General features: G+C 37.9%; 1 protein-coding gene across 1 annotated transcript; it reads right to left on the reverse strand.

The window, feature by feature from the left end:
* Positions 1–6,033: 6,033 nt before the first annotated feature.
* Positions 6,034–77,261, reverse strand: LOC100024047 (cytidine monophosphate-N-acetylneuraminic acid hydroxylase). Its single transcript, XM_016431746.2, has 15 exons — positions 77,008–77,261; positions 76,348–76,551; positions 68,793–68,884; positions 62,183–62,292; positions 61,448–61,638; positions 52,394–52,541; positions 49,118–49,199; positions 46,889–47,026; positions 44,379–44,514; positions 38,957–39,097; positions 29,483–29,657; positions 22,741–22,857; positions 10,697–10,812; positions 9,415–9,501; positions 6,034–6,584 (listed from the first exon to the last, which is right to left on the reverse strand). Coding segments are annotated over exons 1-15 (1,746 nt in total). The 5' UTR covers positions 77,016–77,261; the 3' UTR covers positions 6,034–6,583.
* Between the last annotated feature and the right edge of the window lie 66,918 nt (positions 77,262–144,179).

The raw sequence follows: 144,179 nt of genomic DNA on the forward strand, positions 1-144,179 counted from the left end.
TCTATAAAATGAGCTGGAGAAGGAAATGGCAAACTACTCCAGGATCTTTACAAAAAAAACCCCAAATGGGGTCATTAGAATTGGACATGACTGAAAAGACTGAACAAAACAAAACAAAAAACAATGCCCTTGGAAAATCTAGTGGCCTGATTTAACAGGAATGTGCTTGACCTATGTTGTGGAAATAGAGTCTAGATTTAGAGGTTAAAGGGACTTTCGAAATCATTTGGAGTATTCCCTGGTAGGATCCAGACTTGGAGAAAAGTAGAGTATACCATGTATTGCTCAAAAAAGAGCTTATCTTCCAATGATGCTGGAAGACTGGCCACTCAGATTCTTCCGTGTGCCAAATCTCCCACCAGAGGAGATGATCTCCAAAAACTTCCCTTGACTTGTTAACATCCACACACAATCATCCTGTTAATTTCTGCAGCCTGAATGATTGGGGTCATAAATTCTAGTGAATTCATTCTCTTTTGCCTGAGTACTGGTTCCATGAGAAGTTTACAGTGAACAGAGTCCAGAACAAACAGCACAGGAATTTTTTGATGGCTTCAAACAGCATCCTCTGAAACAGTCCAAGAGTAGACCAGAACTCTGACCAACTTGTGATTTTCTCTTATGGGGTTCTTTTGCCGCCTGCTGACAGAATGACTTCATTACAGCTCCCAATAAATGAGAAACACACTATTTGCTATATTTGTTATTTTCTTGTCCTAAAATAACTCTAAGAACATAGAAAGGAAGTGTGGTTTAAATACATTGAATAAATTAGAATGGAATTAGGGAAGTATTGATTAAGTAAGTTTTCATTTTTATTATTTTTTAAATTGTGTATTTAAATATGTTCAGGTCCAAATCTGTCATTTCATAGAATTCCTAGTATAGAATTTACCTTATAAATTAAGATAAGCAATTTTTCTGTAGCATATAGTATGATAAGCAATAAATGCTTATTAAATACCTACTGTTTACCAGATTTGGAATGGCAAAAATCAGTCCCTGTTTTCAAGTAGTTCACAGTCTAATGAGGAAGATGCTATGAAAACAGCTAGATACAAACAACTATTACTCAGGATGAATTGGAGACAATTATAGAAGAAAGACCATAGTATTAAGAGATACTGGGAAAATCTTCTTGTAGAAGGTGGGATTTTAATGGGGATTTGAAGGACATCAGAGAAGCCGAAAGTTGGAGATGAGGAAAGAGAGAATTTGGGGCATGAGGAATAGTCAGTGAAGAGACTTAGAGCCTCAGAGATGTGAGAAAGACTAAGAAGGCAATCTTAAAAAAGTTTTCCAGCAGTGAAGAGAAATTAAATGACTTGCCCCTGATCACCTATCCAGTGAATGTCAGTCAGGGATCAAATACAGATTTCATGGATTCCAAGGCTTTAACTCAATCCACTATGCCACGGATTTTCTTTGAGAATGAAAATCGTTCATGTGGTTCTTTTTATGAGGCTTCCTTTTATCTTTGTTTGCTAATATTGTTTTTTTTTAGTTTGAATAACAATTTTATTTAAAACAATCTGTTATAAACAGCTCATATGTTAAAGTATATAATACATTGAACACATTGATTTCAAACTATTGTGATAGAGACACGAAGAGAGAGGTTTTGCAGGACTTGTGGACCAAGATGCAGGGCTGGAGATCTAGCTCTAGATGTCAGTCAACAGAAGATTCCAACAGAATATTCCCAGGAGGGGTAGTTGGGGCTTTTGCTGGCCACACTGGGAAGAGAAACTTGGCTTTTGGACTTGGTCTCTGACTGGAAGTCACACTCTCTTTCCCTGGGTTTGAGACTGGCTGAAAGACTTTTGTGAAGCTGATTTGTTTTTTGGGGTTTCTCTGGTTCTGAGCAGTTGAAGTTGACACTGAAGAAGAGATTTCTTGGTGAAGAAGAAAGAAGATTCAAACACTTGTCCTCCATCTCCCTAACTGTCTCAGAATCACAGTTTGTAACTGGACTACTTCCTCAAACCTTTCTAAAATTATCCCCGTAGTCTAGGGAAATCCTCATCCCTCTTACCTCAGTTTCCCATCATGTTATCCCAATAAACCCCCCTGACTGAGAAAGCAACTAGAGTATCTTTATAGTTCACTCAGGAGGGAGGGAAGAAGCAAAGACTTCAAGAAGATTTGGGAGGTGAGGGAGGCAAAAGGGAGAGGTTGGTTAAGGGAGGGAATGAGGGAGGAAGGGGGATAGGAAATAGATTGATCCATCAGCAATCAGTAGGGATCAGTTGTCAAACCCCAGAGTATCCTCCAGTATCTATCTACAGCAGTATTCCCTGTGTACCAGCATCCCTGTGTGGCATCCCCCAGCACTTATCATTCCTACCTCCATTATAAATAAGCCTTATGTTCCTATAGTAGCTCTCTCTATACACAGCCAGCCAGAGAACAGTTTATCCTCTCTATTTCAACAAGTAACAGTTTCCAGCCAGTTTACATCTTTATTACACTATCCTACTTGTCTGTGCTTCATTTAATTACTTTCTGCTATCTTTTATACATTTAAAAATTCTTTTATGATCTTTTTTCTTTGCAACACTAATACTATTTCCCTTTCCCTCAGTCCTAACTGAGAAGAGAAAAAAGCTCCTTTTACAAGATAAACACAGAAAGGAAAATTAAATCCAAAGTCAATCATATGTATCTTGTTCTGCAGTTCACATCAGGAAATAAAGTAGTAATGCATTGTTTGCTGATGTTGTGATGTTTATAATACATTTTTTAAAAAAAGACCCTTATCCTCTAAGTAACAACTCTAAGACCAAAGTGATTAAGGTTATGTGATTTGCCCAGGTCACAAGTTAGGAAGTCTGAAGCAGAATTTGAACCCAGGTCCTATCAACTCCAGGCCTGGTACTCTGTCCTCTCTGTCACCTAACTGCCTGGATGATATATACTTTTTATTTTATTTTAAAATTTTAATTATTTTAAAAAATTTCCCATGGTTACATGATTCATGTTTTCTCCCTCACCCCCCCCCCCCCATCCTTCCTCCCTCCCAGAGTTGACAAATAATTCCACTGGGTTATACATCCGATAATACGTTTTCAAAATTAAGTTGCTATTTTAATAGTGAGCATCTTCTCTGAATCTGAATAATTGATTCTGTAATTAAAGAACTGACATTATAAAGAATAATGTGTGAAGGGGAAGTGTCTTTTTTAAACAACAACAACAAAGAAAAAAACTGTGACCTCCAATTTACAACTGAGGAAAATAAGGCGCAGAGCTATGAAGTCAGTGATATGTCCACAGTCAAATGGCAACTAAACAATGGAACTAGGTCTGTCCCTAAGACAAGGGATACTTCCACTATGCCACAGTAATCACACAAAATAATGCCACCCCCCCCACTAAGGCTTTCATGGTCATTTGGTCTTTAGGCTCTAGCTTCAATACCAATTTTTCTTTCTGATACAAATTGAATGCCACATTCTGTACATATAGCATATATTTAATAAATATTTACTGAACTGAATTCATCATATTCTACATGATTTCACTTGTGTGGGAGGAGAGAAAGGATTTGAGGCAAATTTATTTGGTAAAATGAGGACTAGTGCATGTTGTTTCTATCTACCTGTGAGTTCTTTGAAGGTTGGTTTGTGGTTGTTGTTCTTTAGGTTTTATTGATTGTCTTTCTTTGCATCCCCAGCATTTAACACAGTTCCTGGCAAACAATGGGAACTTCATAAATGCTGGCTCACAATTTGCTAGTAGATTGTGTTTCAGAAGAATGATGGGGTGATGAAAAACATTTCTGGGGAACAAACTTTCAATACCTCCACAAAAGTTGCTAGCCTAAAAGTAGAGAAAGGAAATCCACAAAAATGAAGATGTCCCACAGCTTTGTCATATACTTTATTATATAGCCCATTGATATAAATTTGATTCAATAAATAATATACTTTGCTTTATAGATTAATCACAAAACAGAGTCCCTAGATTCCAAGCAGCAACTTACAAGTTAAATGTCTCTGAATAAACGGACTTCATTATTGGTCACAGTAAAGCAGAAATGATCAACTTCAGTTTGATTACCACTGTAAAGGTGGGAACCAGCTACATTTTAGAAGAGAGATTTCACCATCTCTCTGTGATGGCTCTCATTAGTTACAGAAGGTGGATTTGGATATATGATCACAAAACAAAACTTGGTACAAGAAAAAAACAAAAAGTAAAATCCAGAACCAGCTTGATCAAAGAGCCGATGTTTCTGGACTTGATTTTCCTTGTCTCATATGATCTTATTTCCTTCAAATCTCTCTTCAATCTAAGTAGTCATTAGTATGAGAATAGCTCATGTGGATAAGGTATTTTCAGGTCTATAAAATACTTCCCATCTATGTATGGATAACTTCATCCCTACAATCCTCTGAGGAATGTGAAACTACTATTATAATCATACAGTACAGACAGATGAGGTAACGGAGAGAAGTACAATGACTTGCCTAAGATCTCCAATCTAGTAAGCCACAGACTTTGAATCTGAAGATCGGACTGTAAAATGTAGTGGAGGGAGAACAAGGGACCTGGAGTTTGAACACCAGCTCCAGCACTCATTAGTATAGTGGTGTCACAAGCAAAACATTCAATTTTTTAAGGCTGTTTTCACATCCATAAAGTAGAGTTAATACTATTTATTTGTCCATGATTGTTTTAAAGAAACAAATTCATATAACTAGAAAACATAGAACGAACAAAAATAAATTATAATTTTGATAATTTTGTGTGTGTGTATTCAGTTGTTCCTAACTCTTCACGACCCCATTTGAGGTTTTCTTGGCAAAGATACTAGAAGGGTTTGCTATTACCTTCTCCAGCTAATTTGACAGATGAGGAAACTGAGTCAAGGAGGGTTAAATGACTTGCTTAGAGTCACATAACAGATTTGAATTCAGGTCTTCCTGACATCAGGTCTGGTGCTCTATCCACTTTGCCACCTAACGGCCCCATGTAGTGATTCCTGGCCCCTCTTTAATGTACATGGCCAACAGTATGGCTATTGTGTGAATGAGCTAGATAGGCCATCTATTTCTGCCAAGTTTGAAAAAAACCATATATCTCTATTTCATCATCTTGTACAGGCTTCACAGGGATTCAATTCATTTGGCCTTTTGACTGAGGGAGGGAAGTCACTTAGCCAGTCCTCTTCTACACATACACCTGATAAACTAAATTTCGTGTTTAGCCTCCTTGGCCTGTATTAAAATGAAGTTCGCGATTTTTAGTCCATTCCTCATTTAGGATATTTCCTGAATCACTACTGTATCCTCTACACAATTAGGTTCTTTTCTTGCTCGCTTCTTTGTTTCCTTCTTTATTCTTTTTCCTTTCATCTTTTTCTTCTCCTCACTCTCTTCTTTTCTCTAATGGTTCTGGGCTACTCCATCCTACACCAAATCTTTCAAGAAATAGAAATGGACTTAGGAAGGGGCAGCCTAAGGCTAAAAGGTCTTGAGTATATGTTGTGACTTTGCTTTGTATAGTTATGCAGCTTAGACTTTACACAGGAAATAAAATAGTCAAGATTTCTCCTGAAAACCATCATTTTGTATACTTTAGCTATTTCACTATCTGTGTATATTTTTTGTCTTTTTCATACTGGAGGAATAATTTGGAAATGAGGCCTGTGTTTAGCTTTATATCTCTTCAAACTTTTCTCCCCTTAACTGTAAATGCAACTTTTAATATTTGTTTTCTTCCCTTTATATAACCTTTCAAAAAAAAGCCTCGCCTTCTTTCTTAGAATCAATGCTAAGTATTGGTTCTAGGGCAGAAGAGACATAAAGGCTAGGCCATTGGAGTTGAGTGACTTGTCCAGGGTCACATAGCTAGGAAATGTCTGAGACAAGATTTAAACCCAGGTCTTAATATAAATAAATGCCATATATATATATATATATATATATATATATATAAGGGAAGTTTAAATATATATATATATATATAAGGGAAGTTTAAATATATATATATATATATATAAGGGAAGTTTAAATATATATATATATAAACTTCCCTTCTTAGAATCTATACTGTGTATTAGTTCCAAGGTAGAAGAGTGGTAAGGGCTAGGCAGTGGGGGTTAAGTGACTTGCCTAGGGTCATATAGCTAGGAAGTATCTGAGGCCAGATTTGAACCCAGGACCTTCCATCTCTAGGCCTGGCTCTCAATACACTGAGTCAGTCACCCAGCTGCCTCCAATATATTTTTGTTAAGCTGAATTCAACAACTGCTTTTTTGATAACTCATCTAATTATTTTCAAGAGGTACTGTTTCTCTTTCTGGTTCATGACTTTTTGATTAGAGTATTTTGGATTGAATTAACAAGATATTTATGAGATTAACATTTTGGCAAAGCATTGGATTTGTCAATAGCAACTGGTACATAAATAAGAACATGTGGCTCATAAGGGAAAAAAAGGTCATATGAATTGTAAAGTAGGATAATCAATTACAGGTAACAATATTAATTTCTTCATGAAAGTAGTGTTTTCTTGTAGTTGGCTCTTCCAGGAGGTAATGTCAATAAATTCTTCATATTTCATGTTGCTTGAGATTCCTACAAATTAGAGAAATTAGGAATGAATAACAATATGGAGCCTTACTTTAGTCACCTCTACCTTTCTAATCAAGTTAATTGAGGTTTAAGTATCTTTCTTTGCCCCTCTCTACCCCCTACTGAATTCCAAGTATTCCTTCTGGCAGATGAAGTGAAAAGCGTAGGAGAGAGGTGGTGGGTTTTGAGATATAATTCTGAGTCACATTTTGTGATCTCTTGGCTTTTTGCAGATTCACTATGATCATTCAGACTTTGTACACTTGAATTTTCCTGATTCCTCTACTTAAGTAGAAAGAATGCCTCCTTAGTGAAGCTATTTTAACATTCACACTTTGACTTTGAAATTCCTGGAAATCTTGCAATTCCTATAGACTTCTCTTTACTTTAGCCACCTACCAGATGATCTTGGATTTCTTGGATTTCAAAACTTCAACCTCAAAAATCTCAAATCTGCCAGCCATAGCACTGCTGGGTTTGTACCCCAAAGAGATAATAAGGAAAAAGACGTGTATAAGAATATTCATAGCTGCGCTCTTTGTGGTAGCCAAAAACTGGAAAATGAGGGGATGCCCTTCAATTGGGGAATGGCTGAACAAATTGTTGTATATGCTGGTGATGGAATACTATTGTGCCAAAAGGAATAATAAAGTGGAGGAATTCCATGGAGACTGGAACAACCTCCAGGAAGTGATGCAGAGCGAGAGGAGCAGAACCAGGAGAATATTGTACACAGAGACTGATACACTGTGGGACAATCAAAAGTAATGGAAATTCTCCCTTAGTGTCAGTGCAATGATCCTGAACAACCTGGAGGGTTATAGGAGAAAAAACTGTGGAAATAAAAACACTAAAGAAAAACAATTGCTTAATGACATGGTTCGAGGGGATATGGTTGGGGATGTAGACTCTAAATGATCATCCTAGTGCAAACATCAACAACATGGAAATGGGTTCTGATCTACCCAGTGGAACTGCGTGTCACTATGGGAGGGGTGGGGGGAGAGGAGGAAGGAATAGAAAATGGTTTTTGTAACCAAGGAATAATGTTTGAAATTGACCAAATTAAAAAAAAATAAATTTAAAAACATCTCAAATCTGAACTTGGATCTTACCCACTATGGTCACAAAAGCTATTCCTTCCACAATTACCACCTTGTTGCACTTACTGAACCTACTTCTATCTGGAAATTCAACAAGTTACCAACCTGTTGACCCCTTTGGATTTCCCCAAAGACATAACATATGTAAAGAACTTTGTGAAATTCTATGTAAGTACTAATTATTATTATTATTATTATTATTATTACTCCAGATTTATTAGCTTGTATCTATCATTACTTTACTGGTCTCAATGGTCAGCCAGGTAGCAACCTAGTATTCCTTGTCTCCTTGACCTTTGACCATGTCCTCCAGGTTAACCCCAAATCCTTCCCAGCATCTGTTTTCTCTGTTCTTGGCTACTAGGCTGCCATTGTTGTTGTTGTTGTTGTTGAGTCATTTTCAGTCATATCTGACTCTTAATGACCCCAATTGGGATTTTTTTAGTGAAGATAATAGAGTAATTTGACATTTTCTCCTCCAATGTTTTTGAAGTAAATTAATTCAATTGAAAATTTTATTAAGCAACTACTCTAGTCCATCAAGAAACAGCCTGGCAAAACAAATAGAGAGTTGGTGTTAAGTCATGAAGACCAGTTTAAGTCCTGCTTTGGATACATTGTCTGTATGACCCTTAACCTCTCACTGTTTTAGGGAACTCTTCAAGAATGTAAGTTGCAGAGATGCTGGCAGTCCGAATTCAAACAGGGAATTTCTTCTCCTGAGAATTCTCAATACCAATGGAATCACACAGGGCCAGACTCAATCTCTATCCTCTATATTCAACTAGAAAGATGTAATGATTGCTTTCTATCCAATCTAATCTAATCCAGTCCAATGAAATGGGCCATCACTACTATTCAGAGAATGTTCATCTCTTATGAAGTATAGAATTTTCCTCAGGATCTGCTTTAAACCTTCAAAACTATTAGCCTATCTAACTCTTAGTTAGGGAGAACATACCTCCTGTGTTATTAAAAAAATATTAAGAGCTTCTTGCTTAAACTTTCTAATCCTATTCTTTCTTTACATGTTGTTATATTCTCCTCACAGCACACCAGCATTTCACTGCATCTTTATCAATCATTTTCCTCACTCTTCCTTGGAAGCAAAAGGTGTCTCTATTCTTTTTCAAATGAACCGTTCCATCTATGTCCTGGATTTCACCTTTTCCTTCTTATTCTGGGATCTAAATCCATCTACTATACTTCTACTTACCTCTCTCTAAAATCTTCAACTTTTATCTGAACTGCTTTCTTTCACTCTACCCACAAACTCAAGTTTCTTCTTTCCTAAAAACTTATCCCTATCACTTTATTGAAATTACTCTCTTGAAAGTGATCCATGATCTCATGATAAATACAAAAGTCTTTTCTCAGTCTTCATTCTTTCCTGAAATTCTTTTTCTTTGGCCTGGAAATGCTGCACTCTCCTAGATCTCTACCTCCCCTTCCTTCTTCAATTTGTTCCTCTTATTCTTCATACTTTTTGTTACTACTATTTCTTCTTCTGACTCTGGCTTTGAGGTCAATGTTCTGGCCACTTCATTTTGTTTCCCTTTTCTCTTTCTGTTGTACTGGCTGCTATCACTTCCACTGATCTCCTGAAAGGTACTTATTGCCCTTACAATCTTTGTTTATATAATATGAATGGGATAGGACAACTCTGGAGCTGTGCTATCTTCTTACATAGTAGTATTTTTCTAATTGATACATCCCACAGCATGACTTACTATGGAGTGGTGTATCTTTGTCGTACCAAAAAAGACTTCCAGTGTGGTGGTGTCAAGGGAAGTTTTATTTGAAAATGATTCCAAAACCTAGGGGAAAAGTTGAAATAGGAGATATTTTTAAAAATTGCTTGATACTATTACATTGCTTACCAACTGACCATCAACATAGAAAACATTAAAGAGATATTCTGAGACTAATTATAGCATCCCATACTTGGTGTACCAGAGTCCTACAAAACCAGATAATTACTGTGAATTTTTTGTCTTTTATCATGATTTATATAAGAAGAAACATATACCTGATTTTAAGTAAACCTGATACATGAAAATTTTTAGGAACCCAGTGTCACGCCCATACCAGGATTAAGCATCAGCCTAGAACTTGGAATAATACTTGAGTATTATTATTGTCCTAAGTTGTCATCCACAGTGCTTGAAAGAGAATTCTTTGGTCAGAGATAAGGGGATGGCAGTGGGACTGCCTAATGGAAACTTTCAAAGAGTAAAGATGCAACAAATAGCTCCTGCATCTTTAGGAAATGTGTTGGCTGGTGAAGATTAGTCTACTCTCCATTGGAGATCTGTTTGTTTTATTCTATACAAAGAACAAAGGCAATCCTTTCCAAATTTTTTGATTGTAAAATTTAAAATTATATCACCAAATGGAATATTCTTTATAGATTCCTATATAGTTTGTTTTTAGAAAGCCACATGGTCAGAAAACAGAAAGGTGGTAATGCCTTTAATTTATCCCTATTTCCCTAAGTTTGCACACAGTGCCAGTCCAAAGCAAAATTCATAAGTGAACTAAGTAGGTCTTCAATTTCAATCTATTGTTTTTTTTTCCTTTTCCTCAGCCTCTTCCCATAACTCCCAGTGGTAGTGTTCCCTTTCTTAATGTGTCCAGTGCCTCCTCACTCTCTACACCCTCATCTAACTTAAAAACCTGCTCTCTGGGACCACAAAACAAAACCTTGCTTTTGTGTGTGTGTGTGTGTGGGGGGGGAATGGAATAGCTTCGGAACAAACCATGAAACCAATTCACACTAAAGTATAAATGAATGCCCTTTTAATGGGTGAACGAAGTCTTGTCAAAGAAAAAAAGTTCTAATGGGAATTTCAAGTATTAGCCAGCAGATGAGAGATAAATTTTCATGGATGATATTAGGATCTTCCTTCTAAGATCAAAACACACAGGCAGTCAGTTACTGTGCCCTTAGGTAAGACTGGACCTACAAGTATACTCTAAATGCCCTTGGGGGAAGATGATTTTCATACTTACAGATGATGATAAATGTCAGGATCACGCTGGAGTCGGGTTTGGAATCCTATATATAAGTCATCCCAGAGCAACCCGTGCTTCACCACATGCCTTATCACACTAATCCGGCTCCTTATCTGGAATGGTCAATAGAACAACCTTAGAAGTGGTACCTTTTGGATGTAGGCCACCAAAACATCAGCATCCTTGAAGCAATAATCCATGGTGGCAGGGGAAGGCACTGCTGTAGCAAGGCTTGCCCAGACAAGCACCTAGATGTTTTGGGTAATCTCCTTCTCTTCTATCATCTACTCTTCCCTTTGAAAAGGTGTGAATTGGTATTGTTCTGGACACCTGTTGTTGAGGGGCCCTTTATTCTGGCATTGGTGATAGTGTTCACAGATACATATTTACTAAAGAAATTAGGATCATGAAGTTAACAACATTTTCATGGTATACTACACACTCTTGTGATGGATCTTGGACTCAATTACCAAGGGAAATGGAACATTCCCAGGTTAGGAAAATTGGAAGGAAGAGAAGGGTAGGTCTCTCCCTCCTGAGACAACAGGTATAACAAATGAGAATAAGTGGAAGACACAGTCTCATGCATTAAGATGAAGAACTTTGAGATTCAGAGCCAAGACAGAATGGGTTTTCTGGAGAAAAGTCTAGAAATCTATGTAACCCCTCACCCTGTCCCAGATGAAAGAGTCAAGGTCTGGAGAAAGGGCAATCAGGACTTACCCTTTCTCTGGTTTCTGGGAATAATATGGACTCTCTAGATTCTGAGGGGGAGAGAGGGAGAGGAGTACTTGAGGTCAAGAATTATTTTGATCATTTCTGGGATTGGCTATGAATTTTTTACATTTTCTATCAGCTAAATAAACCCTTTCCTGAAGGTAGCTAGGTAGTTCAGTGGACTGAGAGCCAGGCCTGGAGACAGAAGGTCCTGGATTCCAATCTAGATTCAGATACTTGCTAGTTGTATGACTGGGAAAGTCACTTAATCCACATTGTCCAACCCTTTACCACCCTTATGCCTTGAAACCAATATACATTATTGATTCTAAGATGGAAGGTAAGGGTTTAAATAAATAAATAAAATGTTTCCTCTCTTTGCAAAGAGAGAAAGACAAAGAGACAGAGTGGGAGAAAATGAGCTATCCTGGTATGGGAAATGATTACTCGGTATTGAGATCACTAGTGGTCGTCTCTTTTGTGACCAGACAACTACAAGTTTGATCTTTCTCTTTCTTTGAGTAGAGAGAACCAAGAATTTGGATACATTAATTGATGGCATAAGCAACAATTGTGACCTGGACATGGGAACAACCAAAGAACCAAACCAAGCGGTGAAGATCACATCCATGACCAGAATTGCTCAGAATCAAAGAGCTCCAGTTGCTACATTTTCCTTTTCTCTGGATTTTTTTAATCAATGGGGAAGTGAGGGGGAGGAGGCAGGAAGGTAAAAACCCTTGATTCCTCTATTCCTTTTTATTCTCTGAGGCATTTTTCCATCCACATCAAAGACTTGGAAGGAACAACAGTACAGGGGAGGAATTTATATATTTTTTGCTATCTTCATTCTTAATTCTATATTATCCAAAGTTTTGTGAACAAATATACTGAATGCATCTATGAATACATAGGGAAAAGACCTAAGAGTAGAATTCATTAACAAAGGAGCACTACATGAGATATAAATAGTAAAATTTACATTTTCATATTTCATTTAATCATATCTATAGATTAAACCCACCTACCCAAGAGCTAAACAAAGCTTCATATGAACCAAGGCTGGAGTTATGTTGCTAAGGTGAGATGAGGGGGAGTGACCCAGAGAGTATGGCCATTTATGATGCTGCAATCTGTTAAAATTGACAATCCATCAAAACATTTATTAAGTGCTTACTATGTGCCAGATGGTGGGGAGCTAGGTGGTACAAGGAATAGAGCCCTGGGTCTGGAGTCAGAAAGATTGGATTTCAAATTTGACCTCAGATGTTTACTAATTGTGGAGTTCCTTTTAAGTCACTGCATAAAGCCTGCATAAAACCGGAGAAGGAAATGGCAAGTCGCTCCAGTATCTTTGCCAGGAAAACCTCGTGGACAGTTGGTCCACAGGTTCACAAAGAGTATGACAAGTGAACAACAACAACAAATGTACCAGGCACTGAAGATACAAATAAAATGAATGAAACAATATCCACTCATGAGGAGTTTCTTTTTTGCATATGCCTCCACGAATATATGAAAAGATGCAGGCTAATAGTTTGAATAGAGAATGCCCTGGAGGTTAACTGAGATATTGGACTCTGAGCTAATCCAAATTATGGCTGCATAAGAAAACCAGTGACTGGTCTCTCCCTTGATGAATAAAGCAGGCAGTGCTAAGCCTACCTTGCATGAGGGTCTATCATGGTCAAGGTACAGGACTAAGTTCTAGGGATAAAATGACATAAATAGAAATGATCTCTGTCCTCAAGAAACTTGCATTGCCCTATAATGTGAGACTTCTCACTACCCTTAAGGAACTTTCAACAAAAAGCATGTATTTGCTGAAGCTACTTTCTTTCCTATAAAATGTAAGAAATGAAACACTCCTTACTCTGTGCAGAGTTTTTGCTTTTTTGGCACTACCATAAAAATTTGCACATTTCTCAACTCCCGAAAGTTGATGGACTTTTTTTTAAACCTTTTAAGAGTTAAGTCTTTTTTTTTTTAAACCCTTACCTTCCATCTTGGAGTCAATACTGTGTATTGGCTCCAAGGCAGAAGAGTGGTAAGGGCTAGGCAATGGGGGTCAAGTAACTTTCCCAGGGTCACACAGCTAGGAAGTGTCTGAGGCCAGATTTGAACCTAGGACCTCCCATCTCCAGGCCTAGCTCTCAATCCACTGAGCTACCCAGCTGCCCCCTAAGAGTTAAGTCTTAAGAGTCAATGTTAAGTATTGGTTCCAAGGCAGAAGAACAATAAGAGCTAGGCAATTGGGTTTGTTATTTGCCCAGGGTCACACAGTTAGGAAATGTCTATGGCCATATTTGAACCCAGGTCCCTAGAACTCTAGTCATGTAACCACCTAGCTGCTCCAAGGCTGCCTAATTTAATTTTTACAAGGAGAGTCTGTTTCATGGCAATACATTTTCTCACAGTTCCAGCTCAGGCAGTTTTTTTGTTTGGATTTGTTTTTAATAACAAGGTATTAAAGACAGACAGAAAGTTTAGACTGTCAGCGTGTTTATATTTGCTTCTCCATTCTTATATCAGTCCAATAGGATATTTACTTACTGTGACTGTGGCTAAGGTCAGAGGAAGTACGTTTTCAAGTGCCTTGAAATTTAGGATTGCATGATTCTGCAATAACTAGGTCAGAAGCCCTGAAAGTATTAGCCTTGGTTAGCTCATTTGGACTAAAGTCTTAACAATTCCATATAAGGTGTGGAGCATTTTTTTAAGGACTTCTTCCTTTGTTTCAAATGATGATAATGTTGATGGTTCAAAAAGGAGCTACCCAGAGGCACAGATTTACAGTTTATGTTTGGAAATAATTAAATTAGATTTGGGTCAAGGTGAGAAACAGATCCATCGACTAGGAAAAACTCATGAGAATATCACATAGAGAGAATGACGATTAGTGATTTTGGAAAGCACTTGGTAAATCTTTAAGTGCTTTCTAAATGTGGGATTTTTATTAGTATTTCTGATTAACAAGAATGTTTCCAGGTCATATTCTGTAACTTAGGCAATGTTTCTAAGAGAGGAAGTTTCTATGGAGAACTGGGCAGAGGAACAGCCTGGGAACTTTGGGAAAATATTCTAAATCAAGCTTCCACGTACATGTAGCATATCCGCCCATTTTGCTTTTATATAGATCAAGCCAATTCAGTATTGCTTTCTGTTTATTCTTAGATATACAAAGCAGTGGAGGGGAGCCTTTTCAACTGGTTTTTGGTAATTGAGCAACTCCTTCCTAGAAAGCTGGACCCTGGGATGAGGAGGCTATATTGTAAACCTCATCTTCTTGTTGGATTCACACAGGCATTCCAGAATTCTAGTTGGGTCCTGTATGTCATATTCCTCCTTGGGAAGTGGAATAATTCAGTTAGGAGTACAATAACCTCTCCCTACAGACTTTGTTAGGAATGACCACAATATCATCCAATTAGTACTACAATAATAACTTTTAAAATGACAATAGTTCTGAGGGACTTATGAAAAAAAGAATCTTATTCATCTCCAGAGAAAGAACTGTTGAAGTCAGAATGCAGATGCAAGCAATATGATTTTTCACTTGTTTATTTGGGCTTATATTTTGGGGTTTTGGCCACTTACAAAAATGAACAATATAAAAATATGTTTTGCATTATAATATGTATAACTCAGGCTGAATTGCTTGCCAGCTCTGGGAGGGAGGAAGAAAGAAATGAGAGAAACAAACTGGATCATATGACTTTGGAAAACTTATGTAGAAATTTGTTATTTATTCTACATAAAGTAATTGGTAAAAAATAAATAAATGAAGCACTCTAGGGAAGAAAAAAAATTATAATAGTGCTTAATCTAGCACTTTAAGGTTTGCAAGTAGCTTAAAAATATTATCTCCCCTTAGTCTTAAAATAACCCTGGGAGATAGATGCTATCAATATCTACATTTTACAAATGAGAAAGCTGAGGCAAAAGATTTGCTCAAGGTCACACAAATATTATGTGTGTGTGGCTAGATTTGGACCCAGATCTTTTTGATTCCAGATCCAGCCACCTCATTTATTATGAATAATCATAGCAATAGCATCACCTTCTATTTGTATAGTGTTTTGCAGTTTACAAGGTACTTTCACTTACTTATTTGATCCTTAAAGAAACCCTGTGAGGTTTATTTAATAATGAGTCCTATTCCCATGTTCTTCCTATCAAACCATAACTAAGAGAAAGGGTTTGGGGGAACACTAAAAACTAAGAAAATCATTTTAAAGCCCTGACTTGATGAGAAGGGGATCCATTTGTTTAGGTCTCTTCTAGAGGTTTCAGGGGCAGTACAAACAGAGTTAGATACAGCCTCGGGATCTGGAAGACCATAGTTCAAGTCCTACCTCTACTCAACCCTGGCTGTGTAACCAAGAGCAAACTAGTTAATTTCTCAGTGAATCAGACAACTCTCAGATCCAAAGTTGCAGAGCAGGTGTGTAAACCTTAAAATTTCTTAGACTTATAAATGTTGGAAATTTCACCATTGGGAAATTTCATACTTGAAAAAATTCCTATTGATAGTGGGAACTCTATTGGAATGTGAACCCCATTGGCATGGGAGGGTCCTCCTCCTCCCTTCTTAAGATTACTTTAGGACAGAAACCTTTTGCTGAACAATGGAAAGGGCTTGGACCTATGCTTAAGCATAGAACAGGAATTTCTTTGAGTCATGATTGATTTTAGAATTGATACAATAGAGATACTTGGAATGACAGAACCAGGTCTTGGAAAATACAATTTCCACCCCACTCAGTCCTAACAGGATTTAGGAAGGGCTGCAGCAAAGATCAAGATTTAATTATTTGAGAATATGACCTTCAACAGACATGTGCAAAGCCACAGACCTCTGGGCAGTCCTGGGTCAAGCTAGAGCAACCATTGGCACAGGGAAGACATGGACAGTGATTGGTAGATGTGAGAACTGAGGGGAGGGAACTTGGATGGTTTCCTTAAAGAGAGAGGGGTCTGAGGACTAGGGGTGGTTGGTTGGAGAGGTTTTTGGTCTGAGAGGTGGTGCTCTGAGAAGCTTGCTCTGAAGGAAGCTGGAGGTGGAGGCCCCTGAGACTGTTTCTCCATTTTGGTCACATGAGTAATAGGGACTGATCTCCTTTCTTTGCCTCAGCTATCTAAGGGCTTGGGCCTTTTGGCCCAGCCTAAACAGAAGGGGTATTTAAGCCCTATTCCCTTCTCACCCCTTTCTCTGTCCCTCTCTCTCTCTCTAATTCCTTTCTTCCTCCTGTTTGTAATTAAACTATAAAAGGTTGACTGCTGACTTGAGTTTTCATTTAGGAATTACATAGCTGAATTCCTTGGCAACCTTAAATTAATATATGTCAGTCTTTTAAAGTGATTTCCTTGTCACAGGTGCAGACCTGCACTGGTAGAGGGAGTACCCGCACTATGAAGATTCCCTCTTCTGAAGAAATTATAGATCCCTTAAAAAATGCAAGAGCCTAAAAAGTCTAAAAGGAATTCTTAATGGTTTAAGTCATGATGCCTTAGTGTGTCTGCCCCAAGAAAAATCATAAATATTGCAACTTAGTTGAAAATACTTCTCATAATCATTTAGCTCAATTCCTTCATTTTGTAGAGGACAAATCAAGATTTGTAAAAATTAAGGGACTAATTCAAGGTAGTATTACTAATTAGTGGTACTTTTGGGACTAGGAATTGGGATTTTAGGAGAAATGGCAAAAATACTCTCTCATCTTGCTACTAAAAAAAATGTATTTCAATGTACTTCCTTGATAGAGTAGGACTGCTATTGGTATTATTGCTGTTTCAAATAAATGGAGAAGGTCAAAAGAATGTGTTAGGTGCACAGGATTTAAAATGAACCCCATATGTATTTTTAAATAATTACACTGCTAAAATATAGAAGCTATGCCATTTCATAAATTTTTTTGAAGATCTCAAGAACCTGCTGCATTCCTAGGGGTCTTCTGCCTGTTTCAGTCTATTCATCTGTCTCTGCTCCTCCAGTAATTATTTTGTTTTTATTTTATCTCTTTTTTGTATTTGCTTATCATCTTTCTATATGAGGTTCACTCACTAATAGAGAGTGAACTCCCGGAGGATAGAGATTATTTCACTTTTGCCTTTGTATCCAGCTCCTAACACAGTGCCTGGAACATTATAAGCTCTTTAAAAATGCCTGTGGAATTGCTGAACTGAAGAGGGGCAAAGGGCCCTTTGGGTTCCAGATATTTACCCAGGTATTCCCCACTCTTGTTTTGGAGCTTTGTGTTCCTCATGAAATAAAAGAAACAGTAAAGGCAAAATGTTAAATTATTGCTATTGTGGTTTAGTCGTTTGCAATTCTCCTTGACTCCATTTGGGGTTTTCTTGGCAAAGATACTGGAGTGGTTTGCCATTTCCTTCTTCAGCTCTTTTTTACAGTTGAGGAAACCAAGGCAAACAGGGTTATATGGCACTAAATATCTGAGGTTAGATTTGAGTCCAGGACCTTCTCTATCCACTAAGTCACCTAGTTGCTCCTCTACTTTTCTTTACATTTTTTCTTGACGATATTTTGATTTATGACCTTACTACTCCATGTTTAACCCATAAACCTTTCTTGATAGACTAAAATAGCACAAAACAATGCAAAGTGACAGAAATGAGAAAATCCTTGTTAGTATTCAGTCAATAGCACACAGCCCCGAGCCTGGTCATGCCACTTCTGTAATAGCAGAGAGAGTACATTCAGCAAAACCCTGAACACCATATTTACTGGTCCAAACCCAAAGGAACCTCTTTTTAAGCAAATGATATGGTAGAATTTACTAAGTGTCTTAGAACCCAAGATGATTCAAGGTGATGGGGCCCATACAGTCCAATGCCTTTATTTTACAATGAACTCAGAAAGAAGGAGTGACTCAATCCTTATTAATGGAAGAATCAGAATTAGAATTCAGGTCTCCTAATTCCACTGCTTCACATTTGGCTGTTGTGACTCTGGTTATTTTGAAAAACAAACAAAATCACAATGGCCAAATGTGGTGCAGTTGAATTAGGAGATGATAGCCTCTCATAAATGCTTAGAAATAAAATTCTTGTTTTAGAGGCAACTAAGTAAAACCCTTCAATTGTGCATTCAGTCATGGGCAGCTCTTCATTATCCTATTTGGGTTGTTTTTTTTTTAAACCCTTACCTTCTGTCTTGGAGTCAATACTGTATATTGGCTTCAAGGCAGAAGAGTGGTAAGGGCTAGGCAATAGGGGTTAAGTGACTTGCCCAGGGTCACACATGTGGGAAGTGTCTGAGTCCAGATTTTAACCCAGAATCTCCCATCTCTAGGTCTGACTCTCAATCTACTAAGCTACCCAGCTGCCCCTCTATTTGGGGTTTTCTTGGCAAAAATACTAGAGTAGTTTGCCGTTTCTTCTCCAGTTCATTTGACAGATAAGGAAATTGAGTAACTTGCCCAGCATCCCCTAGCTACTCAATGTCTGAGGCCATTCTGTAGGCACTGTGTCATTTAGCCTGGGGCACAAAGCTGGGAAGTATCTGAAGCTAGATTTGAACCCAGGACCTCCTGTCTCTAGACCTGATTTCCTAGTTGCCCTCAAAATGAGGTATTCTTGATTTCAGACAAGCCCAGTTTGGGGATAATGAGTCCTTGTCAGAGTTGTTTCTCTTGAGAAACTTCCTTGAAGGCATAGACAGTTTATTTTTCTCTTGGTATTCCCAAGCCTCAGGACAGTACCTGGTACTTAATCTATACCTGTGGAGAGGTTGAAAGTGACCTCCTTTTTTGCCCCTAAAAAACAATAGGTGGATTAAGGGTTGTATTCCTATTGAAGGCTCTTCTTCAGAAACTTTGTGATTATGTTGGTACACTTCCAATAGTTCTGTCCACCAAGGCAGATCTCACCCTTTCACAGCATGGCAGGTGCTGTGACCAAAAAGAAAAATTATCTGGGAGATAGCTTTCCAGGGATTAACCTCACAATGCCTAATGGGCTGGTCCTCAAACAATAGACATGTAAGTAGTTCCCTAGACTGGCACCTGATTCTTTGTCAGCTTGCTGTAGCCCACTATAGCCTACGCTAGTGGCAGAGCTTTTAAGAGCCCATACACAGTTATCTCTGTGTCCTGATGAGGAAAAGCCATCAAACTTTACTAGAAGGACCAAGGACTCGGCATCAATAAGAAAAAAAATCAGATATAGTTCCCCATACCTCACAAAAGCAGAAGTACAGCTAAGAGGCTCAACAGCCATTTTAAAAGTGTAATTATGCACCAAGACTACAAAATGGGCATAACAATGCCAGCATATTATAAAGCATACCTACCTCTGATAAAATAAAATTCTACCATATCACCAATCTGACCTAAAATCAATAAACTAACTGGAATATTAAATAATGACAATTTCATTTGCCAAAGAGTTATGCATTTTCTTGATATTTGTGGAACAGGGAGAAATTTAAATTTTAAAAAGCTGTCCAAGGAATTTTGAGGTATTGGTGCCCTGACCCACTACTAGCAAGAGCATCCAGAATTGAAATTGATTTGGGGACTAGGATTATGTGGTCCCCTCAGAGAATACTTTATGCACCCCAACATAAGTGAAATTATTTACTGAAGGCCAACTAAGTCTGCATTAGTCACATATTTTTTTTTTAACATGGCTGATGCATTTTCAAAAAGACATTCATAAAATGAATGCTTAGAAATAGAATTATGTTTCAGTTGTAGAAATGGACACCTAAATATCTGTATTTTAATTTAGATGACCCCCAATTGGAAAATGACATTTACATGACTTGGATATCTAGTGTCACCAGAAAAACATTTTTTTAAAAGATAAGCTTTCATGGTAGGAAGAGAGTTGAAGGTCACTGAAAGTACTTCCTCATTTTATACTCTCTTTCTCTTTTAACTTCTGGACCGAATATATTGTCCATCTTCAGTGTCTATCTAAGATATTGATAAACCAGCTCTATGGGTGGTATGAGTAAGCTACAGTTATTGACAACCATGAATTGTGACTCTCTTTTGACCTCAGGACTTGCTCTTATATTACCCATTGTACATCTTGATCTTGAAGTCTCATAGATATCTTAATCTCAGTTTGTCCAAAACTTAATTTCTTTCCCTCAAAATTCTCTCCTCTTCTTACTTTCTTTATTACTCTTTAGGGTGCCATCCTTCTCCTCCTAGACACCAGTTATTGCAATCTACTTGTCATCCTTTACTCCTCTCTTGCCTCTGTATTCAATTTATTGCCAAGGCCTTTCAATTTTACCTCTGTAACATTTTTCAAATATTCTCCCTTCTCACCTCTGACACTGCCATCACCCTGATGCAGGACCTCTTCACTTTGTACCACTGAAATAGCCTGCTTGTTGGTCTCTCTGCCACACCTCCCCACACTACATTTCATCCTCCTTTCAGATATTAAAGTGATCTTCCTAAAACACAACTCTGACCTTGTTACCATCCTACTTAATAAACTCCAATAGCTCCCTATCATTTCTAGGATCAAATATTAAATCTGTTTGGCTTTCAAAGCCTTATACAACTTACCCCCATCCCTTTCCAGTGTTCTTCCAACTTATGGTCCTTACCTCCTTTCTTTACTAATTGATCCAGTGATGTTGGGTGGGCTCTTTGCTGTTCTTCACACAAGATACTCTGTCTCCAGACTGGACATTTTTACTAACTGTCCACCCAGGCTTCAAATGTTTTCCTTCTTTATCTCTGTCTCTTGGCTTAAATACCTTTTTCTACAACAAGCCCTCCCTGGTCCCTGCTTAATTCTCATAACTTTCTTTTTTGATTATTTACAATTTATCTTGTATAACACATAGTATCTATCTTGCTTCTCCCTGTGAGCTCCTTAAAAATTTTATCAGTCTTTTTTGTTTCCCAGTACTTAGCACAATTTCTGACATATAGGAGATATTTAATTAATGTTTATTGACTAGTTGTGCCAGATAAACAATTTTAAAAAAGGATGCTATTGGTGAGAGTTATAATCAGAGAAGAAAGTGGACTGGTCAGGTGGTAGGGTCAAGGTTTAACTCAGTTGAGTGACAGCCTGCCCATGCCATTGGTATCCATGCAAAGTCATGAGACCTAGAGGAAGGTGCCTAGCACATTAGGTAGATTGCCTAGGCAAGGATTTCAGGAAGACATGAATGAGAGACAGGATGAGAGGTGATGGGTGGACTATAATTTGTATTGCTAGAAAATACTGATATTCATGAAATTATAGATTTTATGAAGTATCAAATGTTTATATATGTGTGTGTTATATTTTATGAGAACTGATGATTCAATCTCCTTTTAAGGCTAGTTTTGTTTTTGTAAACCTGGATCTTTATGTGTTAGAATGATTTAAAATTCAGTATGCCTGAATAGCAATAACATGGTTATAGTAGGTAGGAAAATCTATATTTTATAAACTAATCAATGAGATAGTTATTATTATTAGTTTTATAAAGGTATTTACTATGGGGTTCCTTTAAGAAGCAGTATTTTTCAGAGTCCTAAATTTTAAAATTTTACATGAAAAAATGTGACTCATACAAGATGTAGGAAGCATTCTATTGCTTCAGGTACATTCTCACCTTTATGTCAAGAGCATTGTATGTTGCAGTCAGGATTATAATAACCTTGAGAAGGTGAGAACTGTATCTTATAGAATTTCTTATTCTTCACAGCATCTACTTAGCTCAGTGATTTAGATTTGGATATAGTTAAAGTTCTATAAGTCATTAAAAAACAAAACAAAACAAATCTTGTCTTCCATCTTAGGATCAATACTGTGTATTTGTTCCAAGGCAGAAGAGTAGTAAGGGGTAGGCAATGGGGATTCAATGACTTGCCCAGGGTCACAGAGCTAGGAAGTGTATAAAGGTGGATTTGAATCTAGATCCTCCCAACTCCAGATCTGGTGCTCTATCCACTGAGCCACCTAGCTGCTCCTCTAAGTCTTTGCTGATTTGACTGCCCTGAGCCTCAGTTTCTTCATCTGAGGGTTGTTAAACTAATGGTCCTAGGGGTACCTTCAATCTTTAGAGCTATGAGCAACAGTCATGGTGAGTGGTCCTGAAAGCCTACCAGAAACTCAGTGAAAAAGACAATAAGACACAGAGAAAAGGGATTTGGCATCAGTGATAACAGAGCTCCTCCTGTATCTTCTACTAATAATGGGTTTGGTTGTGCACAGGCAGTATGTGAAACTGGCACAGAGAAGGATGTTCCAACAGCCTAGGTATACACAGAGGGAAGCAGGACAGCAGCAATTATTTGATGCTAGTTACAGAGGAAGCAAGCTTCCTGGGGATTGTGGCTTACTTCCTCATATGGATGATCCCGGGTTGGTCTTTCTGTTGGAAAGGATAAGTCTAGAAAATCAACCAGATAGTTGTATCCTGAAGGCAAAATGTTGAAATCCTCATCTGTCTCAATCATCTATAGAAATAAGGATACAATAAGGGGAAAAGGAAACCATTAATCATCAGTTTATTCAGATCTCAAAAAACAAACTTCCTGAAGAAAAAAGTAGCCTATGATGTTGGCAAGGTTGAATGGGAAATTAATATTAACGTAGGGGATTTTTTTGTAAACACGCTTTTCCCAGAATTGATAGCTGAAAGTTTAATTTTGTGAATTGGGAATATTTCTTCTTTACCATGATGGCCAAAAAAACACAGAAAGCATATATAGGTTGCAAGGGATCACCTTAAGTCTTGTCCATAATGAGATGCTTTATTTTCACTCCAAGTCTGTAAGTTTGGAGAACAGGCAAGCAAGATGGTAAGCTACTGAATGAGATACTAAAGTGGTTTTTTTTTTTTCCCAGATAACACAGTGATATAATTTTTAATAATTTTCTGGCATTTTGCAATCTAGATTCTTTCCCTCTCTTCCACCCTTCCCCCTTCCCTTCCACAAGAAGGGAGATAATATGATATATGTTGTACATGTTACTAAATAGGATGTGTCAGCTGCACAGAGGGCAGGATTTAAGTGGAAAAATAAGAAATTCTTTCTTTGTCTTCCTCAGCTTCAGGTGGCAAGAGGTATTACATCCTGTGAAAAGTTTCCTTCAGTGGGGCAGTTGGGTAGCTCTGTGAATTGAGAGCAAATCTAGAGATAGGAGGTCCTGGGTTCAAATTTGGATTCAGACACTTCCTAGCTGTGTGACCCTGGGCATGTCACTTAATGCCCATTGCCTAGCTCTTACTACTCTTCTGCCTTGGAACCAATACACAGTATTGATTCTAAGACAGAAGGTAAGGGTTTAAATTTTTTTTCCTTCTAATATTGGGAGCCAGGAGCTAGACTATAGGCAGGAGATCTGGGCTGATAGGTTTGGAAATGAATTATATTCATATGGCAATTGAAACTCGAACCAAGGAGCAAGGCTTTAACATAGGGGCAGCTAGGTGGATAGAGATGGGAAGATGTTGGTTCAAATTTGGCCTCAGACATTTTGCAGGTGGATGACTCTGAACAAGTCGCTCGACACCAATTTCTTTGTCTTCTGCCATAGAACCAATACTTAGTACTGATTCTTAGATAGAAGTCAAGGTTTTTAAAAAAATTTAAACATAAAAGACTCTAACATGCTTACATTGGCAAAAAGGAGGAATCTGAGTGAAAATGGAGGAAGAGGAAAAAGGGTTAGTGAACAGATGCTAATGGTGTGATTAAAGGGGAATGAAGCCAGGCGTTACATGCCTGTAATTCTTGCTACTGGGCTGGCTGAGGTTGGAGTTCTGAGCTGCAATGGGCTAAGCTGGTTGGCTATCTACACCAAGTCCAGCACCAATAGGGCAAGGCCATGGGAGTGAGAGGGAAGAAGGGGTCACCAGGCTACCTCTTCAAGGGTGGGCTACTGGCCCAATACAGTCAAGGTTCCTGAGCCAGTCAGCAGTGGGATCAGGTCCATGATAGGTTACCGAACTTCCAGTTTTTGTGAGACGAAGATCCCCAATTACCAAAACCAAACCAACCAAAAACAAAACAAGAAAACCCAAAAACAAGAAGCAAAAGCAAGAAGAGTGCCACAGATACTAAGGCTGGGGAGATCACTGAAGAGAAGAGGTAGTCAAAAGGTACGGAAACAGAAGAGCAATAGAAGGTTAAGTATTAAAACGGACTTTGGATCATTTGGAAAGGGCATTTTCAGGAGAGCAGTGGTACATAGAAGGAATTCTGCTGGGAGGAAAATTGCCTTTAAAAATCATTTTTCAGGGGCAGCTAAATGGTTCAATGGATTAAAAGCCAGGCTTGGAGATGGGAGGTTCTGGGTTCAAATTTGTCCTGTAAAATAGAGGAAATGGGGGACTCTTTTCCTTTTCTTTTAAATGGAGAGGAGTAGGTTTGTCTCACTGGGAAGATGTAGGCTCCAGTGAACAGTTAAGGGGAAATGAGGAAGAGAGAATTTGGATGTTGAGGTGGAAGTTGAAGAGTGGAGGGAAAGCTGGCAAGATCTCTCCCTCCCCTGGAGTTGGTTAACCCCAGAGTTTGAGGCAACCTCAAAGAGACAAAAGGGACTTTCTATCTCTCTTCTCAAAGGAAATTTTATGATTTATACCCCTTGAGTCTTAATGGAAACACAACTACAAGGGAAGATGTCTATATCTCTGATCAGTTGTCTCAAGCAGAGGAGTTTGTAGTCAAACCCTCTTCTGTAGAGGGTTGTGACAATCAGACTTAGTTTGCCACAGACGAGATAGGGTTCCCCCTTAAACCCTGTTCTCAAGCTCCCAGCCTCTTTCTTATAAGAAACTAAGCCATAAAAAAGAAACCAAGCCAACCCCAAATCTGACTTGAAACTAAAGTTTTATTAGGATTGGGGAAGGCAAGTAGAGAAGGGAAGGGAGAAGAGGATGCCCTGAAGCTAAAACCCCATAACAACCAGACCTATAAGGTTTGAATCCAAGTCCCAAAGGACTCTGCCTCCTTTCCAGCTGTCAGTCTTATCTTTATTACTAAGTGAACGCCTAGTTTTAAATCTCAAACAAATCCAAAGGAGGCAAAGGGGAAATTCAGAGAGAAGCAGGTGGTTGACTCAGATGAAAGAGTCCAAACCAAGCTTCCTCTGAGTCTAGGGTTTTTTATTGGCAGGTGAAGGAAGGTAGTTGATGGACTTATTGATGCAAGCAGGTTCACAGATAAGTAGGAAAGTCCCTCTCTTTTCATCAGCCCCCCAGGAGAAGACCTTTCCATTTCCCTTCCAAAGCTGGAAGTGCTGTCCTAGTCAGAATTCTCCTCAGCTCCCAGTTCTTTACCTGGAATCCTTTGCTGACTCTCAGCTGCCACCAAGCTAGCTGTCCATCAAACAAGTAGGCTCCTATTCAGGGTCCCTTTGCCATTCCTTACAGTCCTCAGACACTTCCTAGTAGTCTGACCCTGGGCACATCACTAACCCTCATTGCCTAGCCTGTACCCTTTGGTCTTAGAGTTGTGACTAAGATAGAAAGCTAGCCTTTAAAAATAAATTTCCTCCTTGCTCTTAAAAAAAAAAGTCACATCTATGATTTCACAGATATAAGATTGATCTAGAATGAGGAATTTCCTCTATCAATGTCCATCAATACCTTTGGTCAAATATGGAAGTATGTTTTGCGTGATAATACATGTATAATCCAGATTGAATTACTTACCATCTTGGGGATGGAGGGAGACAATTTGGATCTTGAAATTTTAGAAAACGTATGTGGCAAATTATTATTGCATATAATTGGGAAAATAAAATATCTTTGAATAAAAAAATACCTTTGACCTACTTAGACTCTTAATAAAAGAGGTACCTGGGGATGCTGAGAAATTATATGACTTGTCCTGGGTTACACAGACAGTATATGCTGGGGAAGGACTTGAACCTAGGTATTTCTGGTTCTAGAGCCAGTTATCTCTCATTAAATTTATTTATTTTTTAAATTCTTACTTTCTGTCTTAGTAACAACTATGAGACAGAATGGCAGGCAATTGGGTTTAAGTGACTTGCCCAGAGTCACATAGTTAGGATGTATCTGATTTGAACCCAGCTCTCCCCAATTCCAAGCCTGTTGTTCTATCTACTGTGTCCCTCTCTCATCAAATTTAAGAAATATACTTGGGCCAATCAAGAAAAGTTGATACAATCCATATACAATAATAAACTGATGAGCTGTGCATATTGGCAATATTATCCTGCAGGTTTAATATTGATGAAAGTCCTTTCTGTAAACCATGGCCATTCCTATGAATCCATATAAAAAATTCTTATCACATCTTGAACTTTCTGTAATAATTAAAGGAACTGTAGAGGATTGAAGAGGTACATAGGATAAGGAAGGTTTTGTAACAGGGATTGGAAGAGTTGAAGAGAGAGAGGGAATATGGATGCTGGTGAGGTAAAAGGAGAGAGATACTCCCTGCTGAGAGGCTGTCTGTGAAAAATGGGATTCCAAGAAATGGGCCACCTATGATAGCCTGAGGGGATGTCTTCTCTATTGATTGACGTTGATGATACCCCAGAGCAGGTAAGCATGGACCCTCCTGAGGGACAAGCCTCCCCCTGGACCAAGGTTGCCTGGCAGGGGTCTGATAAGGACCATTTATGGTTGAATGGCTGTCCTGAGGTTCAGCTCCCTCTATGTCCTCCTAAAATGATAGTCCTCTTATCTGACTGCGATTATTTAACTCAAGATGAATTTAATAACAAGTTTGGATCCGGAAGATATTAGGGAAGAGGGAAGAGGGATTTCCCTAGATTGGATTCTCTCTCAGCTTTAGAGCTGAGGCCAGGCCTCACAGGCTGGTGGAGGGTTTCTTTTGTTCCTGTCTAAGCTAATCTGTGCTAGTTTTCTTAAATTCAAAGTCTTTAGCAGTAGACAGCAAGAGGAAGAAAAGTTCTGACTTTCAGAGCTGGTTGGGTCTGTCTCTTTTAGGCCAATTCCCTAAAAACTAGCCTTAAGTTCAAACCACTACCCTTAAATCCTTTTGTTCGAAGACACGATCATAGGAATCCAGGAAGAGCACACAGTTGGGAAAATCTAGGAATAGAGGCACTTCTATCTAGAGAGAGGGAGAGAGGCTCCTTTCAGTCCCAGGGTCAGGAAAGAGAGCCCTTGAGTCCAATTGCCATTCCCAGAAGCTCCTCCCCTCACCAACTGTTGATGCTGTCCATCAATTTCACTCTAACCTTCCAAATACTATTTACTCCACCTCAGTGGCAGAAAGTCCAGAGCTTGATTCAGTTTTCTTTTCCACACTTCATAATTTATTTTACTTCTGAATAAATGAAATGATCTGGAGGAAAGCCAGGATTCATCTGACTCTATGGAGCTCCCTTCCATTTTTCAGATTCTGTGAAACTGTAACTGGGACAAACAGTGACATGCATACATGCCTTCTTTCTAAAGCAGAGAAGAGTCCAGGAAGGAGAAAGGCTGATCCCAAAAAGTCAGAGGGGGATATTCTTGAAGAGAGACCTCTCCAGGCAACAGGACAGGGCTAGGCAGAGAAACAAAGGAGGGAAAAGCAAAGGAGAGAGAAATTAAGGAAAGTAGTAAAAGTGGCAAAATAGCATCATGGGGAATGAGAGATGCATTTAACCTTGAAATTTTAAACTACTTATAATCATAGAATTTCAAATGTGGAATAACATTTGAGCTCATCAACTCCTTAACAAATGAGAATAAGCTGTCATGGTTTATGGGTAGGGGGAATGGGAATTAAAAAGTTATTAGGGTTACTTTGTGATGTTTTAAACCTTTCATGGATAGGATCCCCCCCCTCCCCAGCTTTGATCTATTTGGTATTACTTTCTTCATATGATTATATTTAAAAGTAAATTATTTTTAAAGAATGTCTAGGGGGATGAGGTGGTTTGTTGGTACAAACCTGCTTACCAGAAGATGCTTGATTTCTGGGAGTTCTGAGCTTTGGTAGAGCTAAATCTTGTGAGCCACGTGCACTATGCCTGGCACTGACATAGTAAATAGATTGGTGTGTGTTTGTAGGGGAAGGATGTCACCAATCTGCCCTAGTAAAAGCTGATCAGACTAAGTAAACTTTCTGTTAGCAGTGGACCTGGGCCTGTGAATGACCAGTGTACTCCAGTCTGAGTGAAATAGAGAGACCTTGCCTTTGATTTAAAGACAAAAACTCTTTAAAGAAATTATGAAATAGCATGATTTGGGCTTTCTTAGCTTTCTGGTCTCCAAAAGTCAAACTTTCCCAACATATGAACCACTACTCTCGCTTTGTTCCCCTCCAAAAGATGTTTACCACTTATTTGATGACAACAATTAGAGGAAAAGGATTAGTCTCCAGGAGGACTCGAGTAGTACTTTAAGGACATACCATATATCTCTATTTCTTTATGTTTGTGTGTGTGTGGAGAGAGAGAGAAGGGAGAGAAAGGAGAGAGGGAGACATGTATACATATGTGTTTTATGTGTATTTCTACCTCCAAATGCTAGTGTTCAAGCTCAACCAAAGTCAAGTACCTTCTGTGTCTCTGAGCACTGTGCTAGACGTTGAAGGAAATGCAAAATTTGGCTAAGACTCAAAGTTTAGATATAAAACAGTCCCTTCCTCCATATAGCTCACAATCTTTTAGGGGTAATTGACACCTATAGGGAACCATTATAATACCCAAATATAATAACATCCAAAGAGTGGGGAGCGGGAAGTGAGGTCAAAAGTATGTGAGATACGAGAAGGGAATGATCATTGCCAGGTGGATGAAGTCTCAGGAAGGAAGTGGTATTTTATTTGGATTTTAAGGGATGAACAGGAATTCAGTAGTCATAGAGAAAACCATCTTGGGCATAAGGAGCAGGATGAGCAAAGGTCAAAGGTAGACTATATACAAGAAATGCTTGGTGTAAAGCAAATTAGAGTATTTTAAGCTAATGTAAACTATATTGAGCACATTAAAAGTTAATATTTCCACTCCAGGAAGAGGGAGGGAAGAGGAGAGGGAGAGAAAATGAATCATGTTAAACATGGAAAAATATTTAAAAATAAATAAATAGAATTTTAGAAAAGTTAATAGGAAACAGAAGATAAATATTATCATTTCTTATTAACATACCCTGATCACAAGGTTATAATTCTTAAATCCAGCCCAAGTGAAGTACTCTTTTATCCAGGATGGGTGAAGAAATATTTCATCTTCTATAGCATCATTCAGTGTTTTCAAGTATTGTTCAAAGTCCCAAGAATCTTTATAAATTTTAGTCCCAACTGGAGGGTTTATGATGCTTTTGCTAGAAGGGAAGAAAGAAGAGAAAAGAAATAAGGGAGAGAAGAAAAATAAGAAAAAGATAAACTTTAATGATCGTATATCAGAATTTATCTGGCCCATTTCATCAGTAAGCATAAATAACCGGATGCATTGTATATAGGATAGTCTCTTCAGACTCAACGAATAACTAATTCACACCTACTTGCTCTCCAGATTTCCAAACTGCATCATCCATTATCTACAAAAGCCAGATTTTCCCCAATATACAATCCATGACCCTTGCTGTAGTCCCCTACAAATAATGTTTCATTACTTACTTGATGCCAATGACTAAAGCTAAAGGACTAAACTACAGGAGAACACAAAGAACTCTTTTTTAGGGCATACAACATCTCTCTATTTCCATCTCCATATGTGTATATATGCATACATTTATGTGTACATAAATATTTCTTCTCCAAAGAGAGATGCAGTTGCAAATGTTAAGTTTACAGTGTTCAATTTCAACTAACATCAAGTGCCTGCTGTGTCTGAGATACCAGGTGGACCACACCTCTCCAAAACTGGGCATTCTGCAGCAAGATTGTTAAGTCATTCAATGAAACATCAGCTTTAGGAAGCATACAGAGTCCACTAGACTATCTACCCAACACATACTGAGTTCTTAGATTCTTTTATTGAGCCAGAAGGTCGTTTAGGGTTTCTGTGCTAATACAAATTGTTTATGTGTAGGTGTTTGGACACCCTGGGGTGCTCAAAGCTTGGGCCAAAGGGTCTTTGCTGAGTCCTACCTGTCAGGATGGGCTACCTAAGGGGCCATGGGAAAAAGTTCTCTGTTGAACAATGTGATTCTTCTAGAAAAAGGATCCATTGGTAGATTTTAGGGGAGAGTGTATGGATTTATAAATATTTTATAGTTGCATTTTGATACAATCTGTTTCCTTTGTATTTTACTTTGCATTTAAAAACAGATTTTGAAAAGGCATTCAGAACTTTCACCAAAGGAGTCCATGACTTACATATATATAAAATAACTCCCACTCTAAGCTCAGGCAAAAGTAAAAGTCTTTTGTAGCTAGACTCTTCCAGCTTCTTTTTAGATTCAAAGGCAAAATTTGTCTGGCAACAGCCCTGCCTAGGTGGATCATCTTCTGGAAAGTATGGCCACCCCAGCCCATCTATCATGACTTATTCCAGGTGTGAATATTTGTGAATCAGACTGTGCTCATTTGGCAACTTGTCCACAACAAATCCTATTTTTAGTCATAATTGAAGCTCTCATGGTCACTCCAGAATTCTCTGAAACCAAAATGTTCAGAATCATAAGCTGAGAAGTATCAGTGTAGGGATTTCCAAGTAGTGTTCTTCCTGATATCTAACTGTGCTTGTTCACCTACTGAGAGTTCAAAGGAAATTTAAATTGTTTAGGGGATTGTCAAATGCAGCCCACCCTTGCTGCCCAGGATCCAAATACTAACAAGATAGGTCTAGTCACCAGCCAGCTTATCCACTACAGCACAGGAGACTTGTGTCAACCCCATGTGCCCAAGTCAATCAAACCATATCATCCATCTGTTCTTGGTCCTCAAAATCAAACTTCTAAGCCCCCTGAAATTATAAGTTCCAGCACTGGTGAATGCGCAGGTCTATGACCACTTTGTGGGTTTATACTGGGTACTTTTGCAATCTTGTTCCTTGCTAGTAAAGGTCAAAATAATAAAGAGACATCCACTTTGTTTTACACCACTGATTTAGGAAACCAAGTCCCAAATGACCAAAGAAGGGAAGAATTGTGAAATCTTGAGAATAATTTTCTGGCTACTTTTCTGAGTAGTTCTGGGGACCCCCTGGCTAGCATTCATCATATAATTCATTTGCTGGTAGGACACATGAATAGATCACATGCCACTCTTAACTTGGTTAAAAGTTTTGGTAGGAATACATGTATGCTATGACTAGCCAGAACTCCCTTCTGATGACTAGAACTTTTAACATATTTTTTAGCACTATAAGGAGTATATGAAAGAATCATACAACTATACAATTAGTCTACTCCCAAACTATCAGTTCTAGCTGGCCAGATCTACTTGTTAACCTGGCCAAGGGAATGGATCCTGCACAGGTTCCTAAAAGTAAAAAGTTAGTAGAAGTTTATTGGACCCTCTCTCCTCTCCTTCGTCAGAGTGATCATACTATTTGTCAAGAAACGGAGTTATAACTATGCCACAATTCTTTTTTTAAATATATTTTTGTTATTTTTACCAATTATGCATAATAACAAAATTCCACATGAGTTTTTCTAAGTTATAGGATCTAACTTAACTCCCTCTGTCCCTTCCTTTCCTCTTCCCAATGTTGGCAGATGATTCATTCTGAGTTACCCATGTATTATCATGCAAAACATATTTCCATATTGTTCATTTTTGTAAGTAATCTTATAAAATCAAAACCCCAAAATATAAACTGAAATAAACAAGTGAAAAAATCATATGCTTTCATCTGCATTCCAACTCCAACAGTAGTTCTTTCTCTGGAAGTGGGAAGCATTCTTTGTCATAAGTTCCTCAGAATTGTTCTAGATCATTATATTGCCAATAATAGCCGAGTCTTTCACAGTTGATCATTCATGCTACAATATTGCTGTTACTGTGTACAATGTTTTCCTGCTTCTGCTTATTTCCCTCTGCATCAATCCATTAAGGTGTATCCAGCTCTTTCTAGATTGGTCCTGTTCATCATTTCTTAGAGCACAATAGTATTCCATCACCATCATAGAATACAATTTGATCAGTCATTCCCCAATTGATGGTATGTCACAACTCTTCTAGTCCTAAAGAATTTAATTGTACAATACCAGCACCCTATGCCTTGGAATTCATCAAGGCTTTCAACTCATGCTTCATAGCCTTGAGCTCTAGGGAATCATTCTAGGGGGATAGACTAACAGCAAAGGCAATGCAACAGAGAGATGAGAGTATAACTATCATGCCACCACTCTAACAGAATGCTGTTTCAGGGAGAAAATGTGGGTCTAATCAAACTGCCACTCTCTTTCACATCATGTTATCCTTGTCTCCAAGTTTATCTACCAAGATTTATAATAATGTCACGGATTCCAGTTGCAATGTTTTGCCGTAGCTTTTGTTAGCCCATGAGTTCTGGCTCTAACCTGTTCCCTTTTGCTACTTAGTTTCTTGAATTAAGACTCTGGATCCATGCCTTCTTTTTCCTCTGGGGTTGCTGATTGCCCCTAATCACTGACACCTTTTCCCTCCTACCTCAGACTTAGGGAGTTAATAACCTTTGCTTCTACTATCCAGACTTAATAACCTTTGCTTCTATGACTATTTACTGAGTGAAAGGTAGTCTCCCAGGAACAATTTTACTAAGGAAAATACAGACAATATTGAATGACTAGGAGGTGATTTCTGTGAGGAAATGAGAACCTTGTTTCTGTAATCCCCAAGTTGATACTTGTCTGTGATAACCGGTCTTCCAGAACCCTTTAGACTGATCCTTTGTCTTAAATTGAGCAATAAACTCTGAAGTTCTTTTCAATCACCCAAGCCAGAACTCAACTAAAGACAAATTCAGGTACATAAAGAGAACAAAGATCCCATTTTCATTGGAACACTTTTAAATTGCAAAGAAGGAAAATAAAATATGTAAGAGGATCTTTCTTTTTTTTTTTTAAACCCTTACCTTCTGTCTTGGAGTCAATTCTGTGTATTGGCTCCAAGGCAGAAGAGTGGTAAGGGCTAGGCAATGGGGGTCAAGTGACTTGTCCAGGATCACATAGCTGGGAAGTGTCTGAGGCCAGATTTGAACCTAGGACCTCCCATCTCTAGGCCTGACTCTCAATCCACTGAGCTTCCCAGCTGCCCCCAAGAGGATCTTTCTTGAGCATTTTGTCACCATTTTATAATAGGTGTTTTTTATACAGTGGCTAGGAATAGCTAGTTGAGGGAAGCAATTACTGGTTATTGAGAAGGTAACTAGTAAGCTGATATGGATCATCTACTCCCTGTCCCCCTAAAATCATCATTTCTGAATTTTATGTGTATGTGTGATGGTCAAAGTGAATAATTACATTCTCATTTGATACAAGTGTCAGTATATATGACCTTCTCCAGGACAAGGGCAAGAAAAAAAAAGTTGACAATGGAGCTAAGAAACCATTTTCTAAGCCCAGTTGTTGGGAGAGGTTATAAGGGAAAATGTATGTCATTTTACCAACTTAAGAAAGTTCAAATCAGGGGATAGTTGGATAGCTCAGGGGATTGAGAGCCAGGCCTAATGATGGGAAGTCCCAGGTTCAAATCTGACGTCAGACACTTTCAAACTGCATGACTCTGGACAAGTCACTTAATCCCCATTGCCTAGCCTTTACCACTCTTTTCCCTAGGAACCAATACGTGGTATTGATTCTAAGGCAGAAGGTAAGGGTTAAATAAATTAAAAAAATACAAAAGTTCAGGGAATATTATGTTGTAGAAAACCTGGCTTTTTGATTTTTACTTGAAAGTTTGTTTTCCTCCCAAAAAAAAATCTTTTAAAGGTGGTTGAATAAACTGGTTAAGTAAAACTAGTTTTAGAAATTGATTATGTGATGGGCAGAAATGATAGCTTTGATAAATGCAAGACTTCATTTTTCCTGCCTACTAAAAATCCTATTGCACTAGTCAAGCAGATTGTTTTTTTCAAAAAATGTTTTTCTTTTTCAATTTATTCAGCCTAAGCCCACTAGTATGTGTATGCATTTTAACAAAGCACTGATAGCAGGAGGAATCTTGCTATTTAGCCTATGAATATATAAACAGCAATGCAATGCTTGAAATGACTTTGGAATACACCAAAACAAAAAGAACTCTGTATCTTGAGTGCCTGTTAAGTTCTTTATGAAATATATCACCTGCATTAAACTAATTCTTTTAATGTGAAAAAAATCCCCAAACAAAACCATAAAGAAATTTCAATCACCCAAGCCTAAAGTCATTGTAAGAATTTTCATCTTTTTGTAGTACCCAAACTGAAGTCAGGAGTATGGGCTATGCTCTTCCCCTCTCTAAAATTCTATATAAGCACCTTGCCTTTTTCAATTTGGCAGAAATTTCCAGTAGTTATGTTATGGTGTGTCTTTCCTGAGACAGTGGTCATCTTAGCATGTTGGATCTGTGTGGTGGCTGTAATCATTTATCTCCCTTGTCCTGATTAAAGACTCATTCTTAATACAACTCTGGTTATTTTGATCTTTTTTCAGGTTGACATAAAATGCTCTATTGGGAATACAAGGGATATGGAAGGAAGGAATGAAAGCAAGAGCTTTTAGTTCCCCCAGTTTCACCTGGCCTTTTTTAGTCTTCACATCCATGACAAGAAGGGGGATTGTGTGGAACTGAATGAAATTCTTTTATTATAGTTCTACCTAGCACATTTGTAATTACTTCTAGATAGAGTCTTCAGCATGACTTGAAGATTCTCAATTCAGGAATATGCTAGAAATTGAAGTTTTTTGACCCTGACTCAAATAAAAGTTTAGACTGAATGACTCTGAGGGGCAGCAGGTGAAAATATAGGCTTAAACAGATTTAAGAGCTCTAAGTGTTGCTAAATGGGATTTGCATCACTTAAGAATGAAAAAATAGCTTTGAAGACTATGAAGCTAAAGAATGAAAAGATTTCTCCGTACTGGGAAAAAGCTGGAGCACAGGGGAAGGCTAACTAGTGGTAAAAGAGTCTTAGGCGCTCATGGAAGAATCTTCTTGCTGAAAGCAACTCAATCTCATTATTTCAGATGATGTCTGACTCCAGATGTACCCTGACTATTCAGGGTAAAGTGAGATAATCACTTCCTATCCCTGGAAGTTATAGTCCTCCTAAAGCCACCCAAGAATGAATTAGCTTTTTTGATTGCCACATCACATTCCTGATGCATAATGAGCTTGCATACACTAAAACACCAAGTCTTTTTACACAATTGCTTTCTATCTATGCTTTCTCAATCTTATTTTTTTATACCAAAGTGTAAGACTTTACATAGCCCAATAAATTTCATCCTAATCAAATCACTTCAATAGCCCAGCCCAGGAGTTATACTCATGTAGAAATATCCCTTCTGGTACAATATTGACTCAAATAAAACCACAAGTTAACATTATCCATATTGTACTTTATAGGTATTTAACTCGTTAAACATTTACCATCTATATTTTAATCTGTTTCCAGAAACACTCAGAAGTACTGGAGGTCAGCCGGCTGGGAGGTTGACACCTGTGCTTTATCCTGTCATAATCTTTTTGGATTCCGTCAACCAGTGTTTGTTAGCTATCCTGCCTGACTTTGTTTCATCTGTAAATCTGATGAATATGTCATCTAGGCTTTCCCCCAAGTCATAGATAAAAATGTTAAACAGCACGGGGTCAAGTCTATCTTTCTGGGGGGCATACTACTGGAGACTTCCTGCCTCATTGACCATGGATCATTAAAAATTGTTCTTTAAAAAAGCTAATTGAAATAATCAACAACTTTAGCAAAGTTGCAGGATACAAAATAAACCCACATAAGTCATCAGCATTTCTATATAATTCCAACACAACTCAGCAGCAAGAACTAGAAAGAGAAATCCCATTCAAAATCACCTTAGACAAAATAAAATACTTAGGAATCTATCTCCCGAGACAAACACAGGAACTATATGAACACAACTACAAAACACTCTCCACACAACTAAAACTAGACTTGAACAATTGGAAAAACATTAACTGCTCATGGGTAGGACGAGCCAATATAATAAAAATGACCATCCTACCCAAACTCATTTATCTATTTAGTGCCATACCCATTGAACTTCCAATAATTTTTTTTACTGATTTAGAAAAAACCATAACAAAGTTCATTTGGAAGAACAAAGGATTAAGGATATCCAGGGAAACAATGAAAAAAAAATACAAAGGAAGGGGGCTTTGTAGTCCCAGATCTCAAACTATATTATAAAGCAGTGGTCATCAAAACAATTTGGTACTGGCTAAGAAACAGAAAGGAGGATCAGTGGAATAGACTTGGGGTAAGTGACCTCAGCAGGACAGTATACAACAAACCCAGAGAACCCAGCTTTTGGGACAAAAATACACTATTTCATAAAAACTGCTGGGAAAATTGGAGGACAGCATGGGAAAGATTAGGTTTAGATCAACACCTCACACCCTACACCAAGATAAATTCAAAATGGGTGAATGACTTGAACATAAAGAAGGAAACTATAAGAAAATTAGGTGAACACAGAATAGCATACATGTCAGACCTTTAGGAAGGGAAATATTTTAAAACCAAGCAAGACTTAGAAAGAGTCACAAAATGCAAAATAAATAATCTGGAATACATCAAATTAAAAAGGTTTTGTACAAACAAAACCAATGTAACTAAAATCAGAAGGAAAGCAACAAATTGGGAAGCAATCTTTATAAAAACCTCTGACAAAGGTTTAATCACTCAAATTTACAAAGAGGTAATTCAATTGTACAAAAAATCAAGCCATTCTCCAATTGATAAATGGGCAAGGGACATGAACAGGCAGTTCTCAGCCAAAGAAATCAAAACTATTAATAAGCACATGAAAAAGTGCTCTACATCTCTTATAATCAGAGAGATGCAAATCAAAACAACTCTGAGGTATCACCTCACACCAGCACATTGGCTAACATGACAGCTATGGAAAGTAATGAATGCTAGAGGGGATGTGGCAAAGTGGGGACACTAATTCATTGCTGGTGGAGTTGTGAATTGATCTAACCATTCTGGAGGGCGATTTGGAACTATGCCCAAAGGGCGATAAAAGACTGTCTGCCCTTTGATCCAGCCTTAGCACTGCTGGGTTTGTACCCCAAAGAGATAATAAGGAAAAAGACTTGTACAAGAATATTCATAGCTGCACTCTTTGTGGTAGCCAAAAATTGAAAAATGAGGGGATGCCCATCAATTGGGGAATGGCTGAACAAATTGTGGTATATGTTGGTGATGGAATACTATTGTGCTCAAAGGAATAATAAAGTGGAGGAATTCCATGGAGACTGGAACAACCTCCAGGAAGTGATGCAGAGTGAGAGGAGCAGAACCAGGAAAACATTGTACACAGAGACTGATACATTGTGGTACAATCGAAGGTGATGGACTTCTCCATTAGGATCAATGCAATGTCCCTGAACAATCTGCAGGGATCTAAAAAACACTATCCACAAGCAGAGGATAAACTGTGGGAGTAAAAACACCAATGAAAAGCAACTGCTTGACTACAGGGGTTGAGGGAATATGACTGAGGAGAGACTCTAAATGAACACTCTAATGCAAATACCAACAACACGGAAATGGGTTCGAATCAAGAACACATGTGATACTCAGTGGAATTGTGCGCCGGCTATGGGAGAAGTGGGGGGAGGAGGGTGGGGGAAGGTAAAGAAAATGATCTTTGTTTCCAATGAATAATGTTTGGAAATGACCAAATAAAATAATGTTAAAAAAATTGTTCTTTAATTTTGACCATCCCACAAACTTTGAATCCAGATGATTATATTTTTACATCTTAGTCAATCCATTTATTTCCATCTTTTCTGTAAGAACAGTATAGGATTTTATCAAAAGCTTAGCTAAAGTTTTGATAAACTATACCCACAGTGTTAAGGAAATCTCAGTAGTATACAACGAAACAAAATTTGTCAGAGGAACTAAAGAATCATGGTGTAGAGGAAAAGAGGTGATCTGGTTCAAGGTATGACTTTCTCTCTTACTTCCTGTGTGACTCAGGCAAAGTCAACTTAACCTCTTTGATTCCCTTGATTCAGTTATTTCTCAGTTGGGGCCAGCTCTTCATGATCCCATTTGGGGTTTTCCTGGTGAGGTTTATGGAGTGGTTTGACATTTATTTTTCCAGTTAATTTTTTAGATGAGGAAATCAAGGTCAGCGGGGTTAAATGACTTGTCCAGGGTCACACAGCTAATAAGTATTGAAGATCAGATTAGAAGTCATAAAGATGATTCTTCCTGACTCCAAGTCCAACGCTCTATCCATTGTGCCACCTAGATTCCTTTTATCCTCATCTATAAAATATAGATAAAACTTGCACTACAGTAATTCACAAGTTTTTTAGGAAATAATGATTGTAAAACATGTTGTAACTGTAAAGGTTAGTCTTAATTTTTACTATTATTATTGAAAATCATTGAGAAACAGATTATTACTATTATGGGACTGACACAGTAGATGAACTATGACAAAGTCCTGGTGGCAGTAATGGATTTTCTCCCCTCTGTTAATACTTTAAATTTTACCTGTCTAAAGGATCCTTTAGCATTCTCCCCAGGTCAAGTACAGCACCAGGCTTTGGTGTCCATGTAGAAACATTAGATGATTTTTTTATGAGGTTGTTGAGCTCATTTGGGTCATTTTTAATATTAGTTTCTTTTATATACCTGTAAATGAATAACATATTCTGTGAAGGAACTAATATCCTGATTTGAACTGGTAGATAAGAATTATGGCAAAAAATTTTGTTCTGTTTCTATCAAAATTCTTTTCCCTTTAGTGGGTGCTAAAAGCTGTCTTTGAGCTAATATCTCTAAACAGGGAACACTCCTAACATATTCATTAATTGGGGTCATACTAAACTTCTATCATCTATTGTAATCACATAGTCACAAGATTGCATGTTGAGAGCTAAAAAGGACCTAGAAGGAAGAATAATTTAGTGTAACCACTTTGTAGATGAGGAAAATGAAGCAGAGGGGATAAGTGACTGGTCAAAGGTCATACAGTTAGTGATCAACAGGGCAAAAATTTAAATCTAGATCACACAAACTCTGAAGTAGAAGGGACCATAGAGGCTAGCAAGTCCAACTTTTATTTAAACTTCCTCAAAATCATGTAGACTAGCAAAGATGTGATTAGCACCTAGGACCCATGGCTATAAATCCAGACCCTTTCTCTGATATTATATCCTGCTATGGTGATTTGAACTGAGTGGATAAGCATTTCTTGAGTGCCCCCTATGCCTACTATTCAAAGTGCTGGGAGTACAGAGAAAGACAGACAGCAATTCCTATCCTCAAGGAGCTCATAGTCTAATTGCTGTTGTTGTTCAGTCATTTCAGTCATGTCTGACTCTTTGGGACCCCATTTGGGCTTCTCTTGGCAAAGATACTGGAGTGGTTTGCCATTTCCCTCTCCAGCTCATTTGATAGTTGAGGAAACCAAGGCAAAAAGAGTTATTACTTTCCCAGGGTCATACCACCAATAAGTGTCTGAGGCTAGATTTGAACTCAGACAGATGGATGAATTGTCCTGACTTCAGGACTACCATTTGACCCACTGGGCCACCTCACTCAGATAATATGAAAATAACTATGTATGAGTAATATATACTGAAGATAAGCTGAAGATGGAATTTATTGATTAGGGGTTGGGGATTGATCTATACTTTAAGAAAATCACTTTGGTGGCTGAATGAGGGATGGATTGGAGTGGGGAGAGACTTGAAGGTGGAAGATCCACCAGCAAGCTATTGTAATAGTCTGGGTGTGAGGTGATAAGAGCTTGCACCAGAGGGGTAGCAGAGGTGTCAGAAGAAAGGAGGAGGTATATTCAAGAGATGTCACGAGGGTGAAATCAATGGGCCTTGTCAGCAGATTGGATTGAGGGGTCAGAGATAGTGAGGAGGAGAGGATCATGCCTACGTTGTGAATCTGAGAGACTTGGAGGATGCTGGTGCTCTCTACAGTAACAGGAAAGTTAGGAGGGAGGGATGGATTAGGGGGAAAGACAATGAGTTCAGTTTGGGGCATGTCACATGGGAGCATATCTATTGCACATCCAGTTTGAGATATCTGAATGGCAATTGGAGATGCAAGAAGAACCAGGAGAGATTAGCATTCTGAAACCCAGAGAGAAGTTTCAAGGAGTGAACAATCATCAATGTCAAAGGCTACAGAGATATCAGGAAGGATGAGGGTTAAGAAAAGGCCTGTGAACTTGGCAAATAAGAGATCAGTGGTTTGGACAGAGAATGAGGCATGGAGACAGGAAGTCCTGGGTTCAAATCTGACCTCAGACACTTCCTAGTTGTGTGATACTGGGTAAGTCACAATGCCAATTATTTATTTAGTTCTTACTGCCTTGGAATCAATATTTAGTATTGATTCTAAGACAGAAAGTAAGGGTTTAAAATGAATGAACAAATAAGCAAACAAAATTGTCATTGATAACCTTGAAGGGAGCAGTCCTGGTGGAATGTCAAGTTTGGAAGCTTAATCAAAAGGAATAAAGAAATTAGTAAAAGGGAAGAAAATGGAAGCATCCATTGTAGACAGTTTTTTCAAAAAATTTAACTACAAAGGGCAGAAGAGATATGGAATGACAATTGGGTAGAATCAAAGGAGAGAGTGAGGGTTTTTTGAGGATGGGGAGCATCTGTAGCATTGTAGACAGTAGGGAAGTAGCCACTAGTTTGGGAAAGATTGAAGAGAAGTGACAGAACAGGGATTGGAGAGGGGACAGTCTGTTCAAGAAGATAAGATGAAATGGGACTACTTGTGTAGGCAGAGGGATGGCTTCAGTAAGGAACAGGGATATCTCCTCATGTGAGACAGGTGAAGGAGAAGATAGCTACTAGATTGTAGATATGAATTGCATGAACCTCAAAGGAAAAGTAACTGAGTGATGGAGGTAAGGGGAGACCCTGAAAGTGGCAATGCAAGGAGTATTCCAACTCCCCTCCTTGAACCAAAAATGATAACAAGTAAAAGTGCAACTAATATTAGAAAACTGGCCTAATTGGCTATATTTTCAGGGGAGGTCAGGTTTCAGTGATTGTTAGAAGATTAAAGGAATGGGAGAGGGAAAAGATTAGTATGGAGGGAAGTTTGTTACCTATGGAAAAAGCATTTCCAGAGGGCACAATTGAAAGGGTAGGTGGTATTTGGATTTTGGAGTTGGAGAGTCTAGGAGAATAGGAATAAGAAATTCAGTGAAGAGGGATAGGGAATGGGGCTTAGATGATGACCTGCAGGGGTTCAGAATCATTGGGATGTATAGGGTATGGCCAGATGTGATAGTGTTCACCCTTGAGTAAAAGATGATACTACTTTTCTTAGAGAAGACCAGAGATTGGACAGGAAACTGCAAAGCAGGACATGGAAGTCTTACTCTCTACCATATTTTTTTCTTCCTCTTCTTTCAGGACACACATAGCCACGGTGGGAGATAGAAGGTCTAAAGTCAAAGGGAAATTTGCTCCTTTTTGACCAAAGGCTTTCTACATAGATGGAGGGAAACCAGACTCGCAACAGCATGTGTCTTTGTGCTGGCACAGATGGAATTCCTGTATCAGCCTTCCCTCAAGGGACATGGGTAGAAAGAAATGGAAAACCTGGTCAGAGAAAGGTCCTGCTTTTCTTCTCCTCTAGAGCTGTAGATCAGACAGGTTCACCGTTTCTGTATTCAACAGAGTACACTGGACTTGCAAAAGAAAGGCAATAATTTTGTGCTATTGACACATGAAATTTGAGTGGGAGGTCTATTCAGGAAGAGAGGATAGAATTAGGAGCCTTGCCTGAGGAGACTGTTAATTGGGTGCAGGGGGATGTTTGGAACAATTGGACTTCCTCTGGGGTTGCCAGTGCATCACTCATGGCAGGCAGATGGGGCTATGAAAATGTGATTGGAGTTAAAGCCTGAATAATTATTCTTCCCCCTACAACTATATCTTTTTTTAACTACCCCCCCCCTCTCCTTCTATTCATTTAGATGGAGCAAAAAAAAAAATCTGACTTACTTTCTATTGTGTATTGTTGAAAGTAGTTTGTGAAACATTCTTTTTTTTTTTAATAAATTTGTTATCATTGTCTAAGTGACTGTACGTGTGAGGGGGAGAAGTGAACTTTAGGAGTTTTTGTATTTCATAGACTATATTGGGTGGGACTCTGTGGTTATGGTTTGAAGGCTAAATGGCATGTTGTTTAGTCATTTTTCAGATGTGACTCCATTTGAGTATTCTTGATTTGCTATTTCCTTCTCCAGATGATTTCATAGTTGAGAAACTGAGGCAAGCAGAGTCATACAGTTAATAAGTGTCAGAGGTTGATTACGAACTCAGGAAGAGGAGTCTTCTTGACTCCATGCCTGGCATTCTATCTACTGTACCACCTAGATGCCCCTAAAACATGTTCCCTGGGGCTATTGTGGTACTGTTTTGTTTTAGGAATAATCCCGTGACTTTCCCAAGTAGAACAATGAAACTTAAAACTTGAGAGTTGCTTAGATTTCCGTTAGAATGAGCTAATTGGAGCCATGATGTTTCTGGGAATCTGAGTGCTGGTATTTTCTGAACTAGAAAGTAACTTCAGGAGCTGCTTGGTGGTTCAGTAGATAAAAAGTAAGGCCAAGAGATGGGAGGTCCTGGGGTCAAATCTGGCCTCAGGTACTTCCTAGCTTATGTGACCCTGGGCAAGTCACTTAACCCTAATTGTCTAGCCCTTACTGCTCTTCTATTTTGGCACTGATACTTAGCTTGGAGTAAGGGTTTGAGGAGAGGAGAGGGAGAGGGAGAGGGAAAGGGAGAGGGAGAGAAGATTGAAGAGAAGGCCACTTCAGATTTTTCAAACACAAGAAAAATAATTCAGGGGAGTGATTCTAATGCCAAAGGTAAGAGTTTTTAAAAAAAAATAAAATAAATTGGTTTCAATTTTAATTCCATTCCTTCTTATTTGTGTGACTTTGTACAAGTCATTTTATTTTCTGGGCCTGAATCCCTTTACCTATCAAATGAGGAGATTAATAAGGAGTTGGAATAGAGACTTCAAATGTGTTCTGAATGCTAAGTTCTGACAGAGTAAATTGTTGGCAAACCTAGCAGTATCCATGCTGTTTGCCAAGGGTAGCTTTTGTTGTGTTTTTCTTTGGCCCCTCTTTAAGTCAGCTGTGTGTGTGTGTGTGTGTGTGTGATCAAATATATATATATATATATATATATATATATATATATATATATATATATATATATATATATGCACATATATATATAATTTATTTTATTTTTTATTTTTATCATATTCTTGTGGCATTGAATACCGCAGAATCAAAATTGTAAAGTGGGAAAGGACCTTAAAGATCATCTAGCCCAATTCGTTTGTTTTACAGATGAAGAAACTGATTGCTGGAGAAGTTGTGACTTTTCCAGAGTTATAAAAGTAGTAAATGGAAAGTTTGCATTTGAAACAAGATTTTCCATGCTACAAATTCAATGTCTTTCCCACTATACCATGCTCTTTCACTTGGAGTCATTATTCCCTGTAAAGCTGATTTTTTGTAACCCTAATTTTCTGTCCTTTCAAGGACCCTCAGAGTTCATTCAGAATATTCTGGAGGATCAACTCTTAATCCCCACCTAATCTTTTGCTGTATGCTCCCGCCTTGTGCCTAGTGGTATCCCTTTCCCAAGAAAACATTATACCACTCTTGTCTTTGTACTCTTTCTCCATTTATGCCCCATATGGAACTGAATGTTTATCATCCTGCATGCCTTATCCAAACTTTATGACTCAAGCAAGATAGGCCCCCTTGTAAATATACACGATGTCCCAGCCTGCAAATCCTTTGAAATAAAACACTTAAGTTTTTCTAACTCCATTTCTCTAGTTTGACACCCCCGTGCTGTAAAATTTCATAGGAAATGACATTGAATATGATGTTGAGTCATACTTGTCTGATGGGTGGGATTCCACAAAATATCCAGCAAAAGGACAAAAAATTCTGGGTTGTAGGTCCTTCACCAGCTGGGCCTTATAGTTCAGGAGTTTCTTCCTCTCTGTTATAATGAACTGGGCCTTCCACTCCTCTGAAATAACAAGATTTTTGATAAATCTCTTCCATACTGTAAGAATTATAATTTTAACTGCTGATTATATCTCTAAATCATTTCAGAAATGAAAGCACATGAATGGCAGAGGTTAAATAAGAAAGATTGCCACCATCCACTGGATATCATTAACAAAGAATCTTTGAAATTTTATACCCCATCCTACACCCAGGGATAAGTGACCCCTCTATCTTCAAATCATCTATGTCTACTTCTCTGTTTCACAACAATCTCAGAGATGGAAGGGACCTCTGAAATCATATACTCTTAGGATAATGATTTAAAGCCAAGAGGGAACTTGGAAACCATATGCTTGTTTCCATTTTTTTTTAATAAATGAAAAAATAAACCTCTGGATGGGAAATGACTTATCCAAGATCAGAGGTAGTAAGTAGTAGCTAGTTAGACTCTAGTTTCAAATCCAGGTACTCTGATCCAAATTCAGTACTCTTTCCATTATATCAATCACATTGTCTCAGGTCATCTAAGGGGAATCTAGTTTGGATCTCTATGTTGCATTTATCATAATATGTTGTTGTTCAGTTGTTTCTGATTCTTCATAACCCATTGGCAAAGATGCTGGAATGGTTTGCCAAATAATTTTCTAGCTCATTTTACAGATGGAGAAACTGAGGGCTAAATGACTTGCCCAAGGAGACACAGCTAGTAGGTGATACTGAGCAAGTCATTTTCATGACATAACTTGCTCTAAATTCTCTTTTCTGTGTATTTGTCCTCTCTCCCCTCTACTTCTTTCCTGTCCCAGTAAATTATAAACTACTTGAAGGCACACAATGTGTCCTCCACCATCCTGCTATGTGACATTGCCCAGCTTCCTTTATCTGATTTTAACTTCGGAGAAGAGATGTGATTTAATTGCTACATAAATTTTAAAATGAGGAAAATCTCTCTAGTAATGAGGATTGGCCTCTCCCCTGCCTGCAATTTATAGTTTTAGAGGGCTGCCAAGGGGAACAAAAGATTAAATTTCTTCCTGGGGATTATAAAACTAATAGATGTTAGAGGAAGACCTTGAACTTGGATCTTTTTTTAATTAAACCTTATCTTCCATTTTAGAATCAATACTATGCATTGGTTCTAAGGCAGAGGAATGGTAAGGGCTAGATGATGGAAGTCACTTAACCTCCATTAAGCTAGGGAAGTGTCCAAGGCCATATTGGAACTGAGGATCTCCAGTTTCCAGGCCTGGCTCTCAATCCACTGAGCCAATTAACAGTCCCATTAAACATGGATCTTCCTGACCAGAAAGTCTCCCTATCTACTACATCATGTTAGCTCTCAAATTGCTTATAGTGGATGATTAATAAGCAAATAAATGTCTGATTGAATGGAAACTCCAGGTAGTAATGGGTGTATGATGTACCTTCTCAGTTGGCAGAGTACTACTATATAGACTGATTTTCATTGTTAATTCAGTCCTGTTCTAGACTTGTATATGGCATGCTAAGTCCTGATGAACACCATAATTCTTGCATTCTGATTCCATAACCAAAGTAGAAGCTTCTTAGTGGCATGATATACAGTGGGTCTCTGCTTCCCATTCCTTGGACCATTGATGAACATGGTAGGTATGTATCAGTAGATGGATGAATGAATGAATGAAATAAAGGAATAGAATCTAAGGGGAGAGGGCTGAGCAATCTTTGCTTTGACTTCTAACATACAAGAAAGAGAGCCAAACCACTATCAATTGGAACATTTCTAGTAATAGATTAGTAAGTGCATTTGTGTATGTTGGTAGAGGAGAAGAAGAGTTCCATGCTTCCTAAACATGAGCCTTGGGGGAAGATCTCATTTTAGCAACTGATTATAACATGTTTCTTTCAGGACATATGGGGGGAATAACAAAGGAAGGAAGAGGGAGAAACCTTTAACAGTTTAAATTGGAAGGTCCATGTTTTTTCTTTTGAGCTATAGCTATCTTTTGGGGGATAAAGGAATGGGGCAGGGAGAATGGCACATATGTGTGCCTTGAAAGTAGCTGCTGATTGACATTATTTCTTTTTTTCCTACCATATAGTGGTGTAATGGAAAGAGCATTGAAGTCAGATAACCTGGATTCAAATCCTGACTGAGACTTACTATACTTAATCCCTTTGGGGCTCAATTTATTCATCCATACAATGAAGATCTTACACTAGATATTTCCTAAGGTTCCTTCCAGATCTACATATGTGATCCTGTTGTAATGAGGAGAAGATCATCAGTGTATGTATTCATTAATTTAATTTAAACTTGGCTAATCAACATTGGACCTTTCCTATCCTATATACATATAATACATAAGGTTCCTTTGGAGAATATATGTCTGCTTTTTTAAAATTTAAGTTACCAGTAAACTTTCCACCACTGAATGTCATTGGAAAGCCAGATGCTCCTCCAGCAAAATCACTCATCATCAAATCAACCTTCTCAGGAAGTCTCCCCCCATTAGGTTGGGTACAGTCCACTGTATTGAGGATTTTATGACCTAGGCAAAAACAGAAGGGGCAAAATTCTCAAAGTTAAATCTTTACTGTAAGTCAGTACAATAAGTATTTATCAGGAGTACATGTATAGTATATCAAATGACTTACTCTTTTAGGAAGTGGGAAGGGAGAAAATTTGGATTGTAACATTTTAGAAAAAAATATTAAAAATTGTTTCTATGTATAATGAGGAAAAATACAATAAGATATTACTGGAGAGAACAAACACATTTATCAGGGACCTACTTTGTGTAAGGCATTGTGCTAGATATGGTGGAGTACAAATACAATTCAACCACTACCCACCAAGAGCTTACATTTCCTCTGGGGTTCTATAACATGCAAGGTCATTGGAGGAGAGAGAGAGCACTAGCAATTAAGGGTATCAAGAAGAGCTTCTTGGAGATGGAGACAGATGAGTTGAACCTAAATAAGGACGATCATCATCATTATTATTATTATTCCACAGATAATAAAGATTCTGAGAAGCAGAGGGAAATAATTTCTATTTGTGTATAGGGTATAATTTATGCAAATGCATGGAAAGGAGAGATGAAATGTGGAGTTTGGGGAGTAACTAGTAATTCAATGTTTCTGGAAGACAGTGTTCGAATGAGGGTACTATGAATTAAGAATGGAAGTGCCCCCTGGTGCTAGATTATGAAAGGCCTTAGAGGCCAAACTGAAGGATTGTGTGTTGTGATTCTGGTAGCTGTTACCTTCCAGTCCCCAGATTATTTTCCTTCATTTCTCAAAGAGTTCAATACTGGAATCATAGTCTTCCTATCCACCCCAATTCTAGCTCTTAAGTTTAGTCACCTCAATATAAACACTGATGTTCCCTCAAATACCTTGCTTTCCCATTGCATACATTTTTAAAATTTCCATAATCTGCATCTTCACTTCACCTTAATCCAGTCAAAGGGTGGTCGTGCCTTTGACCTCATTCTCACCCATAAGTATTCTTCTTTGATGTATTTATTATTATGTTATATGCTATACTTTTATTATCCAAAACTTGCAATTCTTTTATGTGCCCATAATGTCCTGTCCACTTCTCTTTCTAGGTGTATCATCCTTTCCTTCTCTACTACAGCCTCTAGTAACTTCATCCCTCTCTACTTTTTTTTTCTCCTTGCCCCTCTGCTCATCTGAAGATTATGGTTAGTCAACTCAAGTCTATATTGTTCTCAAACAAGAAGAAGAGGGCCAGGAGCAGAGACATGCCATAGGAATTGACCAGCATTAAAGTAGGATAAACAAGGGGGCAGCTGGGTGGCTCAGTGGATTGAGAGCCAGGCCTAGAGATGGGAGGTCCTGGGTTCAAATCTGGCCTCAGACACTTCCCAGCTGTGTGACCCTGGGCAAGTCACTTAACCCCCATTGCCTAGCCCTTACCACTCTTCTGTCTTGGAGCCAATACACAGTATTGATTCCAAGATGGAAGGTAAGGGTTTTAAAAAAAATAGGATAAACAAAACCAATTGCAGGGACAAAAGAAATGGTGGATGAAAATATAGATTTAACAATCTATCTTCAAGATTGCTCTAAATCAATTAATGCTTCATCTCAGGTGGTTCTTATGAGTTACATGCTTTGCAAATCTTAAAGCAATATTTATACATGAATTTATATGTATTTATATATGAATAATATACAATATTATGATGATAACATAAGAATAATACTATTATGCTTTGCTTTTCCACCTTTCAAAAAGATGAAAAAATAGAATAGAAGGGCTGGCCACTGATTTTTGGAAAGCAAAGCAAAAAGCCAAAGGTCTTATACGAAACATGAGTGAGCAGCTGAATAAATACAATTATCTGGAATTTATTCAACAGGTTATCTGCCTACTTTGCAGATAACATAGGAACCTTTGGACTAAGATTGCAATGTACATAACCCTATACAATTAAAGAAAAATTGAAAAGCGGACAAAAATGTCAAGCCACACCACCTTTCTATAAATATGAAAAATAAAGTAAAGAGGAAGGTTGCAGGTACCATTTGATTAAAACCTATACGAAGTCCTTATGATACCTTCTATGGACAATACATTTATTGTTGAAAAGCATTCAAGGATATCATACCCTTATACTCCACAATGATGCAAGTATCCATTTCAGGGTGGACACCATCCATCAAGATCATGAATCGAAGATTCTGATCTACCTGGAATCAAACAATAATACCATTATCCATAATTGTCAGCTTGTCTTTTCATCATTTATTCAATAGCTATTTATCAGGTACCAGCTATTGTCTGCCAAATGCAGTGCCAGATAATCTGAGGACATTAAGAAAATAAAAACCCATGCCCTTAAGGACTTTTCAACCTAGAAGGGATAAAATGTATAAAAATAGAATATGAAGTAGAGTATTATAGGTGTGTCACTGAAGTAGAATGGAAATCCAGGAGAAAGTGAGAGGTCTTTAGTCCTAGGGATCAGTGCAGAAGGGTTCAGGGAGAAGGAAGTAATAAGTAAGATTCCAACAGGGAAAGATGAGGAAAGAGAGCACTCCCAAAAGAGAGTGGCTTGCATAAAGTTACCTCAGGGACAACAGAAAATAGTAAGGTATGATAAGGTACACTAGAGTATAGTTGAATAGGCCCTTAACTGACAGGCTAAGGAATTTGGGCTTTCATCTGTAGGCAATGGGGGATTTTTGAGCAGTGATATAATGTGAGTAGAACTGCATGTTGGAAGGCTACTCTGGCAATGCTATGGAGGATAGTTTGGAGCTGCAAGAACAAAATGGGAAAGTTGACCAGGAAGCAATTATAATAGTCTAGAAGAGAGAGTATGAGGACTTGAATTATGGTGGAAGTAGTATGAATGGGCAGAAAGTAATAAACTCAAGAGACATTCTGGAAGTAGGATCTGTAGGACTTGACTGCTATTTGAATGTTGGAAAGAAGGGCATAAAAAATGACTCAAAGAACTCAAGATATGATTGGGAAGATTGGTAGTGCCATTAATCGAAAGAGGGAAGTCAGGAAAAGAAGCAGTCTCAAGCGAGAAGGTAGATTCAGATTTGAACATGTTAAACTAGAGGTGCTGACAGTAAACTCAAGGGGAGATGTAAAAATTATTTTTACAGAGACTGAGTCAGGCAATGAGGAACACAGGACATGGGAAAAAGAGTGAGGCAGGAAAAAGGACTTCTGTTCACATCCCATTCCTGCCATTTACTACATATGTGACGGGGCAAATCATCACTTATTCTCTGTGAACCTCTGTTTTTTTACTGAAAAAAAAATGAGGAGGTTGTACTAAGTGGCCTCTAAGGTCTTTTTCAGTTCTAAATTTATGAACCTGTAACTAGAATTCTGGGAAGAGGCTCAGGTGTGGAGGTGGGTTAGAGATCAAAATTCAGAAGTCACCAACACATGGAACTACCAACACATGGGTAGTTAATGTCTTGATAGTGAATGAAATCAATAGAGGAGAGAGAAGAGAGAGGAGAACTGAAGACAAAAATGTTGAAGAACATCTACATTTGGGGAAAAAAGAAGAACCAGCAAAAATTAGAGATGTGGTCAGATAAATTGGAGAATTAAGATAATTTAATGTCATGAAAGTCAAGGTAGGAAAGATTATCAAAGTTAACTCCTCCTGCTTCCTAGCTAGGCTTCAGGACAGACTCAAGAGAACAATAGCAAATAGGCCCTTCTGGCTGAAAAGTTGAGTCTGGCAAGCCACTGAAGGATTATTTCCTGTTTCTTTCCTGGGTTTCCAGACTGGTCCAGCAACACAATGGAACAGGTTTTTCCCAATCCACAACAATTCCGTGGGTTGAGTAGTTGAAGGTTGTGCTGACATACCTTACAATCCCCAGCCTTCATCATCAAACCTTACTATTACTCCCAAATCCCATTTTGGACAGTGGATGTCCCCTATACATCACAAACTCAATATATCCAGAACAAAATTCATTATTTTTCCTTCCAACCTTTTATTCCCGTTTCTGAGCTTTCCTGTTATTGTTGAGGGCACCACCATCCTTCCAGTAAACCAGATTCAAAGCATAGATATTATCCTCAACTTTGTTCTTATTTACTTTCACATCTAATCAATCTTTTGCCAAATTCTTATAATTTCTTTCACTATAACTGCTTTCATACACATCCCTTTCTTTAATACACACACCAGGTTATAGTTCAAACCCTGATCATTTCTATTTCACCTGGACTATTCCAGTAACTTAAAAAAATTTGGTTTCCCTGCTTCAAATATCATCGTATTCCAATTCTTCACTCAGTTGGTAAATCGATTTTCCTTAAATGTAAATGTGACAATGTCACCATCAGTTCTTACCTCATCCCTTCAATAAATTCCAATGGCTCCCTATTAACTCCTGGAACAAATATAAAGCATATAAGGCTCTTCATTAGCTGGCCCCTTCTTGATTTTTCAGCATTCTCACATTCTACACATTTCTCCAAAGTCTATGATCCAACCATTCCAGTCTACTTTTCCTTGAATATGATAATCCATCTTTGTGCCTTTGTACTGGTTATTCCCAAAGTCTGGAACACTATTCTTTCCAACATCCAAGTCATAAACTCTCTGCTTTCCTTTAAGATTCAACTGAAGTCTCATCTTTGCCAGGGGTTCTTTCTACTTTCTCAGGAACAGATGCCATCCATTCTAAGGTCACCTTCCATCAATTCTTTATTTACCTTGTATGCTCTGGTTTACATATGATGTATCCCCTTTAGACTATAAATTCCCCCAAAACAGGTACTATTCTTGCTTTTTCTTTATATACCTGAGGTTTAACATAATACTTACCATATAAGGACTTAATAAATGTTTGTTAATTGATTGATTAAAGAAACAATAGTCAATGTGTTATATGCAACATTAAAGAGAAATCAAGGAAAATAACTGAGAAAATTCCATGAGATCATGTGATTATGATTGATTATATTTAAGAGAGCAGATTTTTATAAACTTGCTGGGACAAAAGCTAGATTACAAGTGACGCAGAATTTAAATAGAAAGTGGGGAGAGGATGAAAGTAACTGCAAATAAAAGTAATTTTATCAAGATTAAAAGAGAAAGGAAGGAAAAAGTTCAAAGGGCTGACAGTTAAGTTAAATATGGATCAAGAAGGCCCTTATTGATCTAAATACATTTCCACTGTCCAGACTTGGAAAAAGGAAACTAATCTTTGATAAGGTTTATTATGATTCCACCCAACAATGAAACTCACCTTGAGGCTGTTTCTATACAACATGAAGCAGTGGAAGATTTAGAATTATCTTCTTAAATCAATTGATTCTAAAATTACCATCACTGAAAAATGGAAACCCCCGAAAGGCATCAATTAAAGTTGTATAAAAGACTCAACTTCCTAACCTTCTGCCAAATGCCAAATGGCACCACGTGAATGTTGGTCAATGGCACACCACTCTGCCTCAGATTCCAAAACACGGGTCTTTCTGTGTTTCCAACATAAATAGGAATATTTGGTCTTCGGTCAGCAAGCTTCTTCAGGGTAGGATAGCTAGGTTCAGGAGAAGAAGGAAGGTTTAATAAAAACAAACATCCATCATAAGAAACATCAAATTTCTTACTATCTGTTATCATATAGGCTAGGCATTTTGAAAGTAGATTTTTCTCCAGTTTTCAGGGAAAAAAACTGTTCATATCCAAGCATAGGGTGAATGGGATAATAATAAGAAATTTCAGGAAGAAGACAACAATATTTGAATTAATTTATCTTGAGATTCACATGTAAACCTTGTATTTTAATAAAATCCAAGATTTTGAAAATATTTGTTCAAGAAAGATCTTCAAGGAAGAAGCTTGCTAACTCCTAAATCCAGAGAATGAACTGTTGCAGAAAGATGCCAGAAAATCTACACTACATCAAAAAGAATGAACTTTGGGTGTGGTTGATTGAACTGAAGTTTTATTGAACATTTATTATAAATATACACTTTTATGCCAAAGGGGACTGCCCCTAATTTGGCTTTTTGTCAATGTGCCTAGCAAAACACTGGGTTTGCTTGCTCTCTTTTCTATTCCTCCCTAACTATTGTAATTTCATAGCTGTTATGTTTACAAGACCCATCAGAGAGACTAGTCTTCCTCAGGCCTCAGGGGGCTTGTGAATTTTAAAACTACTCTACCCTACTCAGACTGTACTTTAGAAGATCTGATTTAGCTATTTCCTGATTAGTAACAATGGATCTAATTCAGGTTCAGGCATCTTGGCTGAGCCCTCTTGGAGTTCAGGTTGATTCATTCCTCTTTTTCTCTCCAAAACCTTATCTTCTAGAGCCCTGGCACAAGCCAGGAGGGCGAAATCCTACACCCTTTTCCTTCTCCCTTCTTCTTAAACTTCTTTCCACTATAATAATTAAATCACCATAAATTTCCAGACTGACTTGGGTAAATTTTTTTTGGTATTTGGGATATCCATGGCAGCCAATAATTAATATAGTTTAGGTCACAATGCTAAAATCATCCTTTACAGTTGGTTTATAGGTTCTATATTATATAAGTTGACCCTTATCCCAATACTATTGATGGAGATTACCCAGTATCAATTTCTTACCTCTGCCAGAAACAGTAGAGGTCTGCTGGGAAAAAAAGACTGAGGGAATTTACAACTATTTATTAGGATGTGAAACACATTTAGAGTAGCCTCATTTTAGAAATGACTCCTTTTAAAGGATATGTATTTATTCTTTGATCTCATTTTAAAGCCAAGCCAGATAACACAATCAAATTGGAAGAGGCAATGTGGAGCAATGGCAAGAGAGCTGAGCTTGGAGTCAAGGAACTTGAGTTTGAATTCCAACTCTGCCACTTTTTGCCTGTGGAAACCTGGGTAATTTATTTAACCTCTCTGGGTCTCAGTATCCTCATCTGTAAAAGAAGAAGTTGAGCTAATTGACACCTAAAATCCCTTGCAGTGCTAAATCTATAGTCTTATGAACTTTATTTTAACTTCACTAAATCAATTTTGTGACAATTCAGATACAGGTCATTCAGTCTGAAAATATTTATTGGTTGTCTACTATGTGGTCAACACTGCTATCAGAGATTTTTTCTCTGCAAATTTTAGCTTCAAATAAAAGGAATGAGGTAAAATCAGTCATCTTTTTCAAACCGAAGGCTCAAGAATCTAAATGTTCTTGAAATAGTCCTTTCATTACTGATCCCACAAATTAATTCATGTATATTAAAAGACTTTGAGGGTATGCAAAGTGGTGGCCTTCCAAATCAAAAACACTCAAATTATTTTCCAACCCAACTGACAGATTTTCTATAAGTTATGTGGATTGAAATCTATTCTGAATCATTATTTTTCATTAACTTAATTAATATTATTAATTAGTATTCATGCTTGTTTAATATTAGGTAGTATGGCATAGGAATAGAGTGCCATCTCTGAAGTCAAGAAGATCTGGGTTGAAGTTTTATCTCTGATATATACAAGCTTTTTGACCAAGGGCAAGTTATTTAACCTCTGAGAGCCCTGGTGAACTGCTAACAAGGGAAGTTCCAAAGGATTTGTTGATCTGCATTAATAAAGGTGTTTTTCCTAGGGAGTTCCACACATGGATAAAAATCATGATTCCAAGCATTCTCACCTCACCTCCAAATCTTCTTTCATGTAATTCATACTTAATAATTATACTTAATACTCAATACACAATACTTCACATTTCATTTCTTTGAAAGTTTTTTTATAATAGAGACTTTTTATTCAGTCCTCAGGAGAGACCAAAAGAAAAGAAAAAAAAAACAAACTAATCACAATGAATATCAACATCAATGAAATTCAACTACAGATGCACCCAACAAAATTAATCTTCAGATGTTAAATTTCCATTTCCTAAAAATATAGTTTTGTTTTTCTTCTTTTCCCATTTTTTTTTCTTTTGGGGGGTTAGAGATATTGTTACATTTTACAAAATCAACCATTTCCTCTTAGTTTGGACTAGTATAGATCTTGTCTCCTTACAAAGACTGTGATTCTATGATATCATTAAAAATAAGGATATGATCCCACTAACGTGGGTTCTGATGTTATTATTCTGTTTGGAGAAAAGTCAAGGAAAAAATCTATATACAACATAGTGATGTTAAATTCAAGGTATAGTTCCTTCTAATTCTATCTAGATTGCCTTTTATTTCATATTTCTTTGGTGTTTGCTTAAGGCAATTGTGTTATAAAACAATTCTCTCTGCTCACCCTTCCCCCCTGACATTTTAATAATACCTTTATCTTTCCACGAGTCAATAAAACTTTACAATATTTTATTATTATGTTGTACATTACGTACTAGGAAACCAGCTGTTTCATAATATCAAAGTATGCTTAGTTAGGTGTGTTGGTTTCTGTGGTTAGGTGTGTTGTATTTCACTTCGCATGAAACAAGGCATTGTGAGAAGCAGTTTGGGCTTTGGGTACTGCTATCTCTTGTAGTTCAGCATGCCAGATTTTGTTTTTTTCCCCCAAACTTTTTTCAAAGTTAAGACTTTTCAAAACAAGAAATTTATTTTGGTCAAGTAAGAGCCAATAAAATCAAAATAGATACATAGGTCAGAATTCTAACTTGTCTTCATTTTTTTCAAAACTGGAAAATACTCTAAAATTGGTAGCTAGCTGGCACAGTGGATAGAGTCCTGGAAGATAAGATCTCAGTCCAAATCTAGCCTGAGGTACTAGCTAAAACTCATTCTGCCTCAGATTCTTCAACTGTAAAATAGAGATCATAATCGCATCTACTTCCTGGGATTGTTGATACTTAAAGAATCCTTCCAAAATATCCATAATTTCAACACGAGCACTACCTTCACTAATACAAATAGCAATCACATAAGAAGTGGCTTGTTAAGTAGGTCACAAAATCCATGGAATCATAGAATCTAAGGTTAATTACAATATAATTATATATACATATATAATTATATATCATTATATAATATATTATATATAATATAATTATAATTAATTATAATATAATAATAATTAGCCCTCATCTAGTTGAATATGCATAACCTGGCCAAGAATTATCTCCTGTGTCATTCCCTGCATCTGCTTGAAGCTGTACAGAGGAAACTGATGCCTCCCAAGTCAGTCTGTTGCACTGTTGAATAATTCTAATATTTAGGTATATTATGTTAGCTTAGGAGGCAGGGTAGAGCTTAGAATCATGTAGATTCACCTTCATGAGTTCAAATCCAGCCGCAGACATTTATTAGCTGCATAGCCATGTTGGCAAACCTATGGTATATGTGCTAGAAGGGACTCCTTCCTTCCCCCTCTCCTCCATGCCTGAGGACATCACCCACCCTTCTGCCCAGCAGCCCAATGGGAGTGCTTTCTCCCTCCCTGTGAGGGGCAACTCACATGCGATGTGAGGGTGCAGTTTGGGCACTTGGTCTTTAAAAGTTTTTCCATCACTTCTGTGTAATGTTGGGTAAATCACTTAACCCTATTTGCCTCAGTTTCCTCATCTGTAAACTGTGCTGAAAAAGGAAATAGCAAATCCCTCTAGTATTTATGTTGAGAAAATACCAAAGAGGGGTACAACTGAAAAATGTATCGACATCAAAAATGTTTAGGGACATTTTTCTTTTATCAAGCCTAGATCAAAGACTTAGCCACTTCTACTTTTTGTTACTAGTTCTGTCCGTTGAGACAAAATAAAACAAGTCCTATCTGTCCTACATGATAACTCCTCATAGACTAAAGATAGCTATCATATCCCCCCAAAAGTTTCCCTTCTTCTAGTTAAACATATATCTATTTTCTCCATCTCTCTCACCTTTCTCATCTCCCTCCTCTAGAGATTCAGGATGTCCGTGTCCTTCTTTAAATGTGGTGCTCAGAAGGGAACAGAGTACTGTTCTATACCAAGGCAGAATACAATGAAATTATTACTTCTCTTTATTGGAACACTATGATTCTTAGTGTAACCTAGAATAGCATAATTGTTTTGGTTACCATGTCATACTGTTGCCTCCAAATAAGCTTGGGGATCCATCAATGTCACTAGATCTTTTTCTTTTCTTTTTTCTTTTATAATTTAAAGCAGCTCTTTATAACTTACCCTTTTTAATACAATGCACCCCCCCCCAAAAATTTAATATAAGTTTCTTCAACAAGCTTCTTTATGTCTGTATCTTGGCAAATAGTTCCTAAAATTATTGAATTTCTTTTTTTTTTTTTAATCAGGGTGGCATAGAAAGGAGTTTTAGCCTTGGACAAATGTAAAGCTCATGACACCAAATATTCTTTAGAAGCCCAGCCCCAGTCTTTTTCAGGTTCTCCTCTTTGAGTTTACCTGATTTTATTCAAAGTTTTTATGCAAATCCAGTCAAGAATTTGGATAATTTCATCCTGTTTCTTAGCAAGAGAACCTTTCTGTTCTGTGATATGAAATAGTGTAAAGGCTATTGTAATACAAATATAACAATGGGAAGGAAAGCTATAGAGAAGCAAATGATCCAGATATATACCCCCTTTTCCCCAGGAGAGTGTTCTAATCCCACACACATCATTCTGTACTCATAAAGATGATTTTTTAAAGCCAAGTATAAAGTTTTGTATTTATCCAAATAATATTTCATTTTGTCCAATTTAACCCCAAACTCTAGACTATCAAGGTTTTTCTAAATATTAACTCCTAAGAATTTTACATTATTAGGCCATTTAAAAGGAGTTAACATAGACAGAGGCCATGGGCATGAGTTCATTATGTTGGAAAGAAGGAAGGAAGAAAGGAAGAAAAATGGATGTGCTGAGCGAAGAGGAAAGAAAGAGAAAGAAGGGGAAATTTTTTCTCACCTAAAAAGAGTTATACAAGGAAGAGCTTTTACAGTGGAGGGGAAAGTGAGGAAGGGGGACAGGCAATGCTTGAATCTTACTCTCAGTGGAATTGGTTCAAAGATGGAAAAATATATACACACAGACACACACTCAGTAGAGTAGAGAAATATAATTTACCCAATAGAGAAATGGGAGGGAAAGGGCATGTGGATGTTAAAAGGGAGAGCAGATTAAGGGAGGCACTGGTTAGAAGTAAAATAGACTTTTGAAGAGGGTCAGGAAAAAAGAGAGAAGAAACAGAGGAAAATAGGATGGAGGGGAAAACACAATAATCATAACTGAAAATATGAATGGAACCAGCTCCCCCTGCCAAAGTGGAAGCAGATAAAAGAATGAGTTAGAAACCAGAATCCAACAATATGTTGTTTACAGAAGATACACTTGAAACAGAATTAGACACACACAATTTAAAAAGAGGGTTGGAGCTGACTCTAACATGCTTCAGCTAAACTAATGAAAGGCAAGAGTAGTGATCATGATCTCACACAAAATGGAAGCAAAAAAAAAATTGAAGTATAATTTCCTCCCTTTGTTTTTCTTACTTTTTAAAAAAATATGGCTAATATAGAAATTGTGTTTTCCATTATTTTACAGGTATAATTGATATTATATTACTTGCCTTTTCAAAAGGTGGGGGAGAAGGTGGGAAGGAAAGAGAATTTAGTCTTCAAAATTAAATTAAAAGGAAAATAATGTAAAAAAAAATAGTAAAAGATCTTTCCAGGGAACAGCTGGGTAGCTCAGTGGATTGAGAACCAGGCCTAGAGATGGGAAATCCTGGGTTCAAATGTGACCTCGGATACTTCCTAGCTGTGTGACCCTGGGCACATCACTCGATCCCTATAGCCCTTACCACTCTTCTGCCTTGGAACCAATACACAGTAGTGATTCTAAGATGGTAGGTAAGGGTTTAAAAAAAAAAGAAAGAAAGAAATTTGGCAGTTGGATGAATCCCTGCTTTAATGAAGAATTCTTTTCTCTTTTTCCAAGAGGAAGCATCAAGGAAAGGGGCTTTGAGACATTGTTTTCTCATTCCTTTTCTTGGTCTGATCTTTATGTGAAATGACATAATTCAACAAACATCTGCCTTCCTCAGCTCCCTACCAGTGTCAATAGAAACCTGGATGATGGCTTATTGGCCATTTTTAAGGACTGTGAAATAGTTATTTGATATCATTTCCAGGGTTCCTGGAAACTGGGAACTGATTGGATCTGGTCCATTTAATCCATGAGGACTCTTTTGTATAGAGAAAACCACCCACCATTGTTATTCATTGGACTTTATACTATGGATTTGGTGAATGGAATGGGTGAGGCTGTCCTGGAAATTCTCTTGGCCTTACCTGAACAGTGCAATGAAATTGTAATAGAAGATTCCATGACAAGAACAGTTTAAGAGTGCCTGTGACCAACAATAATAATAGCTAACATTTGTATAGTACTATAGGTCAAGCCCTGTGCTACATGCTTTAAAATTACGATTTCAATTGTTTTGTTTTTTTTTACCTCAAACACAAGTTCTTCACAACAACCAAAGGAGGTGTTATTATTATCCCCATTTTACAGATGAGGAAACTGAGGCAAATAGAAGGTTAGTGACTTGCCCAGGGTCATACAGCAAGTAAGTATCTGGAACTGAATTTGAACTTAGGTCTTCCTGACTCCAGACCCAGCTCTGTCTGCTGCACTGCATTGATTGCCAATAAAATTATTGTACTTTAAAAGGTATTATTGATGGGTTGGCCATTTCTGGGAAGGTGAACTCACTCAAGAATCCAAAAGAATTAGTCGAAATAACTGTCTCCCTTCTCTTCTGCTCTTATATGTCCTAAACTGAAAATAAATACTATTACTTGTGTTGTTTAACAAGGAAGAGTTGAGCAGGAAAACCACATTTCTAAACTCAGAAATTATGCCTTTCTTAATGCGGTCTTAAATTGAATATGCCCTTTGGACTGCTCTAGGACACAGCTTGAAGTCCACTACAATCAGAAGATCTTTTTCAGCCAGACTGTCATCTAGCCATTTCTCTCTCATCCTGTACCCATGAAATTGATTTTTTAACCTATGTGAGAAACTCTATATTCCCTCTCTTACATTTCTTCCTATGAGCTTCAGCCAAATCTTTTTTTGCCTATCAATATCTCTTTGAATTCTGTCTCTTCCTTCCAAAGGATAGCCTATCTGTCCCAATTCTCCCTTGGCAAATCAAATAGTGATGTTATTCATCTCTGTTCAAGCCTTGACAAAAATATTGAATAACACATGGCCAAGAACAGGTCTGTACCCTAGAGGACTCCTTTCAAATTAAGATGGAATTTTTAATAATCAGTCATTTTAAAATTTAGCCTATCAACCATGGTTGATCCATCCAATTGTGCCACTATTTATTCCATATTCCCCCCCCCCCTTTTTTTTTGGTTCTGGTCTAACTTTTGTGGTTAACTGATATGACAAATTTCCTGTTTGCCTCTACAAAGTGGGTTCCTAAGTGATAGTTAATTTATTTCCTTAAGGCAGACTGCCTTTCTTTTCTCAGTATAGGCCACCATCATTTGATCAGTTGCCTTTTTATTGACAATATACATCTCCTTAAATAATAGATAAAAGCAAGCAGAAGTTAACCACAAATCCACTTACCTAATTTAGTCTACTCCCTTTGTTTCTCCTAGTCCATGATTTTCAATTATCTCCCTAAACTTTCCATTTGCTTGCTTTCTTGTCCCCACCAGAGGGTTAGATTTAATTTAACCATCATCTGATGAATATTCTTCCTATGATGACCCTCTCCAGTTTGCTAGGTTGGTCCTTAGACCATGGCCATGGTTCATGGCCAGGTCCACTTTGCTGATGAATTCTTAAAGATCCCAGAGCTGCCTCCGTGCCTTGATGGAACTTAAGGGTTTCTATTCAACAGTGTATAAATCATTATCATAATAAAGCATGCTCATTCTTCCTCCTATTGCACTCTTTAAGTTCTTGTCCTATCTGCAATGACAACATACATGATGGGATCGAGTAGATCAAATGAGCCATGGCTTAACAGATTTGATGTTCATCTCTTTATTGAACTATCTAAAAATCTACTGACAGTGGATATTAATTGATGCTTCTCAGTGTCTTTCATTAGAAAAACTTGTGATGGAGAGAGGAGCAAGATCCATCATACCACAAGATCATAGAAAAGAGCCAGAATATACCTTAGTAGCCATTTAATCCCATATTTCACACATGAGGATACTGACTCAGAGAAATGAAATTATTTGCCCAAGATCACCCAAGTAGTAATTATAAGTGGTTAGATTTGATCTGAGGTCCTCTGACTGCAGATTTTGAAATCTTTCAGTTTCTCTAAATATACCTTACCTTTCCTTCCTCTCAACCCCTCTTTCAGAAAGAAAACACATATAAAATTATTCTGAAAAAAAGGATAAAGGCTCCACACACACTCATCCTAGAGTGTGAAGCAATTACATAAATAACTGAAAAAATGTTTATGGTTTGACAGATTCTCAAAGCCCAAAGGACAAATTAACTCTGCTACGAGCCTCTGGAATTACCTCAAGTGATCAGAATGCATGTGACTGATGTAAATTAGATCTGCTTGGCACAGCCTTTCTAGCCAATCTGAGGGAGGCTCATGGAGCAGCCACCATCCTCTTGCAAAGGCAGGACCAGTTAACCAAGGGTCAAAGATCATTTTCTTATCACCTAATTTGAGATCCATGCAGGCGTGGGTGAGGTATGTTACCTAGAAAGGTAAATCAACAAAGAAAACACATATGAAAATTATTATTTTATTGCTTATTCATGAATGAATTACTTAGGCTAAACTGACCATATGTGGCATTTTAGTGAATGATGCTTCTTTTGAATGCTCTGGTAAAAATCTTAAAGGTCAAGTAAAAGAGTTTTTAATAGAAAATTAAAGTCCAAGGAAGCTAATGGATTAGCAAGCAAATGAGTATAGAAGAAGAAGATGACCCAGGTTAGAGCTTTGGGGATACCCACAGTTAGAAGAATCTTGAACAAGTTCCTTCCAAAGTGTCTGCTATACCAGGAGGCATAATTTAAGCATTAGATAGGTACAGGAGTGATGGATTTGAAGTTAGAAAGAACTGGGTTCAAATTCCGTGTGTGATGCTTACTAGTTGTATGACCATCAGCAAATCATTTAACATTTTTTTTAAATACAGAGTGGTTGTGAGACTCCAATGAGATAATGCATACAAATTACTTTGCAAACTTTAAAACACAATAGTTCTCTTCCTCCTCCTTCTCTTCATCATCATTACCTGCACCTCTCCGAAAGCTAAGTCCTCAGGACAGCAAGGGTCTACATCCCAAGGGTTAGGAGGATTCAATTCCATTAGCAGAAGTCCATTATTTTCATCCATTTCAATGACTAGAATCAAATAACAAGGCACTAGAATTAATGGGAAGAGAAAAAACCATTTGGACATAGTAGATTTATTTCACCAAGGAGGATGTTTTAAAAGTTTTTCTTTCATATTTAAGAAAGTGTACATTTTCAATTAGTGAGCATAATTATTCCATTTGGTCTTTCTCTCTAAATGCTATTAAGTATTCTATAAGTATTCCAATAACATAGCACTCAATTTATCTCATTTATTTTTTATTAAAATATCATTTTAACATTCTTTTCTTTTTAAATTTCCAGTTTCAAATTTTCTCCATCCCTCCCATCCTTCCCTCAAACACTGAGAAGACAAGCAATTTGATATCAATTAATTATATATTTTAAATCATGCAATTATATTTCCAAATTAGCCATGTAACTGAAATGCAAGAAAAATAAAGTCAGAAAGTTATATTTAAATTTTAACTTAGAAGTCATCAGTTTTTTCCTCTGGAGATGGATAGCATGTTTTCATTATGAGTTCTTTGACTTGGATTCTTTAGTAATCAGAGTAGCTAATCATCATTACGACATTGCTGTTAATGTGCACAATGATCTATTTCCTTCACTTTGCACTAGTTCTTATAGGTCTTGCCATGATTTTTCTGAAATCATCCCTTCCTCTCATCATTTCCCACAGCACAATAGTACTCTCCCACAATCACATGCCACAACTCTTTTAGCCATTAGCCAGTTGATGAGCATCCTCTCAATGTCCAATTCTTTGCCACTACAAAAAATGTTGCTATAAATATTTTTGTGCATTTAGGTGCTCTTCCTTTTTCCTTTGATCTTTCTGGGGTACAGACCTAATAGTGGTATTGCTGGGTCAAAAGCCCTCTGGGCCTAGTTCCAAATTGTTTTCCAGAATGGTTGGATCAGTTCACAACTCCATCAACAGCTTATTTGCATAGCTATTTACCCTTATCCCCTCTACTATTCATCACTTCTGAAAGATGTGAGGTGGTACTTCAGAATTGTTTTAATTTGCTTTTCTTTAATCAATAGTTCATATAACTATAGATAGCTTTGGTTACATCTTTTGAAAACTTAATATCCTTTGGTCATTAATCATTTGGTGAATAGTTCTTATTGAGATAAATTTGACTCAGTTCCCCATACATTTAAGAAATAAGACCTTTATCAAAGAAACTGACTGCAAAACTTTTTTATATCACTTCATTGTTTATGGTTATTTTTAGCAAAATGTTATTTTCCTGATTAGTTCATTGGATTAATGTTTGCTTTGTCTGATATCATAATTGCTACTCCTGCCTTTTTCACTTCAGCTAAAGTGTGCATATTAGATTTTGCTCCAGACCTTTATTTTAATTCTGTATTTGTCTGTTTCAAGTGTGTCTCTTATAAACAAGTTATCGTTGAATATAACTTCTAATCCATTCTGCTCTTTGCTTCTGTTTTATGAATGAGCTTAACCCCTTCACATGCACAGTTATGATTATTGTATATTCTCCTTCATCCTATTTTCTTTTGTTTATCCTTCTCTCTCCTTTTATCCTGTCCTTCCTCAAAAATTTATTTTGCTTCTGACTGTTTCCCTTAATCTGCTCAATTATATATTTTAAATCATTCAAAATATATTTCTAAATAAACTATGTCACTAAAAAGTAAGAAAAACAAGTGAGAAAATCAAGTTTATTAGAGTAACCAAATCATCATTCCAACAATGCTGTTATTGTGCAATGATATCCTGATTTTTCACACTTCACTTATCACCCCTGCCCACCATTCTCTTATACCCGTGTCCTCTTATTTCCCTATTGAATAAGACAGATTTCTATACTCAGTGAATGTATATATATATTTTCCTCTCTTTGAACCAATTCCAGTGCGAATGAGATTCAAACATTGTTTGCCATTCCAACATTTTTCCCTTTCACTGTAAAATATTTTCTTTGCCTGACCCTTTTGTGTGAGAAAATTTTCCCCATTGTCACACTACCTCTCCCTTCCCCTTTCTCCCAAAGTATCCTTCTTTCTCATCTCTGTTTTTTGGAGATCATTCCAATGCATAATTAACTAACAACCATGCCCTTTGTCTATGTAAATTCCCAATTATGCTAATAATTATAGAGTTCTTAGAAATCACGTGTAACATTTTCCCATAAAGGAATATATACAGTTTAATTTTATTAAATACCTTATTATTTATCTTTCATATTTAGCTTTATATGCTTCTCTTGAGTCGTGTTTGAATGTCAAAATTTCTATTTGACTCTGGTCTTTTCAGCAGAATGCTTGAAAGTCTTCTACTTTATTAAATACCAAAGTTTTTTTTTTCTACTGAAGGATTAAACTTAGTTTTTCTGGGTAGATTATTTTTGGTTGTAAATCTATCTCTTCTGCCTTATAAATATTATCTTCCAAACTTGTACTCCTTTAATATAGAAACTGCTAATTTTTGTGTGATCCTGACTATAGTTCCATAATAGTTGAACCCTTCTGGTTGTTTGCAATATTTTCTTCTTGACCTTGGAGCTCTGGAATTTGATTATAATGTTACTGGGAATTTGCAATTTAGAGTCTTTTTCAGAATGTGATTGGTGAATTCTTTCAATTTCTATTTTACCCTGTGAAGATATCAATAATTCTTAAATCATCTTTCCTTCATCAATTTTCCTACCCAGTCATTTTTCCAATGAGATAGTTTATCTTTTCATTCTTTTGATTTTTTTTGTTGTTTCTTGATGTCTCATGCAGTAATTAGCTTCCACTTGCCCAATTCTAAATTTTGAGCAATTTTTTTTTCAATTAGCTTTTGTACCTCTTTTTCTATTTGACCAATTCTGCTTTTTAGGAATTTGTTTTCTTCAGTGAATTCTTATACTGAGGACATGAAAATTATTCTGTATCATTTAATAATTGACTCTATTCTACAATTTACCCAATTCTGTATTCATGGCTCATTTTGTATAATTGCTCAGTCTACATTTCTCTGTCTTTAAGTCAGCTTTTCCCCTGAGTTAGTTACAAGTTAATTTGTTATTATCCAATAAGGAGCATTGTTATATACTCTTCTCCTTTTAACCTAAAAATTTCCCATGTCCTCACTTTGTATCAAATAATAAGAAGCCATGGGTTAGCTGGAAATATACAAAATTTAAATTAAATCAGAGAGTAAAATTTTTGACTTAGTGTTGGGAATTTTGCTACTTGTCGTGGCTATACTTTTTTGACTTTTTAAACTTTATAACTTTTTTTATAACTTTTCATCTGATATAAACTCTATGACAAAGGGACAATATGAATATCAGGTTTGTTATATTTACCTTAGGTTAAATTTAAGCCAATTATTGTAAAGTGGTTGTGCTAAATCTTAGAGAAGAAGTAGATTGGAAGGAGATGATAAAAACAAAGATGAACTTCTCCTACATCCCAGAGAGGCCATAAAGGAGGATTCAGCTCTGCCCCTTTCCTAGAAGGAAATAGAAAGAAAGAGCAGATACTGGCCAGGATGCATTGCCTTCCCTGGGGACACTCATTGATGTTACATCAGTTAAATAGATTGAAGGGAGTGAATTAGGAGACGAACTCTAAGTGCTCTTCCAATTCTAAATTGTATTTACAAAAGCCACAGACAATTAGTCAGTTGTTTGAGGTACTGAGATGAAACACTAGCAAGAAGAAAAACTGTAAACTGGGTTTATTGCTAGGCTTTTGTATGTCAATTCTTGCTTTTTTTTTTTTTTACTCCTGACTTGGGCTGTTAGAGATGAAAACGATGTCATTTGAATGAAAGGAAGTGAAGTTTGCCAACACCTCATTCTTAATCTGAGTAGTTTTATATTTTCTTTGGGCATAAAGTGTTTGGGCTGACCATGGAAGACCAGGAAGAAATTGTATAGAGAAGGAATTTTGAAATTTCAGAGGAAGAAACCTTTTCTTTGCATCATCTGTTCCTTTTCCCTGCCCTCACCTTCATTCTTTGTAAGCCTTTGTAAGAATGCCTCATACAAACCGCAATAAAACATAATCCAATGGAAAAATAATCTTATGTAGTAAAAAAGGATGAAAGGGTTGTTTTTAGAGAGACCTCGGAAGACTTGCAAAAATCAAAGTGGAATGAAGTGAACAGAGAGAACCAAGAGAACAATTCATACATTAATAACAATATTGTAAAGATAAATGATTTTGAAAGACTTTAGGATCTCAATCAACACAATGGCCAACAACAATTCCAGAAGACTCAAGATGAAACATGTTACCTACAGAGATATGATAGACCTAGTGCAGCCTGAGTCATATATATTTTTGAACATGGACAATATAGAAATTTGTTGTGTTTGTAACAGGGGTTTTGCTTTTCTTTATTTCTCGGTGTGGGTTGGAGCAGGGTGGGGAAGTGGGAAGGAGAGAAGAAAACTTTTCATTGACCAAAAAAGTTTAATTAAAAAAAAACAGAATGCAAAGAAATATTTTTTTAAAATGCAAATCAAAACAGCTTTGATTGACCAAAGGCAAAGAGAGAATGATGAAGGATAAGAAAGGAACTGGTAGTCCTAAACAGTAGCTGATAATCTATGATCATCTAGATGGCACAATGGATAGAATGTCAGGCTTGGAGTCAGGAAGTCTTAAATTTAAATCTGGCCTCAGATACATAATAGCTGTGAGTCCCTGGTGAAGTAGTTTAAACCCTGTTTATGGCAGTTTCCTTATCTATAAAATCAGCAGGAGAAGGAAATGGCAAACCACTCCAATATCTTTGTCAAGAAAGCCTTAAATGGGTCAACTGAAATCAGACAAGACTGAAGTGACTGAATGATAATACAAACAAAATTCAGGAAAGAGATGTGTCTGTCAGATGAATAAGGTCTAAGCTAGGATGGTGGTTGAATAGAGAGAAGGGAGTAGATACACAAGATTTGTTGTAGAGGTTGCATTAACAAAGCTTGGCAGATAAACGAATGAGAATGAAGAGTGAGTGATAATAAGAATGAGTGATTAATGAAGAGTTGAGAACAATTCTAAGGTTATAAACCTGGATGATGGGAAGGATTGAATTGCTACAAGTAGAACTGAGGAAGTTGGGAAGAGGAATGGATTTGGAAGAAAAGATAACTTCTATTTTGAACATGTTGAGGGAAGCCTTGAGAAGCCAGGGTCCCTATAGCTTGATCCTGAATAAAGTTTAGAACATAGAACTTGGACTGTGCTCTGTGGGAACCAAAACTCTATCAGGAATCTAATCCCTTTCCCTCCCCAGAGACTGAAAGGGTATTGAGGGGGAGATTAAGCCCCATGTGTTAAGGAAGTATGTTTGTATATTTGTTAATATACCTTTGAAGTAAATACTCCTTTGTCAAGGCTAATCAGTTAGTGGTTAAATGGAAATGAGGTATTCTACTACACATAAGGAGTGCCATTGGTGGTGATGGGAGCCATTAGCAAAGAGAGTCTAGATAGAAGTTGTTTAGTCCAAACCACTTAGTTTTCAGAGGAGACCCAGAGAGATTAAGTAACCTGCTCGATGTCACATAGGTAGTAATTGGTAGCACTGGGAAATTGTATCATTTGATTCCAAATCTAGCACTGTCCACTGTATCATACTGTTTCTATTCTTTCCATGACTTCAAACTACTCTATTAGAATGTGAGTTTCTTGAAGGCAGTGATTGTGCTTTTTTTAATTTATCTGTCTCTTGAAATACTCAGCACTAAATCTTACACATTGTAGGGTAAAATTGTTCATCCTTTGATTTTGAGGAGAATCACTGATATCATAGAGTGATACCTTGACTTGAACATGAATTGGATTTCAGCAAGGCAGAGTTGTATAAAATCATCAGCCTCATTTTCTCTTTTAGAGTCACTGAAGTCCAGTGGCAAGACAAAAGTCAGGATGACTGGCGATGGACCAGGATCCTATGGATGATCTTGTCATCTTCAATGTCTGACCAAGCTCTAAGTGCTACACAGGACCTGCTTTAGCCATCCTCATGACTGCCCCAAGAAATTGTTCTCACCCACCCAGTCCATTGGAAAAAGTCTTCGAACGCTGGGGATAGGCATCCCATCTAAGTCACTTCTGGGTTTGAGGCTGGTTAGTTATCCTCAGTTTTGTTTAGTTTGTCTACTGAGATGGTTTGCTGGGGTTAGTTTACTGTGCATACTACAGCTTTTTGGAGCCACAGGTGAGAGTTGGGTGAAAGGTGAATGAACAGCCCTGAAAAGAGTTGGGGTGTATGCAATGTTCAGGAAGGACTACCCCCTTTGGTATGAGGGTTTGCTGTAAGGTTAAATAAATATTTGATGAAAGAATGAATCCTAGCTTGGAATTTCCAATGTTCATTCTAAAAAAGATTTCTAATCCTATAATATGAACTATCAAAAAACCCAACAGTAACCCAGATTCAGGGTTGAAAATAGAAACTAAAACACCTTAGTGTAGGTACTCAACTGAGTAGGTACTCAATAACAATAAAAATAAATACATTAGGATTTATAAATATTGAATATACTTACCCAGTTCATCTTGACAGAAACTGCCTGGAGGGTTGATATACTTCATGGTGCTCACATCCAGCTTCCAGTTGTGTTTTGTGCAACGGACAGACCTGGATGGAAAGTTTTATGCATGTAATGGATAGTAGAAACAGTTTTGTTGGATGTCTTAAGACAATGTTGAGTTTTTTTTAGCAGATTACTGGGGACCCACAAATCCATGATTTTTTCTAATGAAATTAAGCTAGATTACTATGCAAATAAAATAATTGGAAAGTTAGACTTTCAATAATCTTTCTCCCCATTCCCATCTCACTGACAAATTTTGGGGAGCAGAAAAATTTATTGGTAGTAGGTGAAGATAAAAATGAGAGTGATCACTGTATCTTAGTATGGCATATATTTTAGGGAAAAAAGAGGATGGTCTGAACATAGGATAATTTCTGGTGCTATAGTTCAAGCAGATGCTAATCTGGGAAAGAGAGTTAACTGTGAATAGAACAAATGTTTTTAGAAATAGAAAGTTTGTCTAGATCTGTGATGACAAAGAGGAGTCTGCATGATCCACTAACCTGCCTAAACTGCTAGGTATAGGCTACATACTGGGTTTGTATGCCACTGAGTAGAGGGCTACATTTTCATAATCTCATCTTGAGTTTCAGATCACTAAATAAGGAAACTTCAAAGTAACAAAAACAGGATGTTGATCTAGTGACATTTTCATAACAGAAAGTATTCTCCCCAAGTGGTGTGCTGTTAGTACTTCAAAAACCAAAAAGTTAGACCATTTTTTCCCATCTTCCATTTTTTCCTTCCCTTCCCAGACTCTAAATACAGTATTAAAAAAGGAAGAAGAATCATTTGTGAAGCATATATGGTGCCTGGTATGTATGGTAGGCACCAAGGATCTAAGTATAAAGAATGAAACAATTCTTACCTTTAACAAGATTATAGTCTCATTAGAGGTGAGGTAAAGATTTGCTGTGGAAGAGGGGCATGCTGAGGATGGAAATGTTTACAACTAAAAACATTTTGAGGGCTAATTTCCAAGATAGAAAACATGAGAGAGTAAAAAATAAAAAGAAGGAAAAATGACTAGCTTGAGTATACAATGGAAGTCACAATCTCTGCCAATTAAGCAAGATCAGGAAAGGCTTCTCATAGAATATGCAATTTTAGCTGGAACTTGAAGGAAATGAGAAGAAGAGGAAGAACCTTTTAGGCATGGAGAATTCCTGTGAAAATGCCTGGAGAAGTAAGATGGTACACCTTGTATGAAGAACAAGAGGCAAGGAAGCTAGTGTCCTTTTTTTCTAAAAGTGCCAGACCCTATCACAGTCCTTAGATCACAGAGTACATAGGATGGAAGGAGCCTCAAAAGATAGGTGGGAGTCAGATTGTAAAGGGCTTTGAAAATCAGAATTTCATATTTGATCCTGGAGGTGATAGGGAGAGCCGGTGGAGTTTGTGGAGTAGAGGTGGTGATCTGTAGGAATCAGTTTGACAGCTGAGTGGAGCTAGCCTGGTGTGGAGAAAGACCTGAGAGGAAGATCCACAAGCAGACTATTGCACTGGCCAGGAATGAGGTGATAAGAGCCTGTTCCAGGGTGGTGACCGTGTCAGAGGAATTAAAAAACGGTATAGGAGAGATATTGTAAAGGTAAAATCAATAGTCCTTGGTAATAGACTGGATGGGGATGGTGGAGTGAGAGGAGTTGAGGAATTAAAAAGTTTGTGAGTCTGGGTGACTGGAAGGATGATGGTGCCCCTTACAGGAGTGAAGAAGTTCAGAAAGGAGGCAGGTTTGAGAGGGGAAATAATGAATTCATTTTTGGACATTTTGGACATAAGATGGCTAACAAGACATCAAGTAAAAAGACACTCTAGTATAAGGCAGAAAATACTGTCTATGAACTTAAAGGATATAAATTTAAATCTTACTTTGGATAGTTACTAACTGTGAATTTGAGTCATTTATCCTCCTTTGGATCCAGTTTTCCCACTGGTAAAATTAAATAGAACTAGATGGTCTTTGAGGTCTCTCCTTGCTCATGTCTAAATTTATGCTTGTTTATTTTATAACCTATATTTTCCTAGAGATTTGAGATATTGTGCCTCATTCTCCTAAGGCAGAAGGGCAAAGGTGGAGTGAGAATGGTAGTTTTTGCACCTTGATAATTTTTTAAGCTGTGAGAAATGAGGTGTGGACCTAAGATGAACTTCTAAGAGCTCTTTAGCAAAGTAGAAAGATACTAAGATAGAAAATGATAATCTTGTAGTTTCATCTGAGGTATAATTAGGCCTAAGTAATTAAGAAGGACCATTAACATGGATTGTCCCATCCTGAGATATGTGCCTTCTATCAGCAAGTTTAAAAGGTATGTATGGGCCTGGGGATGGGAAATTGTGGAGACCAGGGAGGGACTACCATCTGCTTCTTTCTAGAAAGGAAAAAAGATGAAGCCTATCAAATCCAGGATCAAGAATAAAAAGAGAAGAAGATTTGGGCAACTCTTCATGACTCCATTTGGAGTTTTCTTAGCTAAGATCTTGGAGTGGTTTGCTAATTCCTTCTCCAGTTCATTTGACAGATGAGGAAATGGACCAAAAAGCACTAAGTGATTTGCCCAAGTTCACATAGTTAGTAAGTGTCTGAAGTCAAATTTGAACTCAGGTCTCATCCTGATGACTCCTCTGACAATCTATCCACTGAGCCATCTATCTGTCTCCAGGGCTAATTCTAAAGAGAGGTTAAAGAAGATGATGGGTCAATAGGAAAACTCAAGAGAGGTCAGGATCTACCTCCATGAGATTTTAATTGAAAACTAGAATTGATATATTCCATTTTGGGGTTAATTTCCCTTATGTTTTCTTGTAGTGTAGTTTATTTTTTTAATAGTTTTATAGAGTTTTATTTTTATTATTTTGGTCCAGATTCATTCTTTAAATAGGATAGAAAACTCCTAGACAGAAAAATCCTCTATCAAAAGAGATCTATCATTCTGCAACTTTGTCTTTAAAAGTTGCCTGATGTCATTGAGAATTTAAGGAACATGTCTATGATTCCACAACCAGCATGCATCAAAGGCAGAACTTGACCCCAGTTCTTCTTGACTCCAAAACCAGCTGTCTTTCCAGTCTTGCATTATTAGTAATAAAAGCCAAAAGAAAACCCAAAGCTGTGAATTCTGCTCATCTAAGAACTAAGTAAAAGGAGAAATTGGAAGAAAGCTTCCCCTTCTTAAGAACTGAACCAGAAAACATAGATCACAATAAAGATGGCGTCAGCTGTCTTTGTAAGTATACTATAAGCAAATAAAGAATGGAGAGCTATTCTTGGACCATGAAACATAGCTGAAAGTTTAACACCTGCAAAAGCTGGCCTCAACAACTTCTCACTTGTCTCTACCCCTTGAGGAGGCAATTTTCACAAGTATGAGTACAGGACCTTTCTGTGGCACTCCCATGGTCCCAGAACATGCCAAAATGAGTAATATAAGAAGAAAGAGAAGGAAATGCAATGTGTCCTGTAGGCCTTTTAGAAAACATGGAGTCATTCTTTGGGCTAAAAGTAGATATTGGCTGTGTGTATACAAATCCACAAAAAGGGTAATATTGTAGATATCAAGGGCATGGGTACAGTTTAGCCAGGAATTGAAATAAAATAGTAAACTGAAAGAAATAAAGATGTAAGCTGACTGGAAACTATTACTTGTTGAACTAGAGAAGATAGACTGAGGGGAACCTGTTTCTTCAACGATGGCTGTTGGTCTCTGGCTGGCTGTGACTAGAGAGGCTGCTAATGGGACCTGAGGCTGCTTATTGGTAATGGAGGCAGAACAGAGAAATGCTGAGGTACAGGGATGCCACTACACAGGGATGCTGGTACACATGGGACACTGCTTATAAGGGACTGCCCTGGGGTTTATTCTGGGGTTTTCCTACTGATCCCTATTGATTGTTGATGGATCAATCTATTTCCTAGCCTCCTTCCTCCCTCACTCCCTCCCTTGCCTCCCTCACCTCCCCAATCTTCCTTGAAGCCTTTGGATCCTTCCCTCTCCCTCCTGAGTTGAACTATAATGATATTCTAGTTGCTTTCTCAGTCAAGGGGTTTATTGGGATAACAGGATGGGAAACTGAGGTAAGAGGGATGAGGAATTTCCCTAATCTAAATGATATAAAACTGAGGGTTTGGGGAGTCACAAGTGTGACTCAGACAGTTAGAAAGATGGAGGACAATAGCAGTTCAAAATCTTCTTTCTTCTTCACAAATCAACCAGATCTCTCAGCTTAACCCCAGAAAGAAACAAAGTTCAAAGTCTCTCCTTATCCCCTGGCCAGCTCAACTCTCTTATAGACCATCAACTCAAAAGCTTCTCCCCTGATCAGCTTCCACTGCTCAGAGCCAGGGAGACAGAGACCAAGTCCCAAAAGCCAAGTTTCTCTTCTCAGTGTCAACTTCAACTGCTCAGAGTCAGAGAAAACAAAAAAATCAAATCAGCCTCACAAAAGTCTTTCAGCCAGCTTCAAACCTCCAGGGAGAGAGTGTGTGTCTCCCAGTCAGAGACCAAGTCCAAAAGCCCCTCCCCCCTGTCAGCTCAAACTGCCAACAACTGGGGACATTCCATTGGAACCCAGGCTCTTGCCTCTTGGTCCACAAGTCCTGCAAAACCTCTCTCTCTCTCATGTCTCTATCACAGAATGCTCCTATAAAATCCACAGGACAACTATAAATAACCTTAATATTACTCAACTTTGGGGGCAGCTGGGTAGCTCAGTGGATTAAGAGTCAGCCCTAGAGACGGGAGGTTCTAGGTTCAAATCTGACCTCAGACACTTCCTAGCTGTGTGACCCTGGGCAAGTCACTTGACCCCCATTGCCTAGCCCTTACCACTCTTCTGCCTTGGAGCCAATACACAGTATTGACTCCAAGACGGAAGGTAAGGGTTTTAAAAATATATATATATTATTCAACTTTTGTGAGCATTATTCTAAACAAACAAAAAAAAGTTAAGAATAAGAATCCAGCCAAGAGGATGAATTTGAATATTGTATATATTAAGCATTCTAAAAACAGTAATAGCTTTCTGCAGCATGTGAAGGAAAATTATTAGAAGAAAAAGGAAGCTAAGAGAAAAAGACAGCTGGATTCAGCTGATACATCCTCTGTGAATAAATATAATAAATAACTATAACACAAATAATCTAGATTTTTGGATAAGGGTGGGGGGGAAGACATAGCAGAAAAGGGAGGGACAAACATTGGTAGGGAGGATAATGCAAAGAGCCAGATGCCATTTTGGCATGCTGTCATTACTTCATCTTGAGATGAAATCAAAGATAAATGAGTTTGTACAATGTGAGGAGAGAGGCAGGAAGTGATAAGTATTTATTAGTTGCAGGTATATACCAGGTATGGTACTAAGTGCTTTACAAATATCTTCATTTGTGACTCACAACTGCCACAGAGTTAGGTGATATTCTGATTTCCACTTCACAGTTAAGGGTATTGAGGCCACCAGAGGTTAAGTGGCTTTCCCAGGATCACACAGCTAGGCTGATTTAGAATTCAAAATTAGAATTAGAATTCAAATCTTCCTGACTCTAGGCATAGCATTCTATCAGCTGTACCACCTAGCTAGACTTGGACTTTGGATGTGGGATTGGGGCCTGGTTTTACCAGTTACCATGAATTTGTGAAAATGTATTTTAAACTTAGGCTCAAAAGTTCATTAAAATTTGATTTGAGGAAATTCTTTTAGGCAATCTATAAGCTCTATTCAATGCCCCCTAAATATTTCAAGGAGAGAACTATATGATTCGGTGGAAAGACAACTGACCATGAGTCAAAGGAACTTGGTTCAAATTTTACCTCTGATAGAAACTAGGAGACCTTGGTAGAATCCCTTAAATTCTCTAGGTCTTAGTTGTTTAAAATTAGGGCTTTGGTCTACTTGGCCTCTAAAGATGTCTTTAGCTCCACGTCTCTGATCTCCAAATAATAGGCCTGCATTCCATAATGGGAGAAAAAAAAAGAGTCACCTCTTTACATTGTTATTTAACATTAGCCATATTGGATCCTGAGGCTCAAAATTGAGTCACTGTTTGAGTAGTCAAAACAATGGCTTATATTTACACAGCACTAATATGATTCAAAACCTGAAATAGCAGATTAAAATTTCCCAACAACCCTGCCTAGAAGGTCAGACTAGGATTATTACTCTGGTTCTATATAAAATAAAAGAAGCTACGAGAACAGGCAACTTTTACCAATGTGACACCTACAGCTCATAATAATAATAATAATTTAACATTTAAACAGCATTTACTATGTGCCAGGTACTGTGCTAAGCACTTTACAATTATTATCTCATTTGATCCTCATAATAACCTTGCAGATAGGTGTTGTTATCATACCCATTAACAGATAAGAAAGCTGAGGTATGTGGAGGTTGTGACTTGCTTGGGGTCACATAGCTAGTGTCCTTGAACTCAGTTCTTCATGATCCTAGGTATGGCACTCTATCTACTGAGTCACCTAGCTACACCCAGTAAATCTCAGAATCTTTCCCAAGCTTTGCTTTTTTTTTTTTTAAACCAAAGCACCTTTCTCATAACAGCTCTTGCTAACTAGCCCCTGTTAGGACTCATGATTTCTATCATTTGGGCAGCAGACATCTGATACATACCCTGAGATTTGGGTAGAACCTCACTCAGTATAGTTAATAAAATGTCAGCCAATGAGTGATCAGGGTTAGAAATTCCACCAGACTTTTGAAGAATCAAGGGATTGATGATAAGTGGGCAGTAGAACAGAGAATTTGAACTAGAACTCTGAGCTGCAGAGGCAGGAGTCTGCCCTGATTCCTGAGTGTGGATCACCAGCAGGGAGACACACTGGCCATGATCTAGGTGGTGAGTGGGTATTACCTATACCCTAAGAAGATGGGGATCACTTTCAGGACTATGACTATGTGTGTGTGTGCCTGTAGCCTCTGTCTCCCACCATGAGATCTGGTAAAAAGGAAACAAATGCTTTGAAACCAGGGGATAGTTTTTTTCCCTCCACTTAAAAAAGGTTCTGAACTTCAAAAATATAATTTATAGCTAACACTTCCAAATGCATAACAGAACAGGAGGTTGTACAGGAAACTGCAAATTTATTTATAGACATAGTTTTTTGAGCAAAAGAGAAAGTCCCTTCCTAGCCTTACCTCCCCAACCTTAACTTGAAATGGGGTGGGAGAGGAAAAGAGAGGAGACAGAGACACAGAGAGATCAAGATGGACAGAGAGATAGAAACAGAGATAGAAAATAGAATTAAATAGAGACAGAGACAGAAAAATAGAGAACAGAGAGAGCAAAACAGAGACAGAGACAGAGTTGGAGACAGACAGACAGAGAACAAACAGCAAAACAGAAACAGTCAATATATAAAATGGTTCTTCAGAGAGGAAAAAATTTTGCTTAAATTTGCCCTCTTCAAATATTTCTTCCTCACTCACATTTTTCTGAAGTCAGATTTTTATTGCATAATAACACTTTAGCTACAAAGCAAAGTACCCAATTTACCTTCCATCTAAATCTTCGATATCTTTTATAAACAACCCTCCTTGGTGTTTACACACGTTCTTGCAAGCTCGAAGGCAGTTTTGATCTTTGTATAAGATGTAGTTTTTGCCACTGCTCTTATTCCGACGAAAATTGATTCCTTGTTTAAGTCCAACAACCTCCAGAGGTGTTAGGGACAATAGGATCTCTGCAGACTGTTCTTTGCTATGAGAGAAATGAATTATAAATGGTAAAGTAGGGAGAGAGATGAATAGTGTCAAGATTTTAGGTATCAAATGTTAAATGCAAGTCTTAACCGTTTAGAACTCAAATTTCAGACCCCTGTCTTAATTGCCACCTTCGCTATTAACACCACCACCACCACCATCTAAAATTATCCCTTCTAAAAATTTGTGGATGAAAATTTCCCCTCTCTGGAGCATGTTAGATGAACACACACTCACGTACACACATGTACACACACACACACACACACACACACACACACACACCCCATACGATTCAAAAAACATATTATTCTAAAAGGCAATCAATATGTCATTTAACAAAAGGGAAAGTTCCCTTTTCAAAGACTTTTACCCAAGTAGTCAAAGCCAGAATTTACTCAACTGAATGTCCCTCACCATTAGTCTGTCTGTTGTGCCCCTCATTCATGCTTACCTGTCCATCACCTCCAGGCTGATTCTTCTCCCTTTTCTTTCAAGTGAACAACCGTTCTCTGTTGTCTCTGATGACTATATGCTTCAGTCCCTTTAAAGTTCTCTGTGTGTGTGTGTGTGTGTGTCTGAAATAGAAAGCATATTCTGTACAATCATTCCCTCAGCTACTGGGACACTCCTACTGCTTTTAAGAGGCTATAATTCACTTGGAGTTCCTTTCTCTCTCTTTCCTAAAGCAATTACAGAGTAAATAATCTAGGACTTCACTTTCTGTGGGCGCCCCTCTCTAGGAAACCAATCTATGCTAGTATGGAGTCGCTATTTTCTTTGGCCTCAGTTCTCAGGAAATAATTTTGAACCTAGCATAAGTCTCTACTTAATAGAACTGCCAAATATTTGCCATAATCATGAGTATATATTGGTTATCTGATTTTCGACTCAAAAAGGTCAAAATCACCTTCAAAAGAGAATTTGCTGTCATTTTCTTTGTCACCTTTAGAAATTCTGCTGTTTCCTTATCAAAGGCTTTTCAAAAAGGATAATAAATTCAAGGTACCTTTGGTTCTGTTGTGGAAAACAGACAGCTAAATGGCTTAGTGCATACAGCAATGGGCCTAGAGGCAGGAAGACTGTCCCTAAACACTTACTAACTGTATGACCCCGGGCCAGTCACTTAAGTTTTGTTTGACTTAATCTACTAGAGGTGGAGATGGAAGAGAATCATTCCAGTATCTTTGCCAAGAAAACCCCATGGGAAGTATGGTCTATGAGGTCACAAAGAGTTGGGCACAACTCAACAACAGTAGAAACCCCAAAATAAGTTACTTTCTCTTTTAATAGTTGGTAATACATGTGATATACAAGTATAATTTCTTTTTTTCAAAATACCTTTTAATTGATACTGCTGCCTGCTCAAGAATCCTTTTTACTTGAAATGCCCTTTGTCTACTCTCTGGAAAAAGATACCATGAAACTTAATAATGTACTTCTTAACTTTGCTCTTTTGTGTCTTTTTCTCTAATATTGAGCCACGCATAGTGGAAACACACAGGTGTTTTCCATATCAACTAGCCCAGGAAGTCTCCAGAATACTTTTCTTCAATTGCCTAGCTAAGATAAAATCAGCTACAGAAGCAGCTTTTGATAAATATCTCTGTGTCAGGCACCAAAAGAGGTAAAGTGAAGACTATGCTTCCTGTATTCTCATGGTATGGCTTATCATCTGAAATGAGAACTAACAATTTTTGGTAAAACTTAGATCTCATTCTACACTCAACTCTCAACTTATTATTAGAGAACTGGCTAGTAATCTACCAATCATAAGAATGGTGTTCTTTCTTCATTTTGAAAAATATTTATTTTTAAGATTAATTTTGTTTTCAATTTTGAATTCCAAATTCTTTCCCTCTATCCCCTTCCCTCCCCAATGAGAAAGCAAGTAATACAACAATTATACAGGTGAAATTGTGAAAAACATATTTTCATATCAGTCATATCATTAAAAAGTAAGAAAATAATTCTTCAGTTTACACTCAAGAAGTTAATCATCTCTCTCTTTCTGGAGCTGGAGAGCATTTTTTAAAAATTATGAATCCCTTAGAATTGTCAGATCAATGTATTCAGAGTAGTCATGTCTTACATAGATGATTTTTATTAGACCATTGCTCTCACTGTACACTATGATATCTTGGTTCTTCTCACTTCATTTTGCTTCAGTTCATATGTATCTTGTCATGCCTTCTTCTAAGCCCCCCCACCTCATTGTTTCTTATAATACAATAGTACTCCATCACAATCATATGCCGCAATTGATTCAGTCTTACCTCAACTAATCAGCATCTCCTCAACTTCCAATTCTTTGCCACCACAAAAAGGGCTTCTAAAAATAATTTTGCACAAATAGGTCTTGTTTCTTTGATATCTTTGGGGTACAGACCCAAAAGTGATATTGTTGTATCAAAGGCTATGCAAATTTATGCAAGTTTTATAACCCTCTGGGCTTAGTACCAAATTGTTCTCCAGAATGCTTAGACCAATTCACAACTCCACAAACAGTTTTGGTTTGTTTATTTTCCTTTATCCTCTCTAGCATTTGTCTTTTCTAATAGATAGATGGCACCTTAAAATTCTTTTAATTTGCATTTTTCTAATCAATAGTAATATAGAAGCATTTTTTGTTTTATTGTTTCTTGATGTCTCTGGAATCATTAGCTTCCACGTACCTAATTATAATTTTTAACAAATTGATTTCTTCAGTGAGTTTTTGTATCTCTTTTTCCATTTGGCTAATTCTGCTTTTAAAAGTTTTTTTCTTTGGTGTATTTTTATGCCTTTTTTACCATTAGGTCAATTATATTTTTAAGATGTTATTTTCTTCAATTTTTTTTGTACTAATGATATGGATTGAAATGTCCCACAAACCCTACCAAGAAGCTGTACACAATCAAAATAATATAGAAACAATAACTAGTTGATTAGAATGGAGCTACCTTTCAGATAAGACATATGAGTTGCTTAGATTCACAAATATGAGAAAACTCTTCACATCAATCTTTAGAATAACCTAGGTTCAGGTTGGCAAACCTATCCATGCATGCATGAGGGGACTATTCCTCTCCCTCTCCACAAATGCCCGAGGACATTTCTCTCAACACCTTCCCCTCTGCCCAGCAGTCCAATGGAAGTGTTTCCTCCTTCCCATTTGGGGTAAGGCAGGGGGTTCACATGTGGCAATTTGGGCACTTGATCTCTAAAAGGTTCACTATCACTGACCTAGGTCCTTAGGTGGGGATCTCTGAACAGCAAGTACAAGTGGTTCAGATTCCCAGGCACACAGGACTAGTCTTCCACCTTGTGGATAGACCACTGCCTCCTCCCCCTGATCAAACTTCCCCTCCTCTCTTCTCTGTTCTCTATCCATCATTCCCATAGTATAAAATGGAGATTTGAACCCTAGACTTCAATCCCCAGAAGTCCTTGGTATTTCCCAGAATTCCCTATAATCTCAACTGAGTCTCCACCTGGGTGAGATCACAATTAGTTTTTAACTGGCTCTCTGCCTCCCACTCTCTCTCAGCTTGGTCATTGCAATGATGTAGTAAGTAAGCTTCGAATGGGCTAATCAGCCCTGGGAACGTGGTGTATTTTCTTTATTCCTTGTTTTCTAATAATCTTTAACAAACCTCATAAAATATAATATTACTATTACTAGAGACTATTTTTACAATAGTTGCTACTAGTCAGCCCTTGCCACACACGGAGCAGTGTCCACTATGTAGATCTGACTAAAGATCCCCAAACCCTTTGTTCACTCATAGAGGTGGCAAAGGGGAAAGGGATGGAATGGATTCATATTCACTTCTCTACTTCAGACCTCTTTCAGATCAAGGAGAAACCTAGAAGTTTTTCTGAGAATCCTACCAAGTTCATAGAGGGGTTTAAGTCAGTGGGGCTGAAGTTTGACTTGTCCTGGGCAGATTTACACATTGTTATTTTGTTCTGTTGCACCATAGATGAAAAGCAGAGGATGTAGGAACTAGACCAGAAGGTAGGGGATGATTTAACTGAAACTAATACCGAAAATGGATTTCCCATGGGGTTGCTGCCATTTCAGTGGCTGACCCCTGTTGGGCTTATCAATCAGACTGAGACAGGAAAAAAAAGAGACCATTTCATAAAGTACATGATTGAAGGCATGCAACAAGGAGTGAGGAAGCAGGTTAATTATGAAAAACTTAAGCAAACTACCCAGGGTGGGGAAGAAAATCTAGCCTTGTTTCAGAGTAGGTTTGTACAAACTCATATAGAACTTGAAAGCCCAGAGGAAATGACTATTCTTAATATTTGACAGCTAGCCCCAGATAACCACAGAAAATGGCAGAAGTTATTATATCTTGGGACCTCAGCCCCTAGCCCCCAGCTCAACTGCTTGATGTGGCCTTGAATGTTTTTAAAAAGAGGGTTTTGGCAGAGGCTGAGGAGACTATAATGCCCAAGCCTGTAACAGGAAAAAGGCTCAGATGATTGCAGCTGCCAGCTCTACTAACCAAAAAGGGAACCTCTAGGAGACTGGCTCATGCTTCAGGTGTTGTAAGGAGAACCACTGATCCAGAAACTGCCCACCAAAGTGGAAGCCACCTGGACCCTGTCCCAAGTGTGTTCAGGATGGCCACTAGAAATGGGACTGCATAGAAGGTCAAGTCACAAACCAACTGTCAGCCCTCCAGTTTCCTCTAGATTTGGAGTGTGATGAGGCCCAGGGTTCAGGTAAGCTGCCTCTCTCCCTCTCCATCACCATGACCAAACCTAGGGTTATAATAGATGTGGTAAGTAAATGTATCATCTTTCCTAATTTGTAGTCACTTATGCTGTCTTACCACAGTTCTCAGGTCCCACTACACCCTACAGGCATCACTCAGTTTGGATCAATGGGCACCAGAAAAGGAATTTAGAAGCCCACCCACTCCCCTGCCAATTTAAGGATCTTCTATTCCAACCCAGCTTTTGGTAATCTCCCCCTCTTGTCCAGTCCCCCTGCTAGGGAGAGATATGATAAAAATAGAGCCACATTTTAGCTTTTTTTTGGAGGCTCCTCCTGTGCTGGCACCTTCTCACTCTTAGATGAGCCTTTAAGCATATTCCCTCTCCACCATATTCCCACCTCTATATGGGAATAGATTGATTCCCAAGTCTGGAACATGAGATTCTCTGGAAGAGCAATTCAGGCGGACTCAATGGCTGTCTGCTGGAAAGATCCTAGCAAGTTCCCCCATAGTAAGCAATATCATATCAGCCCAGGGGCAGGGCAGAACTGCAACGTTTGATAGACAAGTTTCCTCAGCATGGGCTTCTGGTATCTACCTACTTTCCTTGCAACAAGCCCATCCTTCCTGTAAAAAAACCAAGTGAGGAATATCAGAATTTCAAGACTGTCAGAGAGACTTTAATCACAATTGCCCCTAATCCCTACAGGATACTAGCCCAGATCCCCGAGGACACCTAGCTTGGTTTTCAACCATAGACCTCAAGGAGGCCTTTTTTTGATGCTCCCTACACAAGGGCTTTCATTCCATTTTTGCTTTAGAGTGGGCATGGACAGCTGACCCCTCCCACAACAATACACTTGAATAGTCCTCTCTCAGGGATTTAGGGACAGCCCCCATCTATTTGGGAACACCCTTAGGAAGGATTTTAAGAGATTTATACCTCCACAATAGTGTGGCCATCCAGTAGATAGATGGATCCTTATCTGCAGCCCTGACTTGAAGTCCTCACATACAGACACTGTCAGGACCCTGAGAGAAAGGGGATATAATCTCAATTAAAAAAAAAAAAAGCCCAGATTTCCCAATAGAAGATTCAATATCTGTGCCAGAAACTAACCCCCATCTTCTAATCCCTAACCTATGAAAGAAAGAAGGCTATTCTGTACATCCATGTCCCAGTGACCTAGATATAATTTAGAACCTTCCTAGGTATGGCAGGCTTCTTACAGAATCCAGAACCCTAACTTCAACATAATTGCCAAGGCAGTGTATGAAGCAATTAAAGGCTCTGATTCCAGGCCTCAACACTGTGAACCCATCAACAGTCTGCCTTCAATACCTTAAAAGCCAAGCTCACATCTACCCTTAGCATTAACTTTACTCAACCATGATAAATCTATGCTTTGGGGGTCAGTAGCTCAGGGGTGATCTGCCTGGTTGCAAGCAGCTGTAGTCACTTCTATGATGGTGGAAGAGGCTGCAAAATTGACTCTTGGGTAGCCCATTGAGGTTCAGACCTCCTATTGGGTCCAGAGTGTCCTTGAAACAAAAGGCCACAAGGAGTTGACCAGTGGCAGACAGACAAAGTGCCAAACCTTGCTCCTAGACACACCTGTCCTAACCCTGAAAGTGTGCCACACTTTCCTTAATCCTTTCCTCCCCTCCGACACCTGGTGGTATTTCCTCAAAATCCCTTTGCTTTACTATTGCTTCTTTTGCTCTTTGACCCTTGCCTCTTTATGGCCTCCAGGCTTTCCCAGTTCCAGTTCCAGATGGTAGCTATGGAAGAGATGGTATTTTTCCAGATAGAAAGTTTGCAAGGAGATGCAATAGAATATGGTGGAGAGGTGATTGACAGGAGAGATTCTATGAATCTTGGAGGAGAAGTGGAAACTGCCAGTTCTGGGAGGGTGAACTTGGAGAGGGAAACAGCTCTGAGGACTCTTATTTGAGCCTTGGGAAGTAAACCCCACTCCTGAACGGGATTTCTCTTATCACACCAGAGATCTACAGTGTCCAGAAAGCTTTTCTGTCACAAGAAGAAGAACAGGACCAACTAGGGAGCAGATTTGAACTCCTAAGCCTATCCTCAGAGGTTTTCCCCTGAGGTAGACAGGATATTCCTGGTTCCTGATTTCTGTTCAAGCTTCATCTGATAATCTATACTTATTCTTTTGTTAATTAGCCTAGGAAAGACAGCATAGAAAGCCTTTAGGTAGAGAGGAGGATCACAATTTAGCCTCGGCTTTAGCAAGGGCTGACAAGACCGGACATCACTACTTGCTACCTTTAGTTTAGGGAATTCTTCAATCCCTTTCCTGCCCCTACCTTGTTCTCTTTATACAAATAAATCTTAATACCTGAAAGCAGTCAGATTCATCAGTCAGAGTCATAAAGGGGATACCATTTTGGGTTTATCTTAGAGAGAGACGGTTTACTTCTATTCGGTTAAGCCAAGTCCCAATCAACCATCATTCACTCTCTGTCTAGCTAGCACTCTGTTTCAGAGACCCCTCAGAAAGGCTAGGTTATGCAAAACTCCCAGCCCACCATCACTCCCATTTTTCTGAGGTGGTTATCTTCCTTTGACCCAGTTTGCTGTGTTATCCCCTTTAGCAGGTTGTGGTAACCCAGCCCAAAGAGTGCAGCCCTTTGCTCTCTGAGTGAAAGAGGATCTGCCCTGCCAGACCAAGTTACTCCAAATCCTTGGTCATCCCTTACATGTTAGGAGGAGTTCCTCTCCCTTTAACACTATTGAGCAACAAGTACACCTCCAACCACTGGACACTATTGTTATTGCCTTCTATTCTCAGGAGCCTTGTGATGATCCCTGGCCCACCAAGTAGGATAGTGTGAAAGAGGCATGAAGAAAGAGAGAACTTCATGCTTGCAAAACAAAGCTGGTGACCTGATCTGCCAATCAAGGTGAAGATTCCAAAACAGAATGTTCCCAGAAAAGGCAGTTAGAGCATGGCCAGAGGAGATGAACTGAAAAACTTTTCTGGAGTTCCTGACCAAGGGAGACTGGCTTTGTCTGTCCTAGGTTGAAGGACCTTTGGGGGGGCTTCTGGAATTAATCTGAGAAGAAATTAACTTTCGTTGGTGGTTTTATGTAATTGGAAGATGAAGATTTAACAGTTATCCTCCATTTCTCTGTCTCTGAATCACAGTTGTGACAGGACTGACATTTTCCATAATCCTCCCAATTCTCCTTATAGATTAGGGACACCCCTATCCCTCTCACCTCAATCTCCATCCTGTTGTTCCCAATAAACCCCTTTACTTGAGAAAAGAAGAGTAAAGAATATTTTTCTGAAATCTCACAGTTCCCCTGAGTTACTTTGAAATTGGCTGACTAAGCCTGGGGGAGGGGAAAGGGCATGGGTGGAAACTGGGAGGTGAAAGGAGGAGAAGAGTAGGAAATATCTTGATCTATTAGCCATCAATAGTGATCAATAGGCAACCCCAGAGTAACCCGTCTAGTAGCATCTCTCTATCTCTCAGAAGTACCTATCTCCATTATAACTAGGTACTCACAAGGTTCCCCTAGCATCTCTCTAGTCACTGCCAGAGTGTACCCATTTATTACAACTAGAAATGGTTTCAGCAGATTCTTTCTTTAATACAATAGTAACCCATGCCCATCTTTGACTCTGTGTCCCTATTCAGCAGGAAGTCTTTCCAGAAGACTGATCTTTGTCCCGATCCGCATTCTGAGCCCTGTGTTATTTAGAGTGGAGAATAATGTGGGCTGAAATATCCTGCAAACTCTGCCAAGTAGCTGTATACAATCAAAAGAACATGGAAACAAAAAAATAATAGTTGATTCGAATGGGGCTACCTTTCATATAAGATATATGAGCTGCTTAGATTCGCAATTATGAGAAAACTCCTCACATCAATTTTTAGACCTAAACTAGGTCTGGGAGTCTGAACAACAAGAACAAGTGGTTCAGTTTCTAGTCACTCTGGATTAGGTTCAAGCAATGCTCAATATCCACACTTGTGAGTCTGGACAGAAAAGAGCAAAAGTTGTGCTGGGGTATTTAACATATCATTAATGTTCCATTTACATTTCAGTTTTCCAGCTCCCAGTGGGCAGAGTGAACCATGGGTAAAGCTACACAGACCAAAGTGGACCATAGGTAAAATGATATCAGTGCCCTGGAGACACAGGCAGCAATTACCCTGCCCAAGCAAATGATTCCTTCTTTAGGAATTAATTAAGATAAAAAGCATTCCTAAAAGCTCCTACTCATCTTCTCTCTCTCCCTCTCCCTCCTGCCTTTCCCTCCCTCCCTTTCCTTACCCTCCCCCTCCCTTTCTCTGTCACCCTCGGTCTTTCTCTTTTCCTCTCTCTTTGTCTTTCTCTCTGCCTCTGCCTCTCTTTACCTTTAGTTTTCCACACCTTCTTATCTCCTTATTTTATTTACTATATTAGCTACTCTGTTACTATATTCTCTTCTGTTTCCTTGTAATGACGTCAGTCTGAGCTATTAATCAGTTTCTTACATGAGTCTCAATGGCCTTGCCCAACATCATTTCTTTTACTTAGCTATTAATTCTCTTTTTGTAATTTTCTTGTATCACTCATTTCTTTTCCCAATTTCCCCTCCATCATTCTTATTTCTTTCTTTAACTCTTCCAGGAATTGGGCTTATGTCCAAATAGCATTGGTTTTTGAGGGTTATTTTTTAGTAGTTGTTTTTACATTGTTGTCTTCTGATTTTGTATTTTTGGTCTTCTCTGCCACTGATGTAGCTTTTTATGGTCAAATTATTTTATGTTGTTTGCTCATTTCCCCAGCCTATTTCTTGACTGAACTTTACAGTAGAGTTAAGTTATGTTCACTATGATACTGTTTTCAGAATTAGTTCTGGGGGTCTGCAAGTTTTTGGTGTTTCCAAAATGGAGTGATTCAGAAAAGGTATGGTCACTGTTCTTCTGTTTATACTCTGGTCTTTAACCAGGAAGGCCATCTCTCCTGTAGCCACAAACACTAATGCTTTCCTGCTGGCCCTGGAACTCTGACCAGGTCTCTTGCTCTCCTGCAGCCACAAGGTTTAGTGTTTCTCTCTGCTTGGAAACTTTGACCAGGGTCCCTATGACAACTGCAAACTACAAGGGCTCCTCTCTACCCAGGTACTGCAAACTCGAAACTGCATGCAAATGGGTAAACCTGAAAGATGACTCTTTTCCAGTCTTGTCAACCACCTTGTGAATTTTAAAGTTCCTTAGTTTATGAGTCAATTCCTTCCATTCAGCAGCAGAAAGTCCCGACTTTGTACTGATTAGTTAGAGTTGGACTTGTGTATTACTTGTACGACTGGTAGAGATCCAAGATGAATAGAAAATATTTTTGCAGTCTCAAGTTAACTTTACCTCCCAAGAGAGTACAATGATGGTGGAATGTTATTGTCTTGTGTTATATACTCATGAATGCTTTTGTGTCTGTGCTTTAAGCATTTGGGGGGTAGCGAAAATAAATAGCTATTGTATACTATGAAAAGAAAATTGGTGACTTCCGGTCAAGATGGCAGCTTAGAAGCAGCAAAAGTTCAGACCTCTGAAAACCCTTCCTTACCAATCACAAACTGAATGCTCCTAGGGGACTGAAATTCAAACTCAACAACAGGACAGAGCCAGGGAACCCTCCTTCTGGACTCAAATCAAAAGGTACGCCCCCCAAAAGCCAGAATCCTAGAACACTCGGGTCTAAGGGGAAGGCAGAAGGAAGGTCCCAGGACCCCTCCCCCCCAACCCAGAGCACTGAGCCCGCAGCAGCAGCAGCGGGAACCTCAGGACCGGCAAAGGTGCTGGTTTGAAGGGCGTACCTTGAAAGCAACCTGGGCCAGTCCTCAGTGATGAAGTGAAGTGTTTCACAGGCTACACTAATCCTCCCTGATCTGACTTACCTAAATTTATACTATCTAAATAAAAACTCCCACTATTATCCTTATAAATTTTAACTTCACCCTCAAATTATAAAATAGCAAAGGCTAGCTGTTTGAATCTCAACAAGAATCCAGTTAGGAACCAAAGACCAGGTTTCTATTTGGTCTTCTCAGAGTTAAACAATCTATAAACCACAATAGCTATTCAATAGTGTTTCCCAAGTTAGGAAAGGAAAACACTGAGCTCCTTCAGGTCTTTCCCTGAAACAGATTTTTCTGTTTCCCTGAAACAGAAATTTTCCTTTCTTAACCCCTTAAATTCATAAGAAAATAAATGAAAACATCTCTACCTTTTTTCCCCAACAAGGAAAGGGCCAAACAGCAGAATTTTTCTTGAGAAAAAGTTGAAAGTCAATAAATGACTAAAACTTCTTTAAAAGGCTCTGGCTGGTGCTTTTAGAATGCCTGGAAGCCAGCAACTTCAATTCGATTACTAGCAGATTTCTTTGATCCTCTGGGAATGAATGTAGCTGAAGCAGCTAGTTAGCTATTTAGGTAGTGTGGTTTGACTACAGGAACCACAGAGGATTTTCAGTTCATCTCTCTATATAGCAGTATTTTCAAAACAATCAGCTCCACCCCTGCTGCCCTATGTCACCTGAATGCAGTTGGAAAGTCAATCAGATAATTGATTGGGCAAAAAGTATATTTGCCTTCTCTGATTATAATTCAGGGCAGGGAGAAAAAAATTAGTAGGAAGAAAGGCAGGCAAAACACTTTTTTATGCCTAACTTTTGTAATCTAGGAAACTGCACCAAACTTCCTGGACTCAGTGTTGTAGGGGATTATCACTACTCCTAACACACTAATTGAGCCCAGTCTTGTGAAATACAACTGTTGTTCTTCTACTACAGACAGTGAGAACAAGAGAAGTTAAGTATTTTCATGAAATTAGAGGATGTGGAGCTTGTAGGGTCCTCAAAGTTCAACTAATATGAGCAAAAATCTGGGGGGAGAGAGAGAGAGACAGAGAGACAGAGACAGAGACAGAAAGAGAGAGGAGAAAGAGAGAAAGGGAGAGAGAGAGAAAGAGAAAGGGAGAGAGAGAGAGAAAGGGAGAGTGAGAGAGAGAGGAAGAGAGAGGGAGAGAGAGAGAAACAGAGACACAGAGAGAGAGAGAGAGAGAGAAGGAAGAGGAGAAAGAGAGAAAGAGAGAGAGAGAGAGAAAGGGAGAGAGAGAGAGAAAGAGAGAGAGAGAGAGGGAGAGAGAGAGAGAGAGAGAGAGAGAGAGAGAGAGAGAGAGAGAGAGAGAGAGAGAGAGAGAGAGAGAGAGAGAGAGAGAGAACACATGGATTCAGAGAAGAATAGTAAAGGCTTCAGAGAGAAGCTGAACCTGACTTAAGCCCTCAAAGAAGACAAGAATTTGGAGACACAGAGATGAAGAATGCATTCAAAGCATAAGGAAGAGCTTGTCCCAAGTTGTGGAGTTGAGGCATGGGGTATGGATTTTGGGGAATGGTTAGAAGTCCAATTTAACAAGAATGTTGAGTTTGAGTAGGGGTATAATATGAAACAGTATGTTGGCAGTCATTTAATCAGAGAGGAGGAGCCACTGATAATTTTTATTTTATTTTATTTTAAACCTTACCATCAACCTTAGAATCAATACTGTATATTGGTTCTAAGGCAGAAGAGTGGTAAGGGCTAGGCAATGGGGGTTAAGTGACTTGCCCAGGGTCACACAGCTAGGAAGTGTCTGAGGCCAGGTTTGAACCTAGGAACTCTCCTCTCTAGGTCTGGCTCTCAATCCACTGAACCACGCAGCTACCCCCTACTGATGATTTTTAAATGGGGGAATGGCAGAGCTAGGATTTAGGAAGAGAATTCTAACAGCTTCATGGAAGATAGATTGGAACATGGAGGATCTAAAAACAGGAGACCAATTAGATTATTACAGTCACCCAGTGAGAGCCAGAACTAAGGTCATGGCTTTATTAATGTAGATAATAGAACTGAAGCTGGATATGTTGTAGAGTAAAATTAACAAGGTTTGGCAGATAATTGTGGAGCTGAAGAAAAGGGAAGAGTCAATGATGATATCAAATGTAGGTGTCTAAGGGGTACCCTCAATAGAAGAGGGAAATTTGGTGGAGTAGCAGATTTAGGTGGAGAGATAATGAATTCCACTTCAAACATGTTGAGTTTGAAATGCTAATAGGACAACCAGGAAGAAATATCCACCAGGCGGTGATGACTTTATTATTGAGAGGGGCAGTGGAGAGAGGGTAGGGAGAAAGGAAGAGGGGGGGGAGGTAGAGAGAGAGGGAGGGAAGGAAGGAAGGAGGGCAAGAGAAAGGGAGAGACAGATAGAGGGCCAGAAAGAGGAGGGGAGGGAGAGAGAGAGAGAAAAAGTGAGAGAGAGAGAGAGAGAGAGAGAGAGAGAGAGAGTGCTTTGAGGACACATATGAATGAAGAGGATAAAAGATGGCTAATAATCCAGCAGAAATGCTGAAGGAGTGATAAGAGAGATGAAAGGAGAATCAGGAAACAGCAGTTCTATAAAACTAAAGAAAATGTATTTGCTAGAAAAGTGAGATACAAAAATGAGGTATCTTGAGATACAAAAGAGAAGGAGCAAAGGGGAAAAGGTCACAGATCCCCCTACATTTCCATTTCTGCCCAATAAAGAAATTCTTATTTTAAAATTTCTCTTCTTGTTACTATTTCCTGCTAATACTCTTCCTTCAATAGGACTCTCCATTTTACAAACAGGTTCTCAGACATTGCTGGAACAATCATACACAAAGGAGGTTGTACACAATTGTATACAAATGGACAATAGTGCCCATTTGATCTAAATTCAACCCATCTTTCAAGACCAAGACCTGCAAAACCTTTTCTGACATCTTGTCCATATAAAGTTTTCTCTTTTGGGAAATGCCAGAATCATAGCATCTAGAATTAGAAGGCATCTTAGAAGTCACCTAGTCAAATCTCCTCATTTTATAGATAGCAAAACTGGAGTTCAGAGAGTTTGAATAGTTTGACCAAAGTCATACAGGAAGTAAATAGCAAACATATGATCCAAATCCTGGTCCTCTTTTGCTAAATACAATCCTATAACCATTATAGCATTGTTGTTCACCCTTCCTGTTTGAAGATGACCAATGACATCATGAGGATGATGTCTTGACTTGCTTATGAACTGGATTTAAGTGAGGCAGAGCTGCATACAGTTGTGCTTCACTCGCACTTATAGAGTCACCCAACTCTAGTGGAAAGTCAAAAGTCAGGATGACTGGTGATGACCTGGGATGCAGTGGATGACCTCGGCTTCTTTAATGTCTGACCAAGCTCTGAGTGCTGCTCCCTGGTGCCTGTTTCAGCTGTCTTTGTGGCTATCAGAATGAATTGTTTTCATCTGCTCATTCCAACCAGTGGAAGTCTTCACATTCTTGGCATAGATCTCTCCTTAACTCATTGATAGGTGTGAGGAGTGTTGGTTACCCTTACCTTCTTTTAGCCCATCTTCTGGGATGGTTTTATTTGGTTGTGGCTACTGCTCATGCTTGTGCAAATTCTTCTTGGAGTCACAGGTGAGAGTTGGATGAATAGTGGACACCAAAGGCAGATAAGCAGCCCTGAAAAGGCCTCAGGCAAACCCTTACACCAGAGGTTCTGGTCCTCCCTGAATACCTCATACATTCTAGTTCTGAACTAAGGGAGCAGTGACTGTGTGAGTGGGGAGAAGAGATAAGATAGAGGTAGCTTGGCACTGTTCATTTGAAAAGAAACTGGTGATTATACTTAGATTTGAGTAAACTGCCTATTTAATATATATCAACAGCCAAAAGTGCTAAATGGCATTAATTAGCAACTTTTCTAAGTGTTCTTCCCTCTATATATAAACTGGTGAGGAGAAGGGGATGGAGTAGGGTAAGTAAGAGAGCAAGAGAAAGGAACATAATTGGAGCTATGGAGAGCTACTTTGGACTAGTGGGGGTTGGGGAGTGGGGAAATGTTTCCTAAAGGAAAATGCCATCCTAAAGACTTCGTGGGATAAAAAAAATATTTTATGTATTATTCAGAAATTAAGCTATACTGTGCTTTGGAAGGGAAGTTAGGCAAATGTTATGTGTAACTTTTTAGTAGCTTGGAATATAGTAGGAAAAAGATCACTTGGGTAAATGATGAGTTATTTGACATGAAGGGACCTAGTTGTTCAAAGTTGTGGTAGGTCTTTCGCTTTATTGCCTTCATGAGTTTTTCATTGTATGTGTGATATGTGTGTTCTGTCATGGCATGGGGAATATGGAAATATGTACTGCATAAAAGCACTGGTATAACCTGTATCTGACTATTTACTACCTCAATGGGGAGGGTGGGTCTGAATAGCAAAAAAAAAAAAAAATCAGAAAACAATAAAAAGGCAACTGAAAAATAAGAGAAAGTTTAAAAATAAAATATATATCTGTATTATATGAATATGATTCTATATGTCCTCTGTACATATTTTTGAGTCATGGGGTAGCGATGTTATGATTATGCTATGTGGTGGCCTGAGTCCTATTGAGGGTAAGGGTCAACGTTGACCAAAGCTCCAGAGTGGCTCCAGGGGCTAAGTCCAATTTTCAGGTAGTAAAAAGGAGAACTTGATCGCCTAAGTAGAGATTACATAGTGTAGATATAGCCAAGAAGTGCTATAGAGACTAAGATCTGGACAAGATAAGACCAATGCTAGGAAGGTCTAGAGTGTTGTCCAAGGATGGAAGAATATATTACAGCTATCACCCCACTGTACAGGTGAGGAAACTGAGAATCAGAAACTTACCAATGGTCTCATTTGGACTAAGTATTGGAGACAGTATTTAATTCAAGTTTCTCCTGATGTGGTTCCTAGATCCTTCATATTGGCATGTGTTTTGCCATTTGATGAAAAGGTAATAGAAATAAGATCATAGGTCTATAGCATTGAAAAAGACTAGTGAAATTCTAGGGACAGAAGGTCCTGGGTTTAAATCGAGCCCCAAATACTTCTAGCTGTGTGACACTGTTCAAGCCACTTAACCCCAGTTGCCTAGCCTTTTACTGCTCTATTGCCTTGGGACTGATTCTTAGTATCGATTCTAAAAGGAGAAACAAAGAAACAAACAAAAAAAAAAGAAACAAAGAAGAAAGAGAAAAGAAAAAAGAGAGAAAAGAAAAGAAGAAAATAATAAACATTTATATAGTACTTAAAGATTTGCATTTTATAGAAATTATTTTTGAATTTTCATAATATCTTTGAAAATGACCCCAAAGAGGTTTAATTATTTACTAATACTAATGACAGGGATTTATATAGCACCCTGAGGCCATTCGGTAGTGTAGTAGATGGAGTTTCATATCTGGAGTCAGGAAAATTCTTCTTCATGAGTTCAAATCTGGTCTCAGGCACTTATTAGCTGTGTGAATCTGGACAAGTCACTTAACACTTGTTTTTTGGTTTTTTTTTTTTGCTTGTTTTCTCATCTGTCAAATGAGGTGCAGAAGGAAGTGGCTAACCACTTCATTATTTCTGCCAAGAAAACCCCACATGGGGTCAGAAAGAATGAGATGTGATTGGAAAATGACTAAACAACAACAAAGAGTAAAAGCATTTTACAAACATTATATTATTTGATCTTTATAATAACCATATATGATAGGTGCTATTATTATCCTCATTTTACAAATGAGGAAAATGAGACAGAGCACTTATCACAAGTCACAGAATCACTTGTCCAAGGTCACAAAAGTAGGAAGTATTCCAGGCTGGATTTGAACTCAAGCCTTCTTGACTCCAAGTTCTGCTCTCTATCTTCTATTTTACCTTACTGCCTCTGAACCTCAGTGAGGTTAAATAATTATCCATGATTATATAGTGAATAAATTTTAGGGGCAACCTCCTTTATAAGACCAGATCTTAGTGGAAGCTAGGTGGCTCAATGGATAGAAAGCCAGGTCTGGAGTTGGGAAGACCTGGGTTCTAATTTGACCTCAGATACTTCTTAGCTATGTGACCCTGGGCAAGTCACTTAGCCCCTATTGCACAGCCCTTACTACTCTGCCTTAGAGCAGATGCTTAGTATCAGTTCTAAGACAGAAGGTAAAAGTTGTTAAAATAAATAAATAAAATAAAAACAATAAAAAAGAATCAAATCCTGGCTCTTGTTCTTAATGTTGTATGACACTGTATAAGTCACTTGACTCCTCTGAACCTGAATTTCTGCATCAGCAAAGTGAGTCTATGACTTATGATTGTTTTAAGGTAAGTCCAAGCTTTTGCCCTTTCTATTACATACCATGACTTTGGTATTGATATTTTAGAGTTTAGAGCAACCATTATATCCAATTGCCTCTCTAACCTTTATAGACTCTACCACACAATTTATCATTTAATCAAAGATCTTAACCATCTGAGACATTTGGAGGCATTGCACTATTTGTGGATAAAAAGACGTTAGCAGACACTTCCAATCATGCATCCCTGTTATCTACATTTCATGTAACCTTCTTGCTATTGCTTTCCACCTTGAAATCAAATTGGTTTGAATAGAGGTAACAATTATAATCATAACAATAATAATAATTAGCATTTATTTAGTTTTACAAACACCCGGTCAGCACACCGCGGCTGGCGGGTCATCCCTTTAAGAGGTCGAAATCAAGGAAAAATACAAAGAAACTCCTACTAGGAGCATGGAACATCAGGACATTACTTGATAGAGAGAATACCCCAAGACCTGAGAGAAGAACAGCTCTAATCGGTAAAGAACTGGCGTGATATAACATCAACATCGCAGCCTTAAGTGAAACACACTTACCACAAGAGGGATCACTCAGTGAACCCACCACTGGATACACCTTCTTCTGGAAAGATAGAGCCTCAAATGAAGATAGAATCCACAGTGTTGGTCTGGCTATCAAGACCAGTTTACTCAAACAGCCGCCAGACTTGCCTATGGGCATCAACGAGAGGCTCATGAAGATCCGTTTGCCTCTCAGCAAAGACTGGTATGCCACAATCATCAGCGCATATGCCCCAACACTAACCAGCACAGAGGAGACCATCGAGCAGTTCTACTCTGACCTGAGTGCCGTCCTGCACTCAGTGCCCACAAATGACAAGCTGATACTACTGGGAGACTTCAACGCCCACGTTGGCCAGGACCATGAAAAATGGAAAGGAGAGCTCGGCAAACACAGTGTGGGCAAAATGAACAACAATAGCCTACTGCTACTCAGCAAATGCTCAGAGTTCAAACTCACCATCACGAACACTGTATTCAGAATGGCGAACAAATATAAAACAACGTGGATGCACCCAAGATCAAAACAGTGGCATCTCATTGACTACATCATTGTACGCCGGCAAGACATCCAGGATGTACAGATCACCAGAGCCATGAGAGGAGCTGAATGCTGGACAGACCACTGACTGGTTAGAGCGGCTCTTCAAATGATCATTGCACCTCAGCATCCAAAACGCGCCCAGGCAGTTCGCACATTTTACAACGTGAGTCATCTTAGAGATCCATCTTATTTGCAAACATTCCAGTCCTGCCTGGAGAACAAGCTGTCTGTCAAGGGACCACTCACTGGAAGCTCAACCGAGAAATGGAACCAGTTCAGAGACGCAGTGAAGGAAACATCAAAGGCAGTCCTAGGCCCCAAACAATGCAATCACCAGGACTGGTTCGACAAGAACAACACTGCTATTGAAGACCTATTGAGCAAAATGAACAAAGCCTTTATGGCAAAATAACCCAAAATCTGCTCCTAAAAAGGACAGATTCAAGTCTCTCCAAGCCACGGCACAGTGTGAGATCAAGAAGATGCAAGACCAATGGTGGGAAAAAAAGACAGAAGAAATCCAGCGCTTTGCTGATACAAAAAACTACAAACAATTTTTCAGTGCCCTCAAGACTGTCTATGGGTCATTAAAACCCACCACCTCTCCCTTGCTATCCTCTGATGGTGACACTCTCATAAAAAATAAAAAAGGCATCAGCAACAGGTGGAAAGAACACTTCAGTCAGCTTCTCAACAGACCCTCTTCAGTCAACCAAAGTGCCCTTGACCAGACCCCCCAAAATTGCACCATTGAACAACTTGATGTCCCTCCTTCAATAGAGGAAGTCCAAAAAGCCATCAAACAAATGAGTGCAGGCAAGGCACCCTGTAAAGATGGGATCCCAACCAAGGTGTACAAGGCCTTAAATGGAAAGGTGCTCCAGGCATTCCACATAGTACTGACCAGCATATGGGAAGAGGAAGACATGCCCCCATAACTCAGAGATGCCTCCATCGTAGCCCTATACAAGAACAAAGGCGCACGAGCAGCCTGTGACAACTACAGAGGCATCTCACTACTCTCCACTGCTGGAAAGATCCTCGCCCGTGTTATACTCAACAGACTCCTGTCATCTATTTCAGAGCAGAACCTGCCTGAATCACAATGTGGCTTCCGACCAGATCGTAGCACCATCGACATGGTCTTCATGGTGAGGCAAATGCAGGAAAAATGCCTTGAGCAGAACCTGAGTCTCTACATTGTCTTCATAGACCTGTGTGACAAGGAAATCACTTTAAAAGACTGGTATATATATTAATTTAAGGTCACCAAGGAATTCAGCTATGTAATTCCTAAATGAAAACTCAAATCAGCCGTCAACCTTTTATGGAGTTTTTAATTACAAACAGGAGGAAGAAAGGTATTAGAGAGAGAGAGAGAGAAAGAGAGAGCGATAGGGGAGAGAAGGGAATAGGGCTTAAATACCCCCTCTTTTAGGCTGGGCCAAAAGGCCCAAGCCCTTAGATAGCTGGGGCAAAGAAAGGAGATCAGTCCCTATTACTCACGTGACCAAAATGGAGAAACAGTCTCCGGGGCCCCCACCTTCAGCTTCCTTCAGAGCAAGCTTCTCAGAGCACACTCCAACCACTCAGACCAACTCCTCAACCACCTCCTCGAGTCTTTAGACCCCTCTATCTTTAAGGAAACCATCCAAGTTCCCTCCCCTCAGTTCTCACATCTACCAATCACTGTCCATCAATTTCCCTGTGCCAATGGAGGCTCTAGCTTAACCCAGGACCACCCAGAGGTCTCTGGCTTTGCACATGTCTGTTGAAGGTCATATTTTCAAATAATTAAATCTTTGCTCCTTTGCTACAGCCCTTCCTAAATCCTGTTAACCTGAGTAGGGTAGAGATTGGAATAATTAAATTTTGATCTATGCTGCAGCCCTTCCTCAATCCTGTTAGGACTGAGTAGGGTGGAGATTGATTCCAAGTATCTCCATTGTATCAATTCTAAAATCAAATCATGACTCAAAGAAATTCCTGTTCTATGCTTAAGCATAGGTCAAAGTCCTTTCCATTGTTCAGCAAAAGGTTTCTGTCCTAAAGTAATCTTAAGAAGGGAGGCGGAGGAACCTCCCATGCCAATGGGGTTCACATTCCAATAGACTATCAGTAAGAAATTTTCCAAGTATGAAATTTCCCAATGGTGAAATTTCCAACATTTATAAGTCTAAGGAATTTTAAGGTTTACAATCGCCCCTGATGATCATTGGGAGACTAGTCTCCCCATTGATCATTTAACATAATCATTTTGTAGTTCTAAATTCACTTCTAACTAAAGATATACACAATATTCAATTTTCTAAGAGAAATTAGAATAGTGAGAGAGGAAATAGAAAAGCTAGGCACATTGACAGAAAGCCAAATTAGGGGCAGTCCCTTTCGGCATAAATGTGTACAGTTACAATAAATGTTCAATCAAAAGTTCAGTCCAATCAATCACATCCAAAGTTCATTCTTGATCTTCTTGATGAAGTGTAGGTTTTTGGCATCTTTCTGCAACAGTTCATTCTCTGGATATAAAAATTTCAAGCTTCTTTCTTGAAGATCTTTTCTCAAACAGAATCAAAATCTTTGAATTTTTTTTTTATAAAAGTAAAATCTTAAACAAAATTCTTGGATTTTTATAAAAATACAATCTCAAACAAAAAAAAATTCAAAAATTCTTAGATTTTAAATTAAAATACAATCCCCCCTGAAGTAAGTATTTAAAAAAAATACCAAGTTTAGTTCAGATTGCAATGTTCAGTTATGGGGGTGTATGTGTCAATTATCAAAAGAATAGAAAAATAATCAAAAACATAAGAAAAATTCAAAATAGACCTTGTATAGGTCCAATTTAAAGTAATTTCTATCCCACAAGTATGTAGGACAGAATGCAGTAATATTTCACTTAGCCATTTGTAGCCAAGACTACAGGAAGTTGCCATAATGTAAGAAGAAAAGAATTAGAATTCTATTTTGATGGGGAAATGTCATTCCCTTGTCTGATTTTTTCCTCAGGGATATAGGGAGCCAGCATTATAGTCAAGTTTTGTACTTGTTTGAGTACTTCGAAAAGAGTGTAGATACAAGGAAGTCCTACGACTTAAACATAAGTTAAGCATCGCAACCTCGAGTCTCACTTTAATATTTCTTGTGTGCTCTATTGGCACTATTCAGGTTTAGTCTGTGCTCCTTGTTTTTATCCCTTTTCCTGGAATCAGACACAAACATTAATCACAGTCCTATAATATTTTATCAATAAATGGCAGGTTCCCATAGTTTAAAGCTTTTAGGCATATATTGATATTATAGCAAGAGTATATATATTAACTTGTATTACTGCAGGGAAAGATAATATTAATATTAATTATGTGTACCTTCAGTACAAAAAATGAGAAAAAAATCAAATATTTTGATCAAAAAATAAAAGAAAAGAAATAAGAAAAATAAGAAAAAAATCAGTAATTCAATATATTCTAGAAAAAAAAAACAGCATCCATTTGTCTATGGATAATTATCTCCAATTCATATGATAAGATAGAGTCAATCAGTCTCAGCAGAAGATGCTTTCTTCACATGTGAGCAGTGAATCCAAGAGTCTCTTTCTCCAATCTTTATAGATGTTGGAGTAGTTAATAATATTTGGAATGGTCCTTCCCATGAAGGTTGAGTTGCTCCAGTTCGCTTGAAATTCTTGATATAAACTTTATCTCCTGGGTTCAGGTCATGCAGAGAAAAGTCTAATGGTCCGGCTTGTACTGCAGCTCTGGATTCATGAAGTTCACATAGTTTGTGCTGTAACTCCTGTATATAGGAAGCAATAGTAATATCTCCCCCTAATAGCGATGTATAAGCCAGGGAGAAAGGCTTAGCCTGTATAGGCGGATGTCCAAAAAGCATCTCAAATGGTGAAATATGTAAGTCTCCTCTAGGCCTGCTTCTAAGATAAAATAGGGCCAGAGGGAGAATTTCAGGCCATTTTAAATGGGTCTCAGTGCATAATTTGCCAATCATAGTCTTAAGTTCTTTATTCATCTTTCCTACTATTTGGAGAGAAGAAAAAAAACTGAAAAAGGTTAATTAATATCAACAAAATCAATACAATCTAAGAAGAATCATCTTCATTATATTGGGAAGTCCCCTGGGCACCCTCCTGAAGGGCACCTCTCTGAGGGTCATTAGCACCTCGAGTATGTTTTGGACGAGCTCCATTTCTCATATATTGTTGTTGTTCATTATCATTATAATTTTCTTCAATTGGAACATTGTCATTAATTTCCCAATTCCTATTTCTATAATTCTGGTTCTAAAGTTCTTATTTCTATATTCATTATAGTTATTTCCATAGTCATTATCATAATTTCTAGAATTCTGGTTTCTATAACCATTATCATCATTTCTATAGTTATTATTTCTAAAGCTATTATTAAACTGTGTATTCCTTCCAATCATCTTAAGAAAGGTTCTATATTCCATCATTTTGTGGCCCTTCTTCTCACAGAAGTAGCAAGTAATGGATTGATAATTGGATTTCTGGAGAGGGGCAATTGTCGTTGGTTCATTTTCATGCCCACTTTCTAATTTAGTCATCCTATCTATTAAATATCTCATTTTTTTCTTCATTTCCTCCATGTCATCATTATTTTCTTCCTCATTTTCCTTGTTTCCCTTTAAAACATATATAGCTGTTTTTCGCAATTCTTCAAGGTCCATATCTGACCATCTTGGGCATTGTGTTCTAAAATAATTCTTAATTGCTTTGCAAGAGTTATTTACAAAGATTTTTCTAATTTGTCTTAAGCTACTCTCTTTAGTTAAGTCCCAATCTAAGTATCTGTCCCCAAACTCGATAATTCTATCCATAAATCTGGACGGTGATTCTTCTTCCTTTTGCTTAATTTTTTCAAGTTCCATCCACTTAACTGTACTGTCTGCACATTCCTTCATGGCTGTGAGGATGGCCTCTCTACAACGGTATAGTTGTAGATAATCCTCAGGATTGTTATAGTCCCATTCGGGATCCTGAGATGGCCAATGTGCTGCATTACGCCCCCGGGTTTTGTTGACATGAGCAATTATTTTATTTTTTTCACGTTCACTTAAAAAAGCCTGTAGTAAGTTCTCAACGTCCTTGTAAGACGGATTATACTGAAAAAATATGTCTCCCTTCTTTTTTGTTACTAAAAAAGGATCTTGTTCATATGTGGGGATATTTCGTGTAAATTCATTTATTTCTTGGGGAGTAAACGGTATCCTATGTCTTAAAGTCACCACATCCCCATTCCGTCCTATTTCAGGTACTTCTCTTAGAGGAAACAGGCCTCTAGTTGAATTTTGTACCTGTGGGTCAGTTTGACAAGGACAGGTTTCTCTAGGAGGACAAGATCTCCCTTGCATTGGAATTTGGTTTTCTGTAGGAGAAGGAACATGAGAAACTGGGATTGCAGGGGAAGGGTTTTGGGGATTAAATTCAGACAAGATTTGCACTACACGAGAGAAGCAGTCTGTTAACTGGGCTATAGGGAAGGTGTTTTCCATCTCTATTTCAGGGAAGGAAATTTCCTCATTCAAAGGTTCAGAAACAGGTCTGTTTCTGGTAGAGTGGGTGTTTGCCCATTGATCCTGTAAAACATTTTAGATCTTCTAATTGGGCTTGCATTTTATCCTCAATTTTTTCTATTTTATCCTCAATATTTTTTATTTTAGCATCTCTAAATATAGTATTGAGGGGTACAAAAATGACAGTACCTATTAATATAAAAATTTGGAGGTATCCTGCATTCCTCAATGCCCCTAATTCTTCAGCTGCCATATAATTGTCAAAGAATGTAGTACTCATTTATATATATATATTTTGTAATTTCACAAAACACGTGGGGAGCAGGGCAAAGCAACAAATTTTCCACAGGGTTTTTTTTTTTAATCCAGGAAGTTGTTCCTTAAGGGAAAGGATATTTAGAAACAGCTCTTCCAGCCAGGACTTTAGAGTCCTGTTGCTGAGATTTAAAACAGCTGTTTTCTGTCTATCAGAGTCACATAGCTGGGAAGTATCCGAGGTCCAATTTGAACCCAGGACCTTCCATCTCTAGGCCTGGCTCTCAATCCGCTGAGCTACCCAGCTGTCCCTTAAGATTAAAGGGAAGAAAAAGAAAAACTGCTGATTCCCATTTAACTTAAGGAGAAAAGAGAAGAGAGAAAAAGTTTTTTATACTCACGTGTTCTAGCAGCTGTGTCTTTAAGCCAAGTTTTTTGTTAAAAGTTTTTAAGGTTTACACCTGACAAAGGCATTCGACACAGTGAACAGGGACCCTTTGTGGGTGATCCTTAGCAAGCTCGATTGCCCAGCAAAATTCGTCAAACTGATCCAGCTCTTTCATGTCGACATGACAGGGGAAGTCCTATCTGGTGGAGAGACTTATGATCGCTTCAACATCTCCAATGGCGTGAAACAAGGCTGTGTCCTTGTTCCGGTACTATTCAACCTATACTTCACCCAAGTATTACTACATGCTGTGATGGATCTAGACCTGGGCATCTACATCAAATACCGACTGGATGGCTCATTATTCGACCTTCGCCGCCTGACTGCAAAAACAAAGACAACAGAGAGACTCATTCTGGAAGCTCTCTTTGCAGATGACTGTGCTCTCATGGCCCACCAAGAAAATCACCTCCAAACCATTGTGGACAGGTTCTCCACCGCAACAAAACTGTTCGGCCTGACTATCAGCCTCAGCAAAACAGAGGTGCTGTTCCAACCTGCACCAGGGAGGCCAACTAACCAGTCGTGCATTACAATCAACGGCACGCAGCTTTCTAACGTCAACACTTTCAAGTACCTGGGCAGCACCATCGCCAATGATGGGTCCCTAGACCATGAGATCAATGCCAGGATCCAAAAGGCCAGCCAGGCACTTAGGAGGCTGCTCTCCAAAGTCCTCCAACACAGCGGTGTAAGCACTGCGACGAAGCTCAAAGTGTACAACGCAGTGGTCCTCAGCTCGCTCCTATATGGTTGTGAGACATGGACACTGTACCAGAAGCACATGAAACAGCTGGAGCAATTCCACCAACACTCCCTCTGGTCAGTCATGAGGATCCGATGGCAGGACCGAATCACCAACCAGGAAGTCCTCGACAGAGCCAACTCCACCAGCATCGAAGTCATGGTCCTCAGAACCCAGCTACGATGGTCTAGACACGTCATCCGCATGGACCCACAGCGAATACCAAGACAGGTATTCTATGGTGAACTGTCAGCTGGACTCAGGAAACAAGGCCGACCAAAGAGAAGATTCAAGGATCAGCTAAAGTCCAACTTGAAGTGGGCTGGCATTACACCAAAGCAACTAGAACTCGCTGCCTCTGACAGAAGCAGCTGGAGAACCCCCATTAACCATGCCGCCACCACCTTTGAAGATGAGCGACGTCGACGTCTTGCCGCTGCTTGTGAACGCCGACACCAGGCCACAAAGGCACCTCCCGTAACAACTGGTGTCCCAGGCCCCATGTGCCACAAACTGTGCCCCTCAGCCTTTGGACTCCAAAGCCACATGAGGGTACACCGTAGATGAAACTGCACAAAGACAATAGTCATTCTCGGTCACCGAGAGACTACCACTATAGTGCTTTAAAGTCTGCAAAACATTTTACGTGTTATCTCATTTGATCCTCACAACATCCCTGAGAAGTAAATGATTTTATTATCTCTCTTTTACCAGTGAAAAAACTGTGACAGAAAAAAGGTTTAGTGACTTTCCCAAGCTCACACCAGTAGTAAACATCTGAGTCTAGATCTGAACCTAAGTGTTTTTGACTCCAGGTCTAGCACTCTCTATTTGCTGCAACAAGATCCTAAAATATAAATAAAGCCTATAACTTTGGAGTAAAATATAAATGTTTTACTGGGACATATGAGAAATACAAATAAATAAATACAAGTTAATTTGGAAAGGAGAAGATGCTTGGGCTGTCTGGGGGAGAGGTGGGGTGTTATGGTGGAATTATAGCTTTGCCTGTGAACTGATACATGAATTAAGTCTTGAAGAAAGTTCAGGATTCCAAGAGACAAAAGCAAGAAGGGAATGGATTACAGATATGATGGATAACCTATGTAAACACTTGGAGATGACAGATATTCTTAGATGATACTAAGTTCAGAGAACATTTAGCGGGCCAGTTTACAAGAAATGTAGTATATAGAAAGGAGTTGTAATTGATGCAGAGTGAGAGGAGCAGAACCAGGAGAACATTGTACATAGAGACTGATACACTGTGGTACAATCTAATGTAATGGACTTCTCCATTAGCGATAATGTAATGATCCTGAACAACTCGGAGGAACCACTATCCCCATTCCGAGGAAACACTGTGGGAGTTAAAACACCAAAGAAAAACAACTGCTTGAATACATGGATCGAAGGGATATGGTTGGGGATGTAGTCTCTAAATGAACATCCTAGTGCAAACAATATCATTGTAATAGGTTCTTATCAAAGACACAAGTAATACCCAATGAAATTGCTCGTCAGCTGCGGGAAGGGTGGGTGGAGGGGAGGGAGGGAAATAAAATGATTATTGTAACCAAAAAAAAACAAAACCCCCCAAAAAAATACTTGCCGAGAAAACATAAATAAATAAAATTTTAAAAAAGAGAAAAAAAAGAAAGGAGTTGTATAAAATAAATCTTGAAAGATAGAGTGGGGCCAGAGTGTGGGAATCCTTAAAGGTCAGGTTTAAAAGAATATCTTTTACCCTTGGCATGATAAGAAGCCACTGAAGATCTTTAAGGCAGTGCCAATATCAAACATAGAATATTTATTTTGGCAATTGTGTTGAGGATGGATTGAAGAAAAAAGAAACTAGAGACAAAGACTAATCAGGACACTTTTGCAATAGTCCAGGAAATCAAAACTTTTCCTCATTTGGTATCTGCATGAATGGAAAAGGAAGGTAAACACATAGAAACTGGGGATAGAGTTCAATTGAACCAAGTTCAATTGAAAGGATTTCTTGCTTCAGACAGTTTCAGACAAGCAAAAATCACCAACAATACCATGAAAATCTGGATTCACATCTTGGTCAGTTTTACAATGATAAAAATATGATCTATGGAACATTTTGAAAGTTTGCCTGTTCCATATTAATATCTTTCTAGAGGATGCCTTTGATGTCTGACTAGAGCTCATAAAAATTTTTATATTGATAGAAAAGTAGGCAGGAAGGGTGATGACCACAGAGGTGGTCACTCTTTATTTGATCATCACTGTCAAGTATTATGCCTCCATAATTCTGATCCTCTTCAGCCTCACCAAAATGTCCTCTTTTTCTCTCCTTGTGCCTCACCCTGCTAAACCTATTCACCATCTTCACCACAACCTCTAGTCACCAGACTTACCTGTTTTTCAAGGTCATTGTTACTATTCCATCCTCACTTTCGCCCTTCAAAGTCTCAACCCAGTTAAATACCACTGGTACCAAACTTACTTAGCCATTCCCTAATCGAAGTGTCCCCCTCACTTTCCAATTTTTGCCACCACAAAAAGAGTTGCTATAAATATTTTTGTAAATATAGGCCCTTTTCCTTTTTTTTTTATTGCCTTAGGGTAGATTTAGGATTGGTACTGCTGTGTTAAAGAGTATGTACAAACTTATACCCCTTTGGGCCTAGATCCAAATTGCTCTCCAGAATGGTTGGATAAGTTCACAACTCCCCAACAGCTTTCATCATTTTCCTTTTCTGTCATTATAGCCAATCTGATAGATGTGGGGTAGTACCTCAGAGTTGTTTTAATTTGCATTTTCCTAAGTAAAAGTGATTTAGAAATTTTTTTCACATGACTATAGATAGCTTTAATTACTTTGCCTGAGAACTACCTCAATTAGGTAATGACTTTTATTCTTATGCATTTATTCATTTTTCTATATATTTGAGAAATGAGGTCTTTATAAGTTAGACTTCTTGTAAAAAACCTTTTTTTACCATTATGATTACTATGTATTATCCTTCATCTGATTCTTCCTCCTCCATTTATCCTACTCTCTCGGCTTTCATCCTCTCTATCCTCAAAGATGTTTTGCTTCTGACCACCACCTATCCCAATTTGTTCTCTCTTCTATTAGTCCTCTCCTCCCTCAACTCTATTATCCCCTTCTCCTCCTATTTTCCTGTAGGGTAAGAAAGATTTCTATCCCTAACAGAATATCGAGGCAATTCCAATGAGAGTAAGGTTCAAAGGCTCCTCTCCCCACCTCCCCCATATTCCCCTCTACCGTGAAAGCTCTTTTTAAAAAATTCAAAGATATTCTATTTTCCCAATTACATGTAATAACAATTTTCAACATATATTTTCCAGGGGGCAGCTGGGTGGCTCAGTGGATTGAGAGCCAGGCCTAGAGATGGGAGGTCCTAGGTTCAAATCTGCCCTCAGACACTTTCCAGCTGTGTGACGCTGGGCAAGTCACTTGACTCCCATTGCCTAGCCTTTATACTCTTCTGCCTTGGAACCAATACACAGTATTAACTCCAAGACAGAAGGTAAGGGTTTAAAAAAAACAAACAAAAAAAAAACCCATATATTTTCCAAAATTATAGATCCAAATTGTCTCCCTCCTTCTCCTCCCTCCCTTCTCAGAGGTGGTAAACAATTTGATCTGCACTATACATGTATTTTCATGCAAAACATGCTTCTATATTGGTCATTGTTTTGAAATTCTATTGTACCCATTTTATATGAGATAATTTCCCTATTCTATCTCTTCCTTCCCTCTTCTCCAAATGAATACCTCTTTCTCACCTCTTAATTTTTTTTTCCAGATGTCCCATCATACTTAATTCATACCTTTGCTCTGAAATCAGGAAAGGAGAAGCTGTTCATTAAGAGAATTATCTCTGGCAGCTAAGAAAAGTAGTACCATCTGTGAAGAAAGAATCTAGCTTTTAAGAGGGAACTACTCTTTGCCTTTTTCCTCATACCTTTTCCAGAGTATAGCAGTGGGTGATATCCTCCCCACCTTCCCAATCAATAATAGCATCTTATGGCAGAGCAGCTTACCAGGGAGCCAAGTAGAATGACCTAGCCATCAAAAATGGTGTGCCCAGGAGGAAAAGCATGAGGACACTGAGAAAAGACATCAAGGCCTTTCAATACTAGAGGTGTGATTTGTCTTGGTATGTACACTTTTGTGTGTGCATTTATAGTTGTGCACTTTATGTGAGTGACCACTCTTTCCATTTACTCTGTGAATATTTTTGTGAGCATGCCTCAGATTTATGGGGAAGATATTTTGTTCCTATTGTTCTTACTATGCCATTTTGAGAAACATATTGTTTTGACCTAATTGTATCCGATGGCTAACTATTAAAAGGTGAATTCACTGGTTGGAGCTCAAGAGATAATTTAAGAAGTTGAGATCCATTCTGTATCTTTTACCTGGGGTGGCTGCATACCGAATGCAACCTTTGAATTCAAGGTGGGGCTACCACAGAGGGGGGTGGTAGACAAATAACCTTAACTTGCTCCTGTCATCCATCAAGTTACTATTTTTGCTTTCACAGCCAAATCACTAGAGAAAGGCGTCTATACTCATTGCCTTCATTTCCTGACTTAACACTTCTATCCTACCTCCTTGCTAGCTGACTTTGATTCTCATTGCTCTGAAACTGCTCTCTCCAAAATTATAAATTAAATATTCATTTTTAAAAACCCCTATATTCTGTCTTAGAACAAATACTAAGTACTGGTTCTAAGAAATAAGTAAATGCTCAATATTTAAGGAACTAGTAACAAGAAGAGAAATTTTGAAATAAAAGTAGAACAAGTCAACACCACCCCATGATGTCATTGGTCCTCTTTCAAATCAAGGATAAACAATAACAAATCCCTTCACAATCTGGCCCCTGCCTGCTTGTTCAGGTTTAACAGCCTTTAATATTCATGAAATATAAATTCTAGACAACCTGGACTATGAATGCTCTGGTCCTTTTCTAAAGACATGCAATTTCAACTATGGCTAACATATGTATTTTTGTTTAACTATCCTTATTTAGAACAAGGGAGGGCTTGGAGCTAGGAGGAGTTAAGAAGGAGAGAGAGGGTACCAAAAATGAAAAGAAGAGAAAGAAAAGAAAGAAAAGAGCATCAATGAAGTATGTTTAAACATACCAAAGAGAACTGTCAACTTGAAATCTGGAGACTCCAACTTTGCCCATATTCCCATGAGAATTCTCCCCAGGGAGGTTTCTGACTTAGCCATGTCAGACTGAATAATAGACCTTAAGAACTTAATAGCTCTAGTTGGGTTCTAGTGGAACTAGTTGTCCAAGATCAAATGTTAAGTACCCCTTTGTCCTGGTAGTTTCTCTTTGTATCAAAGTCCTCTCCCAGGTAGCCCAGCTCTAGGGTGGATCCTTCCCTTTTTTATCCATTGGAAACATCAGCCTCTCCCTGATAATCTTGTCTTGGGCTTCCCCTTTTCTTGTAATCATGGTAATGTCTGGTCAGCCAAATATTGAACACTATCTCTTTCTTGATTAAATACTTGGTTTTTCTGACTACTTTAATAGTTCTGTGTTATTCCCAAGTTAACAGAAGCAAAGGAAATTCAAAGGGAAACACTAACAAGTGAGGTAGCTTTGGCACTAATGTTTTGAATTTATGTACTTAAAATAAAAGAAGCACTACTTCAGAGATTGATGTTTTCTTAAATAATCTTCTTGCTCTGTCCTTTTGACACATACATGTTTATTTACTAGTATATAGTCAATTCATAAAAATAAAAAAGGAAATAAAAAAGTATAAAGGTCATGTTTTTCCAGAAGCTATTGGTTGATTCTGTATTGTCTTTGATGGGAACCTTCTTTGAATTTTAGATTTACTCCACCCTGCTTAGTCTAGCAATCAGGAATGTATACACCCCTACTTAAGAATTAAGTGTTGAGAAGGATAGCCTATGACAGATATGTGCTAGCAACTGACAAATAAGAAACAACTGACAGACCCCCTGGCCTGTCCTAAGTCAAACTTAAGTTACCATTGGTACATGTGAGATATAGGAATTGATGTAAAAAAAAAAAATCTATATATTCCTTTGGCAGTGGAGGCATTGAGCTTGGGGTCTTTCTCTCTCAGAGACATTGGGTTGGACTAGCAGTGTGGCTCCTAGCAGCATTTTGGCATCTTGGCATGGGACAGGTGAGGCATCTTCCCTGAGCTCTCTAGGAGTCTAGGCTGATTCCTTTTTTCCTTTACCTTTCCTAAAATGATATCCTCCTAGGAGGTCCCTCATCTCGGAGGAGGCCTCATGGCTGGAAGCTGAGCTAAATTAAATCTTGGAGGAAGCCTCGTGGCTGAGGTCTCTGAACTTCCCTTGGCTCGGGCTAGGTCAGAGAAATCTTATACCCTTTTCCCTCTCTCTTCTCCTTAATTCCTTCCCTCTATATTAATTAAGCCACCCTAAAATTCCCAAACTTACTTGAGTATTTTTATTGGAATTTGAATTAATCCCTGGTGACCATAAGAGTAATATATTAGTCAAAACCCCGTAAATTTACCCCTTACAATCTGGCTAATCTACGAAGGTTGTAACCAGTACCCTCAACTTTCTGTGAAACCTTCCTTTCCTTTCTCTCTTTATTACCTCCTCAAGTCAGTCTTTTAAGCATCTAACTCAGCAGTTCAAAGCACAGCTGTGAGATCAGGTAAGTATAAAACATTTTTCTCTTTTCTCCTTAATTTGAATTGAACACAGCTTTTTTTTTTTTTAACCTAAAAGCAGCAGGATCTTAAGGTGCCTTAGCCAGGGAAGCTGTTTATGAATCTTCCTTCACAGGGAACAAACGACCCAATTAGCCAACCCTCACTGACAATACTGCCTAGATTACTCTTAACTAGCAGTGAGAAAAACCTGGAGGAAGTTTTCACCTTGATCTGCTCCCCATGTGTCTCTAGTTTTTTAAAAATTAAGTGAGAAGTAAAAAAACCTGGTGAGGCCAGCTAGGCAAAGCAGAGGCTTTGCTCAAAGAAAGGGAAGTAGAGGAGGCTTGTGACCCTTCCCAAATCAAACAAAAAGTCAGCCTTAGCCTCAGGCAAAAGGCTTTGCTTTCTCCTTTTGGTCCAGGGGACTTGATTGCATTAAAAGGCTCTTTAAAAAATACACTACACCCAAATATTTTGTTTTCACTTCCCGACTTTAATCCTTAGTCAATAGTGGCATCTATTGACTAAAACCAAAATTGTAAATAATTGAAATACATATATATAAATGAATGAATACTACATTCTATGAATGGCATTTGAAGAATTAGAGACATTAAAGATTTTAGAATACCTCCCATTTCTTATGTTCTTAGGTCACTTCATTTTTATACTCCTAAATACTGTGACAAGAAATGCTACCTTGAAAAAATTTGCCAGAGAGGATTTGTGACTGAACCAGGAAGATTCAGTTCTTCTTTGTGTTCTGGGATTTAGAAGAAGTGGTTTCAAGTTGAAAATTAATTTTAGAGTTTATACTTGGTTTCATTACCTTGATTGAGGGTGTTCACTCTAAAAATATTCATTTGCATCATTATGGAGTACAAAATACAATATCTCTCTACCCTCTTCAATAGTGATACAAAAGTATCTAAGAAACTTTATTATTAGTCATCTTATATCTGTTCTTTATTTTCCTTATTTTTATAGAAAGATCTATATTAACACCTTTTTGCCAAATACCATATACACTATCTAGTTGACTATAAAGTTCTGCCAGGCAATAAAATTCCCAGGAACTGGATTCATGTGACAGGTCAGGTTCTCTCACTTAAGTGCCTACCTCTATCTGTTTTCTAGAATAGTAGTGTCCAGAGTTGGGGACACATACCCAAGGGGTTTTCTGAAACTATCCATGGAGGGATGAAGAACAATGAAGAACCAACCATCTGGAAGAGAAGATCTTACTCTCATGGTGATGGAATTCTTTGGGTTTCTCTCAAGCACAAGTCCACTACTCACTTCACCAGGGGTATTAGTTGATCATGTTAGGCAATGAAAGGAGAAGGTTTGCATTGTTGTTCAATCATATAGCTGTATCCAACTCTTCATGACCACCTAGGTCATGGTCATATCATGCCAAGGGCTTTCTTGACAATGATACTGGGGTGGCTTGCCATTTCCTACTCCATTGGATTTAAGCAAACAGAGGTTAAGTGATTTTCCCAGAGTCATTTAGCTAATAAGTGTCTGAGGCTATTTTAAACTCAAGTCTTCCAGGCTTAAGGCTCTATCCACTGAGCCACCTAGCTGCCTCAAAAGGTGCATACAGAAGGGCTAAAAGGAGAAGATTTCCCTTGAGCACCTAAGAAGAAGCAACAGGTGCATCTTGGTTGTAATTTAACTGTTGAGAAGATTCCTGGAGCAAGATGAAAGAGATGTGCTGTGAAGCCAAGAGAACATTCACCTTGTTATTGCTGCTGTCCGTAAGTGCTACCACCCCCATCATGAACTTACATGTTAATAAAAGGACACAACAAGTATGAATGAATGAATGAATGAAAAAACACTCAATTATTTAAATAGTATCTAGTACTAGTAAATTGTATTTATTATTATATGCAAAACATTGATAAATGTTGAAGATAGATGTAGAAAGGTAAGTCAATATCTCAATCCCCAATACTCTATTTCTGGGCTCTGCATTTTCTCTGACTATTCCCATACTTAGAATACTCCCCCTTCCTAACTTTGCTTATTGACTTTCTTAGCTTAATTTAGGTCCTAACGAAATTCCAATATTTTAGAAAAAGTCTTTCCCAAGCCTTATTCATTCTAATGCTTTACCTCTGTTACTTATTTCCTATTTATTCTGTAAATATTTGTTTCCTCATAAGCTCCTTGAAGACAAGGACTGTTTCTTGTCTCTTTTTTGTATCCTCAGTGCTTAGCACAGTGCCTGGTACATAGTGAGCACGTAATAGATGTTTACTAATAGATCTTAAATTTAGAGCTTGAAGGGACAGTAAATGTCCTCAACTCCACCTTACTCATTTTATAAAACTAAATTTTTATTAGGAAACTGAATTCTACAGAATGACTAGCCTTGTATCACATAGATAGTAAGTTTCAGAGGCATATTTGAACCCCTGTCTTCCTGACTTTAGATCCACTTTGTAATTCATTCACTGTGCCAGTGAAGGCAAACCTTTTAGAGACTGAGTGCCATGCCCTGTCCCTTCCCAGTCCCCCCCCTTCTCCCCTTAGCCCACACCAGGGAAATAGAAGGCATTCTCACTGATCTGCTGGGTGGAGGGGTGGATGAAGTGAGGAAGGTCTTCAGCACAGGTGAAGATAGGGAGGAAAGGGGCTGGAGAGCTCCACTCCCCTCCAGCTCTGCCACATGTGAGCCACCTCCACCTTAGCCTCTATGTACCCCCACTGGGCTGCTGAGCAGAGGGGACCAATGATATTTAAAAAAAAAAGCCATCAGACACCATGGAGAGTGGGGAGGGAGCAGCCCCACCCAAGTCCCTCTGCCTTTCTAGTAATGAACTCAGGGGGAAGAAGGGGGATGGGGTGGAAGGCAGTGCCAGTGCCCAAAGAGAGTGTTTTGCATGCCATCTTTGACACATGTGCCATAGGTTCACCATCACTGCACTATGCCATAATCCTATCTACCTTGAAGGATCAGGAACTATTCACTCTGGGGCTTATGGCACTCCAGGTTACTGAGTACAAAAGTATTAGGGAAGTGCCAGAATCTTTATGGGTCTCAATAGAAATATAAGACCTTCTGTCCTATCCCCTAGTTCCCACTCTTCCATCCCTGGTTCTTCAGGAATGAGGTACATGTTGATTTTAGGATTATCCTTGTGTGAATTTACCCAAATGAAATCAACTCTGAGCCCATAGAACAAAATCCTGCCTGTTTGCTGAATTTGCGATATTCCACTGATTGGTCTAGGGAGCCATCTTTCCAGAAGAGAGAACATGCTTAACATTTGCATTTACTTGTGATTTCATTCATGAAGGAGAGCTATAGGTGAGGAATTGCGTCCACCAATGCTGATTAGGATGAAAGGGAATAAGAATTTATTAAGCATTTACTATGTACCAGGTACTAGGCCAATATTCTATGCACTGTAGAGGCAAGTAAAAAGAAAAAGAAATAATTTGGTCAGCTATGTGGCACAGTGGATAGAGCACTGAACTTAGAATCAGGAAGACTCAACTTCATGAGTTTAATTCTGGCATAACATATTTGCTGGCTGTGTGACTTCAGGAAATCACTTAAGCCTGTTTCCTTCAGTTCCTCATTTGTAAAAAATAAGCCAGAGAAGGAAATGGCAAACCACTACAGAATTTTAAAAAAGGGAATAATCATATTTCCTCCCTTACTTCTTCCTGCCAGCCAAAATTCTCTTGCAGTGGAAGAGGGGCAGATGATGAGAAAAGGCTGTCTAGGTTGAACAGGAAGTCTCCAAAATAGTGGAAAACCTCCTTAAAGATATATCGGATGGGGCTAACCTATGGTTGAAAAAAAAAAGACAGGCTCTGTTTATTTACATGACCTTTTACTCCATTTTTTAGACCTCTAAGGCTTCTTTTTTCTGGACAGAATATGTGTCTCCAAAAGTCATAGTAGACAGGTTTTATCTATTTTTTTTTCACAAGAAATCACAATATCTCATAAACTGTAGAATATTAGACAATGGAATAGAGAGGATAGGCAAAGGAACTAGAGATGCTTGGCCTAGACACCCTCTTTCCACTCTGCCAAATTCTTAATTAAAAAAGTGACAGTTATCTTAATTTTATTTTCTTTTAAAAACAAATTCTGAACTCCATCAACATCAAATATGATGAGTATTTTTATATATAAAGCAGAACAGGAAAATGAGGGCAATATACAAAGCTACCTCTGTATTTTGGGGTCCAACCCTAAGCTGAGGAAAGGGTTGAGTCCTTATTTGTTAGGTAATTGGATTAACAAATTGATATGCTTAGAAGATTGAACATGTTTTCTCAGTCATTTCCTTTTTCGTTCTTTACATAGGGACAGTTGGTATACAGAATTTACAATGGCTAACCACGACATTTGTTTGGACCAGTTACAGATGCTTTAAAAAGGTCTGTGGAGTCCAACTCAGCAGGGCTGGCCAATGAACACTGTAAAGGAATCTGGGAGAGACCAAGACTTTTGTTACATTGGCTCTCTGTGTCCTCACTCCTAGAGATAAAGTAGCTCAAGGAAAACAGAGATGCTAATTTTAGGGGTGCTTTTATATTGTTACTATCTACTCCTCTCTCTCTCTCTCTCTCTCTCTCTCTCTCTCTCTCTCTCTCTCTCTCTCTCTCTCTCTCTCTCTCTCTCTCTCTTTTATATAAAGAGAGAGGTATATATATATATATGTATATATATATATATATACATATATATATATATATACATATATATATATATATATACACCTTTCTCTACCTCTCTCTGTTTCTCTGTCTCTCTGTCTCTTTCTCTTCTCCTTGCTCCAGAACTAGTAGCAGTATTAGCAACAGTAGCTGAATAGAATTTGAAGAATTACTTAGGAAAAAACTACCTTTTTGATAAAAACTGCTGTGAAAAATTAGGACACAGTCTGGCAAAAATTAGGTTCAGGTCAACACATTATATGATATTTTACAATACTTCCAAATGGATACATGAGCTCAATATTAAAAGCATACTATTAAAAATTATAACAAAAGCAGAAACATATGGCTTTAAATGATATGGGTAGGAGCTATATTCTTAACCAAATAAGAGAAAGAGAAGCAATTGCAAAAAATATAACAGATAAGTTTTATTACATGAAACTGAAAAGCTTCTGCACAAACAAAATCAATGCACCTAGGTTAAAAAGAAAAACGGTCAAATGGGAAATAATCTTTGAATGAAATTTCTCTGATAAGACATAAACAATGAATAGATTATCTATCTTTCTACAGATCTATATGAATAAAAACTGAGTGGCTAAAAGATCTGAACAAATAGTTGTTAAAAGAAAATTACAACTTATTAACAACAATATGAAAGAATGCTACAAATCATTAAAAATAAGAGAAATACACATCAAGTAACCCAAAGGCTTTACCTTTGCAGAAAGGAAACTAGAAATAAGTTCTGAACTTTCTGCCACTGTGTTGGAACAAGAAACAGTGGGAATCTCAAGAGAGAAGAAATTGTCAAGACTGACAGTTGGTGGGGGAAGGGGAAACTGGGAATGGCACTTGGGTCTTGTTACTAGCACTTGCCTCCTGCCAGCTTGACTTCCTTCCTGATGTTGGAGGTGGAAGGAGTGTTGACTTCCCAGTCTGGATTCAGAATGCCTCTTCTCAGTTCAGCCCGAAGACACAGGCCCAATCAGCTCTGAAAGTTAGAACTTTCCTTGGTTGCTTGCTGTCTACTGCTAAGATTCTGAATTTGACAAAGCTAACACAGATATAGAGTAGACAGGTGTGGGAGAAACCCTCCACCAGCCTATGAGGGCATGCCTCAGCAACTCCAATATGAGGAAGGCTCCAACCTTATTTAGGGACATTCCCCATCCCTCTTTCCTAATACCTCTCCAATCCAAACTAGTTATTAAACTTTATCTCATTTGAATTTGCAGTCAGATAAGTGGACTATCTTTTCTGGGGCATAGAGGGAGCTGAACATCAGTTCAGTCATTCAATGACAAACAGTCCTTATCGGACACCTGCTGCTTCCTCTCAGCAGGAGGCATCTCTCTCGAACTCACCGAGTAATATTCCCTCTCTCCCCTCAACTCTTCCATAACCTGATACAAACCTTCCCTATCCCCTGTTCTTCATATCCTCCCAGTCTTTTCCCAATAAATATTACACCTTACTCCTTGAAAATTGTCAAAGATGACAAAATATGGGAATAGTCAGTGTTGAAGGGACTGTGCAAAGATAAGAACACCAACAAATTCTAATTTAAGCTGTGAATCAATAGAATTTTGGAAAGTAATATGTAATTATACAAATAAAAACTAAAATGTTTATATCCTGTACCCCAGAGATTCTACTACTAAACTGATTCCCCAAGAAAGCCAGGATAAGAAGAAAGTACTCATATATAAATAATACTTATAGCAGTACTTTTTGTGATGACAAAAAATTGGAAATAAAATAGACACATATAGACTGGGGAAAAGATAAACAAATTGTGGCATGTGAATGTAATTAAATATTACTGTACTCTAAGAAAAAATAAAATGTGATGAAAATAGAGAAGCTTGGAAAGATCTACATGAACTGATTCAAAGTAGAGTGAACAAACACACACACACACACAAGCCAGAAATGAATGTTGTACAAATTTATAAAGAACAAATATGGTTCAAAAGATGAACTATGAGAAGATACTTCTACATTACCCCTTTTTAGAGGTGAATGGTTCACAGCAATCATAAGTTGCACATGTTTTCAGACTCAGTGTATTGATTAGTTATACAGATTTTTTTTCTTTCTTTTTCTTTCAAAAACCACTATTTGTTATAAAGGATAGATTTCAGAGAAGGTGAGTGAGAGTGGGATAAATGGTAGTAAAAAAAATTATTTCAACACATTTGTTTTCAAAAATAAGTTTCAGGAAGGCATATTTTGACTTGATATAAGGAAATACTTCCTCATAATGACCAATAGCCAAAGATGGAATACGCTTACTTCAGAAATTTTGAGTTAGTTCCCCCTCACTGTAGATATCTAAGGAAAGATTGGTTGATCTCTGTTCCAATAGGTTGTGTAAGGGATTTGTTTAGCTTGTGAATTTTAAAACTACTCCACCCTAATCAAATTGTACTTTAGAAGATCTGATTTAGCTATTTCCTGATCAGTAGCAAAGGAGATACTTGGTTTAACAGAATCAAGTCTTGGGAACTCTACATTTCTCCACCATACTCAGTTTAACAAGGTCAGGATGCCTGCACCATACTCAAAGATTTAATTATCTGAGGAAATGGCCTTCAACAGACATGTGCAGAAAAAAGTGGACAGACCCCTGAGCTGTCCTAAGTCAAGCTAAGCTAACATCGGTACAGATGAGATGCAGGAAAGTGATGTAAAACCTATATAAGTCTACATAAGGCACCTCACTGGCTCTCTCTCCCTCTTTCCCTGGAGAGGCAACTCTGGCTGGCTTTCCAGCATTTTGGAGTGGTGGCAGTTATTTGTCTGGGTTTGGCAGTGAATTTGTCCTTGAGCTGATTCAGGTTCGGGCATCTTGGTTGAGCCCTTTTGGAGTTTAGGCTGGTTCCTTCCTCCTTCACACTCCAAAGCCTTACTTTCTAGATCTCCTAATTTTCCTTCCAGGTACTAGCCAGGTGGGAGAAATCCTACTCCTTTTCCTTCTTCTTTCCCCTTAATCTCCTCCACTCTATCAATTAAATCACCATAAAATTTCCAGCTGACTTGGGTATTTTATTATTTGGGATTTTCCCTGGTGACTAATTAAATTTAGATTTTAAGTCACAACACTAAAATTATCCTTTACAAGCTCCAGTTTGCATTAGATAGACTCTTAGGTCTTGTTCTACTCTAATAATTGTTTATTACATTTTTATATAGTAATATTATTTTAGTGTCACTATGAGAGACCAAATCCTGAGCTATATGGATCTCTATGGATAGGCACCAGCATGGTACTTCTTACACATTTCTAAGTGAATTATTGCAAGAGGTGGTAGAAGATCTTTCTCTGGAGGTTTTTTATTTTATTTATTTACTGATTTATTTATTATTTGTTTGTTTGTTTATTTTTTAAAACCCTTTACTTTCTGTCTTACAAACAAGCTGAGTATTGATCCCAAGGCAGAAGAGCAGTAAGGGCTAGGCAACTGGTATTCAGTGACTTGTCAAAGTGACACAATTAGAAAGTGTCTAAAGTAAAATTTGAATTTAGGACCCCCCATCTCCAGGCCTGGCTTTCTATCCACTGAGCAACCTAACTGCCCCCTCTGGAAATCTTTTAAAGCAGAATGATTTAAGCTTTTTTCTTTTTAAAAAACTTAATCCAATGCTATGATTTTCAAAGGTGAAGGAAAAGATAATTTGCTAAGATACTTTATCAGATTTTGAGAGAAAGGGAGGGAAGGAGTATATGTAAGGTAAACAATTATAAAATGCATATGAAAGTGTTTCTATGGAGAGGAGAGTTCCTAAAACAAAGATGGATTTGTGCACACATTCATTTTACAAATATTTATTCAGCTTTCCTAAGAGCAAGACACTAGGCACACACTCATTATTGCAGGATATAGGACGTGAAGCTATTCAACAAATTCCACATAAAAAACTTTCCATGAATATGACATATAACCTGGTGAAATATTTTTATTTTCCCAGAAAAGCAGATGTAATTTCATTTATAATAATGTGGTCCAGGAAACTAACAACAATTTCTGAAATAAGGAATTTTGTTTGTTCTCCATGAATCAGTACTAGATCTTAGATTTAGTCCTGGAAGGAAGAAAATGTTAATAATGAAGATCAAACTTATACATGTGGACTGCCCCCCATTCTAGAGCTAAGCCTCAAGGAAAAAAAAAACTTAGCTTAAACATGCTATGTTTTTTCATAAACACAATTAAAATTCCTGAATTAAATGAGGAAAGAATTTTAAAAATTAAAAATTATTTAGTAAATTAAATGCATACTAAAAGAGTTAGAAAAGAAATAAAAGATTTGGAGAGGGAATTATCACCTTAGCACAGAGGATAAAACCTTACTCCCCAAAAAACTCCTTGAAAATACAAATTTGCAAAACAGAAGTTAATGAATTCATGAGACCGCAGGAAATTTTAACAAAAACAAAATTAAAAGTCAAAAGAAGAAAATACAAATTATTTTGTCAAAATCAACTTTTTATATTAAAAATAGATCAAGAATGTATAATTTAAGAATTACTGAATTTATCTGAAAGCCCTAACTCAAAAAAGGGCCTGTACATCACATTTCAAGAAATCATAGTCAGGTGTGGTGGTACACACCTATACTCCCTACTACTGGGGAGCTGGAGGATTGCTTGAACTTAGGAGTTTTGAGTAGAAGTAGGCTAAAAATGTTTACACTAAGTCTAGAATTAATTTAATGAAAAGGAAGGTAGGAAGAAAGGGAGTGAGGGAAGGAGAGAGGGAAAAAGGAGGGAAGAAAGGAGGGGGAAAAGGTGAAGAAGGAAGGGAAGATGGAATTAAAGAAAGGGAAGGAGGAAGGGAGAAAGAAAATGAATGATGGATTTTGGTTCATTACCAAAAATAAATAATCCTGAAAACTGAGTATAATTCTACTGGGGAGAAAAATGGGTCTTTGATAAAATAGAAGACTTCCAAAAATTGCTGATAAAAAGACCAGAAAAGAATAGGAACTTTGAAATACAGATGAATCACAAAAAAACACAAAAAAGTAAATATGATTGAACAATCAGAAGAGACTAGAGATGAAATATCAACATCCTAATAAAGTGATACGATATAAGTGTCCCCACAGAATCCTAATATGAAGGGTTATAGAAGAAAAAAAAAATAAGTCAGGACCTGGTATGGTTTTGTTATGTTTCAATGATCTTAAATGAAGAAAAAAGGAATGCTTTAGGGAAAGGAAGAGAGGAATCGTGTGTGTGTGTGTGTGTGTGTGTGTGTGTGTGTGTGTGTGTGTGTGTGTGTGTGTGTGTGTAAATTATTTCTCACATTTGGGGTTATTTCTCATATTTCTCAATTGGAGACTATATTGACAAAGAAAAAGGGTTAGGGGGAAAGGGTGAGGTTTGAACCTCCCTTTGAAGAGATGGTATTTTGACAGAAGGAATTGTAATAGAAGGATTTAAGAGGGAAGGATTGAAAGGGGAACAGGGGGAATGGAAGGAGAGAGGAAAATGGGGGAGAGAGGGAGAATTCTTCTTCCTCTCTCTTTTATGGGAGAGAGATAGCCAAGTCTCAGAGAATAGTTCTGGGTGATGGAGGACATCCATTGTCACTTCCCTTCAGAAATCTGGGGTCACCCCACTATCAAGGAGAGATGTTGTTCCTTGGGTAACCTTCCCCTTTTGAGGAGAGATGTGATTCTCCCCAAATCTTCTGTCCCCTTTCCTAGTGTCAGAAACCAGCCAGACCTAATTCTAAAGTAGTAAACAATTTATTTGGGTTCACATAAGGAAGGAGAGGTAGGGGTGTTGGGCAAGGAAAGTGGGGATTAGGAAAACCTAACACTAGTCCCCTCTGGTAGACTGCCCCCCCCAAGTTCTCAGGGTTCAAGACTGAGTTCCTTGAACCCTCCTCTGGTGTGCTGCTGGTTGATCTCTATTCCTCAGCTAACTAGCTTTTAATTCAGGAGTCTAGGAACCGGTTAGGGAGAGAGAGAAATCTTAGGGAAAGATCTGGATGGCTCTGGCCAGCATGAATCCAAATCCAAAACCCTCTTGAGAATTCCGGTAGCTGTTCTTGAAGAGTCTTAGTGGAGGTGTTTTGGGGTCCCAGAAGCAATAACAGGTCCCACAGGGATGGGCTCTTTCTCAGCTTCCAGGAAAACCTTCTTTCCTTCTCCACCTCCCAGGCTGGAAGACCATTAATAGTTGGAGCTTCTCTCCCTCTGCCCCTCCTCTGCTGCTCTTCAGCTGGTCTCTCCTTCAGCTTGGCTTCTCATTGCAACCCCCTGGATCTCTCTTTCTTACATTACAAAATGTGCTTGCAAGGAAATGCCATGGAATGCAGTGGAACAGTGATTGACAGGAGAGATTCTTAGAATCTTGGAAGAGAGGAGGAATCAAGAGTTATGAGGGCCATTTTCTGGGAGTTGAGAGTGAATTCAGAGGGTGAAACAACTCTGGGACTCTTACTCCAGCTCTTGGGAGATTTGAACTCCTGAGTCTATCCTCAGGTGTTTTTCTCTGAGGTAGACAGAATCCCTCCTAGTTCCTGATTTCTTCATCGAGCTTCTCCTGATACTCTAGAGACTTATTACTCCCTGAATAACCTTGTGAAGTTAGCATAGAAAGCCTATAAATTAACCTCTGCTTTAGTTGGAGGGGGCGGGGGCTGACAAGACTGGACATCACTACTTCCTACCATTAATTTAGGGAATCCTCCAATCCCTTTCCTGCCCCTACCCTTGTTCTCTTTATACAAATAAATCTTAACACCTGAAAGCAGCCAGATTCATCAGACAGATTCATAAAGGGGATACCAGTTTGGGTTTATCCCTTTTTTCTGAGGTGTTTATCTCCCTCTGGCAGTCTGTTGTGTTATTCCTTTTAGCAGGTTACAAGCTTATAGACCAAGAAGAGATTTTGGGCAAAAAAATTTGCCAAAATGTTTCCTTTGTGGGAAGTTGGGCCACATTGTGAGAACTTGTAAACTAAAAGCCCAAATAGATGCAAGGAGTGACAGGAAGGGAACATGGAAGAACAACTCAAATTATAATAACTCTACAATAAGTGAGAACATAGACCATGCTGTTCCCATATCTGCAGTAGTAATAATTCAGGAACCCAAGCCCCAGATTTGTACACAATGGGAAAATATATACAGCAGGGGCTAAACCAAAGTATCCTTCCACCTAAAGTATTGCTCACTACCAGTTGTATTGTTTGTGCCCTATTGGTTGTAACTTTGTGTCCATCCCTTTCCACTCCTGTATTATCAGTTTCTTTTATCACTGTTTCATGTACCTCACACTCTATTTCACTAATACTTTTGTGCATTTGTAACTTTTCCTCCTCCTGTGCTTCACTTTTCTATTTTATCTCTGCCTACTGTTTTTGTATCAACTGTTAGATGGGCAGAACTATCTATAAACAAGCTATGTCACCCCTAGCCTGAAAAAAAAAAAAACTCACTAGACCCATCTCTGCTAACTATCATTCTATATCTCTTGCACATTTTATAGCTAAAGTTATCAAAAAGGGCTTTTTAAAATGAATGCCTCCTCTTTTCTCTTCTCTCATTTTCTTCTTAACCCCTTATAGTCTGGCTCCCAATCTTAGTATTCCACTGAAACTGCTCTCTCCAAAGTTACCAATCATCTCTTAGTTGCCAAATCCAATGGCCTTTTCTTAGTCCTCATTTTCTTTGACCTCTCTTCAGCCTTTAACTCTGATGATCACTCTCTCCTCTGATACTCTGTCCTCTCTAGGTTTTCAGGACACCATAGTCTCCTAGTTTTCCCTCTATCTGACCACCCTTTTGTCTGGCTCTTCTGTTGGAAACTTCTCCAGATAATACCCTCTCACTATAAGTGTCCCTTGGTTCTGTCCTGGACCCTCTTCTCTTCTCTCTCTGTATTACTTCACTTGGTAATCTCATTAGCTCCCACAGATTTATTTAGTTACCATCTCTATTCTCAAAATCTACCTATCCTGCTGCAATTACTCTGTTGACTTCTAATCTCAGATCCTCAACTGCCTTTCTGACATGAAAATGGATGTCCAAAAGACATCCTAAATTCAATATAATCCAAAGAGAACTCATTATCTCTTCCCCTGAACCTTCCCACTACCTCCTAGCTTCCTTTTCTCTGTAGAGGACAATACCATCTTCATAGTTTTTCAGGCTCACAATCCAGTTCATCCTGGATTCCTTACCATCTCTAATGACCCATATCCAAACTTATTGATTTTCAGTATCTTTCTAGTACATTCCCTTCTCTCCTTTATCACCGCTGCCACTCTAGTGCAGGCTCTCATCAGTTCATGCCTGGACTACTATAATAATCTGCTGGTAGGTCTGCCTGTTTCAAGTCTCTCTCCACTCCAATCCATCCTCCATTTAGCCAATAAAGCAATCTTCCTAAAAGGCTAAGAGGGATGGGCTGTGTGATCATATTTCCTCCCTACTTAATAAACTCCAGTGGCTCCTTGTTGTCTCCAGGATCAAATACAAAACATTCTGTTTGGCACTGAAATTTTTTCATAACTTAGCTCCCTCCAGCCTTTTTAGTCTACTTACTTACTACTACTTATTACTTCCTTACTCCACAACACATATACTTCAATGAAGAGACACTGGCCTCCTGGCTGTTTGTTCCACAGACAATATACTCCATCTTCCAGGCATTTTCTTTGGGAATCCGAAGCCCTGGATTCCCCAAACAAGGGCCCATCTGACATGATCTCCTTCCTCCACTATGATTCCAGGCCTCCCTGGTTTCCTTTAAGTTTCAACTAAAATTCTACTTTCTATAGGAAGCCTTCCCCAATCCCTCTTAAATCCAGCACCTTCCCTAATTATTTCCTATTTATCCAGGATATAGTATCTTTATATATTTGTTTATGTCTTATCTTCCCCATTAGGTTGTAGACTCCTTAAAGTCAGAGACCATTTTGAGCCTCTTTTTGTATTCCCAGCACTTAATAAATGTTTTTTTTTAAACTCTGGGGATAAAAATTCATTCATTTATTTATGTATAATTAATTAGTTAAGAGTAATTTCCATGGTTACATGATTCATGTTCTTTCCTTCCCCTCTTCCCTTCCCCCTCCTTAAGCTGACAAGCAATTCCACTGGGTTATACATGTATCATTGTTCAAAACCTATTTCCATATTTTTAATATTTGCAATAGAGTGATCATTTAAAGTCAACATCCAATCATATTCCCATCAAACCACATGATCAATCATATGTTTTCCTTATGTGTTTCTATTCACAGTTTTCTCCCTCTGAATGTGGATAGAGATCTTTCTCATAAGTCCCTCAGAATTGTCCTGGATTATTGCATTGCTACTATTAGAGAAGTTCATTATGTTTGATTGTACCACAGTGTATCGGTCTCTGTGTACAATGTTCTCCTGGTTCTGCTCTTCTCACTCTCTATCAATTCCTGGAAGTCTTTCCAGTTCACAAGAATTCCTCCAGTTCATCATATTCCATCACCATCATATACCACAATTTGTTTAGCCCCTCCCCAAACAAGGGACACCCCCTCATTTTCCAATTTTTTTGCCACCACAAAGAGCACAGCAATAAATATTTTTGTATGAGTCTTCTTCCTTATTATCTCTTTGGGGTACAAACCCAGCAGTAGTATGGCTGGATCAAAGGACCAGCATTCTTTTAAAGCCCTTTGCACATAGTTCCAAATTGCCCTTCAGAATGGTTAGATCAAATTACAACTCCACCAGCATTGTATTAGTGTCCCAATTTTGCCACATCCCCTCCAACATTGATCACTTTCCTTTGCTGCCATATTGGCCAATCTGCTAGGTGTGAGGTGGTACCTCAGAATTATTTTGATTTGCATTTCTCTAATTATGAGAGATTTAGAACATTTTTTCATGTGTTTATTGATAGTGTAATAGTGGGATTTGGTAGGGGAATGAACAAGAAGGAAACATATAAAAAATCAGGTTTATTTTGGGGGAAAGGGAGGAAGGAAAAGGGGTTAGGAGAATTATTACAATTAATCTTAAACCCTAATTTATATAAATCTATCTCAACCTATCTTATCTAAGCGAAAACAATAAGTTTTCCCCAAAACCAAATCTCACAAGTGGAGTCCAATCAAATGGGCCAAGATCTTCAGGTGAAAACTGTCCAAAATAGGTCCAGTGGAGAAGTAGAGCCTCAGTCCTCTTTTCAAGCTGCCAGCAGCCAGTTCAAAAGATTCTTCTCTTCAGCTGGTATCACCAAAAGCCAGAAACCTGTTTTCAAACCTCCAACCCAAGGTCCTTCAGAAGAGAAGTGTCAAGACTATTGGGATCTTAGAATCTTTCCCCCAGTCCTGACCCCTACACTCCCATGTCACTCTGTCACATGCTCCTATCAATCACTCTAATGTTTGCATTACACAGTCTTTTGCAAACATCCTCTCCCTATTATAATAGTTTTGATTTCTTTATCTGAAAACTACCTATTCATGTCCCTTATCCATTAATTGGGGAATGACTTGATTTTTTTTGCCCAATTGGTTTATCTCCTTATAAATTTGAGAAATTAGACCTTTGTCAGGGGTTTTGGTTATAAAGATTTTTTCCCAATTTGTTGCTTCCCTTCTAATTTTGTTTGCATTGGTTTTATTTGTACAAAACCTTTTTTAATTTAATGTGAACAAAATTATTTATTTTACATTTTGTAATATTCTCTATCTCTTGCTTGGTCTTAAATTCTTTCCTTTCCCATAGATCTGGCAGGTATACTATTCTATGGTTACCTAATTTACTTATAATTTCCCTCCTTATATTTAAGTCATTCACCCATTCTGAATTTATCTTGGTATAGAGTGTGAGATATTGATCAAAACCTAAACTCTTCCATACTGTTTTCCAATTTTCCCAAGAGTTTTTGTCTAATAGTGGGTTCTTGTTCCAAAAACTGGAATCTTTGGGTTTATCATACATTATCTTGCTGAAGTCATTTATCCCAAGTCTATTCCATTGATCCTCCCTTCTGTCTCTTAGCCAGTACCAAATTGTTTTGATGACCACTGCTTTATAGTACAGTTTAAGATCTGGTAGGCACCCATCCATCATATTTTTTTTTAATATGCTCTTACCCTCCATCTTGGAGTCACTACGGCTCCAAGGCAGAAGAGTGGTAAGGGCTAGGCAATGGGAGTTAAGTGACTTGCCCAGGGTCACACAGCTGGGAAGTGTCTGAGGTCAAATTTGAACCTAGGACCTCCTGTTTCTAGATCTGACTCTCAAACCACTTAGCCACCCAGCTGCCCCATTCTCTTGATATCCTTGATCTTTTGTTCTTCCAAATGAACCTTGTTATAATTTTTTCTAATTCTATAAAAAATTTCCTGGTAGTTTGGTAGGTATAGCACTGAATAAGTAAATTAATTTGAGTATGATTCTCATTTTATTGTCATTTTATTATTATTAGCTCATCCTGCCCATGAGCAATTAATGTTTTTCTAATTATTAATAAATGTTTTTGAATTATTTATATATACAGCATGTCCCAAAAGTTTTAATGCAGTTTTAAAGTTTAAATGCAGTTTAAATACTGAGGCACCTGGGTGATTCAGGGTGAAGTCAGGAGTATCTGGCTTTAAATCTGGCTCAGATACTTCCAGGCTGTGTGACTTTGGACAAGTCACTTAACCCCAATTACCTTCCTCTTACTGCCCATCTTCCTTAGAATGAGGCATCCATCCTAAGGCAAAAGTTAGGAGGGTTGTTTTGTTTTTTCAAATAGTTTAAATGCAAGAGTCAGATCAGAGTCTTTTAAGTTTTTTCCAGTTGTTTTCCTTGGCATTATTGGAGTTGCTGTATACATTGCTCTTTTGGTTCCTCTCACTCCACTCTGTATCAGTTCACATCAGTCTTCCCTCCCTTCAACTCACTTTTTTAGCCTAGTGTACCTTCCAGCCAAAATGGAGCATCTGCCATTCCCTGTTTTCATCCTTGTTCATGTTTTCTGTGTACATTTGCAAATATTGTTCCATATTCCTGGCACACACTCCCCCCCCTTTTTTTGTCTATGGAAATACTTCTTTCCTTCAAAAGACTTTCTTATATTAAGCCTTCCTTGATCTTCTCAGCTGAAAGTGATCTTTCCTTTCTTGTTTCTCTTGACTTTTAGTTTTGACTTTTCCTAAGCCCTTGTCATATTCCAATTTGTTCTTAATTGTTTGCAGTCATATTTTCTTCCTTCACTAGATTTTAAGTTCCCTGAGGTCAAGAAAGACTGTGTTGTTTTTTAGGCTTGCATTCTTAATACCTAGCATAGTGCCCTACACATGCTTACACCTTCTGCACTTAATGTTTGTTTACCTGAAGCAAATTTTGAGTATTTCCATGCCATCTCTTTAGGCATAGAACTGTCTCCCCACCATTCTAAATGGTTGCTGTCTTCATGCTGCCACCTCTCCTTAGTCAGGGCTTCCTCTTATGGTGATCTCCCCACACTTGCCTTCCCCCAGACAGTGCACCAAATGTGGTATATTTCCTTCATTCCTATCTCCAAACATTACCCTACTTATTATTTACATTATTTGGGGCAAGTTATTTGGCTTCTCTGGGTCTCACTTCTCTCATCATCACAGAAAACATGCTTTTATTGAGTACAGAGGGAACCCCAGCATTTAACTAGTTCATAATCAATAAAAATTAGTCTACACTGCCCTCTTCTGTTTCCTTTTTTTAAAACAAATCTTAAATGGCTGAGATTTTCATTTACATGCATCAGCCCTTAGGATCATAGAATGTTGGAGACAGAAGGAACTTGAAGCTCCACTCATCATCCCTGTGAATTCCTAAATCAAAACACCCTTCCTTTACCATCATTCTGCCCCATGTGTCATCTCCCCTTATTAGAATGTAAGCTCTATGAGGACAGGGATTGACTCTTTATAGCCCCTACACTTAGTGCAGTGCTTGGAACATAGTAAATGCTAAATAAATGCTTTTTCATTCATGTAATTCAACAACATATTAAGAAATTAAAAATAAACAATTTCCCCCCTAACCCTTGGTGTCCTCTCTCTCACAAATATGTAGAGCATTAGTGAGAAGAGTGTATATTCTCAAGGAACACATATATACACACCAATTGTGACCAATAACAAGTTCTGGAGCACAGTTCATGCTTGCAATGATCAGGATGATGGATATTTTCTGTTAATGTTTTCTGTGACTGTTGCTAGTAGGCTTATTCTCTGCTGGTCACATGCTGGATTCTTGGCAAAAGCCTTGTTTTTCTAGGTGGGTTTTTGGGTTTCATTTTGTTCTCTGTCTCTCTGCCTCTGCCTCTATCTCTGTCTCTCTCTCCCTCTTCCTTTCCCCCCCTTCCCCCTCCTTTGCCTTCTGTCTTAGTATCAATTCTAGGCTAATGTCTAGGTTTAGTATCAATTTTAAACTAGGCAATGTAGATTAAATCACTTGCCCAGGGTCACGGAGCTAGGAAGATTCTAAAACCAAATTTGAACCCTTATCCTTCTGACTCCAGGTCTGGCATTCTATCCACTGTGCTAGTTCCATCCACTAGTGGCTCCTGCTATATCTCTTTTTTAAAACACAGAGTTAAAGTCTCATAAGGGTAAGGGAATAGTTTGACTATTTCTCAGAGTATGGTATAATGCAGTGATGGTCAACCTTTTAGAGACCAAGTGCCCAAATTGCAACCTTTGTGAGGCATGTGAGCCCCCTCTTACCCCAGAAAGGGGTGAGGAGGGGAGGAAGTGCTCCCACTGGGCTGCTGGACAAAGGGATGGGCCATGTGAAATGTTCTCAGGGGCACATGGAGAGGGGAAGAGGAGCAGCTCTCTCCAGCATGCTTCAGCACATGTGCCATAGGTTTGCCAATGTGATTATAATGGAAAGAGTCCTGGAATCAAAGAGCTTAGGTTCAAATTCCATGTCTGATTATTATGACCAGTATAACTTTGAGCAAGTTCCAACCTCCCTGGGCCTCAGTTTCATCCTCTGTAAAATGAGGGTCCTCTGAGATGCTCTTCGGTTCTATATCAATGATTTTATGACTAGATATGAGGTCACTCATATAAAGCCAAAATTCCAAAATAAAAACTCAAATAAACTAAAGTGAAAAATCATATACTTTGATCTGTTTTCTGACTCTAACAGTTCTTTCTCTGGAGGTGGATAGATTCTTTGTGACAAGTTCCTCAGATTTGTCCTGAATCATTGTACTGAATCTTTCACAGTTGATCATTGCATAATATTACTGTTCCTGTGCACAATGTTCTCCTGGTTTGGCCCATTTCACTCTGCATCAGTTTACATAGTCCTTTGCAGCTCTTTCTGAAATCATCCTGTTTATCAGGATGATATACTAAAATTTGTTCAGCCATTTCCCAATTGATGGACATCCCTTTGACTTCCAATTTGTTCAGCCATTCCCTACCTGTTTGTTTTGTAATCTAGTCTTCTTGCCCAACTAGGAACAAGAATTTAGTCTAATTTAGGGCCAGAAAACCCATATAATTCACTGTTAATGTCTTCATATCCCTCAAAGCCATTTCAGGAAAACCTGATCCTAAAGACCATTATATTTCTGACCCATTTTTTTAGGGATCCTAAGTGCTTTCTTAGGGGTTCTAAGCTTCTTCTTGGGGTAGCTAGGTGGCACAGTAGATAGAGTGCTGGACTCAAAGTCAGAAAAACTCATCTTCCTGAGTTCGATGCTGGCCTCGGACATTTACTAGCTAAGTGACCCTGGGTTAGACACTTAACCTGTTTCATCTCATTTTCTTCAGCCAAAGAGTGAATTATGGGGAGTAATGTATAACAAGATTTAAAAAGTGGGTTGGAAACAGATTGTCAAATTTCTGTAAAATGGGCTAGAGAAGGCAATGTCAAACCACCTTAGTATCCTTGTCAAGAAAACCCCAAATGGTGTCAGGAAGGGAGGGACACAACTGAAACCGCTGAACAACAACAACAAAGTCCCTCTCAAATAAATATTACTATACAGAAAAACTAAGCCCAGGATAGAGACTACTTGTCTAGTCAATTTCCTGTCTCTAATATGTATATGTGACTACCACAAGCCCACTATATTAAAAAAAATTTTTAAATCCTTACCTTCCATCTTAGAATCAATACTCTGTATTGGTTCTGAGGAAGAAGATTGGTAAGGAGTAGGCAAATTGTGGTTAAATGATATGCCCAGGGTCACACAACTAGGAAGTGTTTGAGATCAGATTTGCACCCAGGAGCTCTCATATCTAGACCTGATTCTTTATCCACTAAGTTGCCTAGCTTCCCCAACAAGCCCACTTTCAATGTGTATATGTGACCAACAATAAATCAGCCTTTATAAGAATTTAAGAGACCCAGATGTGCTTATTAGAAAATAGTATGGAAGGAAAAGTTGAAGAACAATCTATCAACAGGAATGTATTAAGTGGGGACAGCTAGTTGGTTCAGTGAATCAAGAGCCAGACCCTGAGATGGGAAGTCCTGAGTTCAAATCTAGCCTCAGACACTTCCTAGCTGTGTGACCCTGGGCAAGTCACTTAACCTCCATTTTCACTCTTCTGCCTTTGAACAATACACAGTATTCATCCTAAGATGGAAGGTAAGGGTTGTTTGTTTTTTTTAAAGAGTTCATTACACACCTACTATGTGCCAGACATTGTACTAGATCCTGGGACACAAAGGCTTAAATAATCTATGCCTTCAAGGTTACATTTTATCAAGGAAGAAAACATGTACATATATAGGCACATACAAAATAAATGAGATAATTGTTGTGGAAGAACCAGTAGCTAGAAGGATCAGAAAAATCTCATGTAGAAGAAACTACAACCTGAATTTTGAAGGAAACTAGTAATTGTAAGAGGTAGAAGTGAGAGCCTGGAACAAGGCATGGAGATAGATACTAAAAATGTAATGTATCAAGAACCATAAGGTTGACAGTTTGACTGAACCAATAAGTGCATTATGGGGAATAATGTATATCAAGGCTGGAATAGTAAGGTTGTAAAGAAGATGGGTTGTAAAGAACTTTAAATGCCAAGCAGAGTAATTGAAATTTGGCTTAGAAATAAAAAGGAGCAATGGGAGTTGACTGAGAAAAATACTGATATAGTCAATTCGATGCTTTAGCAACAATACTACTTTGACATGAGAGTGTAGGATGGATGGATTGAAGATGAAGGGGTGGATTGGGCAGGAAGTCTGATATTACCTTCCATTCTATAGAAGGTATATCTCCCTAATATTCAGTTAATTCTTTGCATATTGTTTCTCCTTTTAGAATATGAGTTCCTTTAGGGCAGGGACTGTGTTTTTTTTTCCTTTCTCTTGTATCCCTGGCACCGAGTACAGTCCTTAGCCCATAGTAAACATTTTATAAATGTTTTTGATTTATTGACTAACTGTTTCAATGGTCCAGAAAAGAGGTGGTTAGGGAATGCTATTGGGCTATAAAAAATGATAACAAGATTTCAGAAAAATTAGGAAAGATCTCCAGGAACTTATCCAGAGAGAAATAAGCATAACCGGGAGAACATGGTTTTATTTTGGAATTTTCAGTGTGCTCTTACAACAATACCAATATGGAAGTGTGTTTTGCATGACAATAGAAAATGAAATAATGTAATCCAAAGAAAAGAAAAAAGGTGATTGGACCTAACAAAGGCTGATGACCATGTAAGTAAAGAAAATGGAATAGAGAAATAATTTAAAAGGTAGCATTTTTGAGGGAAGAAGGGGAACTTTAATGTAACAAAAAACAAATAAAAAATAAAAGCAATGGCAACAGGTAATTAAGTAATTAAGACAGACCAAAAAAAGAGTTGGCAACTCATTGGATATGTGTGGTAAGGGGGTGTAAGGTATCAAGAATGGTATCAAGACTGCAAACTTTGGTAATCAAAAGAATAGCGATTCTAAAGAAACAAAATGTTTGAAAAGGAGTAGTTTGTGGGGAAAGAAAATGAATTCAGTTTGGGGTAAGTAAAGCTTGAGATGCCTAAAGGACATAGAAAGTTGAAACACATGAGAAATAGCTGGAGGTAAATAAACTTCAGATTATCAGTAAAAACAAGAGATGAAGTAAAAGATAAAATTACTAAAAGGAAGAAGAAAGTATGTTGTATAGGAACTTTGAAGAGAGAAAAACATTTCTAAATTGTCACTGTAGTGGATATTATAGAGAATCCATTAGAGAAGAATAAAAGTTTGTTATAGAGCAATGAAGACCCAGTTAAGATTAGCTAAAATAAATTCATAATTCAGCTTGCATGGTGGGATGACTTTATCTAATAGAATTTAGTTGTACACATAAAAGTCAGCCTTGGCCCAGAGTTAATGTTTGATAAGGTATGGTTGACAACTGAAAGATTTCAAGAAACCTACTTTGAATAGTTGAATTTGCCATTCATATTGTAAATGGAATGAAAAAAGACCTAGCACCTCTTAACTCTAAGAAGATGAAAGAGAATGAGGGGTGGAATTAGAATGTACCTGTGATTTCATATACAAAGGGAACACTCAATGAAGAAATCTGCTCTACTAATGCAGATCAGCTCCTTCTCTGAAACTTAGCATCTCAGAGATCTTCCAGGGAACTAAAAAATGAAATGATTTACCCAGAATCACAGAGGCAATGTGTGTCAAGAAGCTGACCTGACTCCAGTGCTTCATGATTCCAGGCTAGGCTCTCTAGCTTCTAGATCATGATGCCTGGAAAGATTAAAGTGTTATGATTTGGATGCTGGGAGTTTTTAACTCCATCAATCAAAAATTATTTATTAAGCACCTACTATATGCACAAACAAAGAAAGGTAAAAAGAGTCCCTGTCCTCAAGGAGCTCACATTCTAATTGAGGAGACAACATATAAAATAATAGGTACATAGGACATTAACAGAGTAAATAGGAGGTAACTTCAGAGGAGAAGGTAGAGAAGCTGAAGAAATGGTCTGAAAAGGTTATTTAAATATCATCTACATAAGGAGAATTTGAGCTGAAACTTGAATGAAACTTGAATTCAGGAAAATTGAGGAGGTAAAGAAGGAGAGCTTGGTGGAGGGGTGTTGGGAGGGAGGATCTACAGAGATACAGTGGTTCATCTTATTAGTCAATAAGCCTTTATTAAGAACCATACATTATGAATGTATGGTTATGAATATAAAAGACAATCCTGGCCATCAAGGAGATTATAATCTAATGGAGGAGGAAAACACTCAGAAGAAAGCTGAAAGAGAGCAGGGGGAAATTAAGAGATGGCTGACCTGGAGATCCTCCTTAAATGGAGTTTTTGGTAAGAGCTCTTTATTCCACTCTTCATTCGAGTATGTGTTCTTCATATGTGAACAATAACAAGAACACCACTGCTGGAAATTGTAGTGTGCGTGGAGGGGAATAAATTCAGGCTCCTTATTTATCCTGGAGTTTGATCCCCAAATGGCAAAGGATGAGGCACAATTAGTGTTTTGTGTCCTGGTAATTCCCAGATAATGCACTCAGGCCCTGATCTAAGGGTCCCTGGAAGGAATGTACTCTCTCCTCCACTTCTGTCCCTGGTGTTTTTAGAGGACTGAGTACGTAGACTCTATAATGGCTTTGAGTTCTTTTTGGAGTAGGTTCTCTGTTGCCTTAAGCAGTAAGAGCTTCAGCACTGAAATGGATATAAGATTCCATTTGGAGAAGGCCAGACCCCTTTGTTGCCCTGAACACCCAGAAGATGAGGCTTGAAATGAGCAAGAAATCCCTTCTGTCAACTCTTTATTTTTGTCTGACTTTATATTTCCATCTCCTAGAAAAGTGCTTGGGACATATTAGATACTCAATAAAAGCTCATCAATTGTTGATTACCAAAAATATATATATGACTTGTGAAGCAAAAAAAACACACACACACACACACACACACACAAAATTCCCCCAAAACAACAAAACCCACAGTCAAATGGATTTTTTAACAAAAAGGTTTTCTGTGCATAAATATACGTATTTTTACTTGAAAAAACACAGAACCACAAAAGCAGTTATAAAAGAATGTCTTTAATTAGAAAAAGGGAGTCAATGCTCTTAAAGACATAACACAAACAGACAATTCTACACAGAGCCAAGCTCTGGGATTCTAGGAATACTGTCTTTGGGAAAGACACCAATAATGGGAATTTCTACTGAGCTGTAGAACTCAGGCTTCTTGTGTATACTTTAGGAAGTACATGAATAGAAGTCATGTGATTGGCTTACATAAAGGCTAGAGAAAGAGAAGGTAGTCAAAGGCTGGAATACCTGGGAGCAACCTAGATATGATAAGAGAAATTATTAAGACAAAAGAATGTTTAAGATTTGGTTATATCTGCTAGTCCTGCCTAGTGTTCAAGAAGTTCTTAAGGGTTTCATAAAACATGGTTGTTGGATGATAGAGATATACACATATACCACACATTTATATGTAAACGTGCTAATATAATACAATATTATATAATATAAATATATGTATATACACATATACACTTACATTATATATTAAGATAGCTGTCCCAGTGATTGTCTGATCTCAAGTTAGGAACATCTTAAATCAAGTCCTAATTCAGATAATTACTAGCTATATGACCCTAGAGAAGTCAGTTAACCTTTGCCTCAGTTTCTTCACTCATAAAATATAGATTATGGTAACACCTACCTTACAGGATTTTTGTAAGGACCAAATAAAGTAAAGTGTGTAAAATACTTTGCAAACCATAGATATTTAAAAACTACCTATTATCAATAACCAATAAATATTTAGTAAGGATCTATCACATGTCAGGTATTATATTAGGGATTCAAAGACAAAACAAACAACCCTTTCCATGATTCAACATGAGTCCCAAAGCCCATTGGTTTGAGATTTTGGAGATCAATGCCCTACACCTATATGAGAGACAGGAAGAGAGGAACTGGCAAAGTGGGAGAGAATTCCAGGCTCTTTCCAGTTTCTTTGGGCTCTGCTGTTGCTTTAGGCTCTTCTGGCTTCCAACTTCAATGGATAATGCCAACTCCATTTCAAATTGCTAAAGGGAAAAATAAGACTCAGAATGAGCTGACATGAGAGGAGCTTGTAGTCTCCTTTCCAGTGTTTTTCCAAACAGTTCCTATTATTAGCCTTCATGCCTCTTACTGTATGTTCTAGTCAAAGCAGTCTATACAATCTCAAGGCCACCCTTTGGCCTGGGCAAGCAAAGCCTTTACCCCAGCCCTCTGTGAATCCTGGAGTTTGGATAACAACAGCAGCAACTTCTCAGAGCCTGAATAACTTGACCTCCTCTCAGTTAGAAAACTATCCAACATGAGAAAAGGACATTAGCACCAACCTTGATTATTATTTGACTGTGATCTTGACATTGGCATATACTTGGTACCTCCAGGTGCATATTTGGTATCTGAAAGAGAAGAACCATGACATCTTGGCCAACCTGGGGCTTTAGGCATGGATAAATACTGGAGATGGCCAGGGTAGTGGACTTCAACCTCCTCATTGTGTAAAGATTAAAATTTAGGGGAGACTGAGGCAGGTAGAAATTAGTTTCTCTCTACAAGGAATATTATATTTTTAGAGGTTTATTAAAAGTTAAGGATTAAAAGAAAATGCAGGATAAGGAAAATGTGCCTAGGCCAGGGAGGCCTAGACAAGACCTCACCTACATTATGGAAAGAGCCACATCTGATCCAAAACAGAAGTCCAAAAAGAGAGACCCCGCCTACGGGGAAGACCCTTTAAATAAAATTTTGTTCTCATCCCAGGTGAGTATTCAGTGAGATTAGAGGGCATTCTGGGAGATAGCAAGGACTCCTGGGGAATGGAGTCCAGAGTTCAAATCAGAGTGTGATTAAAAATTTTTAAAAAAAGGATCACTTGGCTCCTACTTGGCTTCTATAATTTGGTCCCTTTCTTTTCTGCCTCTCATAGTGTGGTAACCTTTCTGTAGTCCTGGCTACTGACTGGGTAAATGCACCATTGCTTCAATCATTTTAATTGGGCCCTGATTCAAGGACCTATTATAGATTTATTTTTCCTTTTACTTGGAATTTTACACATAAGACTTTGATAGTCTATATTTTCATCCAGAAATCTTTCCTTTTTTTGGATTTTTCTGATATCCTTTTAATATCTCTTGCCAATTGATTCATATACCTCATAACTCAGCCATGCATCCCTAAGTGATCCTTTTTTTTAATCACCCTCTTAATGGGGGGAATGTAAAAAATATCATTATTTAAATTGCAAAGTTTAAATTCTTTTTGAGAAGAATTTTAGGTAAAAAAGAAGCTACCTCTCTGAATCCAGAACTGAACTGTTGGAGAAGCCACCATGAAGAAGCCTCCAGACCACAAGTTGCACAAAATTGAACTTTGGGTGTGGTTAATTGAACATTTATTTGTATGCATACTTTTATGCCAAAGGGGACTGCCCCCTAACTGGCTTTCTGTCAATGCGTCCAGTAATTATTGGTTTTGTTCTTTTTTTTTCTCTTATCCTCAAATTATTGTAATCTTTAAATTGATTATGTTTTTATGATCCTTTGGGGAAGGACCTCTTCCCAGAGGATCAAACGGAGAAATGTAAAATTGAGATTTGAACTCTGGACTCCATTCCCCAGGAGTCCTTGCTATCTCCCAGAATGCCCTCTAATCTCACTGAATACTCACCTGGGATGAGAACAAAATTTTATTTAAAGGGTCTTCCCCGTAGGCGGGGTCTCTCTTTTTGGACTTCTGTTTTGGATCAGATGTGGCTCTTTCCATAATGTAGGTGAGGTCTTGTCTAGGCCTCCCTGGCCTAGGCACGTTTTCCTTATCCTGCATTTTCTTTTAATCCTTAACTTTTAATAAACCTCTAAAAATATAATATTCCTTGTAGAGAGAAACTAATTTCTACCTGCCTCAGTCTCCCCTAACTTTTAATCTTTACAGTTGGCTTCTATGGCCTTTGCTGGACTTTGGTAAAGAGCTCTTCAGCTGCTTCCTCCCTCTAATTCCCACAAGGTTATCTTGGTATGTGTGGGGCAGCCCTTGCACTCTGTATGAACCCCTAGTATATCTACTCACTTGCTGATAATAACACTGGGATTTTGACAGTACAATAAGGAGACCTATCTACTAGCTGAGGGAGATGTGAGACAAAATAGTATCCAATCTTAGCATCTCCCATACTTGCTAATACTGATCTCCCTCTCTCTCAGAGAAGCCGAGACCTTTGAAGGGGAAAGATTTAGCATCATTACTATATTCAGTCTCAATCATATGCAGTGAAAGATAACTAAAGTTTAAAAAGAAATAATTGGTCCAGAGCTCCCACACAGGGCTACAACAATAGTGTGTCAAGGAAGTTAATTCCCTCCTACCCCCCCCATCCAGTAACTTGACCTGTCCATAAAACATTCCTGGCATAACACAGTTGCACCAGATTTGTGACCCTCTATGTGCTGAACGTTGATAAAAGTCAAGGCTTTGGGGCTTGAGACAGGAGAACCAAGAAGAGAAAGAAGAAGGAAGAAGTCGGGAACAAAGCAGACAGGTGAAGGGAAGGAAGAAGAGACATGCAGGGTAGGGACCACATGGTCAGGTTACTTAGAGAAATAATTGTCTACCCTTTCTAATAAACTTTATAAAATATGTATCTGGGTAGAAATATTATTTCAATTCTTACAATAGGCAATAGCAACCACAGTAACATCAGCAACTTTGAGAGCTCTCAACTCAGAAATGGTAAGGAGATTGGAAGATCAATCAGAAAGAGATTTACAGAGGACCTTTTTTGTCATTAGGTATAATTAGTACTGATTTGGAAGCTCTGTTACTCATATGCAATTCTGGGTCACAGTTCCAGGGCAGAGATGAGAACTAGATGGGTCACAAGGGGACAAGGTCCCTCGTTGCAGCTTGAAGTCATAAGTGCTGGAATATGTAGCTGCAGGGAACCAGGGGCCCTTCCTGGGTAAAGACCAGAACACAGACCAGAACAATAGTGATCATACTCCTCCCAGAACCAATACCTTGAAAGCACCCCAAACTTGTAGACTCCCAGAACTAGCTCTGAAAATAGCACAAAAACCCTGAAGCTTCTGACACTGCCTCCCCTTCCCAAAGTAAACAGAACCCAACTTTAGCAGAAAGTTCAACATCAAGAAATAGACTGGAGTGGGGGAGCAGAGCCAAGATGGTGACTAAACAAGCCAAAAAAGCTGGAACTTCTCTGAGAATTCTTTCAAACCAACTTCAAAATAGCACCTCAAAATGACTGGAGTCACAGAACCAAAAAGGAGATGGAGTGAAGTAACTCTCCTGTGGAAAACAACTTGAAAGGTAGGAAGAAAGCTTCTATTTTCATGAGATAAGGGGAAATCAGAAGTAAAACTCACACAGAGGAGTTCAGGACACCTAACTCCCATCCTACTGTACAAGGTTCCAAAGCTGGGCACAAGTCAACTTCAAGACCCCATGATCCTGCCTAAACCAATAGCAGAGCACCCTAAGCCCATCCTTTGAAGTCCCAAGCCCTGGCATGAGCCTGTAGTAAGGCCCTGAAGTTCACAGTGCTTGACTCATTCAATTCTGCAGTAAAATCTTAGCCCCTGGGCAAAATACCCAGTGCTCCAAGTTCTGCAAGCCATCAACAGAGGAGACAGAACCATCAGTTTTCAGAACTTCTAGTCCTCAAATAGTCATACCATCTTTGAAGAACTAAAACTTGTAGAAAACCAGAACTTGAGTTGAGGGTAGCAGCAAGGAAAAACTGAAGTTTAAGAGACTATAACCTCTAAACTGAAAACAGAGTCCACCTTTAAGATATAAATAAAATTTTAAAAGAAAAAAAAGGCTGGGAAAATGAGCAAATAGAAAAAAAAAACCCTAACCACAGAAAATTTTTATGGAGAAAAAGAAGAGCAAGGGACAGACCAAAAAAAGGGAGAGCAAGATCAAAGAGCCACATACAAAACTTCAAAGAAAAATGGGAATTGGTGTCAAGCACTAGAAAGTTCAAAAAGGAATTCGAAAATCAAATAAAAGAGGGGAAAATGGGAAAAAGAAATGAAAGTAATGCAAAAAGAAAACAGTGTAAAAAGCAAAATTGTTTAAGTGGAAAAAGAGGCATAAAAATCCAATGAGGAAGAGAGTTCCATCAAAAGTAGGATGACCAAATGGAAAAGGAGGTTCAAAAGGTCATGGAAGAAAATCATTTTTTAAAAATGAGAATTGGGCAAATAGAAGCCAATGGATACATGAGACATCAAGAAATAATAAAACGAAATCAAAAGGAAAAAAGAAGAAAATATGAAATATATCACTGAAAAAACAACAGACCTGGAAAATAGATTAAAGAGACATTCTAAGAATTATTAGACTACCCAAAAGTCATGATAAAAAAGGTCCAAATATCACATTACAAGAAATTATCAAGGAAAACTGTCCTGATATTCTTGAATAAGAGGATAAATGGAAATTTAAAAATCCACAAATCACCTCCTGTAATAAATCCCTGAATGAATATGATAGCCAAGTTCAAGGGCTCCAAGGTCAAGGAGAAAATACTGAAATCATCCATAAAGAAACAATTCAAATATCATGAAGCCCCAGTCTGGATTGCACAGGATCTGGCTGCTTCCACATTGAAGAATTGGAAGGCTTGGGATATGATATTCTGGAAAACAAGGGAACTGGCTTACCCCCAAGAATCACCCACCTATCAAAATTGACTATATTCTTTAATGGGGGAAATGGTCATTTAACAAAATAGAAGATTTCCAAGCATTTCTGATGAAAAAAACTAGACCCAAACAGAAATTTTGATGTCCAAATACCAGATTCAAGAGAAGTATAAAAATAAGAAAAAGAAAATTTGAGGTACTCAGTAAGGTCAAATTGTTTATATTCCTTACATGGAAAGATGATATTTGCAACCCTTAAAATTTTTATCATTATCATTGTATTTAGAAAAAGTATACATAGACAGAAACTATGGCTATTTAGGATGCTATGCAAAAAAAAAATCAAGGGGTGAAAAAAAAGTATTGCACTAAGAGAAATGGGAATAGAGAGGTAAAACCGAGTATATTATAACCACATAAAGAAGCATGAGGGGAAAAGTCTATTACATTGGAGGGGAGGATAAGACAGGCAATACTTAAACCTTGCTCTCTTTGGAACTGGCTCAGACAGGAAATAATAGCCACACTCATTGGGGTGTAGAATCCTGTCTTGCCCTATAAAGAAATAGAAAGGGAATAATAAATAGGGTAGAACCAGGAAGGGAGAGGGAATTAGGTGTGGGGGAATTGATTAAAAGATCCTATAGATAAATAGGAGGGAAATAAGAAGGGTGGTGATGGGAAGGGGAATAATATAAAGGAGGGGAAATGGGAAGAGTGATTAAAAATAAAACAATTGAACTGAGGTATAGAATGAAAGGAGGAAGTGCAGGATTAAAAGGGGAAAAAAAGATGGAGAAATACATAGGTGGTAATCATAATTGTGAATATAAATGGGATGAACTCACCCATAAAACAGAAGTGGATAGCAGAGTATATTAAGTACCAGAATTCTATGATATGTTGTTTATTAGAAACACTTTTGAGGCAGGCAGACATACACAGAGTAAAGGTAAGGGGATGAATCAAAATTTATTAGGTTTCAACTGAGATTTTAAAAAAAGCAGGAGTAGCAATCATGATCTCAAACAAAACTAAAACAAAAATAGATCTGATTAAAAGAAATAATGAACGGAATTAAATCTTGATAAAAGGTAGTATAGACAATGAAGTAATATCAGTACAACCTATATGTACCAAATGGTATAGCCTCCAGATTTTTAAAGGAGACACTAAAGGAGCTTAAGGAGGAAATAGACAGTAAAACTACACTAGTGGGGCCTTCAGCCTTCCCCTATCAGAACCAGATAGCCAGAAAATAAACAAGAAAGAAGTAAATGAAGTTAACAGTTGACCAGGTACTCAAGCATAAAAACTTCCCAACCAAATGCAGAAAAGCAGTAATGAATGCAACTTTTTCATATCTTTTTTAAAAAACCCTTACCTTCCATCTTTATTGACTCCAAGGCAGAAGAGTGGCAAGGGCTAGGCAATGGGGGTCAAGTGACTTGCCCAGGATCACACAGCTGGGAAGTGTCTGAGGTCAGGACCTCCCGTCTCTAGGCCTGGCTCTCAATCTACTGAGCCACCCAGCTGCCCCCAACTTTTTCATATCTTAATGCAATAACATTTATAATCAATAAGGGTTTCTGGAAAGGTAAATTAAAAGTTAATTGGAAACTAAATATTGTAATTCTTCAAAATGAGTGAGACAAAGAACAAATTGTAGAAACAATCACTGATTTCACTGAAGAGAATGACAACAAAAAATATATAAATTTATGGAATATGGCCAAAGCAGTACTGAGGGGAAATTTTATATCACTGAATGCTTATATCAATAAAAAAGAGAAAAAGCAAATCAATGAATTTTGTATACAACTGAAAAAAAAATTTAAAAAGAACAATTTAAAAATTCCCAATAAAGGCTAAATTGGAAATCCTAAACATTAAAGGAGAAATCAATAAAATTGAAAGTAAATGACCTATTGAACAAATAAATAAGATTAAGCTTTGGTTCTAATAAATAAATAAATAAATAGAGCATTGATTAATATGATTTTTTTTAAATGAAGAAGAGAATCAAATTACCAGTGTCAAAAATGAAAAGAGTGATTTCACCTCAAATGAAGAAGAAATTAAAGCAATCATTAAGAGTTATTTTGCCCAATTATATGACAATAAATCTGGCAATCTTGGTGAAATGGATGAATATTTACAAAAATATAAATTGCCTCAATTAACAAAAGAGGAAATAGAATACTTAAATAATTCCATCCCAGAAAAAAAGCCCATTAATGAACTCCCTCAGAAAAAATTCCCAGGACCAGATGGATTCAAAAGTGAATTCTATCAAATATTTAAAGAACAATCAATCCCAATATTATATAAACTATTTGGCAAAATGAGCAAAGAAAGAATCCTACCATTCATAGCTGCGCTCTTTGTGGTGGCCAAAAACTGGAAAACGAGGGGATGCCCATCAATTGGGGAATGACTGAACAAACTGTGGTATATGTTGGTGATGGAATACTATTGTGCTAAAAGGAATAATAAAGTGGAGGAGTTCCATGGAGACTGGAACAACCTCTAGGAAGTGATGCAGAGCGAGAGGAGCAGAACCAGGAGAACATTGTACACAGAGACTAATACACTGTGGTATAATCTAACGTAATGGACTTCTCCATTAGTGGCGGTGTAATGTCCCTGAACAACTTGCAGGGATCCAGGAGAAAAAAACACCATTCATAAGCAAAGGATAAACTATGGGAGTGGAAACACCGAGGAAAAGCAACTGCCTGAATACAGAGGTTGAGGGGACATGACAGAGGAGAGACTCTAAATGAACACTCTAATGCAAATACTATCAACAAAGCAATGGGTTCAAATCAAGAAAACATCTAATGCCCAGTGGACTTACGCGTCGGCTATGGGGGGTGGGGGGGAGGTAAAGAAAATGATCTATGTCTTTAACGAATAATGCTTGGAAATGATCAAATAAAATATATTAAAAAAAAGAAAGAAAGAAAGAAAGAAAGAATCCTACCAAATTCTTTTTATGACACAAACATGATGCTGATATCTAAGCCAGGAAGACCCAAAATAGAGAAAGAAAATTACAAATAAATTTCCTAAATGAATATTGATGCAAAAATCTTAAATAAAGTGATAACAAAGAGACTACAATAATATATAGCAAGGATTACTCACTATGATCAGGTGGAATTTATACCAGGAATGCAGGACTGGTTTAATAGGAAACTATAGCATAATTGACTGTATCAATAACCAAACTAACAAAAATCACATGATTATCTCAATAGATGTAGAAAAAGCCTTCAATAAAATATAACACCCATTCCTATTAAAAACACTAGAAAGCATAGGAACAAAAGGGTCTTTCCTTAAATTAATAAATAGTATCTATCTAAAATCATCAGCAAGTATCATTTGCAAAAGATATGTTAGAAGCCTTTTTAACAAGATCAGGAGTGAAGTAAGTATGCCCATTATCACCACTATTATTATTTTTGTACTATAAAGGTCAACTTTAGCAATAAGAGATGAAAAAGAAATTGAAGGAGTTAAAAGTAGGCAATGAGGAAACTAAACTATCACTCTTTGTGGAGATATAATGGTATACTTAGAGAATCTCAGAGAATTAACTAAAAAAACTAGTTGAAATAATTAATAACTTTAGCAAAGTTACAGGATACAAAATAAAACCACATAAATCATCAGCATTTATATATATTTCCAACAAGGTCCAACAGCAAGAGTTAGAAAGAGAAATTCCACTTAAAATTGCTGGAGACAATATAAAATATTTGGAATCTATTTGCCAAGACACATACAGGAATTATATGAACACAATTACAAAACACCTTTCACACAAATAAAGTTAGTTCTAAACAACTGGTAAAGCATTAATCTCTCATGGGTAGGCTGAGTTAATATAATAAAAATGACAATTTAACAAAAATTAATTTACTTATTTAATGCCATACCAATCAAACTACCAGAAACCTATTTTTATAGAACTGGGAAATTTAACAACAGAATTAATCTGAAAGAACAAAAGATTAAGAATATCAAAGGAATTAATGAAGAAAAAATGTTAAGGATGGTGGGAATACCAGATCTTAAACTGTACTATAAAGCTGTAATAATCAAGACAATTTGGTATTGGTTAAGAAATAGAAGGGTGGATCAATGGAATAGACTAGGTATAAATGACCTCAGCAATCTAGTATTTGATAAACTAGATCCCAGCTTTTGGAATAAGAACTCAGCATTTAACAAAAAATGCTAGAAAAATTAGAAAACAGTATGGGAAAAATCAGGTACAGATCAATATCTCACACCATATACCACCATATACACTATATAACACCACATACCAGGAAAAGGTCAAAATGGGTATACAATTTAGACATAAAGTATTATAAGTACATTTATACAAACACATAGGGGAACATTGAATAGTCTAATTGTCAGATCTTTGGAGAATGGAATATATGATCAGACAAGAGATATAGAACATTACATGATGTAAAATGAACTATTTTGACTATTAAAAAGGTTTTGTACAAATAAAACCAATATAACCAAGATTAGAAGGGAAAAAACAAAAGTAGAGGAAAATTTTATAACAAATTTCTTTGATTAAAGGTCAGGGTTAAGGTTAAGGTTAAGACTTTAACTTATCTCTAATAAACATCTTCCTATTTGATTTAGACTATAAATACATGTTTTGAATGTGTTCATTATCCTTCCCAGATTCATATCTGGGAATCTTATGTTTACCATTTATCTGCTTATCTACTTAATTGATAAAAACACCAAACAACAAAGGGCCATGCACAGATCCTTGTACATGCACAGATAATCTTGTAAAAAAAAGAGTAATAAAATTAGTCTACAATTGATTTTTCATGAAGCCATGCTATCTCTTTGTTTCACTGTGTCCTTTTCTAATTATGTATTCTAGAATTTTGCCAGGAAAAATAATAAGAATGAATTTTAAAAAACAAGCAATTAGATAGCATTTTAGAGAATAAGAATAATAAACTCTCTTTTTTTATTCTGGAGAACTTCAACCACCCAGATTCAATTCCGCCCCCCCCCCCTCCCATTCTGCCAAGTATTTCTGCAGTGCATACAATAAATTGTTTTCTTGTTTCTTATTTCTTTTCTGAACCATTTAGTTCCATGCTCTTTTGGGAGTCTACAGGATCCTCAGCTATCAAGAATTGATTTATTTTTCTTTGTCTTGAAATTCAGAGATGCTTGGAGTCACTTATATTCTGTAAAAGCTTTTTTTTTTTTCAGTTAAGCACTTAAAAGTTTGGGAGGTGCTTGCATGTATATTATCTCATTTGATTCTCACAATAATGCTGTGAAATAGGTACTATTATTATTCTCATTTTTACAGATGATAAAAATAAAGCTGAGAAAAGTTTTTCAATTACACAAGTCTCTACAACTAATGGGCTTCTGAAGCCAAATTTGAACTCAGGTCTTTTTGCCTCTAAATGTAGTACCATGATGCCAAATTCATCCTATACCATGCAGAATTTTTTTCATTGCTTTTTATAAATTAAGAAAATATTTTACTCCAATCCTGTAATAACACTTTATTTCTCCAAAATCATGTAAAGATTACTAGTTATATCTCAATGATCACATTTGGCCATTCTTTTTTGTACAAAAGGGTTAGAAGTTAAATGAATATTAAAAGTCAAATACAAATTCCTTTATAATTATTCTTTTAATCTATTTGTGCTCCCTGAAATAATTTCTATTTTTATTGAATGATGCTCTGTAAGGAATGGGTATATTCTTTCTGCCTGTTAGTGTTTCTTTGCATTATCTCTGTGCTTCAAAACATGATTAATTTAAGTAAAAATTCTATAGAGCTATGAGAAATATATTTATGTGTAGATAGATATGTTCTTTAGCAATTCCATAGGATGCCATAAATCTGTGTCACAAGTACAAAATTGAGAGAGAGAGATTAAAGTTTCCTGCTGTTATTTTTTTAAATCTATGTTTTCTTCTAATTCAATTAATTTTTCCTTTATGAATTTAGAGACCAAAGTGTTTGGAATTTATAAGTTTTGTAAAAATGATGGTATCTCAGTGGAGTTCTCAAGGAGTTACAGGAGAAGGATCTGTATATGAGGAAGAAAGCTAAAGCTTGATTGGATTAGCCTCCCTCCTCCTCTCACCTCCCCTAAGAGAGAGGCAGTTGTCAATAACTACACAAGGTATGTTGAGGTTCCCTGAGGAAAGGGGTGGTAAAGATTTGAAGCCAGGTCACCCCCTATCAACTAAACCCAAGGATGGCCTCAGTTCCTCTGACACAGAGAGGCTTTGAAGACAAGCCTCAGTGGGGGATGGTCCTGGTGGCTCTCTGTTGATCTTGGATCATATACCCTTTCAGATATAATCAATCAAGAGGCTTGGCAAATCTGACTGCTGTTTGTAAGATTTATTGATGAATCTCTAGGTGGATTGGATGATGGAAAGTGGGGTTTGGCTACCTTAATGTTTTCCTACATGGTCTCTCACCTGGGAAATGAGGTTTTGCAGGCCCAGACTTCTCTGTCCTGTTCCTTCAACTAAACAATCCCACTATTATTT

The sequence above is a fragment of the Monodelphis domestica genome, chromosome 3, assembly GCF_027887165.1.
Source record: "Monodelphis domestica isolate mMonDom1 chromosome 3, mMonDom1.pri, whole genome shotgun sequence".
NCBI lineage: Eukaryota > Metazoa > Chordata > Mammalia > Didelphimorphia > Didelphidae > Monodelphis > Monodelphis domestica.

Coding starts and splice junctions, on each gene's coding strand:
- LOC100024047 (XM_016431746.2), bottom strand. Junction 47,027..49,117: donor CATCATTGTGGAGTATAAGG/GTATGATATCCT, acceptor GTTTTTGCCTAG/GTCATAAAATCCTCAATACA. Junction 44,515..46,888: donor CAGTGGTGGAAAGTTTACTG/GTAACTTAAATT, acceptor TTGTTATTTCAG/AGGAGTGGAAGGCCCAGTTC.